Below are 144,179 nucleotides of genomic sequence, written 5' to 3' on the forward strand. Positions count from 1 at the left end.
TAATATTTCCCATCTGGAAACCACATCTCCAACCCTTGTTGTATGATCATATTATATTCATATACAGTACATAACCTGTTCTTCTCTCAGAAGAGTAGCAATGAGTGTGCTGAACAGGCTGCTAGTGTTGCTGGTTTCACATCCCTTATTATAAACCACTCATTTATGTGAAATGGAAATAAAACATGCAGAAATTCCCTTGGATCTGAGAGTAGGGTTTCCCCCAGCACAATTAAGTCTGTGGTCAGTTTAGCTTATCAGCTAACACCAGCCAATCAGAGTTTAAGGGGAAAATGGATTTCCTAAATAAATACAATTCCTAAGAGCATGTTCTCTAAAGAATCTCAGGCTTGAAATTCAATACATGAGTTAACTCAGTAGAACCATTCCACCACCATGAAGAAAAGTGGTATTCCTCTCCTTTTGGGTGTCATCTTCCTGACTCTGATTGGAGTTCAAGGTAAGGGGTTTGAGTTATATTAAGTTATTAAAGTCAGAGATATGAATTGCTATAAAAGCCTCCTCATTTGTCCAATAAAGGTGATTGTTTTGCATGCAGCAGAAAGTGATGTGACTGCCAAATAAAACAAGTCTTCTCAGTCCAGGTGTATGAATTACTGGCATATAATAAGTATTCAATAAATGCTTATTGAACTGGGTGATAATGATATAAAAGAGTCTGTCACCTAAATTATTTTGTCACCCTGATTTCATTCTAAGTATGTCCGTGGTTAACCAATTAAGGATCCAGTCATCAGAGAGGTTGTCCCAGGCCTGTTTACTAACTACCTTTGTAACCTTGGGCAAATTAATGAACTTTTCTAGACTTCAGTTTTCCTCAACTATAAGATGGGGATTTTATAGTCAAACTTTTTCTACCGACCACACAATGCATATAGTAAGCACTAAGTATGTTGAATGAATTAAATAATTAAGGAATGAAGACAGTGTACTTAAAACAGTTTTCAAAAATGTAAAGCACTACTGAAAAGCAAGCAAGTGGGGAGGCTGAGGATGGTTGTGGTGACTGGTTGTTATAAACAGAACTTTCTATCCAAACCAACAACTCCCTTCCACTAGGATCAGATAATAAATGGCTTTGGGAGTTGTTTACAAAACTGCAGTCCATATAGCACACATAAATTAGGTATCTAGGTGTCTGGCCTGCCTCAGGTATTTATTAAATTTTGTGAAAATTTCTTTTCCTAAGGTTGTTAAGATATGGTGATTAAGAGCAATGGACTCAGAGAGACCAGAGCTGAAATCCTGCACTGGCTCTCTACAAGCTGAATGGATGACTTTGTTCTTTACATATACATAACTTCCCTGAACCTGAGCTTTTTTATAAAATGGAGATAAAACCTACTTCAGAAATTTGTCATAATGATTAACAGACACTCAGTAAATGATAGTGATAATCATGACTAAGTCAAATATGTCATTTTGATGGAACACCTAAATTGAGACATTTCCCTAAACCAACGTGTTGTATCCTTTTTCTTTCCCTTAGGAGCCCTAATAAGGAGGAACAGACGCTGTTCCTGCATCAACACCAGCCAAGGGGTGATCCACTTAAAATCCTTGAAGGAACTTAAACAATTTGCCCCAAGCCTTTCTTGTGAGAAAACTGAAATCATGTAAGTAAAAACTCATCTAACTTGCATGTACCATACTGGCAAGAAAATTAAATTTAGCATAAATATTACCCTTGGAATACTTGGCCATACAGACACTTAAAATTCAGATGGTTGCTCCTCCATAAATCTGGTCTACTTTCTTTTCTTCTGAAAAAACAAGGAACTTCTGGTAGAGATTAGGAGCAAGGATGCTATGTCTCTAATACATATTCATTGTAGAAAATGATTAATGCGGATAACCCAAAAGAAGAAAATAAAAATCCTTTCTAATCCTTCCACTGCTGACAAAAACTTGACATTTGTCTTCCAAATCTCTCATTCACTTTATGTGTGCATATATAGACACAAAATATATATACATATATTTATATACATTATATATATATACAAAAATAAAATCATCCACTACATACTGTTTTGTAATCTGCCTTTTCTTTAACATTGTACCATGAACATTTCCATGTGTCAGTTAATCTTCCATTATGTCATTTTTTCTAATAAAGTCATTTTTAATGGCCAAATTGTATTCCTTCATATGAATGCATCATAATCTATATGACCAATGCCTAAGTATAAATTATTTCCAAATTTTTGCTATTGAAATCAAACTGTTATTGTGGCAATACTGTCTCTTTAATTCTTTCCCATTAATAATACCTTTCTAAATTAGAATTATTAGGTTAAAGGATATGCATATTTTAAGTCTTTTGTAACCTACATTGAGGATTATATATAGAATGACTACTCGGATTCTCAGATTATACAGAGAAATTTAAAAAAATTTTTTTAATTATTCATGGAGAGTCTGCTGTAAGTATTTTTAAAAGTTCAACCACTCTGTTAATCTTGTCCTCAGAAAACATTTTATTATATTTTAGGCAGTTTCATTAGAAATTTAGCAAAATTCATGCTGACTTTCACTGTTCCTGCAAAAAAAAAAGTAGGTTTGTTGACAAGGTTTCTATTTTGCTTCTGTGCTTATACAGAAATAGCTATTTCCAGCACAACAGAACCATTATTATCTTTAGCTACAAGTTTCTTCCATTGCATATGCCTGGTGGATGTTTTAAAATTCACTATTATGTGCTATCCTAGAGATTTATCTAAGTCCCCTCACTCCCTTGGAAAATGAGAAGGCAGGAAAAAGCCTGGAAGTCTCAGATGCTTATTGTGAGGTCACAGATACATTGTAATTGGGGAAATGAATTGTGGGGGTAAAGCGAAACATTTAAATTATTAAAAATTAAAAGAAAAATCTTGTTGCTATTGCCTTGGCAGTGCTACAATGAAGAATGGGATTCAAACATGTCTAAACCCAGATTCAGCAGTTGTGAAAAAATTGATTAAAGAATGGGAGAAACAGGTTGGTGTAAAGGAGAAACAAAATTTTCTTTCTTTTAGAAATTGATTTTGAAAGACAAAGAATCTATGTAATTCCTTTCAGGATACATTCTTCATTCATATGACTATGCTCCTATTTTGTTCCTAGAATGGTGTCATCGCCTTGAGGTATAATTGTATTTCTGCCTATAATATCACCTGTCTGTCTCCCCCACTACAATATATGTTCCATGAGGGTAGGGAGTTGTTTTTCTCATTCAGTATGATAAATATATATTTCATTGAATAGTGGATACTGAGGATAGAAGAGTAATAAGACATGGTTCTTTCTGGCTGTAGCAAATATATGAGCAATTAGAGTACAATATGAGAAATATAAAGATTTGTACAAGAACCTTGCAGATTATAAAGAAGGAGTAATTAATTGTTAGAGATGGGAGCAGGGAGCAAGTGTGAAGGAAGACTTTCCTATCAGGTGACACTTGATCTGGGTCTTGAAGAACAAGTGGCTCACCAGGAGGAGGGCAGCATGGAAAGAAGCGGCACCATGAGAGAGTTGTGGTGGTCAGGCAGCCTTAGGTAATGTGGCTGAAATTTGTGTGGACGAAATGAAGGTGCTGAGGTAGAAAAGTAGACCAGGACAAAGCAGGAGTGATCCTCTGTGACCTGCTAAGAAGTTAAGTTTGAAGAGGGCCACAGAATACATAGCTGGGAGCTTGGTGTCTGCAGTCTGACGGACTAATGGTTAAGCCACATCCTAGCCGTGTGACTCCAGATAAGTCACCCTCTCCAAGCCTCAGTCTCCTCATATGTGAAAAGTAGATGGTAATAGTACCAACCTCGGTAGGTTGTAGAGGGACAGGTGGGTCATAAGCAAGATTGGAGTGAGGGTAGGAAGAGTCCAGGAGAACGGACAAAAGAAGACCAGTTGGAGTTGGGGAAGAGAGAACTACAGGCAGCCCCTTGGAGAGGGAAGCATCTTTAAACCGACCGGTTTTGCAGATAAAGAAAGACCACAGCCTCAAGAACCCAACTATAATATAAGGAAGGAAAAATGGTAAGGTAAAAAACTTTACCCTTTTTTTTCCTCTCCTCACAGGTCAGCCAAAAGAAAAAGCAGAGGAAATGGAAAAAATCTCAAAAAAACAGGAAGGTTCTGAAGGTTAAAAAAGCTCGACATCCTCACCAGAAGAAGACTGCATAAATGACTACTTAACCAACAAGTATTTTGTGTTTAAAAGATTCTTCTTAATTATACTGAAATAATTCCAAAAAGGGATGGCATCTTAATACATAAGCTTATTCATTTGATAGAAAATTTAAAGCATTATTGTAAATTGTAATTAAGGCTAGAAAGTTGCTTTTAAAATCCAAATGTTGAGAATTGTTAGAGGCTGTGGTTTGTCTTTGTTCTTCCACCTCCAACCAACTGAATTTCGTCATGCATAAGACCATGATCTCAGTAACCTCACAGCCACATCCCAAACACAGCAACTGCATGGGAGAGCAGGCCGAGGCTTCCCAGGCAGGCCACAAGGCAGCATCCAGAGAGCATTCCTAGGTGCCTATCAGCAAGCCACAGCCTGTCAGCATGCTGATAAGCCAGGCAGGTTGGAATCGAGCTGGACCTCACCAAGCTGCCATGGGTATCAGCATCTGTGTTTGAATTAGCTGACAGCCTGCCTCGTATACAGCATATCTGAGAGACCCATGCTGGTTGTCTCCAGGGACTACCACTGGTGAACACTAGCCCTTGGCTTTCAGAACCTTCTCTCTGGCTTTTGAGGCTGTGTGACCCCATCTTGTCAGCCCAGGCTGACCGCTTTATTTCTTACTGTTCCCCTTTGCTTCAGTTAAGCCGGTTCCTCACCATCCCGTCGAATTCAGTGCCTGCCTCCTCTGCTATCCAGGTCATGCTCTTGCTCACCTGGGTCTACACCTTTCTCAGTCTTTCCCCAGCATCCCACAGGAATGCCTTCTTCTCCCCACTTATCCTCACTCAGTTCAGGCCAAGGCTCACTTTTCTCCTGCCTCTGAAAAAAAACCTTCGGGACACCTGGATCATCTTAAAACTCCTGTTTCACTTGTGTTTCCGTACAACACGGGTGAGCATTTAATTATTTTCTAAGTATTTTTCTCTTCACTTAGATTATCGCTCCTTGAGGGCAGAGGCTGCAGTTTATTTTCCTCAATTTGCCTTCATGCCTAAAATACTGTGGACCTAGGTTTTGAATAATTTCTTAATTGCAATTGCAGGTAAGAGGGCAACCAAACCGTCTCCTCCAAGCCAGAGCTGGCTGCTTATTGGCAGCTGAGTATTGTCTAGCCCCTGGTAGCTCTTACTTGGTATCTTCAGACCTCAGTCCCTGCAGGGACCGGGGCTGATGCAACATCCTTGTCTTACTATGACATGACGTTAACTTGGCCTTTCCAACAAATAGGAAGGAAATGTTCAAAACACTGTGGATATTCTGAACTGTTATCATAAAGTATACAAGACACCTAGTATCATAGAATCCAAAAGAGAAGGAGCTTTAGAGATAACCAGTGCTAAGCTTCCCTGACCCAATACAAAACTTTCTTCAGTACCATTCCTGACAAGCCTTAGCTTTCTATGATCTGACAAGAAAGCCACCAAAATCTGTTTTTAGACTCATTTTAGGTAAATAGGCAGCTCCTTGTCTGTTTGTAAAGTATTGTGATTATCCATTACCAAACCAGGCCTCATGATGAAGGGTATTAAGATACCAAGAGATAGGCAGCAAATCATTATAGTAGAGGTATGCTTGGTGCCTAGTGAACCTCTGCAGGTGTGTAGGGGAGGATGTCCTTGGCCTGAGTTTAAACTTACACATTCTTTGCCAGATTTTGTCACTTCTTACACTGTGGCCCAGTGGTGAGCCCACCCAAACAGCATCTTATCCAATCATGAAGCTCTTTAGCTCCTTCCATGTAACTCCCCTGAAAAATCTAAATGTTCCATCATTGGAGAGTCTGTGACCCAGTTACCAGTCATGTCACAGGTAAAGTGGACAGTGCATAACAACTAAAGACCGCGTGTTTTGACTCAGTAGTGATGACATATATATGTTTATATACATATACAGGATAATCATTGATCACTGATATACACACATGTACTCTCTAAGCAAGTAATTAAGTTCAAAGCAGTACTGGCATATATACTTTGTACTTCGAAAGTTTCTTTGTTAAAAGACAGTAGTTTCAATAAATGGACCATTGCAGAAAACAAATCTTGATGTTTTGATATCTTAAACATGCACCTTAACTGTATGCTTAACAGAAATTCCTACATGTCCTTATTCATTTGTTTTTATCTCAGGGTGTAATTGAAATAAAGATATGGAAGCCCTTTAAAGGGCTTTTTGGGGACATAAGACATATGACAATAATACCTTATGACAACCAGTGACTTATAAAAATTATGTGGGATGCAATTTATTTTCTAATGCTGAAAGGTAATGCTATACTCCTAGGAAACCAAAAACATCCTCTTTTTGTATCTTGAAAGTATGTATGTTTAGATATTATAAAGCCTCAAGTAGTCACAGAGGAGACCTAAACATAGGATACGTTATTTAAGAGTCCAGGAAAATTGGGCTGGAGGGATTATGCAGTGTGGAGTCTCTAAGAAGGATGAGAGTGGACGGAGAATATCAACCTTGTACATCTGAGGTACACTTGAGAGGCCAGACAGGTGTGATATTTGGGCAGGGCGCAGCTGCTGACGGTGGAGATGACTACCCAAAAGGGCCTTAAACTGAGAGACAGCAGGGTGCTGCAGAAAGAGATAAGACTCTGTATTCTGAGATATCTGGATTAGGATCAGAAGCCCACCACTTGTAAACTGTGTGGCCTTAGGATGCTACTCAATCTTTCCTGTGTACCAGTTTCCTCATTCAGGACTGTTGTGAGGAACAGGCCCAGCATACATCTCGGTGGATAGAAAGTACTCAGAGTCAGTCCCAATCTTCCCTGACTACTTTATAAAAGGTGTTCCACACCTCATACGCAAAGAGATGTTTCCAGGACTGAAAAAGTGAAACCAAAAGCCTATCTGACCAGTTCTTTTATCTACATTTTTATACCCATAATCCAAGCCATCATTGTCTCTTTTCTAGACTACCTAATGGCCTCTTATTTTCCCTGCTGCCTCTTTTAGTCAGCTTTTCTCTTGCTTCCTTACCATTCATGACAGCCAGAATGATCCTTTTTCAAAGTATAACTCACAGAATACTACTACCATGCTTAAAATCCTGTAATTTAGAATTAAGTCAAACAGACCAGAGCCTTCCAAGCCCTCCATGAGTTGGGCTCCACTTGCTTCTCTAACCATGCTCTCTCCACCCTCTTCCTCAGTTAGTGAGCCTCAGCTCCCCTTCATTCTGTCTCTTGAGCACACTGTTTTCTTTTCCTTCTCAGGGCCTTTGCATATGCTCTTCTGTTCTCTGTTGTGCTGTTTGTGTAGCATCAACTAGATTAAGCTGGGGACTCCACTTCCCAGAATCCTCCTCCCTGTGCGGCTGTAGGTTAGAGCTAGCTAAAGAGGTACTTGTGTGAGATTTGGAGGGCAGACCTGAGGAATGGCCATCACTCTGGATTAGATATGATGACAGACACAGGGGCATCTGGAGGATCCCATTTTGCCCTTGCTTTCTTCCATGATCACCTCATCTTCATGACGGCTCGCTTTGTGACCAACAATGGTCCCAGGTCTTCCATCAGGTACTTGAAAGTAGTTCCCACAGAGGCAGTAGTTACTAAGACTCAACAGCTTCCCACAGGCATCTAACAGACTCAGTTTGGCTGCCAGACAGGCTTGGTTTCTTGGATTTTCTCACAAGCTCTAAAGTGTCTAACTGTAATTAACAGTGCTTCTGTAGGACTGGTCAGTGAATTTTCTCCAATTCCTGCAGTATCCTTTCAGACTTTTACTTCTGAGATCCTCCCTCAACTGTGTAAGGTGATTCCTGTAGTAACTGTTGGTGGGAATGTAAATTGGTACAACTGTTGTGGAAAGCAACTCAAGAAACTAAAAATAGAAATGCCATTTGACCCAGTAATTTCACTATAGGAATTTACCAGAACAAAACAAAATTCCTGATTCAAAAAGACATATGCACCCCTATATTTATCACTGCACTATTTGCAATAGCTATGATATGGAAGCAACCTAAGTGGGCATCAATAGATGGATGGGTAAAGAAGAGGTGGTACATATACACAATGGAATATTATTCAGCCATAAAAAGAAAAATCCTCCCATTTGCAACAGCATGGATAGATCTAGAGGATATTATGCTCAATGAAATAAGCCAGATGGAAAAAAGACAAATACCATATGATTTCACTTATTTGTGGAGTATAAAAACAAAGCAAAGCAGAAGGAACAAAATAGCAGTAAACTCATAGACACCAAGAAGGGACTAGTGGTTACCAAAGGGAAGGGGTTGGGAGGGGATGGAGGGTGAAAGGGAAGAGGCATAATAATTTGCAATCACAATATAAGTTGGTCACAGAGATGGTAGTACAGCATGAAGAATTAGTTAATGATTCTATAACATCTTACTATGTTGATAGAGGGGATAAGGATTTCATAATCTGGGTAACTATTGAACCACTGTGTTGTATATTTGAAAATCAACATAAGATTGTATATCAACGATACTTTAATAAAATACACACACACACACACACACACACATATATATATATAGTATGTCGGGGAGAGATGATTCCTGTAGTGAATTTTGTGTTCCCATAATGTTCAGAGTGGCTCTGCTTCCCTAACTGGCATATCCATGCCTGAAGCAACTTCTTTGCATGGCTGGTCCTGCCTGATCCTGAGTTTCAGCTTCGATGTCTCTTCACAGACTGTCTTCCCCTTATCACTCTTAGTGAAATAGCCATCCTCACCCCAGACACTCTGCGTTGTAGTGCTTCCCAAAGTGGGGTGTGTGCACCCTATGGGATGGATTAAATGAGAGTATTTGTAACAAATTCTTGTTTAAAGAAATAAGAAAGAACTGAAGATGTACTATAAATCTGAGCCCAGCAATTGATCCTGGCAGCTTTACTCAATGCACACATTGGGTGGTGATTTGTCTCATGCTGATCTCCTGCCAGAAGAGTGAGACTTCCACCAGCCCTCCCTCAGCCAGTCCCCTCCTGCATGCTGCAGCCATGGGTTGGGCACAGTCCTCTTTGGCTGACTCTAAACTAGAACCTGGATTACGAGGCTAATAAGATAGAGTGCTAACTAAGCCAGCCTTGACAAAATGAGCAAATGCCTGTACAGAGCCCTACTGAGAAATTCATATAGAAGATAGTACTAATAATGCAAATGTAAACTAACAAAAAAAAAAGCATACACACAGGGGAGGTCTGTCCTAGTTTTCAGCTAAAAAGGCTGCATGATTTTAAAAATATGACTATAGTCTGTTTCATTCTCTCTTATCACAATCAGAAAGATCAATGAAACTTCATCACAATGTGAAATTATCTTTTTAAAACATTTATGTAGTTATTGCCTGTCCCCCACCTCACCACAAATATTAAGTTTCTTGACTGCAGAAAACTTTGTCCTCTTCCCCACTGCATCCTAACACTGCCTAGAAGAGAAGAGCAGTACCTAGCACTTAACAAGCATTTAAAATATGTATTTTTTAGTTGGTTGACATATGCTACATCCTAAATTTTCTTCCAGGCCTTTTCCAAGTCAATCTCAACTATTACTACGGTCAACTGAACTTTCCATGCTCATTTATGCTCTTGTTTATCTGCTCTCCTTAAACCGCCTCCCTGCCCCAATCTATCTGTCTTCCACTTACACATGACTTAAGTCTTGATCTTCCATGACTACATCCCAGAATACTCCCAGTCACACTGAAATTTTCCCCCGTGACTGCCCTGTCACAAAATGACTTCATGAAGAATTGTTCTCTAAGTAAAAATTAAAATTTTTTTGATATACCAGAAAGCAGTTTGTATCCGCATAAAGTTTAAATATTAGAGAAATTGGTAAAGAAGTCAATATGAATATTTAATCCATAAACTACTTTTGAATTTTAATGCCAGTGACCTCTTCATTGGTTAATTGGAAGAAAACTATTTGAAATTTCCTTACGCCTCCTGGGAAATGGAAAGTTGCTTTCTTATTAGAAAGAAAGATAAAGAGATTGCAATCACAGGGGGTTTATAATAGTGTCATTTGCTTTTTTAGCCAGTATAGAGAAAAGATGACATTGAGAAGAAAAAACAAGGAACCTTCCTTACTAATAAGGAGTGAATTTGTTCCTAGGTAGTCACGGGCCAAGAGATCAGTTGGCATATTTTGATACCAAGTTGGTTTAAAGTTCCCGGGAGAGTTTTCCACTGTACATTTTAAAGAAGTAAGTAAATCACAAAGGAGCAATCAAATCTAAGTCTGTGAATAAGATTTTGAACTGGGCCAAATTAATAAAAGATTAGAAGGAAGGATGTCAAATCATATGAACTTTTTGCTTTCTTTAAATGTTTGCTATCCAAATACAGAAATCTCATCCTCTAAATATAGTATTTCATTATACTATTTCAAGTTGATTGTTTTCCTAAACAGTTTTTGCTTTAAAAATTCTGCACCTCTAGGGATGGAGGCCTTGGCTCTGCCTTCTGTATAGAGTACAGGAGCAGGTAGGCCCAGCCACCCATTGGCTTTCTTTCACCATCAGAGTAAACAATCTGACCTTCTTCCAAAAGAAGGAACTTAAGTATCAAAATTTGTAAGTGTGACTGGACAAATGTCAAACCATATAACACAGGAAAAGAGGTTTGTTACTTAAAAAGAGAAATGTCAGCAATCACTTCTACAATATTAAAAGCAGCAGAATTAACCTCAAGGCAGATAGACATCTCTCATTTGGAGCCTTTGATTAGGACCAGACTGGCATACGAGGTTCTATGGAATGGAAGTTAAAGCAAAAGTGAACTACATTTCTCTGAATAAGAAAGAAACAGGAATTATCCCTGGCAGCTAAGGAGAGTGCTGGGATTCCAGAACAGCAAAAAGAAAGGCAGTAGAGGGAGACAGGAGGACAGATTGTAAAAATGACAGTGGGCTGGAGTAAAGATAAAGAAGACCAGTGAGAAATTCCCTGTTGTGGGATGACCAGCTTTAAAACACTGCTGTGTAACATTCCGTTTTAAATGCAAGCCTGGACAACTGGAGAATCTCACCGTCAGGCAGAGGAATGGAGCAATGCGGGAAATCCCTCGACATCGCTTGGTAATGCATTTGATAGGAAATAAAGAAAGAATGAAACTTTATCTTCTTGAGTCTTCTAATTTCCATCAACTTGTTATCAAAATAAGCTAAGACTAGAGAAGTGCCTCCTCACATTTTGGTAGTCTTAAAGTAGTTCCCTTCGGCGGTTTATTTTAAAATTTAAATGTATTTAAGGCATGCAGGGAGCATCATTGTAAAATGTAGCCTAGTCATCAGATACCCATCAAACAAAAACTACGGTGTGCTGGACAAAACACCAACAGGGGTAATGTCTGGGGAGAAACCTTAAAGATCACAGTCTCTCCTGCTACGGGACTGTTACTCAGAAAGGCCAGGGGACTTGGCAAGGCTACTCAGTCAGTGGAGTTGATAAATTTGTCCAAAGTCAGGCCCAATAGTTTTCACTGTTCTCAAGAAGGAAAAGATAGATGGAAATGTGGGCAAAACTCATAATAAAGCTGGAAGGATGGAGGGTGGAAATAAAGAACAATGAAAGAGTAAATTAGCCTTGAAAAGAACTTTCTTGTAATTTGTATGCAGTCATTTTGTCAAATGGTGTGATTTTCTGCTTTAGAGGAAGAGAATGAGCTCCCTCCAGTGGCTACTCTCACAGTTTTTAAAAACTGTATTTAATTAGAAAAGCACTAATACATAAGCCTGGCTTTTCTGAAATGTAGTCAATATCATTGGTTTCTAATGAGAAAGGCAATAACTATAAGTCACATGTTAGTCATTTACTGATTTTGAGGTAAATTCTGCCTGCCTGTAGACATCTAAGTTATTTTAATTTCTTACTTTAATACATCACACAACTGAAGAATCTGAAGAGACTAGAGATTGCCCATTCATTCATTCAACAAATATTAACTGATTACCTACTATGTGCCATGCATTGCTCCAAGTGTGCACAAAAGGCAGTGAATAAAATAAAGCCTTCATTAAACTCAAATTCTGGTGCACAAACACAGACAATAAACAGTTAAGCTAGTAAATACATACTATAACAGAGGCTTATGGGGGCGATGGAAAAAAATAAAGCAGAAGGAATGTGGGGTGGGGAGCAGCATGGGAGGTCAAGGAACCTCCCTCCTAAAATGTCACTCGAGCCAAGAACTGAGGAAAGAGAGGGAGCAAAACTTGTGTGGTGCTCAGCAGATGGGAAGCCCTGAGGCTTGACACACTTAAGACAGCTAGGAGGCCCTTTTGCTTGTGGAAGGGTGGGCAAAGGGGAGTGTGGCAGGAGAGAAGCCCAGGGAGGCAGACTAAATGCGGTATTCCATGTCACTGAGAGACTTTGGCTTTAAATCTGAGAAGGGAACCTAATTAATAATTCAAGGATCCGTCTGACCTCCACAACAAGAAGACACACCATATGGGGCAAGGGAAGAAGCAGAGAAACTACTTAAAGGCCAACTACCAAATGTTTCCCGAAGGCGGGAAAGGCCAACTGTATTCAATGCTGCAGATATAATAAAGGATGAACTTATGCTTATCATGAACTACATTGCATTAGCAACAACAAGGTGATTGGTGATCTTCATAAAGACAGTTTTAGTGGAAGGGTGGAAGCAAAAGACTGATTAGCAGTTTCTTTAAAAAGTTCAATATAAAGCTATCATATGATCCAGCCCACTCCTAGGCATATACCAAGAGACCTGACAACATATGCCCACATAAAGGCTTGAATGTGAATATTGATAGCCCTAAACTGGAAACAACCCAAATATTCAACAGCTGGTAAACTGATACACAAATTGCAGTATACCCATATGATGTAATACTATTGAAGAATAAGACGGATGAACTATTGACTTACATAACAATATGGATGAATTTAAAAATAATTATGCTAACTGAAAGAAGCCTGACCTAGAAGAATGGGTACTGTATGATTCTGTTTGTATACAGTTTCTGCAAATGCAAACTTATCTATGATGACAGAAAGCCGATGTGCATTTGAGGATAGTGGAACAAAAGGGAGTCGGGGATAACAGATATCATTACTATCTTGATTGTGATGATGTTTTCATGGGTGCATACATGGGTGTATACTTTATGATCAGTTTCTTGTACATTAATTATATCTTAAAGCTATAAAATAAGTATAAAAAAAGGATGGAATCTCATGTGGAAACAGAGGTATTCACCTTAAATAGGCTCAGGAATGTTTCATCTTATTTTGATGTGTATTCAAAATACATTAACAGCACATCAAACCCATCATTCCCAGATAGTACTGCTTGGATAAGGCTAAATTAATAATGAAAGTATTTTTAGTATCAAGTTAATAAAAATTTCAGTTGATCATTACATGGATTTTACCTCCATATGGCAACATAATAAGGCCACTAGGTTGGCATGAGAATTGGCTTTCCTCAACACTCTCATTTTACAAAGAAGTGTTTTCTGAGGAATGCCACAAAGTTCTCTTAAATAAGCTCTGATGGAGATTACTACCTGTCCCAACTGAGTTATTGTTTCTTTATCCTCTATGTATCCCCCCATATTAAAACCCTACACATCCCTTAAGACCTATCTCAAATACATCTGTCTTAATGAAACTTTTCCTTATTCCTCAAAATAAACATGACCTCCCCTTCCTTTATTGAAAGGTTCATTGCACCCAGCTTAAGGACACCTATACGCATATCCATCTCACTAAGTTCTGACCAAGAAGATATACGCAGAAGTATCGTACTGTTCGGAACTTTTGTAGGGCTAATTCAGCTGAGGGGTGTGCCCCTTTGCCTTTCTCCACCTTCTTCCCTCCTACTATTTGTAATAGAGACTTAATGGCTCAAGATGTGCTCACGCTGCTGTCTGGACTATCATACCCCTCCAAAAAGTGGCTCCCCAAATAAGTAAAAAGACTACTTCTTATGCAGTCACAATTTAAAATAGCCCTCTAGTCTAGGCCCCTTTAATAAAGAAAATTTTAATCCACTGAATCCAGATATGATAGCCCATTTTATAATTATAATAGGATCTCTTTTGCAAAGGTATAAAGGAGATTTCTTCTCTAGAACAATCACTTTGATTAAAGATTATTTGGGCGTCAGAAAAAGACAAGAAGTTCCTTTGCCACTTCAAGACTAAATACAGAAATATGGAGTTTTCTTGGTGTTGATCTGGTTAATACACATTAAATACATGTATATTACATTGTACAAAATATAGCCATTATTTATCATTTTAAAAATACATATTCAGTTGGCCACTTTCAGCTTTAATTTTCTCATCTATCAAAAAGAGAAAATAATCCTGCCTTCAGGGTAGGGTGTCAGTGGGTAAAATGAACTGACCCATGTGCCCTCAGATTAGCATGTAAAGCCTTGCCTGATTAGGACTACATAAACTTGTCCGATTTGTTTCCCTCAGCTCCTTCCCTGAGGCACACTCCCCTCTCAACTTTTAGTTATACCAAACTTCTGGCCATCTCTTAGATCCACCACACTTTTTCAAGCCTATATACTTTTACACAGGCTATTTTCTTTATGCAGAATGCCTTTCTTTCCCTCCTCCTAAAAAAGTCATCTTTCAGGATTTCAGTCAAGTAGTACCATAATTGAAACATTGATTCCTCTAGGCTAGGTTGCCCCTCTGTTGCTTCCACCGCTCTATTGTAAGAACACTTTTATTCATTTTAAATGTATTTGTCTATTTGTCTCCCTTATTAGTCGGTGAGTTTCCTGATGGTACTGGTTGAGTTCGTCCTCCATCCTTGTCCAGCTGCAACAAAGAATTGAAAGGCAGGAACACAATAGCGAACAAGGAAGGAGTAGGCCAGAGTCAAGGCAGACAAAGGCCTTGACCTGCTAGGTGGGGGGCTTATATATAGCATTCTGGTTAGGAGGCACCTTTTTGACTGACAAAGTGGGGTTATTTGTTTTACAGGTGTTATATATAGTCAATCCCGCTCAGTGAGCCTGTCCTTTCCCCATGCTGAGGGTGGGATTTGGGCAGTTCTTAGTTCCCTCCTTTGGATCTGGTTGGGGAGGAAGTTATCTCCCTGCAAAGCCTTTGCTGTCTCCACATTGGACCCCTGACCTGGGCAGAGTTTGGGCAGCTTTTTCTTTAAGGCTTATCTTCCCCTTTTCCAGCTGCTCATATCTACCTTTCTACCTAACATTCCTAACACTGAGAGCAAATGCCCATGCCTTATTTATTTTTGTAATCCTAGAACTTACCCCAGCATCTGACATGTAGATTGTGAATAAAAGCTTGTGATGTGGCCTGAATATTACTGACAAGTCACATTGTGGTGACTTAAGATAAATTTTCATAGTGCCTAAATTTATAATTTTGACAAGAATTATATTAAATATTTAAAAAAATTTTTAAATGCTTTTTTTCTCACTAATGCAACCTACCCAAAATTTTTTAAAATTAAATCCACAAAAAGGTTTTTAAAAGAAATTTATTGCTTGCATTTACTTCTTAATAATTTCACACGTACCTGATTCAATGATTAGTTAATATAATAGTCATTCTCCAGTGCTGCTGAAAAGCTAATTGTGGTTTGTACAGAGGTCTTGATTTCCCTTGTGTTCAGATGTGATTACAGAATTGTTTCAGTTTTTGGCTTTTCCAATCGCTGTCACAAATGACCTGGACTCAAGTTGGTGCTCTGTGAAACTGCTTATGTGAAGCAGGAAAATACTACCACTGCCCATCTATTAATGCCAGACCAGCTACCAGCTGTCAAGCTACTTTTTTTCTTTCTCACCTAGCTACAATCAAGATTGCCTTTATTGATATCTCACCTTCCTCACCAGCTATGGACTTGGGCAGGCAATTTGTCCGAGCCTGTTTCCTCCCCTGTAAAGTGGAGATGATTATAGTACCTACTTTAGAAAGCTGCTCTGAGGATTAAATGAGTTAATACACTGTGAAGTGCTTGCTACAGTGCCTGGCACAGGGTGAGTGATCCAAGTGCACTTTTGTGTTAACAACACCCTATCTCATTCATTCACTGCATATTTATTTTTGCACACTGTGATATTGTAGAAATGTATTCTCTTTGAATTACCAGGGTCTGAATTTAAAACTGGCTAAAGAATACTTACAAAGGTTATAAACAATAGTTGAATTTTAAATACAAATTTCCGTTTTTAAACCAATCAACATTTTCACATTTTATCCAGTCCACTCTCTTTTTCCTCGTCTGGGTCTCGTGGAGTTGAAACAACCAAACACAAAACAAAATCAGGTATTCAAAATCATACAGAAAAACTAATTTACGCCCCTCATTGCTCTTTTCTCCCTTTTCTAAAATAGGACAGTGTTGTTACCTATTCTCCACGGGCTTTTTTAGTTTCTATTTTAAACTGTGGGATTAAAAAATCTGCTTCCTAGAGGTATCGGGATGATGAAATAAACTCAAGTATGTGAGGAAAATCTTTGCACTTCAATTATCAGAAACGATAGGTATAGTAGCGATTGGCCGACAAAAAAAAAAAATCTCACCGAAACCACTACAGAGCATTTCGGCGGTGGGAGTAAATTTGACACTCTGAGGCCACCGTATGTAGCTTTTTAAGAGCCAAGATGGCGCCTGCCTGCACAGCTTCCCATGTGCTCTTTCCGGTTTTATGTGGCACAATTTCCAGCCACTGCTGAGACGTTTGGCTGGTGCTAGCGGTTTGGGTTCTCTTAAAACCGCCCGCCGCGGCGCCAGTCAGCAGCCAGCATGTCTAGCAGAAATAATAACAAGCTGCCCAGCAACCTGCCGCAGCTACAGAATCTGATCAAGCGGGACCCACCGGCCTACATCGAGGAGGTGGGATTGCGACGCGCCGATGCTAGAGGCGGGGGCGCGACTGGTTGAGACACTGGCAGGGGAAGGCGTGGAGTGGGGATCCTGCTCGCCGCGTGTTCTGTTAGGCCCAGGGGTCCCTCGGGAGGAGAGAAGGGGCTGAGAAAGGGACATGCCTCAAGGTTCGTTTCCCACCTTTGAAAATCTGCCAAAAATCTTTGGCTGTTCTGTCTGCTCTGTAGACCCCGCTGCCAAGGAAAAACCCTTAAAGACCTTATTTTTCATTTTGCCTCAGGGTTTATTTCCCGATCTCACAAAGGTGGAGAGAGACAAATAGCCCACCTCCAACCTCCAACTTTCATACAGATTTCTCAGCCCTTTCTTTTCGGAAACCTTTAACTTCAATTCGTCAGTAACACCTGATGAAAATCGTTCGTTAGAATGCTTTTGACAGACGTCTGTTTCCGAGAGTCCGCGCTCAGTGTCCAGGGCTGTGTTGGGAAGGGGGTGGGGGTGGGGAGGGTGGACGGACACAAAAGCTTAGCTTAGTATATCTAGGTAAACCAGGATTCAGTCCCATCGGAAGCTGGCTGACCTCCATGTCAGAATTTGCTTCGGGAAAAGGTGAGGTTGAAAATTTAGCTTAGGTCCAGCTTGTGAGAGATTTTGTGTACTGACATAAAAATTGTAAACATTACGGGTGTGTAAACCCACAAGTGACAAAATGAAAATGGTGGTTTTGGTATGCTAATCTGCCATTTTCTTAAGACACTCATTTGACAGGTATCACTACTAGGCATTTGCTGCAATTACTTTTTTGTGCTTTTCCCTCACTAATTATGATTTGTTCAATGGCTAACACAACTGTTTGTGTTTTGATTGCCATTTTCATTCCCCTCCACACCCAAATTTTTACATAGAAATATTTATGTGAATCCTTCTTAACAAACAGTGGTCTCTGGTTTAGGGTACCAGGAGAGAGAGCCTTCCCAAGGATCAAGGCAGTGGTAATAAAGAGGAACAAGAACAAGAAATTAAGTAATACAGGCAAAACAAACCTTTGAGTTGTGTAAAGCCCTATACAACTATTAACAATGTAATAGTTGAGAGTCCATACAATACTGTATTTAAAGGATTGGTTTCAAAAGTAACTATAAGTTCTGGTCCTACTGCTGGCTAATTGTGTAACCAGGGGGTTAATCACTGAGCCTGCGTGTGTGTTTTGCCATATAAGTAGGAGATAATACCTAACTCAGAGGATTGCTCTTTCACTTAAATACTTAATACAAATTCACACATATGTACCTACTGTGTGTCAATATAATTCTGAGGCCTGGGGATAGCAATGATAAATGAGGCAGATGCGAGCCTTTGTCTCTTTCGTGTGAGCAATGGTAGACGTGTAATAATGATAAGGACTGTCAGGAAAGTGAAAGTGGATAGGAAGGCATTAGAATTGGATGCTTTTGGTTTGGATCCCGTGAACAGGGAAGGCTTTTCTGCTATAATACGGAGCAAGGTAGATCAGGAGCATGTAGACAGAGGGAATAAGAAGTGCAGAAGCTCTTTTTGGAGAAGTAGAGAGGCAGTCAGTGTGGCTAAAGGGTAGTGAGCACAGAATAGAGCATAGAAAATGATGTGGGAAGTGCAGGCAGAAGTCAGACCCCACATGGCCTTTTAGGCCATGGTAAGGAATTAAGATTTTACTCTTAGTGCATTGGAGGGGAAAGCCTTTGAAGAGTGCGACATGATCTGATTTATGTTTTTACAGATTTACTCTGAAGGCTGCATGTAGAATGGATTGTAGAGAAGCAAGACTGGAAGCACAGTTACTAACACAATAGCTGTCAGAATAGTCTAGGGAAGGAGTGGTGGTGCCACTGGAATTATCAGTAAAGTTGGAGAGAGGTGGAGAAATTGGGACTAACCCTACATGGAGAAAGAGGTAGTAGGACTTCCTGGTGGAGTGGATGTGGGGGATAAGGAAAAAAGAAGGAATGAGGGCTGACTCGTTTTTTTTTTTTTATTTCTGCATCTAAGTAGGTGATAGTGACATTTACTGAGTTTGGCAAATACTGAATACCTGCCATGCTATGAACTGGGACTATAGTAAGTGAACTGTATGGATAACAATCCTTTCTCATTAAATTGCATTATAGTAGGTGGAGACATACAATAACAAGTAATACAGAGGTAAGTGATAGTAAATACTGTGGGAAAAAAATCATGAGGAAACAATGTATTTAAATAAATTGCAATTCAGTAGATAATCCTGGATTCAATTAATTCAGATGTAATTTTGAAACTTGATTTACTCTTTGGATTGCATTCTGATAATGTTAAAACTTTTAAGTCATTACACATATTTCAGCTTTCCTATGTAGAAGTCTCTTGGGGGAAAAATCAAAGAACTTGAGATCATGGTCTACATTTCAGAGAATGTTTTACTGCTTGATTACATGTCTTGGTTTCACATTTAAGACCAATTTGTAAGAAGTAAATTGTGTGGATTCAATATAAATGAGTGCAGAAACATCACGTTGAGGCAAATAGAGACTTCAAACTAAAAAACAAGACAAATCAAAACACAACTAGTTGCCCAGCTCTACAAAACTTAAAAAATAAATCAACTTTTAGACCAGTTAGCTTTGGCATCTGAATACAAAGTGTTGATCAGTATTACCTAGTAGACGACTATTAAGGGATATGCAGCATTTTCAGACTCCCTGTGTGTCCTTTATATGCATGTTGGATTGCTGAGTTGTGTAGCAACTGCCCTCTCTTCAGCAGGACTTTTTTTCCTGTTATTGTCAGTCTCTACATTATCAAGTCTCCCAGAACTCAAGATTTCTGGCTGAGTATGCCTGCATTTTTATTTGTGTTTTTCCAGAGACAGATCATCATATCCTCAATTTTTCAAGCATCTTGAAAAGACAAGAAAACCTGTGAAACAGGAAGCTGATGCTTAATCTGAAGGGTGCTCAGAGCAACATCTGTTTACTTCAAACCATTCATGTAATCAGCCTTTCTGATAGATGCATAGACAAGACAGTCCTGCTGTAGTATTTCCCTGCTACAATTCTTCCAGGCATATTGCACATGCCCCAGCATCTTTACTCAGTACATCCTCATTGTAGATTATTCTTGGCTTTGTAAACACATCACAGGATGCAAATACATTTCATCTGAGGGTACACATTTTGAGCAGGCAGGGCACTTAAATCCTGCAAATGTGTGCGGCAAGAGGTGAGCTGGTAAGGAGCAGATCACCATGCCCAGCCCACCCGGGACCCGCCGGTGTGCTGGCCTGTCTCTGCCACTGTGATCTTTGGGGCTGCTGTGCACCAAGGGGCCGCTGGTGCTCTTAGGGATGCTGAAGGAGGACTGAGCTATTCAGGCTGATGCTGAGTCTCCACAGCTCCACCAAGGAAGTGACTGTGCGAAGTGCCCAGGCTGCCCAGGCCTAGCTCTTTTTAAAAGGTTTGTATTTTACTCAGAGTGAGATGGAAACCTTTACAGGGTTTTAAACAGAGAAGAACATGAACTACCTTGTATGAGAACAGGATTACGCTGGCTATGTAGTTTTGAGAATACACTGTATATAGAAGGGCAACGGTAGAAACACCATTTAGAAGATTGTTGAAATTATCCACAGCAAGAAGTGATGATGGCCTGGACCGCAGTGGTAACAGTGATGAGAAGTGATTAGATTCTAAATCTGGTAGGTAAAGTCCTGGGGAACCCCAGCATTTAGAGGCTAATCAGTTGCTGAGTAACCAAAGGGACTGAGCAAGCAGCCAGTGAAGTAGGAGGGAAACCAGTTAATGTCCTAGAAGCCAAGTACAGAAGGTGTTCCCCGAGGGAGGGAGAGACCAAGCAGGCCAGACTCTGGTGAGGTTAAGATGAACACTGAAAATTGACCGTGAAATTTAGCAACTTGGATGCCATTGGATACCCTACTGTGAGCAGTTTGAGTAAAGGAGTGGGTGCAAAAATCAGTTGGGTTTTAAAGCAGTTGGGTATGATTCCATTATGTGAAATGTCCAAAATCGGTGAATCTGTAGACACAGAAAGAAGGTTAGTGGTTGCCAGGGGCTGGAGTGGGGGAAATAGGGAGTGACTACAAAAGGATAGGTGTTTGTGTGGTGGCGATTTGTTCTGAACTTAGATAATGCTAATGGTTGCATGACTTTATGAATGTATTCAGACCACTGAATTGTACAATTTGAAAGGTAACTTTATGGTATGTGAGTTATATCTTACTTTAAAAATTATTTTGAAAAAAGCAACAAGAGTGGACAACTCTGTAAAGGAATTTTTTTTGAAAAGAAGAGAAAGAAATAGAGTTGTAAGCTGGAAATGTAAGTGGAGTCAAGAAAGGGTTTCTTTTAAGGATGGTGGAGATAGCAGCAAGTCTTCTATATTGATAGGGCAGAAACTGTTGAGGCAGAGAATGGGAGAGGACACTGCTTGAACAAAGACAGATTGAGTGGGGTATCAGAGTTGGACTGACCTTAGGTTGTGGCTTGATAATTTATTTTTAGAAGTAGGAGAGAAGGCAAATGTATGGGTTCAGATGAAGCTAGGTGGCTAAATGGGGTGTTAATGTGTGGAAACTGTCCTCGGCTGCTTATATCTCATAACGAAATCAAAGATAAGGCCATCAGCTGAGAGTGAGGATAGGGGAGAAAGTGTGTGAGGTTTGAGGACAGAAGACGAAGTATGAAATGTTTGGTTTTCTAGGAGAGGGGCAAGTGAAGGGACTAGGGAAGTGTAGTGTGATTGCCAGAGCACACTGAAGAGCCTCTTGGAGGTTTGTGGTGATGAATTTGAAATGATTTGGAGAAGGAAAGCGCAGGGTGGGCGTTTGCCAGATGAGGACAATCATGAGATGAAAGGGATGAGTTGACGTTGGTGTATGGAAGTGATTATAATAATTGAAACTGGATGAGAAGTGGAGTTGGGGAGGGGTTTTGGTGAGGTACAGTGCAAAGGTAGTAGGCTCAATGAACTGTGGATTTTGGTGAAATTGAAGGATTATTGGAGTTGGGATATAAAAGAGATGGAAATCTTATGAAGGAGTTGTAGTTTTTGGGGATGGCAGTACTTAGGGTGTGACCCTGGGAATGAGGACCACGGTGGAGTGAGAGTTCAGGATGATTAGAGGAGGAGATATCAAGGAATTGAAGGTCCAGAGTACTGGACAGACCATCTATGTGGATATGAAATCACCAAGAATTATGACAGGAGTTGTGTTAAACAGTGATAAGATGATGCACAGAGAGCCGAATTGTTCAGGAAATGTGGGGAATGACCACAGATGCTAGAGGACTACAGTAAGGAGGGGTGTTGGATCTCCAGATATAAGATTCAAAGCTGGCAGTGGGGACAGTTAATTAAGGAGGAGAAAAGGATACTTACCTGGAAGGATGTCAGTGCTCTGAAAGTAGATTGAGGAACAAAGGTGACATCTGCTGGCTCAGAAATGTTGGAGGGAAAAAAGCCTTGTAGCAGTATGTCATGACAAAGCAGGGTTTCAATACAGCATCAGAATAATGGGGCAACTTTAAAAGATAAAATGCCCTGGCTCCACCCAAGAGTTCTGGATTCCACTGGTAGCCCTGGGAGTCCTGGGCATTTGAACTGACTGATGAACATAAAGGGCATAATAAAGTTAGTACTGCTCATCTCAAGGTAGAGTGGTGGCTGGACCATGGGTAGGGTGGAGGAAGAAGCGAGCTAAGGATCTCATGAGGAGCACACTGAGTGAATTCTGGGCCCTCTCCTGGCTCCTGTCAGTGGTGAGGTGGAGTTAGAGAGATAGGGTCTAACCTGCATCAAGTAGGGGCTGCAGGTCTTCCTCTTGACTCCCACCCCTAGAGAAAGCTGGAGACCTAGGAGTTTTGTGAGAGGAAATCAAGGGTTATGTTGTTGACCATGCTAAGTTTAAGATGTCTCATAGACATCTCAACAGAGATGTCAGACAAGCAACAGGATATGTGAATCTGGAGTTCACTGAACCGTTAGGGCTGCTAGTATGAAGAAACATTCCTTCCCATGGTGTGCATCTGTCTCTCTCTCTTCCACACAAACACACAATGTAAAGCTGTGGTGTAGGGATGGAGAGTAGATGTAGGGCATGGAACTGATATTAGATTGTTGGACTGTTGTTATGATTAAACATAATTAAATGAGATAATGTACATAATGAACTTGGTGCACAGCAAGTGCTGAATAAGTAGAAGCTATTAATATTTCTGTGAGTCTGTTGCTTTTGTCTCTTAACACATCCTATATAGAACTCCAGGATAAAATCTTAATCATTATTTAAAAGAAGAGGGGACTTTTGACTGGAGAGCTCTGTGTCCTTGAGATGTAATTTACAGTTTGTGTACTTGAGGTATATTATATAAATTTATCATTTATAATTCATAAATTTAAGAATTTATCATTTTCTGACCCAGTGTGTTTTCCTGCTAATATGAATGCTCTATATACACAGACTATGTAGTAGGGGTAATTTGGATAGCACCTGACAGACTTGGGCCAGAAGCTTAGATTTTCAGAACTCATTTTGGAGAATGCAGACAAGGAAAGGCATTTCAGCATACTTTTGCCACATCTTCTCCATGCCACTATCAAAGACTTCTACTAAGTAATTTTTCTTTCTGTACTGAGAAAGTCACATAATAGAAGGTAACCCATTTCAATTTTGTTTTTCTACAGTTTCTACAGCAGTATAATCACTACAAATCCAATGTGGAGATTTTCAAATTACAACCAAATAAACCCAGCAAAGAACTGACAGAATTGGTGATGTTCATGGCACAGGTAAGAAGATAATATCTGAGTAAAACAAAGACCAGTTGTTTTGCACACTTTGCAGAATATTTTTCCAGTAATACTCAACCTTATTCCTTCTGGGCATGGAAGATTAATTTTAAGAGAGGTTTTTAAAAATTTTCCCATTTTGCAAATTTTATTTTCTCCCTATGTTGAGTTAGAGTACTTCAAATTCATCATAAAAGCAGACTCTAAAAATCTTGTCACACATTTTTCACTAAGACTAAAGGAAATATGAAAGGGGTCAGAGAAATTAGCATGTAGAAGGGAAAGAGATGATTTGGGACCATCTACCTCTATGAAACAGCCTTTTACTCTCCTTTTGCCGAACATCCTAAATATGTGCATATGAATTACAGGAGAAAAAGAAAAACTTCAGAAGATCCTTTGCTTTGTTGCAGATTGGTCACTGCTATCCAGAACATTTAAGTAACTTTCCTCAAGAGCTGAAAGATCTTCTCTCCTACAATCACACTGTCTTGGATCCAGATCTTCGAATGGTAGGACCAGTTTTTGGATTTATAACTTGTGCTGTGTTCATGTGTGTTTGTAACATGTATAAATGAGAACAGCCTGTTGGCCAAACATCTTCTTAAAATGTAAATCAGAATTTGTCACCTCTTCCATAAAATCCTTCTCATTTATATTTAGAATAAACTCAGACTTATTAACATGGCCTCTCAGTCCCTACATGATCAACTTTCTGCCTGTTTTGACCTCATGTTTCTGTTACACTCCCCTCTCTTACCTTTCTGGTATTTCAGCAGGCTAACCCTGCCAAGATACTCTTTTCCCTCTTTTGAGTAGGTGATCCCATGTAATTACTCAAATCTCATATGCATGAAGAATCCTAATTACAACTTACAGTTTTTTGTTTGTTTGGTTTTTTTTTTTGAGCCTGCTATCAATCGGCCAAATGCCCTATCCCATTACATTTTTTTTTATTAAAGTATCATTGATAGACAATCTTATATTGGTTTCAGTTATATGACACAGTGGTTCAACAGTTACCCATATTATTTAATCCTTAACCCCCTATACTTACATACTGCAGTCACTATCTAACAATATAGTAAGATGTTACAGGATCATTAACTGTATTCTTCATGCTGTACTACCATCCCCATGACCAATTTTTATTGTGATTGCAAATTATTATGCCCCTTTACAACTTAGAGTTTTGTAATTTTTTATATTTAAAATTTTTAAGAGTTTATTTGAGCAAAAGTCAATTGAAATCAAGTAGTGCCAAATCAGAAGTGGTTAGGAGCACTCCTGTCATGCTTAATTTGAGCATTTAAACATTGTCATTTTAGTGGTTGACATTGGGTCCTGGCTGAGATCCCCTTTACCAGGCCAGTGTCCCCATTCCCCAACCTGTGGTAAATTTTGCCTGCTAATGGCCCCAATTGCCCCTTTCTATAGACCATTGTCTCTACCTATATGAGAGCCCTAGCACCTGGGAGGTTGTCCTGCTAGCCCACAGGTTGTACCTGACTAACCCAGAGGTACAAAAGGCCAGCACCCTGCCTCAAGGCGAATCCAACTTTGTGTTGCAGTTGGAGCTGCAGGCATTCTCTGGGATTGGAGTAAAGCTGATCTTCAGCCAAGGACACACCCTTGGCTTAGCTTCGCTTTTCTCTGCCCTACTCATCTTCTAGAACAGAGCACCCACTGGGCAAATCACTGTGATGAATTGGGCTCTACGTCTAGGGAACCCAGTCTAAGACATTTTCCAATTTCATGTATCTACTTTTCAAACACCTTTACAGCAGATAGTCATAATACAACTGTTATGATCACAACATATTAATATCTTTTACCAAAACTTGTAAAAATGCTAAGTCCATAGATCCAACTTTGTTATTCTTACATTTTCTTAGGCTTTCTGTCATTCTACCATTTTTATACTTCTCCAGGATTTTATTAATTTGATTAGGCCCAAAAGAAAAATAAACCCTTTCTTACTGCTTTTTTTTGTTCCAAGACTTAAAATCAACTGTTCACCAAGGATTTCTTGTTCAGTCTATAGCATTAGAAGCAGAATTTGGGTGATGCGGGTACTCACGAAGTCAGTGGTAAGCAAGAGGGCTACAGCTGCTGTTGGGCCATCTTTGGTACTCACAGTACTTCCGAAGAATGCCTTGTAGGGCCACAAATTGAGATTGATTATTCCAATTCAGTGTGTGGTATTCTTGTTACCCCACCTTTCCTATCTTTGTGGATTCAGTGTTCACAGGTTTTGTTCTATCTTGACACATATTCACCTATGTAAGGTGGCCCCCCTCAGTTACAGTGTATCAGTTATATTATTCTGTTTTACTTCCTTGGCAGTAAAACACTTATTATCTGAGGTACATCTGTATAGTTGCAAGGTCTATCCCCTCTTCTGCTCCTTTCCACTGTAAGGTCCCTGAGGGCAGAGTGTTTCTTTTGATGCCTATACTAATGCCTGGTTAGGAGAAGACATTTCTGTTTGGGGATATATGTGCTCCATTTTTTCATCTTAGCTTTTTCATCTTAGCTTTATCGTTATCTTATTACATGTTTCTTTTCCTTCCTGAGACATTTTGCAAAGCTTTGATCTTACTGAGAAATAAGAATCTCATCAATCCAACAAGTCTACTAGAACTCTTCTTTGAACTTCTACGTTGCCATGATAAGCTTCTGCGAAAGGTAAAGAGCAAAATTGCTTTTTTTCTCCCTCTGTATCTCATTCTTCCTTTCAGTGACATAAAACTTGGAGAGTGAATTCTTGATGCTTCTCATTATTGGATACAGTTAAGAATAATTTTAAGAGGGAAAAAAACATTGTGTGCATGCAGTGTGATGGTAATAGTTAATGTATATTGAATCTTTTCTTTTTTGCTGGATGCCATTTTCAGGTCTTTTTATGTATTTGTTTTTCTCACAGAATGAGATAGTTTTTTATTAGTTTTTAATTATTACCATTATTATTATTATTTTTCAAATGAAAAGGCTGAGGCAGAGTGATCAAGTAATGTGCTCTGAATCATGTATTTTTGGAGTGGTGGGCAGGAATATAAACCCAGGCTCCAGATCCCAAGCCCCTTTCCACTGCACTGTACTGACTAGCTAAATCAGAGCGTGGACACTCATAGCTATAACTGCCCCTGTCCTACCCCCAAATAAACTTTTTTTGTTATTAATATTTCCCTATGACTTTTTATTTGCTTACTTAAATAACAGGAGAAGCTGAAGGTTTATGAAAGAAATACAAGAAAGGAAAACTAAGCTTACATTCATTAATTTAAAAAGGTTTTTCCAAAGTATTAAGAGACTGCCATTTAATTTTAGCACTTGCACTTCTTGGTTTAACTTGTGGGATAAAAGTCGTCCATGGTAACATATTTGGACACCAATGATATTTGTATTCCCATGATTGTCTTGTATGCCCTTAGGGGTTCAGTAAATGGAACAGCTTTCCTTTTTTTCTTTAATAACAGTTTTTTTTTAGATACAATTCCATACAATTCACCCACTTAAAGTATATAATCAGTGGTTTTTAGTATATTCAGTTTGCAATCATCACCACAATTTTAGAACATTTTTATCCTTCTCAAAAGAAAACCCCTTTCCATTAGCACCTCTCCATCCCGCCATCTCTCCCAGTCCTAGGCAATCACCAGTCTACCTTTGGTCTCTAAATTTGCCTACTCTGGATATTTCATATAAATGGAGTCATACTGGCTTCTTTCACTTAGAATAATGCTTTTAGGGTTTATCCAGATTGTAGCATGTATCAATACTTTATTCCTTTTGTTGCCAAATAGCATTTCATATAAACAAATACTACACTTTGTTTATCCATTCATCTGTTAATGGACATTGAGTTGTCTCCACTTTTTGGCTCTTACGAATAATGCTGCTGTGAATATTTGTGTGAACATTGGTGTGGAAATATGTTTCCATTTTTCTTGAGCATATAAGCAGGAGTGGGATTAGTAGGTCCTACCTCCATGTTTAACCTTCTCAGGGCAGCTTTCCTTTTGCACTTTAGCTGCTGCTTTTTGTTTGGTTTGGTTTAGTTTGATTTTGGTTTTGTTTGTTGTGATAGAATGGAAAGTAGGGAAAATTAAATCCTCTGGTACATCTGTACCTTCCTCCAAATCGAGCAAGGTTAGAAATGTTGGGTAATATCTCTGTGTTTTTGCTTCTTTTCCTCAGACTTTATACACACATATTGTGACTGATGTCAAGAATATAAATGCAAAACACAAGAACAATAAAGTGAATATAGTAAGTACCCTTCTGTTTTCTGTGTTTGCAGGGTTGTACCATCAGTGTAGTAAGGCTTCTTTCTCCTCTTTTACTTCAGGTGTTGCAGAATTTCATGTACACCATGTTGAGAGACAGCAATGCAACTGCAGCCAAGATATCATTGGATGTGATGATTGAACTCTACAGAAGAAACATCTGGTAATATATGTGTGTCTCTTGAGAAATAGACTCTTTTATACATTTGTAATTTGTAATTACTACACAGCACACATGCAAGTATTTCTCTGGATCTTGAGCTCTTTAATATACCTCTGTCATAGATTAAGTTGGCAGTAAAAACACAGAGATGATGCAGATAACTAATAACAACATTGGCTATCATTTCTTGAACACCTACACTTTATATTACCTTGTTCAACCTTCAGAACAATGGAATGCAGCTTTTCTGGGATTATCTCCATTTTATAGATAATAATACTGAAGTTCACTGAGTTTAAGTTCAGTAGCTAGTAAAGGGTAGAGCTGAAATTCAAACCCATTTCTAACTGACTCTGAAGTCTCTGCTTTCCTACTGTACCACTCTGAAGATTTTCAAGTCATTTTATCCTTTATATGTAAAATAATCATGTTTCATAAACTTTGGTTTGTTGATACAATATTTTCAACTGTCTTTTCCTTATTCACTAACTTTTAAAATTTAGAAGTAATATTAATAGCAACAAAATTTTGGAAAGTTCAAAATTTTTTAAAATTATTAGTCCTAGCATCCAGAGATGATCACTGTTAATAGTTTATGGTAATTCCTCCTATCTTTTCTTTAATGTGAATTTTTAAATATGATTGGAATTTTGCTATAGTCATAGTTTTTTACTCTTTTTTGTTTCACTTATCTTGAGTAGATTCCTGTGTCCTTAAAAATTATTCAAAAAGTCCATTTTATTGGCTGTGTGATTTTCTGATGTAAGACTGGGGTAAAATTTAATTAAAAGTCCACCTGTGGTTGACTATTTAGCAACCCATGACTCTAAATATTACTCCTATACATTCTAACAAGTCAGAAACATTTATTATATTGCTTATTTTGTGTCATTCATTGTCTATGCTATGAGATATGGTAGAAGGAAAAATTTTAAACACTCATTTTTCTTCCTCCAGGAATGATGCCAAAACTGTCAATGTGATCACAACTGCATGTTTCTCTAAGGTCACCAAGGTGAGTGCCTGTAGGGCCTGTGAATAGTCTGTCCAGATAGAAGGGAAAGGAGATTGGCGTACGAGGAAGAGGTAGTGTGTAGACGTGTGGTTCACGTTTAATAATGCTCTTTTTGTGCTTAGCCTATATCCGTAGTTCATCTGTGCTTTAGAGGAATCAAACAAAATATCATGAGTTTTAAAATGCTTTTTATTAAACAATAGCCTTAGCATTTATTTTATGTTTTCCCCTCTAATTCTTGATTTGTTCTTTTATTGGAATCAGGCACAGCTGAAAGAAATTTAAGGCTTATTTAACTTTCTGTTGGAAGGACTGATACGTCACTTTCTTGTGGGGAATGTAGAAAAACTTGACAGTCTACTTGATGAATAACAGCTATGTAGAGCCTGGCTATTTTTTTTTTTTTTTATTAAGGTATTACTAATGAACACTCTTATGAAGTTTTCACATGAAAAACAATGTGGGTACTACATTCACCCATAATATCGAGTCCCCCCCGATACCCCATTGCAGTCACTGTCCACTAGTGTAGTAAGATGCCACAAGTCGCTGTTTCCCTCTCTGTGCTACACTGTCTTCCCTGTGACACACTACACCATGTGTGCTAATCATAATACCCCTCAATCCCCTTCTCCCTCCCTCCCCCCCCACCCTCCTCCACCCCTCCCCTTTGGTAACTGCTAGTCCCTTCTTGGAGTCTGTGAATATGCTGCTGTTTTGTTCATTCAGTTTTGCTTCATTGTTATACTCCACAAACGAGGGAAATAATTTGGTACTTGTCTTTCTCGGCCTGAGACTGGCTATTTTTATTTAAAGTTTTTTTTCTAGTTAACATATTTTTTTCAGACAAATAATATTATAAAAACATGTTTTGATTAAGAAAAATGAGCCAAAATCCCACCACTCTTTGTTTTTTTATCTTCATATCCTACTTTGTACACATATATAAAATGTAGACCAAAGTATTTATTCTTTGTTGTAAGCTGGAATGAGTAATTGTCTTTGTCCTGATTGGTCTTTAGATATTAGTTGCTGCTTTAACATTCTTCCTTGGGAAAGATGAAGAAGAGAAACAGGACAGCGACTCAGAATCTGAGGTTAGTTTAACCATAGGTGGCTTTGAACTTCACAATTTGTCAGATTGCATTATTGCTCTCAATCCACATTCGAAAGTCCATGACTGCCAGGTTAGATAGAAACTTGTGTTACCCTCATCCCTTATTGAGTTCTGCCATGCTGAGGTTTTATTCTATTTAAGATATGTCACTTAAATTTAGGAAAATTGGTTAAGTAACTAATAAAACATATTTATTCAGGCTTGTTCTTCATTCTGAAGCTAAATCTGTATCTCAGTATATAAACTTAGACTGAAAATTGTTGCCAACATATTTTTGAGATAGAGCGTCAACATCATGGAAGTTTAATATGGGGGAAGGCAGAGGAGTAAATCATGACATCTTTAAAAGGAAAAACTAAGATTTATGATGCCATGAAATTTTCTTTATAAAAAATATTTTTTATTAAAACTGAAAAGGAGAAAGTCTAAACAAAATTCCCTTCCCATTTAACATTTTAGAACAAAAATACTGGAATATGTAATAACATTTTTAAATTTTTTAGTTACTTTGTTAAATAACCTGTGAACAATATATTCCCATTGTAAAAAATTTCAAATGCTACAAATACAGTTTTCTTGACCCTGTCTTACCTCCACTTCTCAGTTTCTTCTTCACAGAAAACCATTTCATTTTCCATGCACTTATTTATGGATGTGTATACATTTTGTTTTGTGTGTGTAGTAGGTTTTTAAAATGCAAGTAAATAATATATGTATTATTCTGCAACCTGCTTTCCTTGTGTTGATACATACTAATGTCCCAATGCATTTAGATCTTCTGTTACTACATACAGATCTACCTCATTCTTTTAGCCTCCACGTAATTCAGAATATGAATTACTATAGGTTAATCATTTCCCTATTGATAAATACATTTCCAGTTACTTTTTTCAAATAAAAACAAAGTTGTAATCAAAATTTAAAAACAAAAATTATTGCTGCTTGAAAAATCTCTATACATGCCTGCTTATGCACCTGGGCAGATACCTTTTATTAAATTTTGAAAGCCATGCTCATTTTTAATAGCTATGTGTAAAGAGTGTAAGTACAAAGAAGTGGCTGAAAGAATTGCTTTTTTCTTCTATGCAGATTTTCCTTGTTACAGTTTTACAAAGTGGTTTTCTTCCTCAGGATGAAGGACCAACAGCAAGAGACCTGCTAGTGCAGTATGCCACAGGAAAGAAGAGCTCCAAACACAGGAAGAAATTGGAAAAGGCTATGAAAGTGCTCAAGGTGAGACTTGTACCTGGGAAATGAGGTAGGAATCGGTAAAATGCAGAATGCATGGTTTTTCAGCAAAAGCTTTTAAGAATTTGAAATAAGGAAATTTTTGAGAGACTTTTTTAACTTAGAAATGTGTGATTATAAGTGAAAAGCACTAAATTTTTAGATGAATAAATGTTTTCACCTCCAGCAAAATCTGTGATTTGAATAAATTATTTTGGTTTAATATACTTTTCACTTATTCTAATCAAGATGGCCTGTATTAGGGTATCTTTGCTACCCATGTCTTCACAGATGAAGTACATTTTATGTTTTGTAATGACTATTCTGAAAATCATTCATTTGGCCCTTGTATAATTTTAATGTTTGTATTTCCAAATTCCTTAAAGACTCATAGGTGCTAATAGTCGGAACATTGCTGAGGTTTAATCTTCAAAAATGAAAACCACCTTTAGTTCTTGAAAGAAAGATTTTTTGAACAAAGATTTTATATATATATACATATATATATATAGTGGGGTGGACTTGACAACAGTCTTCAGCACAGTAGCACATTTAATCCCAAGGGCCTCATCACTGTAATCAGAACATAAATGTTTTTCCTCTCCCTTTTCTTTCAGAAACAAAAGAAAAAGAAAAAGCCAGAAGTGTTTAACTTTTCAGCTATTCACTTGATTCATGATCCCCAAGGTACCATCATTATGACTACCCGTGTTCCTCACTGGCCTTATCTCTGCCCGCTTAGTTTCTAGCTTCAAGGTTGCCAGGGATTATAACATCCCTGGAGCTTAATAGACAACCAATCAATATTTAGTTGTTACTAGTTGGTTGTAGCCTAGAAAATTATGCTCAAAATCTGTAATTCCCAGTCCACAGGAAAATAAGAAAAATGTAGAGGAACAGAACTCTCCTCAGTTCATGTCTTTAATAACACAAGAGTGGTAGGACCTTGTAGTTGGCTAAAGGAAAAATTGGCAGTCTTCTGTTGGTCCTTTTTTAATTTTAATTGGTCTGTGGAACCAAAAGTTTGGGAAACTCTGTTCTAGAACACCAGTTAAACTAGAGTGCACATAGGAATCACGTAGGGAATGTATTAAACTATACTGGTACTTGGGTCCCGTTATCCCCAGAGACTCTGATAGTTGGTGTAGCTGGGCATTGAGTCTTGGGAATCTGTAAGACTTACCTTTGGGCACCGCTAAAGGTATATTCACCTGTGCAAAGTCTCTTCACCTTTCATGCTGTTTTTGCTATCCTGAATCAACAGAGTGATTTCAGGCACAGTTGTACCAGAGTCACTGATCTAACCACTGCCTTTCTCAACCCCTGTTAGCTAATGCGTACAGTCTATGCCCCCACAGGATGCTTCTCTGATACTCTCCCTTTCAGATTTTGCAGAAAAACTACTAAAGCAGCTAGAGAGCTCAAAGGAGAGGTTCGAAGTGAAGATGATGTTTATGAACTTCATCTCCAGATTGGTGGGAATCCATGAGGTTTGAATTAAATTAATTCTTCTCTTTGTGACTATTATAAGTAAAATTATTCTTGGTGAAAGGAAAACCTGGAAGATGGAGCAATGGCTTGATTTTATCCCCCAAAACCATTTAAACCCATACAATTTACAGAAGACTAAAATTTTGACTCTGAAAACAGCTATTTTTATCACTTCATTTTCTTATCAATAACTGTAGATGTTAAATTACACGTATATTCAGTTTTGGACAGACTAGTTTGTGTTCTGTTTTTCTGCTTTTTTATTCAGCTTTGTTTCATATATATATTTTAATGGGCCAACATAACCTGCATATTTTTATTGACTGTTACTACATTGTGCAGTTTGTTTATCCCTTCATAGCTTTCCTGACTGGACCACTCCAGTAGGAAAGTTTTGTGTTGCAGAGCTGAATTCTCTGGTCATTTATTTTACACTGAATTAGATTACAAGAGCTCATTGATAATGTAATGTATATATATATATATATATACACATATATATATATATATATTGCATACACCCATGGAAACTTCACACATACTCTTAGACTAAGTACCATGATAAAATAGGAGAGATTCCCAAAAATCCAGGCCCTTAAGAAATGACCATTGGGGTTGTTCCTGTCATTTTGCTCTTGTGACTAGTGTGGTTCTGCACATCATTGAATGTGCTGCTTTCTTCAAAAAGTTTTTTTAAATAAAAAAGTAAAAGAAGAAGAAGATAAAAAAAAAAGTAAAAGAAGAAAACTAAAACAGTCTTCTGTATTGAAAATCAAACAGTATAGACAAATACCAAGTTAAATGAAAGTGCATATGAGTGAAAACACTCATTCTCTTTGTCAAAGAAAAGCTTAGCATTTTAGTGAATAAATGACTTTTTCTCCATGGTCTGCTGTCCTAAAGCAGGATTATCATATGCTTGTGCAATGATTTCAACCTGAATTTGAGCTTGCTAGGAAAGCAAAAGTGATTTGTAATTTAAACATGGTTTGCTGGAAATGATACTGGAGTTTTACAGCTGTCTACAATTGAATACCCATCGTTTTATTGAACCCACATCCTCCCTGTTACTTCTCTGGCTCTGGTTTTGCTCTGTGGCTAAAATGGAAAAAATTAATTTATTCTCACATGGTGAAACTTTGCAAAAGACCTGTCTTTCTCCAAAGTTTCTCTTCTTGGTTTTGCTCTGTGACTAAAATGGAAAAAATTAATTTATTCTCACATGAGAAAACTTTGAAAAAGACCTGCTTTCTCCAAAGTTTCTCTTCTTGAAATTAGAGATTACATTTGCTTTAATAACTGGACCCTTGTCATCCAGAATGTTACGGTTTTCTGTAAAATACAGAGCTCAGAGTAATTCCTCCAGTGTGGCTGGACTGGTGTCCAATAATAAAACCAGAACTGTGGGGGTTTCGGTGATCAAATTATGCTAGGTCCTATTCAGATTTGAGTTACTATTATATGCCTTGCTTTGGAGCCTTAATATCAATGCAGTTTCTTCCTGTAATCCTCTTTATCTTTGAGGACTAAAAAATTAGTTCTGCAGCCTCACCAATTTTACAAGCAGAAGAATGTTGTGTTTTAGCTGCCTTTTCACCCATGGTGTATCATGCATACACTTCCTCTTCCTTGATACAGTGAAGATAGCAGCACGCCTTCCTTTCCTTGGCTATTCCAGCACATTGGATGAGCCTGGGGTGTGAATGCTGCTGAGGAGAAACAAAAGTAAGAAATGATTCTCAGTTAGTTGAGCTGGTGATATGATTACACAGAAATGAAATGCTACGGCTTCAATTACATAAATATTAAAGTTAATGTATTCTTCTTTCCACAGCTTTTCCTCTTCAACTTCTATCCCTTTGTGCAAAGGTTTCTGCAGCCCCACCAAAGAGGTAAGCCTCCCACTTGCCATGTTCCCCTGGTGGCTTTGGGGCCGGAATAACCAGTCTGTTGTTCCTGAATTATCAAAGATGACTTGGGAGTGAAATGTGTTCTGTTTCAGAGAAGGGGAGAGAAAACCTTATGACTTCTTTCTAGAATCTGCTGTGGGTTGTTAAGCTCATCAACATTAAGAAGCAGTTATTTTGGGGGAAGGAAAAAAATTGGTTTCTCAAAGCAAGTTCTTTCAGAAATACCACAAATACTCATGTGGAAAATTCTAAAATAGAACTTTGACCTTATCTGTACTTTCTAATATATACCAGGATTTTATTTTGCTGCTCTCCTGGGTATTCTTAGTTAAAAATAACATAAAAATAGGAAAGAAGAGGTGGTTGTTTGCTTTTGAACTTGAACCAAAGTAGGAAGGAAATGAACATTTATTGGTCATCTGACATAAGCCAAGCGCTGTGCTACGTGCTGTACATACATCATCTCATCTAATCCTCACTTCAGTCCTGTAAGTTGAAGAAAGAAAAAAAGACTACAGTCACTCAGCAAATAAACAGCAAATTAGGATTCCCCTCACTTCTTTCTTTTGTCAGAGACCTTGTCTTTACACACACTGCCCCTCTGAAGGGAGTAGTGCATATTTGTATTCATTCATTTATTTAATCCATAGTGATTTCTAGGCTGGACACAGTGATTTGTTTATTCCAGTGTTTCATAACCAGAATTCCATAAAGCAGTGTCCTTACCTTCATAGAGCTTCTATCTGGAGGGAGATGCAGAGAGTGCTGTACATATGTGTCCAGGTGAAGAAGAATGACAGACAGTGCTGGGGCAGGCTCTGTCACAGATTACATATGGTCAGGAAGGACATAGGGCTAAGGCAGCATTTGAGCAGGGACCTGAAGGAAGTGAGGGAGTGAGCCATGCCCTTACCTGGGGTTTGGGTGTGCCACGTGGGGTAAGCAGCGGTGGCACAAAGGCCAGGATGTGCTGCCATGTTTGCTAGAGTCCTGAGAGGCAGAGCAATACACTGACTATGACCTTTTTGATGTCCTACAATTTTAGAAGTAACAAAGATCCTTCTGTTCGCTGCACAAGCATCGCATCACCTAGTACCTCCAGAGGTGAGAGCTCTTAAATCTTCTGTCTGGATCTAATGTGTGCATAGCAGTGCCACTAATAAGTATGTTGTGGTGGCTTTCCCCACAGGGATTACTGTCCACCCCATGTAATTTTTTTTAAGTTGAGTAATAGAGTCACTAACTCTTGAGATATTACATAGAAGTTTCATTACAGAAACAAAAAAATTTACTATAGGAAGTAAAGTTTGCTTTGGAAAAGTTGAGAATTCTGATTTTGTTTAATTATCAAATTTTATGATGGGAAAGTCAAGAATATTAGTAAATTTATGGTGATTATTTTTTGAAGCTGTTAATGCCTTTCTCTGCATAAAACAGCATTGGATTATCCTGGGTTAGAGCAGTTTTTTAAAATCCATATTAGCAAATAATATTAAAGGAGAGTAAATTTAGTGAAAGGATAGCCAGGAAGAAGACTGAAACCCAAAGTGGAGTATTGTTACCAGTCTTTCCCAGTCTTGATTCCTTGGAAAATCTGTTGTCCCATTATCCTCAGGGTTTGTGTAAGTACAGACATTTTACCAGCACTCATCTCTTCTTCTGCTCCCTATTCAGATCATTCAGTCATTGCTCATGACTGTGGCCAACAATTTTGTTACCGACAAGAACTCTGGGGAAGTCATGACCGTAGGGTATGTAGAAGGTGGCTGGAGGCAGTGGGTATGTTTTTAATGTACCAGGTTTGCTTTACATTGCCAAGGTGTATGCCCTCAGCTGGCAAAATGGCCTCTAGAAAGGCAATTTAAAATATACTTTAGTCTTCTCAGGAGGTTTGATTTTTTAAATTTTATTGATCAGAATTTTGAGGAGGGAGCCAGAGAAAAGATACTGTCCTTTTAATCAACATTTTGGTTTTTCAGTAGCTTTACTCTTTGAAATAAATGATTGGTTGGCAATCTAAGTTTTTCTCCTGCCTCCTACCCTGAATTCATATGTCTTCTGGAACAAATTATTTGTTATTGAATCCCAAGGCACTTCAGTGGCCCTTTTGATTCAAAACCACTTAATGAGAGTGAGCACTGGTTGAAGGATTATCTGATCTTTCCTGATAACTAAGTCGTGTACAGAATAGCTGTTTTTTGTCTCCCTTAGACATACTGCTGGGATAACAGCCCTAAAGACCTTTAACTTTTCTTACTTGACACAGTCAAGTAAGTTAAAATTGGCAGGTAAATGCTGCCGTGATTTATTTTACAAAAAGACATTATTCCTTATTCCACTACTAGAGGAAATGGCGGTTAACTGAAATAAAAGCCCACCCTCACATTCTCTACTGTGCTGCAATTTTATTAGAGACCTAAGCTCTGTAAAACCCAACCTATCTCCCTTCTCATTTAGCCTTTTGAGGAAACCTGAAGTTGATCCACATGAAATTGCTGTTTGGGTTTTTTTTAATGTATTTTTCCTTTTCTAGAATCAATGCTATAAAGGAGATAACAGCTCGATGTCCTCTGGCCATGAGTGAAGAACTTCTCCAAGACCTGGCTCGGTATAAAACACACAAAGATAAGAGTAAGTTGTGTGTTAATTCTCAGTAGACCAAAGAAGATAGAGTGACTCATTTTTTATCTCAGGAGACTCCTTGCTCCAGAGTTTCTAATTAAAGGTGATATTTTACAGATGTGATGATGTCTGCTAAAACATTGATTCAGCTCTTCCGAACACTAAATCCTCAGATGTTGCAGAAGAAATTCCGGGTAGGTGAAATATGTGTATGTTGCTCTAAAGGTTATAATCTCAGAAGGTGAGAGTAATTTCCTACAGTTTGAGTTTTAGTATTTGTGATGCTTCCATTATGAGTATTAGTGATACATATAGTTTAATTCTTTAGGCCCAAATACAATTGATTGAATACAACTGCCTTAAATATTTTGTAGTTGGCACATGCTCTTTGATGGTAACTGAGTCTTACAGACCTATCAAGCTGTTTCATCTTGAAAGCTTTTGACATCATTAACAGATTGGAATCCCAAAGATCAGTCAGTAGCTGATGCCAGTATTGAATAGGCACTGCCCAGCTCGGTACCACCTCTTTGGAGTTATGAGGGAAGAGAGATGTGTGTACGTAACAGAAAGAGAGATGGTGATCTCTATACTTAAGAATTGGAGTGGTTTTTCTCTAATAACTGCCAGTTTACTGATCCAGATCAGGAGAGAGCAAAAAAATAGTGGGCAGAGTTCTGGCTGGGGGATTTACTTTGACCAAGGCAAAAGTGAATTGTTTTTGTCATTTGATTACCTCTATATTTTGTGATTCTCCCTTCTAAATTCATAATCTTAGAGAATTCTTTTCTTGAATAATTGCTTTATAATTTAATGCTTATTAGAAATAAATATTCTTTCCTTTAGGGTAAGCCTACAGAGGCCTCCATAGAAACAAGAGTGCAAGAATATGGAGAATTGGATGCTAAAGATTACATTCCAGGAGCAGAAATTCTGGAAGTTAAAAAAGAAGAAAATGCTGCAGAAGATGAAGGTTCATCTTTTATTTCAGCATTGTTCTTGACAAAATCACTCCTATACTGTACTGACCTTGAAATTTTTATGCTATTTGAACATTTATTCAGAAGATGTTTATTGAGCAGAGACTGCATGCCAAGTACTGTTATAAGCATTAGGGATCAAATGGGCATGGTTTCTGCTCTTGGAGAACTTACAATTACAGTGCAAGAAATGTCTTTTCATGTCAGGGTGGCTGCCCCTTAGCAAGAGCATGCTGGGCACTTGGGAAAGATAATGATTTCTGATTTGATTCCCACAAAAAATGATGAGGATTAGTCCTTAGCAATCCTCCAAGACTCTCCTTACTGAAGGAGAATGCTTGTTGAACTTGTTGAAGAGTCCTTGAGGAACTCCACTCTGATTTCCAGGGCTAGCCTTTATTACGTTGCTAGAGTCCTGTCTTCCTATTTGTCCATTCACTATTTCAACAAAGCTTTCTTAAGCATTAGCTGTAAGCTTGTCACTGTCAGTGCAAAGGTGAATGATATGGTTCCTGCCTTGAGTGCCTTTCATAAACAGCTGAGCAGTAATGTTAATAGGTTTTATGGTTGGAGTAGGGCACAAAGACAGAAGAAAGGTCAGGTCCACCTCAGATGTTCAAAAACTCCTCAAGCTGGCAACCCATGAGCTGTATCTTTAGTAATAGGTGAGGAATGATAGAATAGAGGAGACTTTTCAGGCAAACTGTGAGCTAAGTCCCAAAGGATTTAGAAAACTTACAAGGTGGAATATAGCAAGATACCAGACTAGAGATACAGCTGGGGCCCTATCATGAGTGGTTGTATATATGCCATACCAAAGGGCTGGCACACCATCCTATAGGACATGGGGGACCACTGAAAAATTGCGGGTATCTGTGAATTTGAAAGCTTACTGTGATGGCTCTGTTAAGAACTCTTAATGCCTCTTTACTGAGGTATCTACAAGGTTCTTTGACATCTAAAATCTTCTACTTTGGTTTTCTTAATGATTATTTCTAAGTAGTTTTTAAAACTTGTATAAATATGCTTAGATGAGTTAGTCAGGTACTTGCTTTGAGACTAAGGTAAATGTCCAAGTGCAGTTTTGATGGACACAGTTTGGTGAAAAGACAAGATGTTCATGATTTTGCTGTAGGCAGCATTTCTAGCAGTGTGGCCTGGGGTAGGTTACTTAACTGCTAGGGCCTGTGCCTCTTCTGTTGAGTTGTGAGAGTTAGAGAAAGTGATTGTCAGGTTTTAGCTCATGGTAGATACTCGGTCAGTGCTTATTCTCTATTCCATAAATTAATTAAATTGATGTGGTCTGTTTAACAATAAACTCGATTCTTGGTCAGTAGAGCATCTGTTTGAGTTGAATTACCTTACTTTTCTTTTGCGTGTCTATCTCAACCACGAATACTCAACAACAAGGTGATAGCACTCAGAGTGTTCTTTTTTCACGTAGATGGCTGGGAAAGTACCAGTCTGAGTGAGGAGATGAATACCGATGGTGAATGGGTTGACGTGCACCATTCTTCCGATGAAGAACAGCAAGAAATCGTAAGTCCTAACTAATATTTACTTCTACAAGTGCATTGCTCTGAAATTTATTAAAACTTTATTTATTCTGGGCCTTGCTGGGGGATAAAGCTCTTACTTTGACCAGTAGCCGTTTAAGCTTTCTTTTGTGCTTTCAAGTCCAAGAAGCTGAACACCATGCCCATGGAGGAGCGGAAAGCCAAGGCTGCAGCCGTCAGCACTAGCCGAGTTTTAACTCAGGAAGACTTCCAGAAAATCCGCATAGCCCAAATGAGGAAAGAACTAGATGCTGCCCCTGGGAAAGCTCAAAAGAGAAAGTATATTGAAATAGACAGTGATGAACCCAGGTAAAATGGCACATCCACGTGGCCGGCAGTCAGTTCACATGGAAACAGAGGCAGTAACTCCACCCTTGTTTCACAGTGTATTTTCTTCTTCACCCCAGGGGTGAGCTACTTTCTCTTCGGGACATTGAGCACCTCCATAAAAAACCAAAGTCTGATAAGGAGACAAGACTGGCAACCGCAATGGTGAGTGAGGCGTTCCCTAGTTCTTTAAATGGAAAGCAAATAAAATTAAACATGATCCAGAACTTGTATAGCCACAGAACAGCAATACTTCTGATGTTTTCATTAAGTATAATTAACATAGACAAAATACATAGATAGGTGTTCAGTAGATGAGTCTTAACAACTAGGTAGCCATGTAACCATATCCAAAACAAGATGTAGAGCAAAACAGGATCCAAAATAGAAGGGCACTATTACCTGTTCTGGTATCAGGGAGAGACAGTACATTTATCAGAGCTGTGACAACAGCAGGGGAATGTTGACAGTCACTAATGAAAAGCCTCTGGCAAGTTCTGTGGCTGTTCATGGCCACACATTTCCAGCATTTCCAATTGCCTGCATTTCCAGCTTCATCTGTTCAGGAGCCATCCTGTCTTTGCCCCACTTCACCCTCTGTATTCCATTTGTACTGAAACCTGCTTAGATCAGCTTAAAAACCCATGTTGTTTCTCCCCCACACTCTTGCATATGCTGTCCCTCCTTGCTGAAATGCTCTGCCCTTCCCCACGTTTTCCCCACAGTGAAAGCCTTTATCCTGCCAAACACAGCTCATGGGTCTCCCTTTCCAGGAAGCTCCTCTGACCTCACCGGGCTGAATTAATGATTGCTCCTTCCACTGAGCATCCCTTACCCTCCAAGAGTATAACAATATACACATGGTCACTTCTCCCTTGGACTGAGTCACTGGGGAGCAAGGACTCTCTCCCGCTTTGGGTCCTGGGCACCCAGTGGAGCACCTGGTACAGAAGAGACACATATATTGATGAGGTAACTCGTGATCTGTTTTTTGTATGTGCTGATAGGCTGGAAAGACCGACAGAAAAGAATTTGTGAGGAAGAAAACCAAATTGAATCCATTTTCCAGTTCCACAAATAAAGAGAAGAAAAAGCAGAAGAACTTCATGATGATGCGGTACAGCCATAATGTCCGGTCAAAAAATAGGCGTTCCTTCCGAGAAAAGCAGGTGAGCTCAACTTGAAGCTTGTCTGGCTAGAAGAGTCTTATCATTCTAAGACCTCTTTACATTTGAGAGAGAATTGTGCCTTTTAAGACCTTGTCTTATATGTGTTTTAGGATTAATGGGGAGCATTACTGGAGAGCATGGAGAGATGGAAAGTGGCTAGGGCTTATAAATTGCTAAACCTGATGTGGTGATTTAGCTCTGTGACCAAAGCAGAGTCCCATTTTTCTCCTCCATAAATAAAGGAGTGTAAGCTAGATAACCTCTAAGTCATTCCTATGCTAAAATTCTCTGACATTACTTCTGTGAACTGTAATATCAAAAATAACTGAATAACCATTTTTGAATGCTGATTATATACCTGGAACTTTCTCAGAAATCAATAATTATGTGTGATAGTATCTCAGAAATAGTTTCAGGACAACAGTGAAAACTAAACAGTTCTGCTGTTGGCATAATCTTTCCCATGTGTGCCCTTTTGCTAAAGGCTTTTATGTTTATAGATACACATTTTACCTGTAATACGATTTAATTTTACCCATTTTCAGTCTTTGATAGGTAGTCCTGTGCTGCTCAGTTGACTGGCTTATTTCAGTAATTCATGGTAGTAAAACCAGTTCACATTTGCCTATCTTCCTCTACTGGGAGGGTCCTGAGCACAGAAGCTTCTGTTTCTGTGGTTGGAGTGTGTCACCCACCAGTGTGGATGTGTTCCCTACTGGGAAGCTCTCCAAACCCCACACTACTGAGATTTTATGGAGGCTTCCTCATGTAGACATGATCAGTTATTAACTCCATTTCCAGTCCCTCTCCCCTCTCTGGAGAAGAATGGGGGAGCTAAAAATTCCAAGCTTGTCATCACGGCTCGGTCTTTCTGATGACGAGTCCCCATCTAGGAGCCCACCCAGAATTGGCTCATCAGAACAAAAGATGTTTCTAGTTCTCTTATTACTGTATTTATAAGGAATTTTTAGCCCTGTGTCAGGGATGGGATCAAAGACAAATATTTAAAAAAAGAGGTGCTCCTATCACTTTGGAAATTACCAGGGTTTTAGCAGCTCTGTGCCAGGAACCAGAGGTAGAGATCAATATATATATTCTATTATCTCACACACCCCAAGTGCCATGTGGAAAGGGAGCAACACATCTCACACTCCTTCTACACCTCTGTGATATTTTACAGTCTTAAATAAAAGTGTCTTACATGACTGAAAGTTTATATGCAATCTTACTGTGAATTTTTAGAATATATTTACAGAATATATAAAGAGGTGTGAGACAGAGAAAAGTAAGGTAAAGCACAGAGAAAGAGAGAAGGATCTTGCAGTGAAGCCTTTAACAGGTAAAGAAAGAGGGAAAATGTGCCCGATCCTTATGTTCAAATGGTGGCATTTGAAGGGGAAGAAAACCGAGATGTGTGTGAGAGTAGCCTATGCTTTGTTATGAAGTTTAATGCACAGAATTAAATCTATGTAACCCTGGGTTGTAATATTATTAACTAACATACAGTTTTTATCATGTAACTTGACTATTCTAGAGTTTTCCATTTTTTAGCCCATTTAATAAGTATAAACAATATGAGCAGGTACTGTGATTAAACCTATTTTACAGATGAGTCTGAGAAATACCTCCTCAACCATGCAAATTATATTAAAATGAACTTGTTAATTTTTTTCTACCTTAAGTATCCCCAGTTATCCTGCCTGTTACAAAGACATGCCAGGATCTAGATAGGAGCTAAAGGCAAGAAGTCAGTTACTGAAAATGATAACATCCAAAAATTTTGAACTTTTATATGTAGAGCCAGGCAACTTCTGTTAAAAAAATGCTTTAATAAAACAAAAAAGATACACATATATCTTGTTAAAATTCAGAAGCTGGCAATCTTAAGCTTCTGGAAGTCAGAGTGGTCCTTGGGAATTAATGGACTAGGATTCCTCACACACTTAAGATGTGTACACTGTCTTTGATTATCTTCTTTTTTTAATTTGGGTTTATTGTCGATGCTCTTTTGTTTATCATTCTGCTCATTTTCTTTTAGGAAATATAAAACTTCCTAAGGCCTTTCATGAGTTCACTTTGAACATTGGTCCTGTGGTCTTTTTTCCCAGATCTTAAATATTCCATCTTTAAATATAGGAACTCAACTCCTGTGGTTAGAAGACTAGAGGGGGTTAAAGCCTGGAAACAGTTGAATTAGAAAATATAATTCACTGTTTCAATTTTATTTTGCATGTATCCAACAAAAAATAATGAAACAAGTTACAAATTAGCCCATATTAACTAAATATTTTTGTCTTAAGCCACAATTATTAGGGTTTCTGAGTTAATTTCTTCATATTTGAGCTATTACAACGGATAAGTGTTAACATTTACTTGCTATAATTTTTCTTAGTTCATTTACTGCATTAAATAAACCTGTTTGAAAATCTGCAAATAAGGAACATTTTTCTGTGTTCCAAATTGTATGTTACAGAGTTGTCTTAAATCTGCACAAATGCTGAGTGCCATTTAAAATCTTTAAATGGCCCATATATGCCATATTTGGTAGGATATATGTGATCTTGGGAATGGTGATTATGAAGAAAAATCTATTTTCCTCTTGGCTTTAATTAAGACAATGTGCATACCCACACAACTAAAATATTTAGAACTGTATAAACCCGAGAGGTACTATGAATTATCCCTGGAGACAGATGGTGCTGCAGTTTCTGTGTTCTATAGCTCCTCCTGGTTTGAGCTGTTGTCCCATGAGGTGGGAACAGCTGTCAAGGGCTTTGCTTATTTTCCTGAAAGTGAGAAGGCCCAGCCTGGACACAGAATTGGTCTGTATGGAGTATTTCACCATTTGTAGTTTTTCAAGATGATTTACTGACTTAGTGATTCCATTTTGATACACTTCCATATAACCAAATTAGTATAAGGGAGTACTCCAGAGTTACCATGTTTTTTTTTTTTTTAAGAAAAGAAGATACCATAATGTTTTTGTCTTATGTTCCAGCTAGCACTACGAGATGCCCTTTTGAAAAAGAAAAAAAGATTGAAGTAACCTCCAAGCAAGTTTTCCATTCCAAGAAGGATGATAAATGTGTCATTATTTTGAAAATTAGTAAATCAAGAATGTTTACATTAAAAAGTCCCAAAGGACTGTATTGTGAAAAACACAGTAAACTTGGTAGCAGTTTGTTTTTATTTTGGAGATAGGTAATGGTGGGAATGTTTGAAATGTAAACAGTAGTGTGATGTAGTCATTTTCACATTCATACAAAAAGAAATATTGTTCAGTGCCTACTAATTGTCACTGTAGATGTAAAAGTGAAAGAGCCATAATCCCTCACTTAAAACATTCACAGCCTGTTTGGGGCAGGGTGGAGGCAGATGTGTAAGTATGTATTTACAGTGCAGTGTAAATAGTTCTCCAGCAGAGGTAGGTCCATATTTCTATGGGGTCCCAGAAGCCTTACAAACTAACTTTGCAGGGGATAGGAGTTACATATTCTCTTAAAATAAAACAGGACAATGTTACAAGAGTAAGAAGTTCTTACTTGTAAATAGGCTTACCTGCTGAAAACAGGTCCCTGCTGTACAGATTTTGGGTAGACACTTTAGCTTTTTAGTCCACCCAAAAGATTTAAATATTTTTTTGAATGCCAAGTACAAGCTTTTGATTAAGATCTCACTTTTTAAATTGCCTTAAGTATAACTAGTAATCTTAGGATGTCTTTTAGGTCATCAGTTAGGCTGCCCATTCCTCTGCAGAAGAAGAAGAAATCAGATTAGTTTCCTCAGCCTTCCTTCACGCTGTAATATTTTCAGCCCACTGTTTGCTTTGTCTCAATAAAAGGTTTTTAATGTCAAATAGGTATCTTGTGTGTATGGAGTGGCTGTGTTCATCTCCCTTCCCTAGTCATGTTGAATAGATTTCATGGGACACAAGAGTCTCTCTGTTTGAAAGTCATTCCATTTGGAAATAGTTTGTGCCTTTTGCCTCCACTTTCTTAGGTATTGTGGTAGATGAGCAAACTGATCTGTTACTTTAGAGTAAAAGGTAATTTTCTGCCCCCTCAGAAAGTAGCTTCTAAAACCACTTTTCTTACTCCCTTTCCAGTATCTTTGTTCACTATCTAAGTTCAACTCCTGTTTTGAGTGAAACTTTATGACTTTCCCCAAGATGTTGCAAATCACTGGGGATTAACTGTGAAAAGCTGGAAGTTTAATAATAATTGAGCTGTACTGGCCTTGTTGGCTTCTGAATCAGACCCAGCAACTTCAGTGTTTGACTGGAAGTCCTATGCAAATTTGAATGTTTCAGACCTGAAATTGCTCAGTTTTCTTTTTACATGTTTGAGCTGTGTGTCTCATGTGCCTTAGACCACAGATAGGTAAGTAACATTCAAAATGGCACAGCAACTTTGGTCCACAACTTTGTTGCATGGATTGTGCTGGTGCCAGGAAGTTTCATTCTTCCCCTAGACTTTCCCACCCCACTTAGAGGTGAAGAGGCCAAAGTCCATTCTGTGTTTTGATTTCTGTTCTACTGTGGCTTCACTCTGCTCTAAACTGAGGTTTATATGCAAGATAGAAAAATATCTGGCTTAAAAAGTACAGTCTTAACTGTTTTATTACTTTAATACCATGGTATCTTGTTTCTGTCTGATCCCTTTTAATATTGTGTAAGTTTTCTCTTGAAAATATTTTCTGTTTACTATGAATTTGAAGATCAGATCCTCACAAGGTTGGATGTTGCCAGCAAAGGCAGACTGACCTTTCAGGGTGACTTTTACCTGGAAGTTGACAGGGTCTGAGCTTCAGCTTTTCAGGCTCAAATTTTTGTCAACACTGAGAATGGATCCATTTCAGTGATGAACTCACATTGTGCAAGCTCATGATACATAGAAAGTGATGTATAAATTGAGAATACTGATCTGTCATGTATAGGATCTTAGCAAGTTCCACTAGAAAATAAGCTCCACAAAAGGCAGAGAGTCTGTCCTCTGCTGTCCCCAGTGCTTGTTCAGCATCCAGTAGGTAGGTACTCAGTGAATGCTTGGGTACACGATTAAATCCCGCGGTTTGCTCTCAATGTAATAAATACCTCATTGTTGTGAGAATTTGTCACAAAGTAAGCATTCAGTAAATTTCTCATCGAAGATTAGGTAGATGCCTATTAAGTTTTTATTTTTTGCTTAATTTACTTGGGATGAAACAACACACTTATCACAAATATTTATTTTACTCTTCATCCAGTTGGGGGGAAACTAATTTGAAATACAAAACTGTACATTGAATGTTTCCTGTGGACTATGCACACTTCAAACTATTTTAGGTAAACACATGTTTAAACTGTTCTACCAAGTGGTAATACAGTTCTTTATGTACATTTTCTACCTTTTTAGCACCTAATAATAACATGTCTGGATGTACCACTGTTTATCCACCCACCTATTAAAGGACATCTTGGTGGCTTTCAAGTTTGGCATTTATGAATAAAGCTGCTGCAAACCATGTGCAGGTTTTTGTGTGGACGTAAGTTTTAACTCCTTTGTGTAAGTAATGATAATACCAAGAGATAATACAGTTTTGCCAAGTGACATTGTTTCATTGTATAGAAATAAAACTAAAAATTAACTATTGATTATATTTTTTGAGAATATATTTTATGAGATTTTTTAAATAGTATCATACAGGGCAATTTCACTGCCCTAAAAACACTCTGCTCTGCCTGTTCATCCCTTTTCCCCCAACCCCTTCAGCCACTGATCTTTTTACTAGAGTTCTCTAGGATGTCATAGAGTTGGAAACATAACAGCATATAGCCTTTTCAGATTGGCTTCTTCCACTTAGTAATACATACACATTTACCTTTATTCACTTCTTTGTAGTGCTAAATAGTATTCCATTGTCTAGATGTACCACACACCAATTGAAGGACATCTTGGTTGCTTCCAAGGCTTGGCAATTATGAATGATGCTGTTATAAACATGCAAAATTTTCTGTGTACATAAGTTTTTAACTGCTTTGGGTAAATACCAAGGAGAATGACTGCTGAACCATATGGTAAGAGTGTGTTTACTTTTTTAAGAAACTGCCAAACTCGTCCAAAGTGGCTGTACAATTTTGCTAGATCCTTAACAGTCCTTCCTCTACTCTCTCCTCACACATTTTTCTATAAGCAAGAAGCTATGTGACAACTTCGACATTTTGACTAGAACTATAGCTAGATTACTCAGCTATTTAGATACATTTTCTGTCGACCACATTACTTACTACAGGTGACAATGTTGTTAAATGTTTTGCCACTTCATAACAAAAACTTTCGTCCAGTTTCTAACATTTTTCCTCACTTCCCTTGAAGCAACTATTGTTAGTCTCCTAAAGGGCCGTCAGACCTCTGATAGTCTCCTCAAGGAACTTCAGGGTTTCACTAACACTGCTCAAAGCCTTTCCAGCTTCCATCTACTACCCAGTTCCAGAGCCACAACCACAGTTTTAGGTAGGTGTTAGGTAAGCACTCCATTTGTGTTACCAATATCTGTATTAGTTACCTATAGCTACGTAATAAATTGACACAAAATTTAGTGATGTAAAGCAATAAACATTATTTCATAGTTTCTGGGGGTCAGGAATTTGGGGGTGGCACATGGCTTTCTGAGTCAGGGATTTTGTTTTCTTTGGGTAAATCGGTGAGTACATCTTAATCAGGTTTTAAAAATTGTTTTACAAATCCTGTATTTGTTTTTAATTTTTATCTAATACCAGTCTTGAAGTCACTTTTTTTTAACTCGGCTAATCTGCTCTTTCCTGATTCTCAGTGCACCTATGGCTTAAACAGACAACTGCTGTTAACGCTTTGCGAATGAGCAAAGTGAAGACCAGGGTCTTGACTTAGATTTTACGCAAAGACTAGGAAGAAGCAGGAACAGAGGCTTGAAACTTTAGCCCAATAACTTGCCGGCCATAAAAATGGGAAAAATCGTGGGGAGAGAGAGGCTCAAAAGAAAAAAAACGAAATTTCCAAGTTTCCTCTGCACATTTACTCCGTTTTACCCACAGACGATCATGCTATCATGAAGAACGTCCCCTCTTTATTACTAAGTCAGGTGAATTTCCTCAGACAGGTTTCCTGTCTCCCAGACACTGGGAACACAAAAAGGAGGTGAGGACGCCTCAGGTCAGTGACTGTGAGGGTGGAGTCCGGATACCGGCAGCCTGGCTTCGGAGGCGAGCACAGAGCCTCCCCAGCGGCGTGACCTCGGGCGAGCTACTAAGCCTCTCCGGGCCTATCGATCCCCGTAGGGAAACCGGGGATGAGTTAGCAAGACCTATCTTTTGCCTTGTTTTGATGACTAAATGAGAGAGTTCAAATGAGTTAGCACGTGAATATTAACTTTTTATTTTTTTCTTAACTGAAACGTGGCAGTGTTGATCAGAGAAAACTATTTCCCCTTATAAAACAGATAAACCTCTGAAGAATTTTAATATGAGCAAATGAGACGAAAAAGGATGGGTCCCTCGCTAGCACAGCAGGAGTCTCCTGCGCTGAGGAAAATTATTTTCTCAAACCTCTCCAGGCTGCAGTTCCCATTCTCTCGCCTACACGGGCCGGAGGGGCCAGGCGTGGGCGTGAGAGCTCGGCGGGACTCCGGGCGGCAGTCCAGGCGGGAGGTGCGGGGGCGCCGGTCTCGCGGTTCCGGGTCCCGTGAGCCGGGCGGTGCAGGCCGCGCGCGGGCTCCGCCTCCAGCCCTCCCGGCACCGCCCCGGCCCCTCCTCCTCCTCCGGGCGTCCCCGGGCGCCGGCAACGATCCCGACTGCGGCGCGCGAGCCCCCGCCATGCGAGCCGTGGGCCTGGCTGCGCGCCCGGCGCTGGCGCTGATGCTGCTCCTGGCCGGGGCTGGATTGTCAGCCGCCGCCGAACCCCGAGCCCCGCCGCTCTTCAACGTGAGCCTAGACGCGGCCCCCGAGCTGCGCTGGCTGCCGGTGCTGCGGCACTTCGACGAGGACTACTTGCGCGCCGCGTTTGCGCAAATCCTTGGGTGAGGGCGGGCGCGGGATGCGATCTGCGGAGAGAGCTCCGCGGCTGGGGCTGCAGTGAGGGAAAGTTTAGACGCGCGCTGGGCTGTCACCCGATTCGCTTTGCCTGCCCCCTCTCTGCGACAGCTTTGCACTCTACCCCATCCCCCTCACCCCTGGCCTCCGGGGTGAGCAGGGGCGGCGGGGACAGAACTGGCATTTTCTGCTGCTCCGGGCAGTGTCGGGGTTGGGGGTGATCCGGAGCGGCTGGTTTGACTTTCAAGTTAGGTGTCAACAGTGGCACGCCAGTCTTCCCGCCGTTCTGGGTCAGGGCGCGCCTGGTGTCAGCCCGGCCGCTCAGCTACTGAGTAGGGGGACGCAGCGCATGCCTTTGGTGCAGGCCTCGCGGGCCCCGCAAGCTCGACCTTTGGGGACCACGGTCGCTCGCCCTACCTCCCTCCAAGTTTTCTTTTTCCCTCCTGGACGCTGCGGATTGGGTGATGTGGGGCCAGAGCTGTCAGCTCTCGGGAAGGAAGGCACCTAGCACTCACCCGTGAGGATGGGAGCTTTTGACCCACCCACCACTCCCCTCTCCCCATACACACACACACTCTCTGCCTTTCAAACTCTGAGCAGGCCAAACACCCGCGTGGCTCTTCGTTTCTAGGGATACGGTCCCCAAATGGATCCACGCGTTGATCCGAAAGGCAGTCGGGGAGCTGGAGCGCTTCCTACCCCAGCCCTTCGCCGACGAGATTCGCGGCGTGTGCGACGCCCTCAACTTCAACCTGGCGGACTGCCTGCTCCTCAACCTGGCCTACGAGTCCACCGCGTGAGTGCCCCGGGTCGGTGTGGATTGACGTGTGACTTGCCAAGGACTCCTTACACATCTGAGTGAGAGGAGACATATTTTCAGTGAGATAAAAACAGGGTGGTGACTGGGCTTCCCAGAAACCTCCATTGCTTCCTTTTTGCTTCTCTGGGTAAATCTGAGTAGAAGATGGTGGACTTCAAGGAGGAAAGCAGCTTCTCTGACCTCAACACTGAACTTTTCCTCTACATGAAGCCCGCTTTTTCCTTTACTAATTCAGGTAGCATCCCACTTTGGAAACTGTGCTCAACATACGCTTTTCCAGGAAGTTTTTGGAACGAATCCTCTCTTGTCTGGGCCCTCTTGTTAACTCAGTCTACTGCAGGGGTGGTCCCAGCACCTGTTTGCCCCCTGCAGTGATCCCTCCGTGGCTGTCATGGTAGTGATCCTGACTTCTCTTTCAGAGGCTGTTCCCTCCAGGGTTTGGGGCACAGGGAACACTGCTATGGCTAACAGAGCCAGCCAGTGTTAAGTACACAAAATAGTTCTGATAAAATGACGTGCAGAAGTGAGAGCCGCATGGAGTGTGTGGATAGTCTCAGGCAAGGAACTGGAAGCCTTGTGGCTTTCTTGGTTCAGTTACAGGTCCTGAAATTAAGACAGGTTTGACTCAGTTTCTGCCTCGAAGCGTTACTGTTTTGCCACCAGACCAGCCCTATCCAGTAACACCTTACAGATACTTGGAACTCTGGATGCCAAAAGATGATGAAAAAAAATGTATTGGAATGATGAAACCTTACCGCCCCCCTCATCTTCCCAGAACACCCAGGCAGAGTAGGTTAAGAAGCACTGTCACTGCCTTCATCTTTGGGAAAAGGGAAGACACAAATAAGACACAAACTTGTTAAACTGAAGTGCTTTTCAATTGAACCAAGTTGATTTTGCCATTCCTCATCTCCTATTTTTTCCTACCCGCATCTTTTTCCTATTTTGACATGTGGCTTTCTCAATGAAAAAAATCAGTAACCATTTTTCACTTCCACATACTTTTCTTGGAGTCACTGTGTTCAAGCAGATTCAAGCAAAAGTTCTACTAAACATTCTACCTTTCGGATGTGATATTAAGGTATATATTGATTGGCCTGAAAACAAAACGCACCTCAGACTCCACTAGCATTAACAAAGGAAGTATTCTCTTTGCGTTTCTGATGTGAAGTTTTTTGAATCAGAATAAGACTAGCTGCCCTTTATTAAGCCTACTGGACACCAGGCAATGGAGGTAGTATTACCTGGTGTGATATAGAGACAAAGCCTCAAAAGGAACAATCTGCTGAAAGTCAGGTGGATGGTGAAAGGACAGAGCTGCTGCTAGAAGCGCATGTGTCTGCAGCGGTCTGCACTCTTAGAGCAGAGCCCAGCTTCCCCTTGGTCACTGAGGCTCGTGGCTGCCTCATTCTAAATCATTTGGGCATGACATGGAAGTAGTGTTGTCTTGCCAATTTTGGAGAGTCATCTTTGAGAGATATTCTACACACTTTGCTTTAGCCACTTTCAATGTTTTATCAGTCCCCTCCTTGACATTAAATCTGAAGCCTTGAAAAAAAGTTAAAAGCTGACCAAGCTTCCTTTTTTAAACAAACAAAAAGATTAAGTAGCATTTGTTTTCTCCTAGTTCCAAAAGTAATAGGTGATCATTATAGAAAATTAATAAATACAAAGAAAATTAACCACAATACCATTACTCAGAAGTGACCATCAATTCTTCAGGACATTTCCTCTCAGTTTTGTTTGTGTGGGTATATGGATCTTCCCCCCATAGTACTGGACGTGCTGTATGTGTAAATACTCTTCCACATAACATTACATAGCCTCATAGAAAATGGACACTTAGACATCATAATAAGCTTCTTCCTCTTTTCCTCAAAACACTTCTTCTCTGGCTGGGAATTCTTGTGCAATTCTCTTTTGTTAGCTCTGTGCAGGAGCTATAGGGGGGACAGGAAATGTGCCAAGCCCCTAAACAGTTGTCCATTTTTTCCCAAGGAGGACAAAATGAAACATTTGTGGAACAGAATAGGTTACAAGTGACATTGTACTTGCTCTGAGAAATTCATAGAAGAGAGAGGTAAGCTTGAGCTAGCTTTGAATAGACTACTTACTGACAGGCAAAGGAAGAAACAAAGTTCAGAGGTCTAGCTGAGCCCAGAGAGGGATTTTAGATTTAGGATGAAATTCTCTTTTGGTATGTTTTCGATGCCATGTGTATTGAGGGGAAAGGTCAGGTGACACTGAAAGAACACAAATGGATTGTGTCCAGTTGTGCTTTTCATCTTGAAATGTGAATATATATTCTTGTATAAGGTTTATATAGTGTATGTATTTATTACAAGGTAGAAAAACAGTTTTACTTTAAGGACTTATTTTTTAAATGAAAAACTCATTTTCCTTTTTCATATTTTTCTCTTCCATTCATACTGGAGTTTTCCTTTTTCTTAGATTCTGCACCAGTATTGTGGCTCAAGACTCCAGAGGCCACATTTACCATGGCCGGAATCTGGATTACCCTTTTGGATATTTCTTACGCAACTTGACCGTTGATGTGCAGTTCTTAAAGAATGGGCAGGTATAGTCTGTACAGTATAAGATTCAGAAATCAGAGAAACTTGCAAACCCCAATAGCAATAATTAGAATGGCCTGCTGCTTAAGTGTGCTAGCAGTTTAAGATACAGAAAACATCAAGTTCCTGGAAAAACAAAACCACAAGAGAGGCTTATATCAATTATGCTTATAGAAAGAGGGGTTATCTATTATTATTGAGCATCTACTTGACAAGGTCAAGCGCTTTTCCTTAGGAAAGTCTCTATGGGAGTATGAACAATTGTCCACCTGTTCTACTAAATCAGCTTTTTTCTCTGCTTTTCCATGTTCAGGCTGCTTCTGGAATATAGGGAGGGGCTATGGACACCCAACTTTGGGGCGTGACAGTCCTAGGTTTCGATTCTGCTTCTGTCACTTGCTTTGAGAACATGGGAGGTTCCTTAAACGCATTTTGCAGACTGTAGCTCAGATTGGTTAATAGTTACTTTATGAAGATAGTTATAAAGGTTAAATGAAGTAATCTAGGCAAAGCATGTGGCAGACGCTTGATAAATAGTGGCTAAATAATAAGTGGCCCTTCACGTTATATGCACGATTGACCATACCACCCTCATGTGTGATTTTTAAAAATTATACTTAGATCATTTTATTTCATAGTTCTTTTAAAAGTATAATCTAATATGTACTATTGTCACGTTTCTGTGTTACTGTTTAGAGAGACAGCATTAATAAATGTTCACTGGGTACACAAGGCATGTTCTTGCCATTAAACAGTGCAGAGCATGTAAAAGCCAGATTTTGGCTTTGGAGGACATTGTTTAAGGACACGGACTATGTTTTGTTCTTTGCATTTAGGGGCTGAGTCACGAATGCTAAAACTTATTTACTAAATACTCATTTGTCATCTACTTTTACAAACTAAACCTTTTTCTCATATAAAATTCAACCCATACAGAAATATTTAAAGGGAAACTTTCTCATTTTACTATTTCATTCCTTTACTTCACTGCTCTTAACAATTTGATTTATAGCTTCTGAAGAATTACTTCAGAAATGGTTTTAAGTGGTAACAATGACAGACTGTACATATATAATAAATTCCTAAAGGGAATCTGCTAAAATGTTAGCAGTTGTTGCTGAATGATGGGATAATAATTAATTTATTTACTATTTTATACTTTTCTCCATTATCTACAGTGAACAAAAATTCCTATAAAATATCTTTATAAAAGAAAAAAGTCTTACAAATAGGCAAAAGAAATGAGAGCAATATAAATAGTTGCTTCCTTTGTTTCTGTTTACCCTGGAGCTCCCAGGAGAAGTAGCCTGCTGGCGGAGCTTTGTTCTCAGGGCTCCGGTTATTATTACCAAATCTAACAGTTTACACTTGACTACTGTCTTTCTGCTGAGTGCTTATGGTCAATAAATTGTTCTGCTAAATTAAGATCAAGTTATCCACAAAATAATTTATCTCTTATTTTTACCCGGGGTTCATAATTTCTAAAGTATTTTCATATTTGGTACCACATCTGATCCTCACAGCAGCCCTGTGAGACAGGCACAAAGCAACATGCCCACCCTCATTCTCCAGATGAGGGGCCAGGCCTCACAGAGACTGGCGTGCCCCGGGTCACATGGGGTGGGAGTGGCAGGGGTAGTCCAGAAGCAAAGTCCAGAAGGTGTTTGGCCTCCTAATAATTTTCCTCCCCCCAACTCAGCCATAGACTAATTTAGAGTCTCCTGCAGCAGCCAAAAATTTGTTCATGTTAATTGACCTAACAAAGACAATTGGAAAGCACAGACATTTAGAAATAAAGATAGTTTTTCAGAGCTGCAAGATAAAGTAGCTTATAAATTGTATCTTATAATTATTTATGATTATATATCATAAAATATGTTGGAAACTGTAGTGTGATCTTGATTTTCATTATTTTAACTTGCCCAACCCTTCAAGAGTGACACTAATGAGGGTCAGTGCATCATGTGAAGTGACCATATGGTCACTTTTTTTCCTGTGTGATTACACTTTATGCAGGCTATAGTAATGGGGTAATATCAGACCCATTTTACTGCCATGAATGGAAATGGGGAGAAATCATGGAAGCCCCTCTGTGAATATAGAATAAAAAGTCATTTATAAAATTAAGACCACTGCATTTTCCCTTGTAATTTAACCAGCTTAATTTTTACAACCAGGTGAGGTAGAAATACGTAATTGAATGAAAAAGGTTACTACTGACTTAATATTCAGTGTTTTAACCTAGGCCTGTTTATTTCTCAAAAATATAAAGACAGTAGTTAACTTTTATTGAGCAGTCTGAACTAGGTACTATTCTAAGTGCCTCTTTGAAAAATGACATCTGATATCTAAATAACTAATAGAGTTTGGTTTTTCTCCTCAGGCTACTGGAGTGGTATCTTGTGTTCAGAGCTCATTACCTTGATTTAAAGTGGGAGTGATCCTGCTAACTCATGGGGTAATCATGAGGATTGAATGAGGGGTACTTCCCAAATAAGTTTGAAAATACTTAATATTTAAACATTGCCACTGATAAACAGTCACACTGGATTTGTGGCATACATTCATTACAAAAAGAATGAAGTTTCAGTTACAGGTTAGTGAAAATAAAGATGTACTTTTTTTTCCCATTAAAAATCATGTATCCACTGAATTCTATCTATGGACCCTCCCAAGGGGGGTTAAATCTCATATAAGGTTATTTTAGATTTTTTATTCTTTTATGTTGAAACTTGTAAGAAAAAAAATCCATGAAATTGTGGGGCAAAAGAGGTGATTTCAATGTATATTTGGTTGAAACAGTCAAATGATACCTTTATCTCTTGATTTCAGGTTGCATTCACAGGAACCACTTTTGTTGGCTATGTAGGATTATGGACTGGTCAGAGTCCACACAAATTTACAGTTTCGGGCGATGAACGAGGTAATTAAAATGAACTACCAAGCATTTTTAGCCATATCCCTGTTCAGTTTTATCCAAGTACTTCATTCACTCACCTGACAGACATACAAAAGAACCCGTGGCAGGGTCGTTAAGTGGGGGCAGGCGGGCAGCGTGCACCAGAGCAGTGAGAGGCATTCAGGCCTTAAAAAGTGCTACAGAGCAAGTAAAACAGGAAGGCTAATAGAGCAGGAAGGAGGGGGTGGGCACTGAGAACAGCGAGCACATCAGGGAAGGCCCAACTCAGGTGATTCAGGAGCCTGGCCTACAGAACTGGAGCAGACCATTCCTGGCGGATTCCAGAAACAAAAGTCAGTAGGGTGGTTACATTATGAAAAAGGAGGCAGTGACATTGGAGGTGGGGCGGAAGGCTGAGGCCATGGTGAGGGTCAGAACGTGGAATTGGCTCTGAAGTGTAAGGGAAGCCCTAGGAAGATTTTAGGCCGGGAGTAAACAGATCTGATTTCTATTGCTAACTATTACCCTGGCTGCTCTGTAGAGATGTACTGTGTTGGGTTAAGATAGAAGCCGAAGACTGTTAGGAAGCTTGGCAATAATCTAGAGAACATATGATGGCATTATACAGGCAACATCAGTAGAAGACTTCACAGTTTGCTGTGCACTTTCTCATGCATGTTCTCATTAGACCCTCACGACAGTCCTGTCAGATAGGCGGGAATGCTGTTATTAACCCCATTCATAGTGGAGGAGGAAACTGAGGCGTTGAGATGAAATGACAGCTAATTGGTGAGAGAGGTGGTTCTCTGACTGATCTCCTAGGTCCTGGCCCAATTGCTCTATTTGTTTGTTATACAACCCCACTGCCATTCCCCAAATCTCAGAGGACATCATTCAGTTCCAGAATATGTGGGAAAGCTAGAGATAAACAAACTCTTGTCTCTCTGTCCTCAGGAATTTGCAGCTGAGTAGAGAAGAAAGGCACATCAACTTTAAGGTGTCTAATGTTTACTGTTGATCATCTGAAATTGATGATCTGACAAACCCCTGACATTGGCTTCGTGTTGGTGGTGTTGCCTGTGATTAGGTTTATTCTTATCTTTTTATATAAGTCTTTCCAGGAATATGCTGGTTGAGTATATATCAGTGTCCTTAGTAGTCAGTTCTTTATCCTCATGTATTCCTTAGAGATTTTCTCAAATGTCAGCTCTAAGTGCAACTGGTTCCCAATCAGTGGTACTCAAACCACAGCACAACAGTTACTAAGGGATTACAAAGAATGTCTGTAAATATGGGTATATTTATTAATAAGATGGGCCTTGTTTCCATCATTTTGTGACTCAAATTGTTTAACAAATTGATTGGTAGAACCTAAAAGATAAGCAGTTTAAAAGTAATTGAGTTATTCTGTAACATACACACTGACCCTTGAATAATATAGGTTATAATAAATACAGTTAACCCTCAAATAACATGGGTCTGGACTACACACGTCCACTTCTACATGTATTATTTTCAGTAAATACTGTGGAAAATGTTTTGAAGATTTGCATCAATTAAAAAAACATTTTCCTTTCTGTAGCTTACTTTATGATAAGAATACAGTATGCAGTACATATAACATACAAAATATATGTCAACTGACCATTTATGTTACCAGTAGGGCTTCTAATTAACAGTAGTGTATTAGTAGTTAGGTTTTAGGGGAGTCAAAAGTTATACGTGAATTTCTGACTGTGCAGAGGTCAGCGCCCCAGCCCCCTTACTGTTCTAGGGTCCACTGCACTGTCAAATTGCCTTTTAAAAACTTTTATAGCCATTTTAATGAAAACTAGTTATATGTTAGTCTGGTAAGATTGAGTTAAACTGCCTGAATCATAAAGTAACATCTCTTGGTTAATAGAGATCAATATTCAGTTATGTTCCTGGACATCATGGAGAATGCTAGCAGGGCCTCGAAGCCCCCAGGAAAGGATCAGGGTCTGAGGACCAGCTAATGCCATAGAGCATGTGGAGCTTAACAAACCACCTGGCAGTTATCACCTCCGACTCTGGAGCCAGCCTGCCCGAGATTGTATCTTGGTGCCATCACTGGCTAATTGGGTCACCAGGGCCAATGTGCCTACCTGTCTGTGCTCCAGTTTCCTCATCTGGGAAGTAGGGATGGTGACAGCTGCCATGAGGTTCACATTAGTTCATGCGTGGGAAGCCCTCAGAGCAGTGCTGGGCACAGAGAAAGGGCCCTGGAAGCATTTGTTATTGTCCCATCTCCACGCCTGACCTCCCAGCCTCAGATTGAAGGGCCCCACCACCTTCTCAGCGTCCTACTTGGATGTCCACTGGGGACCTGGAGCTTCCCATGCCTAAACCAATCTCTTGCTTTTTGCTTTTCCCTGTTCTTGCCCTCACTCTGCCTCCACCCAAATCTGTTCCTCTCCCAGTTTTCTGTCTCAGGAACTGGCCTTTGTGCTCCACTGACTACACCAGAAGAATTCTTTGACCCCTCCCTGCTTGCATCTTGTCAGTGCTACCATCCTAACTGGATGTGCCTGTCACTTCCTGCCTACACTGCTGCTCTAGCTGCCTGTCTGGTCTTCCTGCACTCAGCCTCCTGTAATTGTCTCGGCCCAGCAGCCAGCATGGTCAGGTTGTCCTCTGTTGAAAACCTAAGGTGACTTACCATTTCACTTATAACAAACCCAAGGTCCTAACTCTGCCCTCAAAACTTTGCTACGACCTCCTGCGCCTCATTTTATGCCTGTTTCCTCCGTCCCTCCATCTGCATCTCATGAGCATGCTGTCTTTTCCCACCGTCTGCCAAACAAAGGGCTCTGACGCCGTGCCTTCTGCCTGGAAAACTCTGTCCACCTTAGCACAAATGTCCACAACTCAGAGAGGCTGACTTCATGCTCCTCTCAAAAGAAATTCTCCTTCTTCAGTCATGATTATATTATTCTGTCTTTATTTTCTTTATTATAGTTATAAAGATCTTGCTTGTTTGATGGTACTAGTTTCTTCTGTTTGCTGTTAAATTCTAAGCATCTGGACCAAGTCAGGGTATGGCACTTTGTAGATGCTTATTTTTTATATGAAAATTTTTTTTGGAAATAAACCCCTGACAGATTTTTAGAGATGTTAAAAGTAATTTGTAGGAGTTATTGTAAATTTATATTCTTTTAAAAGTGTGAGCCTAAATCAAACTAAAAGTTCTGTAAGATACATATTCTCTACAGTCTTTGTAATACTTAGTAAACCACTTCTCTTGATAGCTACGTAATTTTGTTTTGCCTGGGTTAGTTGAACGAATGATTTCCTTTAAAATAATTACCATTGTTTCCAAGCACAAAAGATGATATGTATATGTATGAACATGGTTTTATGGTTGCCATGAAATTTGGGCTTCATCTTTGAAAACTGGATGCTAGTAAAATCCTCTTCCACCATCCTTTCTCCACCATCAGTTTGTATTAAGTGAAAAAAAAACAAGATTTAAGGAATTTTGAAAAGTGATATTGGACAGCAGTTTGTTCATATACTTATTGTTCCTTCTTCAACTCGGCAGAGAAAGGCTGGTGGTGGGAGAATGTGATCGCTGCCCTTTTCCAGAGACACTCTCTGGTCAGCTGGCTTATCCGCACTGTGAGTATGTTTACTGTTGAGCCCACCTCACCCTAACTTCATCTTCTAAATTGTGTGTCATGTTGTGATGCTCTGTGTCATTTAACAAGTGTTTTTAATGTAAGAAACTCTTGAAAGACTAAGCATCTAAAGGTTTGCAAAATGCATATCAATCTTTGTGATAATAAATATCAAAGATAAACAGAGCTGGACACTAGTTAAAATGGTAGTTATAATCATAAAAGACTACATATTATAAATTTCTAGTTATAACATAAATAAGTCACTGGGGATGTACTGTACAGCATGGTGACTATAGTTGGCAATATTTTAGTGCATATTTGAAAGTTGCTAAGCGAGTATATCTTAATAGTTCCCATCACAAGAAAGAAGTTTTTTATAACGAGGTATGGCAATGGATATAAACTAGACTTATTGTGGTGATCATTTCACAATATATATAAATATCAAAGCATTACATTGTATGCCTGAGACTAATATAATGTTACATGTCAATTATAATTCAAAACAAATAAATACAATGGTAGGGACAGATTTTAATCAGTAGTGTACTATTACAATAGGGAAAAGTATGCAACGTGAACTGAAATCAGGTTTAATTTGTACAGAGATGACTGGGTGTTTTAAAGGGGGAATAAGGGACTAGGGTGGGATGAGCAGGGGCTCAACAGGGTCAGAGAAATGAAAATTACAAAAAGCAGGAAGGAAGTTGTCTATGTGAAACCTATGTAGGACTCGTAAGTGGCACTTACCAAAATTAGCTTCCTACTATCCTGCAGAGACTGGGACACAGGGGCGCTATCTTCAGGTACCTGCTGGAACAAATAGTAAATTCTTTTGGCAGCCTAGAGTTTTCTCAGTCAGGCACTGGAAGGGGGGCTGGTATCATTTTAGGGATGTTAGAAACTATGTTAGTATTTGTTCAAATCTTTATAGGCCAGCTATCAGAAGAGGGCTCTGAGGAACCTGGCTAGAGTTTGGTCAAGAAGAGAATCTTTGTCATAGGGTAGAGTTTTTCACAATAACTAATGGAGATAAGATGCCTTTCTACAGATACAGTTTCTCACAATAAATGATCAAGGTAAGAGATGAGCATATGCTTTTCTACAGATATAGATGTGCCCTCCTTTTAAAATTTCCATTTGCAAATATCCAGATTTGCAAAACAAAGGCATTAGAAGGGAGCTCTGCACACAACAAAAGGGAAGTCTGCTTTTCATGATCTATAAGACAGACAGCAGAGTTCCAGGCCGCATATAAATTGTGTAATTAGACCACAGTGAGCTCATTTTCAAGGACACAGCTCTGGTGCAAGGATCTGGCCCTGCTGGGCTTTAGCCTTTTTGGCCCCTCCTCACCTTGCTGTAAATGATCTCTGAACTTGGAATTCTCCTAAACATTTTTAATTTTAGATAGAATTTTCATATAATGAAATGCACAGATCTTAAGGGTTTAGTTTAATGTGTGTAACGATTGCACACAGTTATTCACCCATCTATATAACCACCAGCAAAACAAGATTCAGAACATTTGCAAGTCCCTGGAAATTTCCCTCATGTTCCTTTCCAGTCAATTCTGAACCTCCTCTGACGCCGTGCCTGCCCCAAGGAAACCATTCTTTGACCTCTATCACCACAAACAAGTTTTCCTGTTCTAGAATTTATAAAAATGAAATCATAGTGTACAGTCTCCTTTTCTTTTACTCCTTTTCTTTTTCTGTTGTTTGTATCACCAGCTCATTCCTTTTAATACTGAAGAATATTCAGTTGTATGAATATGCCCCAATTTACCCATTTTCCTGTTAATAGACATTAGGTTGTTTCCAGTTTGGGCTATTATGAATAAGCTTCCATGAAAATACCTGTCCAAGTCTTTTTGCAAAGATTTGCATCCATTTCAGTTGGGTAAGTGCTGAAGAATGGAATTGCTTGGTCATAAGGTAGATGTATATTTAACTGAGGTATATTGTCATACAATTGATGTATTTAAAGTACACAACTCACTGGTTTTTAGTATAGTCACAGAGTTGTATAATCATCACTACAATCAATTTTAGAACATTTTCATTCCCCTAAGAGGAAGCCCTGTGCCCATTAGCAGTCACTGCCCATTGCCTCCATTTACAGAGATAAGCTGACAAGGTACCTGTCTGACCCTGACTTTGCCACCTGAATGAAGTAACTCTCCACTGCCTTTGGTGTTTCTTACTGCTGTTCTTTTGCTTTGTTCTCACAGAATTATGTTGGGGCAACGAGTTCTTTGATAGTAGCTGGGGGATGGCACAGGTGACATAACCAAAAAAGTTCCATCACTACCATTGCCTCATTTTATAATTTTGCTGAGTTCAGAGCAAACCCACTCATGCCTGCATACCTTGCCCCTAAGAGCAGTATGTATAAGGCAGGGAACCGTCCACAAAGCCCTGCCGGGGGTTGATGGGTTGTAGTGCTGAATGACGGAGGCTTTGCTGACACTAATATTTCTAATCGTCCTTTTGTTTGGCCCTGTCCCCTCACCCACCCTTGACACTGTGCCTCAGCAGCATTCAGGATGAGTGCACAGAAAATGTACTTTCCCAAAGCGGTGGAAGAGTGATTGTAGAGATGCAGATGGGAAGGGCAGGCATGCTACCACAGGATACTCTTGAGCAGAGCAGCCTAAGAAGCCCATATGGAAACTGCAGATTTGGGGAGTGATCCCCTTCACTATCCATGCCACATACCTTTGAAGTCTTCAGGAACCCCCAGGAGTAGCTGAACACCAGTTGAATTCGCTGCTCTAAGGTAGCATGCTCTCAGCCATCTCCAAGCCTTTGCCAAACTTTGCATGGCACTAGAACCCTCTTCTCTATTCCCACTCCCAAACCCAAACCCAGCACTTTCACCTGTCTGACTTGTCTGCCCCTTTGGCCCCGGCCCATGCAGTTCCTCCCTGGGCTGCCTCACTGATGCCCTGGGTGAGAACAGCGCCCCTGCCTCAGCCTCCATCTTATTGCCTCCCATGGTGATCCTCACTGCACTGTCAGCTTGGACTTCCCTCTCATCCCTGACACTAGAACACATCTGGGTCAGTTGTGTTTACTGCTCTGTCCCCACACCAGCCAGTGCCTAGCACATAGTAGGTATCCAAGAAATATCTGTTGAAAAGATGAATGAAGAAACATGGGGAGTCCTTTGCACAAGAGTGACCTGGTAGAGAGCATGCAGCCCATATCTGGTAAGCTGGGCTTGGAACCTGCCAACAGTTCTTTTTTTGTGGGAAATATCTGTTTTCCTGCTCTATTACCTTCCCAGTGAGGCTTTTTCCATCTCATGACCCCTGATTACAAGAGGGTGAGGTCAGAGCAGTTCAAGATTGTAGCCATGGCTAAGTACACCTGGAGAATGTGCTTTGGCCCATTTGCACATCACCTGGTGTGGAAACTGCCATGTATGACAATGCTAACGCAGCTTTGTCTTTTTGTTTAGACCCTGAGTGAGTCGGAGAACTTTGAAGCGGCTGTTTACCGATTGGCCAAGACTCCCCTTATTGCTGATGTTTATTACATTGTTGGCGGTACGTTCCCCCGGGAGGGGGTGGTCATCACGAGGAACAGAGATGGCCCGATGGACATTTGGCCTCTAGATCCTTTAAATGGAGCGTGAGTAGAATTAAAGAGTCTGGTCATTTTGTATCAATAATCTTTTTTTTTTAATTGATGAAACTAAAGGTTTTTTTCACTAGTAAAATGAGAGGTATTTTTAATTTTTATGTACTTCTTTAGCTATGTCCCAGGTGACCTTGGATAAGATGATGCCATACTGTGTTGTAGGTGGTTCCGAGTTGAGACAAATTATGACCACTGGAAGCCAGTGCCTAAGAGCGATGACCGAAGGTAGGCCACTGTATACATCCTGGTTTGCAGTGTTTTCTTGTGGCCAGGAGGATGTGCACCTCCTGTTGCAGGAACTGAAGAGGACTACAGGTGCGGGCCCCTCCCAGAAAATGTACCTGGGCCCTCCCCAGCGCCTTGGTTGGATGGGAGCATGTACTGTGTGGAGAGCTTGGCAGTTGGTGGGTATTGGCGCTGGGGAGTAAGGATGGCCATGGTCTCAGCTCAGGAGCCCCAGATCCACCACCAGCTCTGCTAATGGCTCACTGGCTGGCCTCTTGGGCCTCTGTTCACTCGTCTGCCAAAAGAAAAGAATAAGAATCATGGTTTTCTATGCAAGACTTTTTTTTAGAGGGAAAACATTTTCCCAAATTAATAAATAGACCAGTTGGGGCTTTCATTTTCCCTTCTACATTTGAAGATTCTAAATCATTGTATCCGTAAAGAACAAGTAGTTATATATTTCCCCTTGGCTTCACTGCCCATATGATTGGTGGCAGTTATACTCTACAACTCTAAAACAATTCACCGCAACTTTCTTGAGCAGATGTGACAACCAGCCCCACTGCTGAATTAATTCCACCATGATGGTCTGGGACTAGGCAGGAAACAGGGTTGGCAGCCAGAATCTGTTTTTTGGAAAAGGAGGTAATGAGGCCAGACCCTGCACTGAGCATCCAGAGATGAGAACTGTGGGCTTCAGGGTTTTCTGAAGTGCCAAGTGTCCTCTGTTGTCCTTCCAGAACACCTGCCATCAAAGCCCTTAATGCCACTGGCCAGGCGAACCTCAGCCTGGACACGCTCTTCCAGGTAACTTGTAATAGTGTCTAGTTTTAATTTTACTCAGGATGTTTAGTGTCTTTGTTAACAGTGATTTTTTAAAAATTCTCTGAAATCAAGCAAATGTGGTAGATGAAAATGTTTGAATAAAATTTTACCTGGTTGACAAAAGTTGTAAAAAGAAAAGCTAGATGACATTTTCTGAACTTATTTCTGTAGAGGTTACAGTACCCCTCTTTTCCTAAGTTTTTCTGCCTATTAAAAAAAGGCAGAGCTGTAACATATAGTTATTGTTTTAAAAAGAAAGAGAAAGGATCCAAAAGCCTGTAACTCTGGCATCCAAGATACACTAGACTGTTAAGTGGCTATTTCTTCCTACAGATATTCTACGTGTATTTCTTCTACCTTTTACTAGTCTTTGTAATATGATTTTTCCCTCTCCAGGTTTTGTCAGTGTTCCCGGTTTATAACAAGTAAGTGCTGCGTTAGACAATCTGTCTGTCACTTGTGTGCTCTTCAGCTCGCAAGGGCCCCTGGGCTCCTACAGACGCCCCTCTGGGCACTGCGGGTACAGCAGGGAGCCACAGTCGGCTCTCGGGGGACAAGCACTTCACAGGGAGCTGGCAGGAGGCAGCACGGGGCAGACAAATATATCATAAGTCACGTGAGAAATCCATGGAGAAAAACAGAGTGATCCGGAAGGAGGAGGACAGGGACGTGCCTATCCTCTATCAGTCGGGTAGCTGGGGACTGCCTTCACCAGCCACGAGCTCCTTAATGTCACTCCGCTAGAACTAAACTCTAGGCATCTTTGGCTTTCTTTTATCTTCCCCAGGAGTTTCTGCTACCCCCACGCTCATTCCACAGATAATGCAGTGTCTAAGCTAATGTGTGTCCATTAGCCTCACCATCACCCTGAGGGTGGCATCCTGTGAGCAATGGCTTCTCGGGCCTGCAGCCCAGGATTGCCCCCACATACTCTTCTGGGGTGCAGCCCCAGGCCAAGGGCTTCCTGCCACTGCCACAGGAAGCTCTTGGTGAAACTTGAGAGGCAGCCACAAAACTGTACAGGAAACTCTGAATGTCCACTGTCACTATCACAGCAAAGCTGAAAAGGCCACCAGCCTGCTCTCCATGTCCCCCAGGGCCGTGTGCCTGACGGCCTATGCATACCCATGAGGAGGGCAGACACTGCTCTTGCTTGCTGAGGTAGGCCTAACCGACCAGAATGAAAGAGGAAGCACCTACAGGTCAATGCAGACTTTTAGCACTCTTTTACCTCAGTAAATTCCAAAACCCAGCACTTCCCATTTTCTCGTCATCCACACCACTGCGTTCTCCATGGCAAGAATATCAACATGGCACTCTTCAAGAAGTTGCCTGACACAGATAAAAAGTGTAAAATGATTTTTGGTTTCAAATATCCAGTTTTTGTCTTTGAAATGATCCTCTTTTACACAGACACAGAAGTAGTTTTCCTGATGGCCTCTAGAATAACTTTTGTATGAGTGCTTTAAGATTCCTTAGGTATAATGACATTTTCAAAACAGATTTTATTCTTTTTAATTTGTACCATCATAGGAATATGTCTTCAACATAGCTCTTCAAAAGTTTCTTCTCTAAGTATGGCTTGATAAAAAGATTAACATTAAAAATTCATTCTATAAATAATATTCTAGCAACCAAAAACAGAAACAAATTAGACAGTGTTTTACCACTCATAACAAATGATACACACTGGTGAGTTAGTAAACTGGTTCTTTGGGGTAGGGAGCAAAAAACAAACTAAAGATTTGTAGCATTTATTGACTCCCATGGTATAAATACTCCAACCTGGCTTATTTCAAGCTTAAAGTTGGTCATAAAGTTCCTGCATATTTGACAGTTGGCTCTCACCAGCCTATAGGAACCAGCTCTAAGGCACCATTGACTCTAACCCTTCCCACAGGGCACAATTCTGCTCTCTTAATATTCATTTTAAAAATAGGTATTAAAACCTATTTTTGTGTTCTTACAGTTTTTAAAATAGCCCATTGACTGTACTATACATAAGTTAAGCATTCTTCCTTAGTTTATCCTCTATTAAAACTCTTAAGCAAACATATTTCTATGCTTCTCACCCTGCTTTTGGATTATTTCCCTTGGCTGGATTCCCAGAAGTACAGTTACTGAGTTAAAGGCTATGAATGTTTAAATGGCATCTGAAATGTTTTGTAGAAATAGAATTGTTAGAAATTATAAACAGTTTATTACCAAGTAACACTTTCTCTACATTGTGTAACTGAAACCGCAAGAACTGCATTTAAATGATAATCACCACCTAGCCAGAATTCCCACAGATCCTGACTCTCAGGCCCTTTACAGGTAATGATCCCCAGCAGCTAAGGCTGTTCACCGTGTGTGCGGGTAATAGAAATGGCTGAACAGAAGCAGTTAGCTCTAGGCTGCCTCCTTGTGCTGCACTAGACAAGTACACCCACCTGCAATAGAACTCCATCTTCTGCTGTGGCTGTAAGAGAAAATATTAAAACAGTGATGGAGAACAGAATCAGGACTAAATAGGCATCCATGGCCCCCAGAAGCTCCACTATTCCTGTACGAGCTCTGCAAGTGCTCGCAGTGCTGCCCGTGCGATTCAGCTGTGGACCCCAGTAATTCTCTGTATTCCTGAATAGCCCAGCTCCACATGCTTTGAGGATACGTCTCAGCTGGTGTCCAGGACAAGAGGTGTACGAAGGGAGTGAAGGGAAGAGACCCCTAGTGTGTGTGAGCATGCGTATGCATGTGCTCAAGTTGTTGAGGTCTCTAGCTACACAGTGAGTTGAAAAAATGATGTTGTGCTTCTCATCCTTAGATCTGGGCAAATGGAGCCCCTGTCTTGATCCCTGAGCTGTAGAGGTCCCACTTGGGCTTTCCTCTCATCCTCTCTTGGTAGAAGAAATCCACTGGGCCAGGGGCATTTGCTCACCGAGTCTGGCCCAGGTACCAGGACCCTGACGTTCTCAGCCTGAGTAGCGCCAAGCCCATTTTCAGGGCCTGTGTGGTTGTCTTCCCTGGGCAGTGTTCTCTTGATAGTGGCGCACGGCTGTGTGGGCATCCTGTGTCTGGTGGCTGGCCGAGGCAAGGCTGTTTTCTGGAGGCTGTGCAGATGAAGACTAGATGTGAAGGCTGAGGAGTCCACATACATTCCGCTGTGGGGTAGGACAGAGCAAGGGCTGAGGGCAGAGGGCTGGCTCTTCCTCACTGCCACAGCATGAAACTCTGAGGAGTCTGAGAATTTTTAATTTGAACTTGACCTTCCACAGTGTTATCAAAATAAGACACTGTGTGATCACTTAAGTTCTCAAACTTAAATGTTCTGACATATGCAGGCCTTTATTTGTATTCTTGTCCTAGGTCCCACGTGTTAGGGAAGGGCTTAGTATTTTTTTCCTCTTTGGAATATTAGGGAAAATCATGTGTATATAAAAATTCCTCTTATTGTTTTCAGCTGCACAATTTATACTACGGTAATGAGTGCTGCCAACCCAGACAAGTACATGACGAGGATCCGAAACCTGGGTTGAAAGTAAGTAAGCAGAAGAGGAACTTCGCCCACGCTGTGAACGCCTTGCTGGTGTGTTGTTTTGGGGGTCAAGGTGACGGTTTCCTTGTAGAAGACAGTACTGTCCTTAACATCCTACACATGATATTTTCAGATGGGCATCTGGCATTTGATTGTCATTGTGTCAGATTAATGTCACCATCAGGTATTTATTTTGAATTCTTTGAGAGCTAATCTTCTCATGCCCAGTGCCCTTTGCCCCTATTAAAACTTGCTCACAGGGCAGGTGTTTCCTCTTTTTTTACATGGAGGAGGAAATATCTGGTAAGATCTTTGTGCCCTCAGAGTAATACTGAAGTGGCCCCAGAATTTTGCAACATAAGACAGATACTGAAGGCAAAGGACACTTTCAGAATTAATTATTTCAGACATTGGTAAGCCCTAAGGTGAAGGGAAGGACGTGAGGAAAAAGCAGGCATCGTTTCTTCTGTCCGTGAGATCAGACCTTCTAGACAGCCACCTACTGATAGCACACCTTTCCCTACTGCAATTCTATTTCTAGAATTCGTAAACCTAGCCTGATGTTTTAGTCATTTACTTATCATGGGAATGTTAAAAATCAGTGTTTGACAAAATCTCTGATTTGAAAAGATATAAACACTCCCATGTTTATCGCCTCATTATTTACAATAGCTAAGATACGGAATCAACCAAAGTGTCCATCAGTAGATGAATGGATAAAGAAGATGTGGTACATATATACACAGTGGAATATCATTCAATCATAAAAGAGAAATCCTGCCATTTGCAACAACATGGATGGACTTAGAGGGTATTATGCTAAGTGAAATAAGCCAAGATGAATGGATAGAGGATGTGGTACATTTACACAATGGAATACTATTCAGCCATAAGAAAGAAACAAATCCTACCATTTGCAACAACATGGATGGAGCTGGAGGACATTATGCTCAGTGAAATAAGCCAGGTGGAGAAAAACAAGTGCCAAATGATTTCCCTCATTTGTGGAGTATAACAACAAAGCAAAACTGAAGGAACAAAATAGCAGCAGACTCAGAGACTCCAAGAAGGGACTAGTGGTTACCAAAGGGGAGGGGTGTGGGAGGGCGGGTCGGGAGGGAGGGAGATGGGGATTGAGGGGTATTATATTTAGTACACATGGTGTAGGGGGTCACGGGGAAAACAGTGTAGCACAGAGAAGTAAAACAGTGAATCTGTGGCATTTTACTACACTGATGGACAGTGACTGCATTGGGCTATGGATAGGGACTTGATAATATGGGTAAATGTAGTAACCACATTGTTTTTGTCATGTGAAACCTTTACAAGAGTGTTTATCAATAATACCTTAATTAAAAAATTTAAAAAAAAAGAAGCCAGGCAGAGAATGACAAATACCACATGATTTCACTCATTTGTGGAATCTAAAAACAAAACAGCAGTAGACTAACAGACACTGAGAAGTGACTGGTGGTTATAGGGTAGGGCTTGGGGTGGGTGGGTGAAGGGGATAAAGAGGCACAAAATCTCTATCATAATATAAATTAGTCACAGGGATGAGAGTACAACATTGAGAATATAGTCAGTAGTTTTGTAACATCTTTCTGCATTGACAGATATCAACATGTGTATAAAACTGTTGACTCCCTGTCATATAGTTGAAACCAGTATAGTGTTGTATATCAACTATACTTAAAAAAAAATCAGTGTTTGAATTAAGTGCACGTATTTTTCTTTCTTCCCTTACAGATTATTTTTAAAAAATTAAACCTTGAAGAGTTGCACCTTAAAAAATAGAACAACATGAAAGAATTGTATTATTTTGTGAACAATACAAGCTCCTTCATTAAATTTCTCAACCTTGTGAAGTGGGGGCAGGAGGTCACTTTGGAGCTTATTTTGGTAAAGTGGGTATTAGATGTCTTGCCTTCGCTTCCTTCTATGATTTGCCTTGATGCTATCTAAGCTTCATCCTGGCTGGAACAACTAAAAGATAATTTTCTGAGATCTTTATTCCCAGCTTCTCACAATAACATATAGCTGTGTTGTCAGACCTCAACTCACAAATGAGCTGACAATGCCTCTTTATTCATTATGAAGTTTTTCTGGCAGAGTCTTTTAAAAAAAAAAAGATTCTTCTAAAAGAAATCGAGAAACTGTAGTTGAATAGAGCCTGTTGGAATGTTTGTTAGTCTGACTTTTGATCATGTATTTACATATGATGTGATTCTCCTTTTTTATGTTTCTAATTTTAAAAAATTGGATGGATCTCCTTTTTTGAAATAGTTACTTGCTTACTACTTTTTGAAAGCAATATGAAACCAAATTATTTCTGATTGTCATTAGTTAATAACATGTTGAAGGAGATGTTGGCAAGGAGAATAAGAACTTTTCCAATATATATAGTGTGGTGTTTTCCATAAGTTTGTGCCTCGAAGTTGTGTGGTTCTGAGGAGCTCTCAGAATGTCCTGATAAACAGCTCTCATCAATGTGAAGTTGTAAGTATCAGTACTCAAAGGAGTGCTCAGCTGCTTTGCTGAATTCTTTTTTTTTCACATCATATATGAAAGAAAATTCTTTGAGCATGAGGTCAGAAAAGGTTAAAAGCATGGACAATGGAGCTGATTGGATGTTCTTGTTTAATGTACCAGCACAACAAAGGAAAATGAAATGTCTAGAGGGAAATATTAGGCAGGTAGAAGTCATCCTCGCCCCACCATACTGCACACTCTCTTGCGGCCCCATTCATATTTCTCCTTGGACAATGTTGGGTCAACGTTGTTAAATTTCTGTCATCCAGTGCCTTTTTTAAAATCAAATATCAAGAATAGTTTACTCTGTCAAACATGTTATAATATGATTAAGTCTTAAAATTTCTACTCATTAGTTACATTCTATTCTTGTTTCCTTGAAAATACACCGTGAAGCTTGGATGGAAATTTTAACTAGGCAAAGTGAAGACACTGAGGGCCAGGAAGCAGGCAGGTGATTTAAGTAATCTAAACCTGGGGTTGCTTTTAAGATCTTTGGGCCATGTGGTGTCACTACAAGGCCCCTAGATGTAAATTTCTTTTTATTTAGCCTGCTTGGGATTGGTTGTGCTCTCCAAAATTAAAATCTATTTCTTTTATTCAATTTTGGAAAATGTTCAGTTATCATCTCTCCAGGAAATGTTCCCCTACATTTTCTTGCATCTTTTCTCCTGAAATCCAAGTATGTGTGTTGTACCTTCTTCCATCCTTGTAGGCTCTTAGCCCCTCTGGTATTTTAGGAGGGGTAGACAAGTGAAGAGGTGGACTTCTTTCACAATGTTCTATTCCAGGTAATTTCTTAGATTTTTTTTTTTCAGTAAAATACAGAACATTTCTTCAATGGATTTATTCAGTTTTTAGTATCAAGCATAATATTTCTATTTTAGATGGTGTGGTACTTTTTTTATTCTGCTTTGATCTTTTTTTGATAGCATCTTGTTCCTTGCTTTGATCTTTTGGTAAACTTCTTAACCCATATATATATATATACGGCTTCACACACACACACACACACATACATACATACATATATATATTTGTATTCTGCCTCTAAATTCCATCATCAAGTTCTCGATGATGTCCAGTTTTTCTGACTGTTCCCCATGAAGATTTCTGTGGTGTTTTATGATTTGGGGTTGTGTGCCTCTGGAATCCTGGGCAGTGCATGCTCGAGAGAGAGGGTATGTGTTTGTTAATTTCTCAGCCATCTTGTGGTTTCTTTATGCTAGCACTGGACTAGCATAAATCTAAGCCTCAATTTGTATTGTGCAAGGGCAGGCCTGTGGTTACAATCCACAGAGAAGAGCCCTGCCCTCTGCACAGACAGACCTTTTCAGCTCTTTATCGTGTGTATTCAAGTTCTTGTCCCTTTATCCTCCACCTCTCAAGGCAATTGTCAAACACAGGTTCTAAATTACTGGAACCAGCAGATGTCCTTAGAGCCACAATGGCTTCAGCGCCTGCTTATCTCTAAGTTTCCTCTTTATTCCCTCCTCTCCCTTTACTCCATTGTCTCCAACTTTACTTCCTTACTTGCAAGCTCAATTGAGTATTATGCACATAAGATGTTTATCATTTCTAGGAGGTATGTAGTAGGAATGCTTTTTAAGGATATTCATCCCTTCGAAGTAACTAGAAATCAAAGAGCTGTATGTGAGATTTTTATTTTTTTAAGTTCATCCTGTACAAGTATGGAGAGTGCATTGGTGGGGGCGGATGATGGAAAAGTGAAAACTAGTTAGGGCTGAGATTAGAGTAGAACAGATGAAAAATTAAGATGGATTTCAAAACCTAGAAGTGACCTAAATGACCATCAATAGAAGAATGGATAGAGAAAATGTGGTCTGTACATACAATGGAACGTTATTCAGCCTTTAAAGAAGGAAATCCTCCAATCTGTGACAACAGGGATGAACCTCAAAGGCATCCTACTAAGTAAAATAAGCCAGTCCCAGCTGAGGTTGATGGGGTTCAGGACATGCTGCTGCAAAATATGGCACCTTGGTGAATTGCAGAGTTTAAGGTGAAAGAGTTTGAGGAAACAGCAGAAGCAGGAAGGTCATTCTGACCTTTCTCATCAACCTTCTTCCCTGGAAGGGGTCCCAGACCCCTCAGGCAGAGGTGCCCTTCCTGCACTGGGAGGGCAGGAGCATCCTTATCTTCAAAGACAAAGGAATACCACGAGGAATCCTGCACACAGGGCTTGCTCAGTTTCCCCCCATTTGCTACCTTTCCCTCACTTTCCTTTGCCTGCGATATTGCTCCGCAACTGTCCACCCTCCAGCAGACCTGGCAGGACCTACTCTGGTCTGACTCTTTGGGTCTTCATTTCCTTCCTTATGGTGGCTCCTTGTCACAGAAACTTATTTTGAATTAATTGGGGTGCTTTTCTCCGGAAGCTCTGTCAGTTTAATTTTCAAGGGTCCTAAGAGGGTCAAGGAAAACTACCCCCCTACAAGGTCTCTAGCAGAAATCCGCAGAAGTCAGAGGCTAGGGACAGGGGACATGGGAAGTTGCTATTCAACATGTATAAACTTTAAATTACACAAAATGAGTTAAGTTCTAGAGACCTGCTGCTCCACATCGTACCTGTATATTATACTCGAGTGCAGTCAGCACAACTATATTTCATACTTAAAAATTTAAGAGGGCAGAGTTCCGTGTTGTTATCACAATAAAGTTTTTTAAAAAGCAAATATTTGAAGGTTTCTTATGTGGAAAATGAACACAACTTGTTCTGTAGATACACATGGGGAGAAGCTAAGGACATGGTGTAAGAATAGAAATAGGTTAGCATAAGCATAGCCATCTTAAAGGCCTAGAAGCCATTTCTGAGTATGTGACTTAGAAAGAAAAACTGGAACTGGGTAAGGCCTTGAAAAACAAGCTAATCATGAACACCAGATGGTGGGCAGCTGTGGCCTTTAGTCAGCTAACCTTGGTCAGCTAATCCTACATACCAAGCTTATCGTGCAGAACCTCCCTGACAATTGAGGAGTGGTCTTATCTTGCTCCTGCCTAACCCCAGGATGTATGTCTTGCAAGAATAATGTGCAGCTGTGGAAAATTACTATGAGTTAAGTGTTTTGAAAATGCTATATAAACCCTTGGCTTTGAGTGCTCGGGGTCCTTGTTGAGACCCGCTGCATCGGGCTGACTTGGACCTCAGCTAGCTAGCTGAATAAAGACTTTGCTTGAATTTACATCTCTATGCCTGTGTAGTTTGTTCTCTGGGGAAGCCTCGGAAGCCTGGACCCTAACAATGGTATAGTTAAAAGGATGCAAAGAGAAAGAAAACATCCATGCTATAAAAATTTGATCTCCAAGAAAAAAAATTTATGATATTCTAGGATTTACAACATTTTTATACATGTTGATATCTTAATGAATTGTCTCCCAGTTGATTTAGAATTTTAAAAAGGACTGTTTACTTCTTTAGAACAAGGTATATAATTTTAGGTTATTTAACTTCTCTTGGACTCACTTTCCTCATTGTACCATATAGTGTTGAGACAGGGACCATGAGCTTAGACAGAATAAGATGAGAGCCTCTGGAAAAAGCATGGCAAGATATTTATATTCAGAGCAATGTAACTACATGCAAGGAAACCCCCTGTTAGGCACAAAGACACAAATGAGCAGGATGAAAAGGAGAAAGGGTCCCCCAAAGATGACTCAGGGAGTTGACCAAATAGAACCAGAAAGCCAGGAATGACCTAAAGAGTTAATCAGATGAAGCCACAGGGTCCAAGAATGACTCAGGAAATGTCCAGGGTCCCCCCAGGTGAGAAACATCAGGCACAGTGTAGGTCCAGGAAAAGGAAATCCCGGGGCAAAATACCCCTAAAAAACAAAATCAGTCAAAGGGAGAAATAAAGTTTAAAAACCATTTACTGGTCACAAACTGCAGTCCCAGTCCGTCTTTCTTCTCTGCTCAAGCAGCAACCACACCAGCCCTCAGCTCACTTCTCCGGTACAGATAAGCCCTCTGTTGCCCAGTTTATCACCCACTGATATGGAGATGAACTTCTCCACCCCTGAGGAAGATGCAAATATACTAACCCATACTTCTCTCCACCTCTGAACGACTGTTGATATGCAGATGTACCAAAGCCAGGCGAGATATTCTGGAAATGTTCCAATTTAACCCACACACAGTGACAGCAGAGCCCCTGTCCCCATTTCACCAATCAGAACCAGCCTAGAGAGCTGACAGTTGTCAATCAAGGACCTCTGCTCTGCCAAAAACCACATAAAAGAAGCCTCAGAATGAGCATCCATGCCTGCCTGTCTTATCTTAGGCCCGCTCTGCTACTCTATGCAGTGTATTAAAACTTACTTTGCTTTCTTGACTTTGGTCTCTCATCTCACTATCTCTGAACTTCCCTGTGACACCGAGCCAAGTCCTTTCCTTCCCAACACCCCTACCAAAACTCTGTGTTAAACATTAAGCTCTAGAGTCATTCTTCAGTGAGATCAGTCAATATTCCCCAGATAAAGAAAAGTAGCACATGTTTTTATTATGCTAATCATTTGTAATCATGTGTAAGATTCACTTTAGCATGCTAAAAGGCCCAGGCCTATGTGCTGTCTTTCCTCCTTTAAACCTGATGAAGTGATTTGCAAACTGAACAACTAATTTAGCACACAAACCCAGCCATAAACAACATAGTAAAAGGCAAGGATTGTACCTTAAAGACAAGATTGCATTTTAACACCCAGGAAGTTTAAGAAGTAAGATTCTTAACTTACTCTTTAGCAAACAATATCTCAGTGTACGTTGGGGGCTGGGCAGGCAGCCTTGTTTGATATGCTCCCAGAACAAGACATTGGTATCTCAGGGAGAAATCATCAGAGCAGGAAGTTGCTTGTGTGAAGTTAATTCTAAATATTCAGGGACCACTTAACAAGTCCACACCCCTAAGCCTTTATCTGGTTCCCAAAAATACTCAACTGCCTATAAAACCTCTAGACAATGCACCACTATGGCTCTCTTGTCCCCTCCTGGCATGGGCCAGGAGCTCTATTCTCTCATTGTATCTCCAAATAAAAGCCTCTCCCTGGCTCTCCTACTTCGGATGTTTGCTAAATTCATTCTTCAACTCCACAAACAAGAACCCTGGCTTCAGTATGATCTATTATTATCAGCGTGGCCTAGCAAAATACCTAAGCGTTAACTCCTTAACATGGTTTACCTAGTTTTAGAAAAGAAGAATGATTTTAACAATATGGGATAAGTTGTTCTGAAAGGTGTGTAATTGATAGGGTTGATTTTCCAGTATCACAACCTTACCTACACATAAGATAATTTGAATGGATTGCCTCTACCCATTTAAATTCACATCTGAGAAAACATTTCAGATGAATATTAGGGATCATTACTCAAATAGGCAATCATTAGGCAAATAGAGGAACAGAGGCAGAACTATTGCCCATAAGGGACAAAGATAATTTAAGATAGGCATCTTCTCTTGGAAGGCTATTCCTTTCCTATCCAATTTGAGGTAATCAGGAAAAAATTTTTTTAAAGAATCCAAATATCATTGAAACTTCCTTGGTGAGACAGGGACTGTGGCCTTAGACAGAATAGGGTGAGGGCCTCAGGAAAAAGCAAGGCAGGATATTTACAGTCAGAGCAATGTAACTACATGCAAGGAAACTCTCCTACCAAAACTCTGTGTTAAACATTAAGCTCTGGAGTCATTCTTCAGTTGGATCAGTTAATATTCCCCAGATAAAGAAGAGTAGTGAAAGGAAAGGAGCGACACATAGCAGCAATTCACCGGAGAGTTCCGCTTTATTAGGGAAAGGTACTGGGTTATATAGGAAGGGGCATGAATTGATTGAGGTGTCACTTCTACGGGGCTGGTGGCTGGTGGCTAGGTGCTGGGATTGGGAGGGGGTCAAGAGGTGATTGGGATTCAGGTGGCGCCAGCGGGAACCGAGGACCCTGAAGAGAAGCCGGAAGTTTAACATCTTACTGGTGAGGGCCCTTCATTCCCCCCTTTCTCCTCTATGGGTTTGTGGACATTGCTTTCTCTCTGACTGCTTCCTGCTGAACAGGGGCGGAGAAGGGAGTGAGGGCTTGAGGATTGGGAGGAAAGGGTTGATAGGACTCCCCGCAGTAAGGACGAGTAGATGTGGACTTCTTCAGGTTTGGAAATCAATGAAGGTTCCCTGTAACCATAGGTTGAGGACCTGTTGATTCTAATGGTGCCAAGAGGATATGGGTGTCAGGAGCCAGGCGTCTGCGGCCATTGTTTCCAGGAACAGTTTCCAGTGGAGAGAGGGGTCCATCTCAGCGTGTGGTGAGGAGGTCACCTGAGGGTGAGGGATCTTCTGTGGCCAGAAGCTGGTAGTTCCTGAGTAAAAGCTGGTTGAAAGCTTGATTAGAGATTTTTCCGACTTGGGATTTGATGAACTTTATTATACAGGGTAAGAAGAGACAGGCGAGAAGAATGATTATTATGGGGCCTGCAATGGGCCAGAGCTAGGTGAGGAGGGGATTTGTTAGTATTGAAGAGAATGGGTTGGAATTGGAAGCAGAGTGGAGGCTGGAGGCAAGGTCAGTGAGTTTGGTAATGTTAGTTTCTACAGTGCCAGAATAGCAGCACTCTTCCCAGAGGAAGACGCAGATGCCGCCCTTCTCGGCTGTAAGGAGATCTAGGGCCCACCGGTTTTGAAGGGTGACTTTAGCTAGCGAAGTGACCTGTCTTTGGAGAGAGGCTAGAGAATCGGCAGTGGATGTCAGGGCTCCCTCAAGTTTGGCATTGAGATCTCTAACTGCCTATAGAGAGTGACCCAAGGCTTCTCCCGAAAACCCTGCCCCAATGGCTGAGGTGATCAAAGAGCTACTGACCATGATGGGAAGGAAAGCAGCTCTTTTTGTGCACGAGGGCAAGGGAGGTTGGAGCTCAAGGAATTCTGCCATGCTGTAAACTGTTAACTGTGGGATTAGGGTGACGAGAATGCAGGGTGTATCGGAGTTGAGAGGCAGTGAGTTGAAAAGACTGCCATTACACCAAAAGAAGTGTCCCAGTTGCGTAAGTCTTAGAGCCGGTGGTAGGCGTGTAGATAGAGAGGCAGTGAAGTGCACTGGAGGGGGGTGGAGTTGGGCCTACACAGTGGTGGATGGTGAGATTGTAAAGGAGGGCAGAGGGCATCAAGAGTCAGGTAAGAGGACTAATAACATTTAACCTAACTGCCTGTGTGCTTTGTTCTCAGCATGGGCCATCCAGTTTTGAATAAACAACCCGAGGCTAAGCTTAGAAATGCGCCTGCTTTAAGTTAGATAACTAGAAGTGGGCAGCAGCCTGGGGACATGATCCGTGATAAGTCACATAGACATGCTTGGGTAAGCAAGAGATAACAATTGAAGCAGTCAAGCAGCTGGAGTGTTTCCTGAAAGATTACAATATAGAATGTGTTTAAAATTATTGGTTGTAGAAATGCGCGGGCTTCGATGTAACGCTGTGAAAATCCTATATAAGCAATACCTAAAGTTGCCTGGGGGTCGGCAGCTCGGACTCGGCCTGCGTGTCAGGGGAGGTGCTGTCGACCCCAGCTTGCTGGCTGAATAAAGACTTTGCCTGTATTTACATCTCTATGCCTGTGTAGTTTGTTCTCTGGAGAAGCCTCGGAAGCCCGGACCCTAACATTTGGGGGCTCGTCCGGGATACGAGCGGCTTCCCTGAGAACAAAGGACAGCTGGAGGCAAGGTCTAATTGTCCGGACGGGGCACTGTAATTCGAGGGTTGCCCCCTCGTGTCTGCATAAATCCATTATAAAGCGGGAGTCACCATCCCGTGTATGGTCTCGGGTTAGTGGTCCTGAGTGAGGAAGTCCGGGTTGGTAGTCCCGGCCCCCAGGTTAGCGACCCTGGGTGAAGCCCAGGTAACCAATCCTGGCCCTTAGGTCCTAGTGACTCGGCCTTAGGAAGGCAAGTCTGATCGGCAGAAAACTGGCACCTGAGGAGGAAAAGATCGAGCTCGTCACCCTGCGGCAGTCCGAGTGGACGCCCTTTGGGAGAATTACGAGAGTTTTTGAGGACCCTGAAAGTGGTGAGTGTGGTGTGCACCAGAGTGGGAGAAGTACCGGGCCGAACGAGTGAGATCAGATGTGGTGTGTGTGCTTGGTGTCATCATTGATTGTTTTACTGTGTTTTGGTTTTGGTTTATATTTCTTTTTGCACTTCTCATTTTAAGTTTCCTTGTTCTAAAGTTCTCCTGCTCTCTCCGTTCCTCCTTTCTGCCACTACATCATTCCCTGCGGGCACGGGTCGGGCAATTAAAAGCCATTAGGGTGCCCGCCGCTAGAAGACTCCCGTGACAGGATAAGGGGGTCACAGCCGCGAATCCCAGATAAATTCGTGTCCCCCGCGGAAAAAAAAACTGTGCAACGACAGGCACTCATTCACAAGCACATACAACAGTCATTTTGTTTGAAGTGGCATCTTCATCCTTCGCCTTTGTCTCCCTCATAGTCTTTTTCCTTCTTCTTTCTCACCATGGGTCAGACTCAGGCTACTCCTAAGAGTCTGATCCTCTCTCATTTCCCCAAAGTCAAGGAACAGGCCTTAAGTATGAGCCTTGGCATCAAGAAGGGTAAGCTCGACACCTTTTGCTCAGTCGAGTGGCCTTCCTTCGGAGTAGGCTGAACGGCCCAGGGGTCTCTTTCTTTGGACCTTATTGTCAAGATCAAAGCCATTATCTCCCAGCCAGGTCCTGAGGGCCACCCTGACCAACTTCCCTATATTCTTGTCTGGGAAAATTTGGCCGAGAATCCCCCTTCCTGGTTGGAGCCCTTTTTGGTGGAGAAACCTCATACTGACCCACAAAAGACCACCGTCCTAGTTGCCGAGGAAAAATTAAAGCCCTCTGATCGCAGGGCCAGAAATCCTGTGCGCCCAAGTGCACCGCCTGTCCTCCCCGACAGTTCTCCTCTTTACCCCCTCCCGCCGATTGAGCAGCCACCCCCTTATGTAGAGGAGAGGGGTGAAGCTGCCGGGGGAATAGAAAATGCAGCTAGGGAACCTAGCGAGAACCAGGCGGCTGCAGCTTCCCCAGACTCTTCAGCAGAGGGAGACGGGAGGCCGGAAAGAGCTTCCTCACACTCCCCCTCCCTGGCCCCACGCTGGGCACCAGGTAGAACTGGAGGAATGCAGCTAAGGTCTCGAGGGGCCAGGGAACAAGAAGGGGAGGCTCCCTCCTCCACCTCAGAAGGAGCAGTGCCGGTTCTGCCTGTGCGTGCCATCGGTACCGGCATTGCTCAGCAATATCAATATTGGCCCTTTTCATCTAGTGACCTTTATAATTGGAGAACTCAGAATCCTCCCTTCTCAGAGGACCCCAAGTGTCTTATAGGTTTAGTGGAGTCCATTATGTTTACCCATCGTCCCACATGGGACGAGTGCCAGCAATTACTCCGCACTCTCTTCACAACGGAAGAACGAGAGCGTATCCTCAATGAAGCCAGGAAAAATGTCCTCGGAGAAAATGGAAGACCCACTACCCTCCAGCCCATCATCGACGAGGTGTTCCCACTTACGCGCCCAGATTGGGACTTCGGAACTGCAGAAGGTAGGGAGCGTCTCCGGGTCTACCGCCAGACTCTGATGACCGGTCTCCGGGCGGCCACCAGACGGCCCACTAACTTGGCTAAGGTAAAAACTATTGTTCAGGGGGAAATGGAAAGCCCAGCCGCGTATCTGGAAAGGCTGTTTGATGCTTACCGGCAGTATACTCCCATAAACCCGGAAGCAGAGGAACATAGGTCAGCTGTAGTCCTCTCATTCATCAACCAGGCAGCCCCCGATATCCGGAGAAAACTCCACAAGCGGGAGGACCTAGGGGAGATCTCTATTAGGGAACTGCTGCAGCAGGCAGAGAAAGTCTTCAATGCTAGAGAAACTCCGGAAGATAGAGAAGAAAGGCTGAGGAAAGAGAAATGGGTAATGCAGGAGAAAAATAGGAAGGAAGACAGAGAATTTCAGAAAAGGGAGAACAAGAAGCAGAGGGAGGAGATGGCCAGGATATTCCTGGCCGGGGTGAAGGAGGGCCCTAGGCCACCTCGAGGAACAGGACCCTGTCAATTCCGACTAGGACAAGATCAGTGCGCCCTGTGTAAGAGATATGGACATTGGAAGAGGGAGTGCCCCCAAAGGAGGGAACAAGGGAGAGGGAACCCTGTTAAGACCCTGCACCTAGGAGAGGAGGATTGACGGGGACGGGGCTCGGCACCCCTCCCCGAGTCCTGGGTAACCCTGTGCGTGGAGGGGACTCCCATTGGGTTTATGGTAGATACTGGGGCACAGTATTCAGTTCTCAACCAGGCCCATGGCCCCCTAAACCTAGGACGCACAAGTATAGTCCAGGGAGCAACAGGGTCCAGGATATGTGCCTGGACTACTAACAGAAAAGTGGACCTAGGAAGGCATCAGGTCTCTCACTCATTCCTGGTCGTACCCAAGAGCCCTGCACCATTGCTGGGCAGAGATTTATTAACCAAGGTCGGGGCTCGCATTCATTTTGAACCCGAAGGGATAAAAATCATGGACAAAGAAGGGCAGCCCCTACAACCGGCGCATGTGCTAACTCTGTCCCTGGCCGACAAACATCATCTGTTTCAGGCGGATCAAGAAAAGGGGGGCCAGGGAGAGATGGACTCTTGGGTACAGAAGTTCCCTTCCGCATGGGCCGAGACCGGAGGAATTGGTCTCGCCAAACACCTATCCCCAGTCGTTGTTCAACTCAAAGCTGCAGCTCTACCCATCCGGGTCCGGCAATATCCAATGCCAGAAGAGGCTAGGAAAGGGATAGCACCCCATATCCATAGACTGTTAGAGACAGGAATCCTTAAGACCTGCCAATCTGCATGGAATACGCCTCTGCTTCCAGTGAGGAAGCCTGGCAGTAAAGATTATAGGCCAGTGCAAGACTTGTGGAAAGTCAATGAGAGGGTGGAAGACATCCATCCTACAGTGCCTAACCCTTACACCTTACTCAGCCACCTGCCACCCACGCATGTGTGGTATACTACTATGGACCTGAAAGATGCCTTCTTTAGTATTCCACTCTCTGAAGTTAGTCAGCCTTTGTTTGCCTTTGAGTGGCAAGAGCCAGGGGGAGGAAGAAAAGGGCAGCTTACCTGGACTAGACTGCCTCAGGGCTTCAAGAACTCTCCCACCTTATTCAATGAAGCCCTAAGCCAGGACTTGGAGCCCTTTCACAGGAGCCACCCCCATGTGACGTTGTTGCAGTATGTAGATGACCTGTTGCTGGCCACAGAAACCCGTAAAGAGTGCGAAGAAGCCACGGAGAACTTGCTGACTGAACTAGGCGAACTGGGATATCAGGCCAGCGCCAAGAAAGCCCACATCTGCCAGAAGTCAGTAGTCTACTTGGGGTACAAAATATCTAATGGGGCCAGGTGGCTAACACAGGCCATAAAGCAAACTGTCCTGGCTATCCCCGTCCCTTCTTCACCCCGGGGAGTGAGAGAATTTCTTGGCTCAGCCGGGTTTTGCAGGCTCTGGATTCCAGGGTATGCAGAAATAGCCCGGCCGCTCTATGAAGCAGCCAAAGAAGGGCCGGGCTGGCAATGGACACAGGAACAACAAGAGGCGTTTGACAGATTAAAAGCAGCTCTCCTCTGGGCCCCCGCCCTATCTCTGCCAGACCCAGAAAAACCCTTTATCCTATTTGTAGATGAAAAGAAGGGAGTGGCTAAAGGAGTTCTGGCTCAGCAGCTGGGCCCGTGGAAGAGACCTGTGGCTTATTTGTCAAGCGGCTAGACCCAGTGGCCTCCGGGTGGCCACCTTGTCTGCGTATCCTAGCAGCCATCGCTCTACTGGTAAGAGAGGCAGACAAGCTAACTTTTGGCCAAAATCTGAGAATAACAGCCCCACATACCATGGAGGGGATCCTCAAGCATCCTCCGGGAAAATGGATGACGAACGCAAGACTCACCCGCTATCAAGGGCTCCTACTAGATTCTCCCCGAATCGCCTCCTCTGACCCGGTAACCCTAAATCCTGCCACCCTTCTGCCGGACCCAGATCTGATGACCCCCATCCATGACTGTAGAGATATCCTTTCCGAAATTATCCAGGTGCGAGCAGACCTGAAAGACACCCCGTTACTGAACTGTGAGCTGAATTGATATACGGATGGGAGCAGCTTTGTGCAGGAGGAGGTCAGGAGAGCAGGGGCAGCAGTAGTAACCCACGACGGGGAAGTTGTCTGGAGTGCAGCTCTGCCCCCTGGCACCTCAGCACAGAAGGCGGAACTTATTGCTCTCGCGGGCCAACATTTACACAGATAGCAGATATGCCTTTGGCACTGTCCATGTCCACGGTGCCATCTACCGAGAAAGAGGATTCCGTTCTGCAGAAGGGAAGGGACTGAGGAATCTGCAAGAAGTCCAAAGACTACTAGCTGCTGTCGAAAAACCCAAAGCAGTAGCAGTTATACATGTACCGGGCCACCAATCAAAGAAGACACCTGAGGCCGTCGGCAACAGCCATGCTGGTGCGGAAGCTAAAAGGGCAGCCCTCTCGGACTCCCTTGTACTTGCAGCCCTCGAAATACCCATACCTGAACTGCCCGCCTTGCCACCCAAACCTGAGTATTCCCCCCAGGATCTTGAGTGGATTAAGAAACAAGTCTTGGGGAAAGTGCTTAGGGAGGGAAACTGGAGTAGGGACCAAGAAGGTAGGTTGATCCTACCTGAAGCATTGGGGCAGTACATGCTTGCTAATCTGCACAAGTCCACCCATCTAGGCTGGAAAAAGCTGCTCAGCCTTTTCCAGTCTGCGCAGTTGGTGTTTCCCCACCAGAATGAGGCAGCTCGTCAGATCACGAATGAATGCAGTAGCTGTGCAAGGCTAAGACCAGCCCCAAGAGGGCTGCACCCAGCAGGTACCCAGGAAAGGGGGAGGGCTCCAGGGAGGAGTTGGGAAATAGACTTCACCGAAATAAAACCAGGAAAGTATGGATACAAGTATTTGCTGGTTATGGTAGATACTTTCTCTGGGTGGGTGGAGGCCTTTCCAACCAAGCATGAGACTAGCCAGGTAGTAGCAAAAAGATTAATTGAGGAAATCATCCCCAGATATGGGGTCCCTGAAGTAATATGTTCCTATAACGGCCCAGCTTTCGTTAGCAAAGTCCTGCAAGGACTACCCCTAGCTTTGGGAGTAGATTGGAAGTTACATTGTGCTTATAACCCACAAAGCTCTGGGCAAGTAGAAAGAATGAATCAGACCCTGAAGGAGATCCTTTCTAAATTGGTATTGGAGACTGGCGGGGACTGGGTGACCCTCCTTCCCTTAGCCATCTTCCGTGCTCGGAACTCCCCCTATGTACATAGTTTAACTCCATTTGAGATAATGTACGGGGCTCCTCCACCCATAATTCGGCGAGTGCAGCTTCCCGGTGTAGAGGACCCGTCCCCTGACTATCTGAAGGTGTTGCAAGCTCTTGCTAAAGTGCAGCAGGAAATCTGGCCCCTGATCAGAGCGTATTACAAGGGCGGGAAAATTCCAAGCCCGGAACATGGCATAGTCCCAGGGGATATGGTGTGGGTCAAGAGACACCAAGTGAAGACTCTTGAGCCCAGGTGGAAAGGACCTTATGTTGTATTGTTTACCACCCCCACTGCTCTCAAGGTTGACGGTATCGCTCCTTGGGTGCACCACAGCCACGTTCGGAAGATCCTGCCTCATCAGGATCCAGGGGCCCGCAAGGAGGAGTGGAAGGTGCAGCAGCATCCTGCGAATCCCCTGAAACTACACCTAAGCCGAAGATGAAGGGGATCCTGCTGATAAGTGCCTTAGTATGGACCTTAAAGGGAACCACATCTGTGACCAGCCCCCCCCCCCCCTGCCATGGGGCCTGACCTGGGTGCTGGTCAACGGCGCAACTGGGGAAGTCATCAGTACCACAGAACACAGTGCGCCACTCGGAACCTGGTGGCCTGACCTGTTTTTCTGCCTTCGACGGATCAACCAAGGTTACTGGACCCTTTGGGGAATCGCCCCTTCAGCTGGCACCCAGGCCCAGGGATTTTATGCCTGCCCAAAAGCAGGTAAAGGAGAATCATGTGGGTGGGGGCCCTTCTGGTGTGCCAAATTGACCTGTGTAACCTCGAATGATGGGGGTCAGAAATGGCCAGTTACAAAAGGGGTTGCTGTCAAATTTTCTTATGTCAACCAGGGCCTCCCACGTCACATGCAAAGGGACAGGGCTTGTGACGGGGACCGGGATTGGGTACGAATTCAATTCACTGAGATGGGCAAAAAGACTGAGGTATCACATTGGATAAGAGGGCTAACATGGGGGATAAAGTACTATAAATCTTGGGGACATGAGGAAGAAGGCTCAACCCTCACCATTAAATTAACCGTGTTAGCTCCCACCACCGCCATAGGTCCCAACCTGGTTATAAATCCCCAGAAACCTTCAATCCAAGATAAGGGCCTGAGCAAAAAGGATGAGAAAATGCCGACCAGGACACTTGCTCCAGAACCCATGATAGGACTGGGTCCATCGACCTCTGGGTTATGGGCCCAGCACACTCCCTCCAGGTTAGATAATCCCATGTGGGAAATGGTGCAGGCAGTAGTAGAGACTCTTAACCACACCACTTCTTCCCTCACTGATCCCTGTTGGCTATGCTACCCAGGTTCACCCCCCTTCTATGAGGCAATTGGGATAAATGGCTCCTACACTATCAGCAACTCCCATCCCACCTACTGGGACGGGAGACCATGGAGACTTACAATCGCTCAAGTCTCTATTGCTGGTACATGTGTAGGCATAGTCCCAACGGCCCAGAGACAGTTATGCTCCTCCTATAATAGCACCCCGTGGGAGCAAGGAAAGTGGATTATACCCTCCTCGGGTTGGTGGCTCTGTTCAAAGACAGGCCTCACCCCGGCCCTATCCACCTCTGTGTTCAATACTAATAATGAGTTTTGTGTGCTGGTGGCCATTCTACCTCGCCTAATATATCGTTCTCATGACTCTCTCCTTTCTTATTGGGAAGAAAGGCCGAATCCCCACCAAAGCAAGAGGGAGGCTGTTACTGCCCTGACCATTGGGATCCTCATCTCCCTAGGGATAGCAGGGGCAGGCACTGGGGTCGCAGCCCTCGTGACACGGGAAAAAGGGCTCACAACCCTGAGGCTGGCAGCCGACAGGGACCTAGAACAGCTCCGACAGTCAGTATCAAACCTGGAGCAATCCCTCACCTCCTTGGCAGAGGTGGTCCTACAGAACCGAAGAGGCCTGGACCTCTTGTTCTTAAAAGAAGGTGGGCTATGCGCAGCCCTAAAAGAAGAATGCTGTTACTATGTAGATAAGACAGGTGCAGTTAGAGATTCCTTAGCCAAACTGAAAAAAGAACTTGACAGGCGGCGTAAAGAATATGAAAGCAGCAGCAGCGAAGGCTGGTTTGAATCTTGGTTTAAGCACAAGCCATGGTTTGCTACCCTCCTCTCAGCCGTTGCAGGGCCACTGGTCATCCTGCTGCTTTTGCTTACCATCGGCCCATGTATAATAAATAGGCTGCTTAAGTTTGTGCAAGAGAAGTTTGACACCGTCCAACTCCTAGTCCTTCGCCAAAAATATCAGGCCCTAGATACCACTGTGGAAGATTCCTTAGTCTGATGAAGAAATGGGGGGAGATGTAAACGAGGGCAGAGGGCATCAAGAGTCAGGAAAGAGGACTAATAACATTTAACCTAACTGCCTGTGTGCTTTGTTCTCAGCATGGGCCATCCAGTTTTGAATAAACAACCCGAGGCTAAGCTTAGAAATGCGCCTGCTTTAAGTTAGATAACTAGAAGTGGGCAGCAGCCTGGGGACATGATCCGTGATAAGTCACATAGACATGCTTGGGTAAGCAAGAGATAACAATTGAAGCGGTCAAGCAGCTGGAGTGTTTCCTGAAAGATTACAATATAGAATGTGTTTTAAAATTATTGGTTGTAGAAATGCGCGGGCTTCGATGTAACACTGTGAAAATCCTATATAAGCAATACCTAAAGTTGCCTGGGGGTCGGCAGCTCGGACTCGGCCTGCGTGTCAGGGGAAAGACTTTGCCTGTATTTACATCTCTATGCCTGTGTAGTTTGTTCTCTGGAGAAGCCAAGGAAGCCCCGACCCTAACAAGATTATATGCGTATTCTAGTTCCCATAGGGGTATGTCTGCCAGGGGGGAGAGGGGTTGTCTTTCTGCATGGAAGGAGTAGTTGGAAATATTAAGGGGCACGGCGGCCAGCAGTGGGCGCTGTAGTGATACGCACAAGAAACAATTGGCTGTGTTAAGGGTGTGGTTGAGAAAGATGGTGGTGTCCTGAATGAGCTGTAATGAAGAGTAGGAGAAATGGGAAGAGGGGCGGGGACAAGAAGATGAAGAGGCGCCGTCAAGAGTTTGGATAATGACTTTTTCAGAATGTCTGCTATCTGATGCAACTTGAGAGATCTGGGAATGAGAGGGAACATACTTTTGAGAGATATGAAGGGTACCGTGGGGGGTCGAGGACCCCCCGTAGTAAACTGAGGCTGTGACTCTGGCAGCTCATCAAGAGTCCCAGGGATCTGGGATTGATAAGGAGAATGGGCCGTTGAGATATTTCATGAAACGGTTGGAGGAGTAATACTGTGGGTATTGGAAGTTACTCATGTAGTGAATGGCACAAGACCAGTAGGGACATCTCTTGTAGGTGTCTGGCCATCGCCTGCAATAGGCTTGTTTTTGGTCATAGAGGAAGCAGAGGTATGGAGAATAAGGGTAGCTGCTAGTGAACACTTCGGTGGAGGGAGGAAAGTGGAGGTATAAAGGCTCAGAGCAGCTTTTCAGAGGGCAGTCTGGTGTGGCAATGAGGGCAGTAACTTTTGTTTGATGCTGTGTGTAAGTCTCTCTGACTTTGAATCGCCATACAAAGGAGGCTGGGGTGGAGGGGAAGACAATAATAATGAGGAAAAAAGCAAGAGAACAGTAAAGGAGGAAAAAGTCATGATTCGGGTATGGATGGCAAAGGGGGTGAATAGGATTTTGGAGGAAAGAGGACAGTAAGGTCAGGAGTCTGGAGGGAGGTAGAGTCTGTAAACTTTTGTAGGTTAAGAGATCTTTTAGGTGATGTGGGGACAGAATGGTAAGGGGCTCTCTGAATGTCAGTTTATGAGCTTCTTTCTGCAAGAGCTATCTAGCGGCTAATGCTCGTAGGCAGGGGGCCCATCCCCGAACTATGGGGTCTAATTGCTTGGAGAGATAAGCTACTGGGGCAAAGGATGGGCCATAATATTGGCCTAGGACTCCTAGAGCTTGACTGGACCTCTCATGAATGTATAATGAGAAGGGCTTCGACAAATCAGGAAGATGGAGAGCTGGGGCTTCCACAAGGGCTTGACAGAGCTTAATGAAGGAGTGTTGGGGTGAGGAGGATAATGGTTTTTTAGGGGGGGCCCTTGCTGAGGTCGTCTAGGGGTCTTGCCAACAGGGAGCAGGGAGAAGTTAGGGATCTACACTCTAAAATATCTAGCCAGGCTTAGAAAGGAAAGGATTTCCGTCTTGGTTTTGGGAATGGGCAGGTCAGAGAGGAGCCATTTTCTCTCTAAGGTAATGGACTTTCTTTGTTGAGATAGAAGGAATCTGAGGTAAGTGACAGAAGGGGAAGAGATTTGAGCTTTGACGGGGGATACTCGGTAACTTCTGGAAGCTAGAAGGTTAAGTAGGGAGGCAGTGTCAAGTTGAGACTGTTCCCATGAGAGACTGCAGAGTAGAAGATTGTCTATGTATTATAAGGTGGACTTGGAGTGATCATGATGAAACTGTTTGAGGTCCTGAGCTACGACCTGTCTAAAAATATGGGGACTATCTCCGAAGCTTTGTGGCAAAACTGTCCAAGTGAGTTGTTTAGAATGTCTTGGGTATGGGTCTGTCCAGGTGAAGATGAAAAAATCATGGGAGCAGGGGTCTAGAGGGATAGAAAAATGGGTCTTTGAGATCTAGGACTGAGAAGTGGGTGGCTGAGGCAGGGATCTGCGATAAAGGGCTGTATGGATTTGGAACTAAGGGATGGATAGGGACAACGGCCATGTTGATGAGGTGAAGGTCTTGGACAAGGCGGAAAGATCCATTGGTTTTTTTAACAGCTAATATGGGGGTATTAAATGGGGAGTGAGTGGGTCTGAGGTAATTTATGTTTAAGAGATCTTGAATGATGGGTTGGAGGCCTATGAGGGCTGAAGTGGTTAGAGGGTATTGGGCCTGACAGATATACTGAGAGGGGTCACGTAATTTGATAGAGGCAGGTGGACATAGGGCCACGGAGGGGCTTGTAATGTCCCAAACTTTGGGATTTACAGGGTGTATGAGGGTGGAACCAGAGCTTTCATTGGGTAGAGGGGGGTTGTCGGCTATGAGGGCCATCAGAAAGGGAGTACTGGGGGCTGTGGGAGTGGATATAGTTATGGAAACGTGGAGGAGGGAAAGGTTGTCTCGTCCTAGTAAAGGGATGGGACACTGGGGCATAACCAGGAAGGAGTGGGAGAAAGGTATGGGACTGTCTAGGATTGTGCATAAAAGGCGGGGGGTTTAATGGGAAAATCTGTTTACCTCCTACCCCGACTATAGGAGTAATGGCTGGCGTGGTAGGGCCCCGGTATTCTTGCAAGACTGAGAAGGTGGCTCATGTATCTAGGAGGAAGGAGATGGGGCGACCATCTACTGTTAAAGTAACCCTGGGCTCCTGTTTGGTGATGGAAATGGTTGGGCGAGAAGCCCCGGGCCCCGTCAATCTTCTTCTGCCAGCCCCACTATGGCGGGCTTAGGATGGGGGTTGTTCGTCCAGCCTCCCCTTCGGGTGGTTGGGCAATCAGACCCCCAGTGGCCTTTTTTGTGGCATCTGGGGCATGGGGTGGTAGGAGATCTGGGGGAGGGGCATGCCCTTGACCAATGTCCCTCTTTTCCACACTTGAAACAAGCTCCTGGGGGGGGGCTTGTTTGTAGAGGGGTGCCCAGGTTGTGGTTTTATCAGCTGGGCCAACATCTGGAAATTGGCCTGATCAGCCTTTTGTTTACTGTGTTCTTTCTCCTCCTCCCGGTTATGGAAGACTTTAAAGGCTACTGTTAGGATCTCAGTCTGTGGGGTAGCGGGGCCCTGTTCCAACTTTTTGAGTTTAGCTTTAATGTTGGGGTAGCTTTGAGCTAGGAAGTATGTCATAAGGACATGTCTTCTTTCAGGTGTTTCTGTGTCCAGGCTGGTATAGTGCAATAGGGCTTGAGTGAATCTGTCTAAGAACTCGGAGGGGGTTTCATCTCTCTTTTGAATTATGTCTTGGAGCTTTTGAAAATTGACTACTTTACGAGCTGCCTTTTTTAGACCTGCTATTAAGCAGGAGGCAAAAATATCTCGAGCGCAGAGACCCATGGCGGTGTTATAATCTCAGTGTGGGTCTTGTTCCGGGACAGCAGTGGGGCCAGGGGGATAGGTGGGGTCAGTCCTGTGGGTTTCGGTAGCGTGCGTTTGGGCAAAGTCTCAAACTCGTCTATGCTCTTCAGGGAGGAGAGTATTGGCCAGGAGCATGAAAATGTCATGATGTGTGAGGCTGTAAGACTGGAGGGTCTATTGATACTCTCTGATGTATGTCATGGGATCAGTGGAAAAGGAACTTGCGCGTTTCTCTAGTTGGTCTAAATCTCCTAGGGAGAAAGGGATGTGAACGCGCACGCTGCCTTCGGATCCTGCTACCTCCCGGAGGGGGGTGATAATTTGGGAGGCTTTCGGGACTGAGTCTGAGGGGGACTGAAGGGTTCTGGCTCAGTCTGTGGGGGAGTGATGTGGTCTAGCCGTGCCTAGTCGAGCAGGTCCTGAAGGGCAGAAGGGGGGCAAAGAAAATGAAGAAAGATAGAATCGGACCCACGTGTCACCAGCTAGCAGCCCAGCTACTTACTTCTGCCGCTCTAGTTGGGCTTGAACTCATGACTCTGAGATTAAGAGTCCCATGTTCTACTAACTGAGCTACAGCAGGGCTCCAGTTAATTGCTTATGGAATGCGTAAACAGAATGTTCTTTGTTCTCCATTCCTGCCACATCTGCAAGTGGGGGAAGGGCATATTTAGAAGCAGGGGCGGTGTTTCTACACATCTTCAAGGTCTCCCTATTTTTAGAGTGAGGAGTCTTGGGAAGATACGTTTTTGTGGACAGATAACTTCTAAGGACTGCACCGGTTGTTCTTTAGCTTGTGCTTTCCCATGCTGCGTTCAGACATGGGGGAAGGTGCTTTCCCATTCTCTCTACAAACATGTGAGAAGACAAAGGCGGTCCTTAACAGGGGAGATACAGGTGATGAGGGCAAAGACAGAGGAGGCCCCTGGGACCTAGTTAAAGGGGGGCTGAAAGGCTCAGGCTTAATCTGCAGGGAATGAAGGTGCAGGAGGTGAGATGGGGGAGGAGATGGTGGGGAAGGAAGGGAGAAGGGCTGTTGTAGGAGAAGAAGGGGAAGGGAGTGAACAGGAGGCTTCTGCGGGGGCGGCGGCTTGCAGGCTAGTAGAACTTGGGAGGGGGCGGGGAGAGTAGGAGGCAGAAAGCTTCGATATAGGGAATCTCCTTCCATTTTTTCAGGCGCTGGCAGTAGTTAAAAAGATCGCGAGTGATGTTAGGATCAAGAGTTCCCCCTGCGGCCCATTTGTTGTTATTGTCTAGGGGGTATGTCGGCCAGTCTTGGAAGCAATATTTATGGAGAAGTTTTGGTTTTATATGAGGCGTCAGGGAGAGGGTAGCCAGATGCTTAAGCAGGCATTCAAGAGGTGAACTTTCAGGGAGGGATGAGGAGGCTCCCATGGCTAAAGGACAGAGAAGGAGACAAACAGGGGAAGACGAATGGAGATCCTCGGACTGGAAGCAGACCGCAAGGAGACAAAGGGTGTCCCCGATGATCCTTGGTGGTCTGCAGAAACTCATATACGAGTTGGAATTTCCTAGGAAGTGTGGGTCGTCACCCAGACTTCCCTAAGAAGACAGAGTGCTGGAGTCACGAGGTACCTAGCGCTAGGCGTTTTCGGCAGACAGAACAGATTTCGGCGGACGGAACAGAAGGAGGAGGGGGCGGGGACAGGGAGCGTTCTCATCCGCAAAGGAATCACCTCGTTTATGGCTGTTGGAGGGGGGGGCCTGAGAGTCTGCCGCAGCCATGAAGTCCTGAGGGGGGGATTTATGGCTTTCGGAGGAGGGGCGTGAGGGTCTGCCGCAGCCATGAAGGCCTGAGGCAGGGAGAGTTCCCTCCTCATCCCCGAGCGTCAGGGCCTTGCCGGATGATCACTGTCAATAGCACTGCGATAGCTCAGAGAAGAGTGGCCCACCCCAGGGAAATTTTGCTTAAAAAGTTTCAGCACTGATGGAAGGGACGGTGAATGCGTTTATGACTGTCGGAGGAGGGGCCTGAGCGTCCGCCGCAGCTGTAAAGGCTTGAGGCGGGGATTTATGGCTGTTGGAGGAGGGGCCTGAGTGTCCGCCGCAGCCGTGAAGGCCTGAGGCAGGGAGAGTTCCCCCCTCATCCCCCAGCATCAGGGCCTTGCCGGACGATCACGGTCAATGGCACTGTGATAGCTCGGGGAAGAGTGGCCCACTCCGGGGGGAATCTTACCTAAAGGCCAGAGAGGAGTGGTGAGTGTGTTGAGCCAGTGCCGGAAAAAGAGGACAAGGGCAAGCTGCTGCTGGTATGGGGGGGAAGATGGGGCCCAGTTGGGGTATCCCGTCTCCCAGGTTTCGGCACCAATGAAAGGAAAGGAGCGACACATAGCAGCAATTCACCGGAGAGTTCCGCTTTATTAGGGAAAGGTGCTGGGTTATATAGGAAGGGGTATGAATTGATTGAGGTGTCACTTCTACGGGGCTGGTGGCTGTTGGCTAGGTGCTGGGATTGGGAGGGGAGCGAGAGGTGATTGGGCTTCAGGTGGCGCCGGCGGGAACTGAGGACCCCGAAGAGAAGCCGGAAGTTCGTCCATCTTACTGGTAGGGGCCCTTCAAGTAGCACATGTTTTCATTATGCTAATCATTTGTAATCATCTGTAAGATTCACTTTAGCATGCTAAAAGGCCCAGGCCTATGTGCTGTCTTTCCTCCTTCTTATCTGATGAAGTGACTTGCAAACTGGTCAACTAATTTGGCATGCAGACCCAGCTGTAGACAACATTGTAAAATGCAAGAGGTTAAAGTGTTCTAAAAATAGAAGAGGAGGGAACACTTCCAAACGTATTCAATGAAGCCAGCATCACTCTAATACCAAAACCAGGCAAAGACCCCACCAAAAAAGAAAATTACAGACCAATATCCCTGATGAACATAGATGCAAAAATACTCAACAAATATTAGCAAACCAAATTTAAAAATACATCTGAAAGGGTATCTCGCCACGACCCTCCTTACCCAGAACGACTCAGGAGAAATGGGCCAACAGAAGAGATTTTATTATCTGAAAGAGATAGAAAGTGGCTGCCCCAGAGGGAGGTGGGGAGAGAGAGAGAGAGAGAGAGAGAGAGAGAGAGAGAGAGAGAGAGAGCAGGGAGAGAAGGGGGACAGAGAGACAGAGACAGAGAGAGGGCAGTGGTGCAGAGCGTTGTGCCTTTTCTTGTGGCAGGCCCACTTAGCCTGTTGCCTTGGGGGAGGGTCGGGATGTTTAGAGATAAGGTGGGGTAAGCCCAGGCATAATTCTCACTGGCTTATGTGCTTGGGACCATAGGGCAAATGGAGGATGAATTGCTATTTTCTTATAACATCAAGAGAATCATACACCATGATCAAGAGGGATGAGGGATTCATCTCAGGGATGCAAGGATGGTACAACATTTGAAAATCCATCAACATCATCCACCACATCAACAAGAAGAAGGACAGAAACCACATGATCATCTCCATAGATGCTGAAAAAGCATTCGACAAAATTCAACAATCATTCATGATAAAAACTCTCAACAAAATGGGTATACAGGGCAAGTACCACAACATAATAAAGGCCATATATGACAAACCCACAGCCAGCATCATACTTAACAGCGAGAAGCTGAAAGCTTTTCCTCTGAGATTGGGAACAAGACAGGGATGCCCACTCTCCCCACTCTTATTCAATATAGTAGTGGAGATCCTAGCCATGGCAATCAGACAAAAAAAAAAAAAAAAGAAATACAAGGCATCCAGATAGGTAAAGAAGAAGTCAAATTGTCCCTATTTGCAGATGACATGATATTGTACATAAAAAACTCCAAAGACTCTACTCCAAAACTGCTAGAACTGATATCGGAATACAGCAAAGTTGCAGGATACAAATTAACACACACAAATATGTGGCTTTCCTATACACTAACAATGAACTAATAGAAAGAGAAATCAGGAAAACAATTCAATTCACAATTGCATCAAAAAGAATAAAATACCTAGGAATAAACCTAGCCAAGAAAGTGAAAGACCTATACCCTGAAAACTACAAGACACTCTTAAGAGAAATTAAGGACACTAACAAATAGAAATTCATCCCATGCTCTAGGATAGGAAGAATTAATATTGTCAAAATGGCCATCCTGCCTAAAGCAATCTACAGATTCAATGCAATCCCTATTAAAATACCAACAACATTCTTCAACGAACTGGAACAAATAGTTTTAAAATTCATATGGAAACACAAAAGACCCTGAATAGCCACCACATTCCTGAGAAGGAAGAATAAAGCAGGGGGCATTGCGCTTCCCAATTTCAAGCTCTACTACAAAGCCACAGTAATCAAGACAATTTGGTACTGGCACAAGAACAGAGCCAAAGACCAGTCGAACAGAATAGAGACTCCAGATATTAACCAAACATATGGTCAATTAATATATGACAAAGGAGCTATGGACATACAACGGGGAAATGACAGCCTCTTCAACAGCTGGTGTTGGCAAAACTGGACAGCTACATGTAAGAGAATGAAACTGGATCATTGTCTAACCCCATACACAAAAGTAAATTCAAAATGGATCAAAGACCTGAATGTAAGTCATGAAACCATAAAACTCTTAGAAAGAAACATAGGCAAAAATCTCTTGGACATAAACATGAGCAACTTCTTCATGAACATATCTCCCCAGGCAAGGGAAACAAAAGCAGAAATGAACAAGTGGGACTATATCAAGCTGAAAAGCTTCCTTACAGCAAAGGACACCACCAAGAGAACACATTCATAAATGGCAGATCTGATAAAGGCTTGACATCCAAAATATATAAAGAGCTCATGCACCTCAACAAACAAAAAGCAAATAATCCAATCAAAAAATGGGCAGAGGAGCTGAACAGACAGTTCTCCAAAGAAGAAATTCAGATGGCCAACAGACACATGAAAAGATGCTCCACATCACTAGTCATCAAAGAAATGCAAATTAAAACCACAATGAGATATCACCTCACACCAGTAAGAATCACCACCATCCAAAAGACAAACAACAACAAATGTTGGTGAGGTAGGTTGTGGAGAAACGGGAACTCTCCTACACTGCTGGTGGGAATGTAAACTAGTTCAACCATTGTGGAAAGCAGTATGGAGGTTCCTCCAAAAGCTCAAAATAGAAATACCATTTGACCCAGGAATTCCACTTCTAGGAATTTACCCTAAGAATGCAGCAGCCCAGTTTGAAAAAGACAGATGCACCCCTATGTTTATTGCAGCACTATTTACAATAGCCAAGAAATGGAAGCAACCTAAATGTCCATCAATAGATGAATGGAATGGATAAAGAAGATGTGGTACATATACACAATGGAATATTATTCAGCCATAAGAAGAAAACAAATCCTACCATTTGCAACAACATGGATGGAGCTAGAGGGTATTATGCTCAGTGAAATAAGCCAGGCAGAGAAAGACAAGTACCAAATGATTTCACTCATATGTGGAGTATAAAAACAAAGAAAAACTGAAGGAACAAAACAGCAGCAGATTCACAGAACCCAAGAATGGACTAACAGTTACCAAAGGGAAAGGGATTGGGGAGGATGGGTGGGAAGGGAGGGATAAGGAGGGGGGAATAGAAAGGGGGCCTTACAATTAGCATGTATAATGTGGGGAGCAGCATGGGGAGGGCTGTGCAACACAGAGAAGACAAGTAGTGATTCCACAGCATCTTACTACACTGATGGACAGTGACTGTAATGGGGTATGTGGGGGGGACTTGGTCATGGGGGGAATCTAGTAAACATAATGTTCCTCATGTAATTGTAGATTAATGATATTTAAAAAATCTAATTCCAGATTTTAAAAAAACGCAAGAAGAATTGCACTTTAAAGATAAGATTGCATTTTAACACCCAGGAAGTTTAAGAAGTAAGATTCTTAACTTACTCTTTAGCAAACAGACAATTGGAGGCTGCCTTGGAGGCTCCCACCTTGGAGACTGGGCAGGAGGCCTTGTTTGATATGCTCCCTGACCAAGACGCAGGCATCCCAGGGAGAAATCAAAGCAGGAAATTCTTTATGTTAATTTCAAATATTCAGGGAACACTTAACAAGTCCACACCCCTAAGCCTTTTTACACGTTCCCCAAATCCTCAACTGCCTATAAAACCCCTAGACAACACACCACTACGGGCTCTCTTGTCCCCCACTGGAGTGAGCCAGGAGCTCCATCTGTCCTCTCACTGTATCTCTCAATAAAAGTCCTCCTGGATCTCCTACCTTGGGTGTTTGCTAAGTTCATTCTTTGACTCCGCAAACAAGAACCCCAGCATCTTTGGTTTCTTTAATATTTGATTTTAAAAGCTTTGCAAACGATAAGTAAATACTAAGATTCTTTAAGTTAAAAACATCTCTGAAAGCATTAGGTATAGATAACATCCAAATGAGTGTAAAGAAAACATTAAAAATATATAAAGAAAAAAGGAAGGAATCTTTTACTAAACCCAATCTTCAAAACATTGGCAATTGAGAAAAAGGAAACTTGGCAATGTACACATGTATAAATACCCTTTTATTTTATTATTAAGATTGTCCAGACTAGATATCCAACTGAAACAACTAAAATGCTGAATAGAATGAAAACAAAGGGGGGCGGGGTTTGTCATAGAAATGAAAGTTTTGTAACAAAATACCATAAAAAAGGTTTTTAGCAAAAAAATGTATTTAAGTGAGATGCCTTAGTCTATAGTGGTTGCATGACATGGAGCTGATTTCTAAAATATCCTGTTTTTTAAAACTATACAATTAACATATACTTATTATAAAAATAAACCAAACGGCACTTAGTATAATCCTCTGCCTCTTCCCATTCATAGGTACCACTTTCCCCAGTAGCTCTCCCTAGAGACAACTGCTGTTTGTATTCAGGACTTTTTTAATGCATGTTTTAAAGTACAGATTTTATTCAGGAATAGTGAGGCTAACAGGTCAAGAGATGATCGGCCTTGTAAAGGTGGTTTATCACAGCTCCCAAGAAAAGAGGTACACACCACGCGGCCACACAGGACCAAGGAGGAGACACCCAGAATGGCCACAGGCAGAGGGAGGCTGGGGACTGCAGGCAAGAGCCTTTCTGTGGTTTTTGAGGGAAGGAATGTGTGCTGACACAGGAAAAACAGGCCAGATGGACCTAGGATTGGCTAGTTTGAGTAATTTCTTCTTTTTTTTAAATTGAAATACATAGAATAAAATGCACAAATCTTAGTGTACAGCTTGAATTTTGACATGTGTATACATATATATATATATATATATATATATATATATGTATGTATATACTCAAATAACCACAGCCTGATGAAGATACCACACATTCTCACTGAATTGTTTCCCACTTCATCTATTTCACCTGCCCTCTCCACCCTGAGTTTGAGTAACTTCATAGCTCCAGGGTACAGGCTCTGCCCCTAGTACTCTGATGCTGGCCCTGGGTGATCAGGATGGGGCCTGTGGCCTTGAATGTTAAAGCTCCTAAAGGAGTAGGTGAGGGGTGTGGACTCTGGATTGGTTGGTTTGCTTGTGAAAGTCCAGCTCGCAGCCCTTTGCTATCTCTCTGAGCCTGGGCTGTCTCCGGCCCTGGGACAGACAGTCCCTCTTGGTTAGCAAGGTGTCAGGATGACAAAGTGTCAATACAAAAACTAGAAAATGTGGTTCATGAAAGGAAAGGAGCAACACACAGCAGCAATTCACTGGAGAATTCCTCTTTGTTAGGGAAAGGTGCTGGGTTATATAGGAAGGGGCATGAATTGATTGAGGTGTCACTTCTACAGGGCTGGTGGCTGTTGGCTAGGTGCTGGGATTGGGAGGGGAGCGAGAGGTGACTAGGCTTCAGGTGGCGCCGGCGGGAACCGAGGACCCCGAAGAGAAGCTGGAAGTTTGCCATCTTACTGGTGAGGGCTCCTGTTTGGTGATGGAAATGGTTGGGCGAGAAGCCCCCGGGTTCCGTCAATCTTCTTCTGCCAGCCCCACTACAGCGGGCTTAGGATGGGGGTTGTTCATCCAGCCTCCCTTTCTCCAGCCTCCCTTTCGGGTGGGGTTGTGGATGTTGCTTTCTCTCTGGCTGCTTCCTGCTGAACGGGGGTGGAGAAGGGAGTGAGGGCTTGAGGACTGGGAGGAAAGGGTTGATAGGACTCTCCACAGTAAGGACGAGTAGATGTGGACTTCTTCAGGTTGGAAATCAATGAAGGTTCCCTGTAACCATAGGTCGAGGACTTGTTGATTCTAATGGTGCCAAGAGGATACGGGTGCCAGAAGCCAGGCGTCTGCAGCCATTGTTTCCAGGAACAGTTTCCAGTGGAGAGAGGGGTCCATCTCAGCGTGTGGTGAGGAGGTCACCTGAGGGTGAGGGATCTTCTGTGGCCAGAAGCTGGTAGTTCCTGAGTAAAAGCTGGTTGAAAGCTTGATTAGAGATTTTTCCGATTTGGGATTTGATGAACTTTATTATACAGGGTAAGAAGAGACAGGCGAGAAGAATGATTATTATGGGGCCTGCAATGGGCCAGAGCTAGGTGAGGAGGGGGTTTGTTAGTATTGAAGAGAATGGGTTGGAATTGGAAGCAGAGTGGAGGCTGGAGGCAAGGTCAGTGAGTTTGGTAATGTCAGTTTCTACAATGCCTGATTTGTTGATGTAATAGCAGCACTCTTCCCGGAGGAAGATGCAGGTGCTGCCCTTCTCGGCTGTAAGCAGATCTAGGGCCCGCCGGTTTTGAAGGGTGACTTTAGCTAGCGAAGTGACCTGTCTTTGGAGAGAGGCTAGGGAATCGGCAGTGGATGTCAGGGCTCCCTCAAGTTTGGCTTTGAGATCTCTAACTGCCCATAGAGAGTGACCCAAGGCTTCTCCCGAAAACCCTGCCCCAATGGCTGAGGTGATCAAAGAGATACCGACCATGATGGGAAGGAAAGCAGCCCTTTTTGTGCACGAGGGCAAGGGAGGTTGGAGCTCAAGGAATTCTGCCATGCTGTAAAGTGTAAGCTGTGGGATTAGGGTGACGAGAATGCAGGGTGTGCTGGAGTTGGGAGGCAGTGAAGTGCGCTGGAGAGGGGTGGAGTCGGGCCTACACAGTGGTGGATGGTGAGATTATCTGCGTATTCTGGTTCTCATAGGGGTATGTCTGCCAAGGGGCAGAGGGGTTTTCTTTCTGCATGGAAGTAGTAGTTGGAAATATTAAGGGGCATGGCGGCCAGCAGTGGGCGCTGTAGTGATACGCACAAGAAACAATTGGTGGTGTTAAGGGTGTGGTTGAGAAAGATGGTGGTGTCCTGAATGAGCTGTAATGAAGAGTAGGAGAAATGGGAAGAGGGGCAGAGATAAGAAGATGAAGAGGCGCCGTCAAGAGTTTGGATGACTTTTTCAGAATGTCTGATATCTGATGCAACTTGAGAGATCTGGGAATGAGAGGGAACATACTTTCAAGAGATATGAAGGGTACCGTGGGGGGTCGAGGACCCCCCGTAGTAAACTGAGGCTGTGACTCCGGCGGCCCATCAAGTGTCCCAGGGATCTGGGATTGATAAGGAGAATGAGCCGTTAGGATATTTCATGAAACGGTTGGAGGAGTAATACTGTGGGTACTGGAAGTTACCCATGTAGTGAATGGCGCAAGACCAGTAGGGACATCTCCTGTAGGTGTCTGGCCATCACCTGCAATAGGCTTGTTTTTGGTCATAGTGGAAGCAGAGGTAGGGAGAATAAGGGTAGCTGCTAGTGAACACTTCGGTGGAGGGAGGAAAGTGGAGGTATAAAGGCTCAGAGCAGCTTTTTAGAGATCAGTCTGGTGTGGCAATGAGGGCAGTAACTTTTGTTTGATGCTGTGTGTAAGTCTCTCTGACTTTGAATCGCCATACAAAGGAGGCTGGGGTGGTGGGGAAGACAATAGGAATGAGGAAAAAAAGCGAGAGAGCAGTAAAGGAGGAAAAAGTCATGATTCGGGTATGGATGGCAAAGGGGGTGAATGGGATTTTGGAGGAAAGAGGACAGTAAGGTCAGGAGTCTGGAGGGAGGGAGAGTCTGTAAACTTTTGTAGGTTAAGAGATCTTTTAGGTGATATGGGGACAGAATGGTAAGGGGCGCCCTGAATGTCAGTTTATGAGCTTCTTTCTGCAAGAGCTGTCTAGCGGCTAATGCTCGTAGGCAGGGGGCCCATCCCCGAACTATGGGGTCTAATTGCTTGGAGAGATAAGCTACTGGGGCAAAGGATGGGCCATAATATTGGCCTAGGACTCCTAGAGCTTGACTGGACCTCTCATGAATGTATAATGAGAAGGGCTTCGACAAATCAGGAAGATGGAGAGCTGGGGCTTCCACAAGGGCTTGACAGAGCTTAATGAAGGAGTGTCGGGGTGAGGAGGATAATGGTTTTTTAGGGGGGGCCCTTGCTGAGGTCGTCTAGGGGTCTTGCCAACAGGGAGCAGGGAGAAGTTAGGGATCTACACTCTAAAATATCTAGCCAGGCTTAGAAAGGAAAGGATTTCCGTCTTGGTTTTGGGAATGGGCAGGTCAGAGAGGAGCCATTTTCTGTCTAAGGTAATGGACTTTCTTTGTTGAGATAGAAGGAATCTGAGGTAAGTGACAGAAGGGGAAGAGATTTGAGCTTTGACGGGGGATACTCGGTAACTTCTGGAAGCTAGAAGGTTAAGTAGGGAGGCAGTGTCAAGTTGAGACTGTTCCCATGAGAGACTGCAGACTAGAAGATTGTCTATGTATTATAAGGTGGACTTGGAGTGATCATGATGAAACTGTTTGAGGTCCTGAGCTACGACCTGTCTAAAAATATGGGGACTATCTCCGAAGCTTTGTGGCAAAACTGTCCAAGTGAGTTGTTTAGAATGTCTTGTGTATGGGTCTGTCCAGGTGAAGATGAAAAAATCATGGGAGCAGGGGTCTAGAGGGATAGAAAAATGGGTCTTTGAGATCTAGGACTGAGAAGTGGGATGCTGAGGCAGGGATCTGCGATAAAGGGCTGTATGGATTTGGAACTAAGGGATGGATAGGGACAACGGCCATGTTGATGAGGTGAAGGTCTTGGACAAGGCGGAAAGATCTATTGGTTTTTTTAACAGCTAATATGGGGGTATTAAATGGGGAGTGAGTGGGTCTGAGGTAATTTATGTTTAAGAGATCTTGAATGATGGGTTGGAGGCCTATGAGGGCTGAAGTGGTTAGAGGGTATTGGGCCTGACAGATATACTGAGAGGGGTCACGTAATTTGATAGAGGCAGGTGGACATAGGGCCACGGAGGGGCTTGTAATGTCCCAAACTTTGGGATTTACAGGGTGTATGAGGGTGGAACCAGAGCTTTCATTGGGTAGAGGGGGGTTGTCGGCTATGAGGGCCATCAGAAAGGGAGTACTGGGGGCTGTGGGAGTGGATATAGTTATGGAAACGTGGAGGAGGGAAAGGTTGTCTCGTCCTAGTAAAGGGATGGGACACTGGGGCATAACCAGGAAGGAGTGGGAGAAAGGTATGGGACTGTCTAGGATTGTGCATAAAAGGCGGGGGGTTTAATGGGAAAATCTGTTTACCTCCTACCCCGACTATAGGAGTAATGGCTGGCGTGGTAGGGCCCCGGTATTCTTGCAAGACTGAGAAGGTGGCTCATGTATCTAGGAGGAAGGAGATGGGGCGACCGTCTACTGTTAAAGTAACCCTGGGCTCCTGTTTGGTGATGGAAATGGTTGGGCGAGAAGCCCCGGGCCCCGTCAATCTTCTTCTGCCAGCCCCACTACGGCGGGCTTAGGATGGGGGTTGTTCGTCCAGCCTCCCCTTCGGGTGGTTGGGCAATCAGACCCCCAGTGGCCTTTTTTGTGGCATCTGGGGCATGGGGTGGTAGGAGATCTGGGGGAGGGGCATGCCCTTGACCAATGTCCCTCTTTTCCACACTTGAAACAAGCTGCTGGGGGGGGCTTGTTTGTAGAGGGGCGCCCAGGTTGTGGTTTTATCAGCTGGGCCAACATTTGAAAATTGGCCTGATCAGCCTTTTGTTTATGGCGTTCTTTCTACTCCTGCCGGTTATGGAAGACTTTAAAGGCCACTGTTAGGATCTCAGTCTGTGGGGTAGCAGGGCCCTGTTCTAACTTTTTGAGTTTAGCTTTAATGTCGGGGTAGCTTAGAGCTAGGAAGTATGTCATGAGGACATGTTTTCCTTCAGGTGTTTCTGGGTCTAGGCTGGTATAGTGTAATAGGGCTTGAGTGAGTCTGTCTAAGAACTTGGGAGGGGGTTTTGTCTCTCTTTTGAATTATGTCTTGGAAATTTTGAAAATTGACTACTTTATGAGCTCCCATTTTCAGACCTGCTATTAAGCAGGGGGCAAAAATATCTCGAGAGTGGAGACCTACGGCGGTGTTATAATCCCAGTGCGGGTCTTGTTCGGGGACAGCAGTGGGGCCGGGGGATAGGTGGGGTCAGTCCTGTGGGTTTCGGTAGCGTGCATTTGGGCGAATTCCCAAACTCATCTACTCTCTTCAGGGAGGAGAGTATTGGCCAGGAGCATGAAAATGTCATGATGCGTGAGGCTGTAAGACTGGAGGGTCCATTGAAACTCCCTGATGTATGTCGTGGGATCAGTGGAAAAGGAACCTAGGCGTTTCTCTAGTTGGGCTAAATCTCCTAAGGAGAAAGGGACGTGAATGCGCATGATGCTTTTGGATCTTGCTACCTCCCGGAGGGGGGCGATAATTTTGGGAGGCCCTCGGGACCGAGTCTGAGGGGGACTGAAGGGTTCTGGCTCAGTCTGTGGGGGAGTGACGCGGTCTAGCTGTGCCTAGTCGAGCAGGTCCTGAAGTGCGGAAGGGGGGCAAAGAAAACAAAGAAAGATAGAATCGGACCCACCATGTTGCTAGCCAGCAGCCCAGCTGCTTGCCTCTGCCGCTCTAGTTGGGCTTGAACTCATGACTCTAAGGTTAAGAGCCCCATGCTCTACTAACTGAGCTACAGCAGGGCTCCAGTTAATTGCTTATGGAATGCGTAAACAGAATGTTCTTTGTTCTCCATTTCTGCCACATCGGCAAGTGGGGGAAGGGCATAGCTAGAAGCCGGGGTGGTGTTCCTACACATCTTCAAGGTCTCCCTATTTTCAGAGTGAGGAGTCTTGGCTCATCTTTGAGGACAAGATATGTTTTTGTGGACAGATAACTTTCAAGGACTGCACCGGTTGTTCTCTAGCTTGTGCTTTCCCATGCTGCATTCAGACATGGGGGAAGGTGCTTTCTCTCTACAAACATGTGAGAAGACAAAGGCGGTCCCTAACAGGGGAGAAACAGGTGATGAGGGCAAAGACGGAGGAGGCCCCCGGGACCTAGTTAAAGGGGGGCTGAAAGGCTCAGGCTTAATCTGCGGGGTCGAAGGCGGAGGAGGTGAGATGGGGGAGGAGATGGTGGGGGAGGAAGGGAGAAGGGCTATTGTAGTAGAAGAAGGGGAAGGGAGTGAAAGGGAGGCTTTTGCAGGGGCGGTGGCTTGCAGGCTAGGAGAACTTGGCAGGGGGCGGGGGGAGGAGGAGGCGGAAAGCTTCCATATAGGGAATCTCCTTCCATTTTTTCAGGTGCTGGCAGTAGTTAAAGAGATTGTGAGTGATGTTAGGATCAAGAGTTCCCCCTGCGGGCCATTGGTTGTTATTGTCTAGGGGGTATGTCGGCCAATCTTGGGAGCAATATTTACGGAGAAGTTTTGGTTTTATATCAGGTGTCAGGGAGAGGGTAGCCAGATGCTTAAGCAGGCATTTAAGAGGTGATCTTTCAGAGAGGGATGAAGAGGCTCCCATGGCTAAAGGACAGAGAAGGAGACAAACAGGGGAAGATGAATGGAGATCCTCAGACTGGAGGCAGACCGCAAGGAGACAAAGGGCATCCCCGATGATCCTTGGTGGTCTGCAGAAACTCGTATACGAGTCGGAATTTCTTAGGAAGTGTGGGTCATCACCCAGACTTCCCTAAGAAGGCAGAGTGCCAGAGTCACGAGGTACCTAGCGCTAGGAATTTTTGGCAGACAGAACGGATTTCGGTGGATGGAACAGAAGGAGGAGGGGGGGGAAGGGAGCGTTCTCATCCGCAAAGGAGTCACCTCATTTATGGCTGTTGGATGGGGGGCCTGAGGGTCTGCAGCAGCCATGAAGGCCGGAGGCAGCGATTTATGGCTGTTGGAGGAGGGGCCTGAGGGTCTGCCGCAGCCGTGAAGGCCTGAGGCAGGGTTTATGGCTGCTGGAGGAGGGGCCTGAGGGTCCGCCACATCTGTGAATGCCTGAGGCGGGGAGAGTTCCCTCCTCATCCCCGAGTATCAGGGCCTTGCCAGACGATCACGGTCAATGGCACTGCGATAGTTCGGGGAAGAGTGGCCCACTCCGGGGGGAAAACTTACCTAAAGGCCAGAGAGGAGTGGTGAGTGTGACGAGCCAGCGCCGGAAAAAGAGGACGAGGGCAAGCTGCTGCTGGTGTCGGGGGGAAGACGGGGCCCAGTTGGGGTGTCCCGTCTCCCGGGTTTCGGCACCAATGAAAGGAAAGGAGCGACACACAGCAGCAATTCACTGGAGAATTCCATTTTATTAGGGAAAGGTGCTGGGTTATATAGGAAGGGGCATGAATTGATTGAGGTGTCACTTCTACGGGGCTGGTGGCTATTGGCTAGGTGCTGGGATTGGGAGGGGGGCGAGAGGTGATTGGGCTTCAGGTGGCGCCGGCGGGAACTGAGGACCCCGAAGAGAAGCCGGAAGTTCGTCCATCTTACTGGTGGGGGCCCTTCAGTTCATACAATATAATTTATTTTTAATTGAAGTTAGATTGTATTTCAGCAGGTTGCCTTTGTTACATAGCACAAATATAAGCATCTTTTCATGACAGAAGATATTTACCTACATTTTTAAAAAGACTACATAGTATTCTCCTGTATGCATGTGTAATTTAATCATTCAACAATTTATGTACTTTTAAGTTGCTTATAATTTCTCATTATCATAAGCAATATAGTGATGAAAATCTTTATATATTTTCTGTGGATGGTAGTTCTACAAGATACTTAAAAGTGGAATTTCTGAACCAAAGGGTTTACATATTACAAATTTGTAATTTAGTAAGTTAAGTACATAAATGAATAAATCACAATTAAAATTTAATCTAGTTTAATTATAAAAGTGAAACAATTTACCTTCCTAGCAGTTGTGTATGGAGAGGCCCTTTTTCCCATACTATCAGTAATACAGGGTTTCATCAGTATTTTAACTTAGACTGAATTTGTGGGAAAAAAATCAACAACAAACAGAAAATGAGCTGATATAAAAGTATTAATATCAGACATAAGAGAATTCAAGGCAAAAAGGATTTAAAAGGGCAGAGTGTTAATTTATCTTGATAAGTTACCCTTTACCTGGAAAATAAAACTCCATAAGACTTCATTATGATTATATAAAATTGCCAATGGAAATTTCATATGGCTTATTCTAGTATTTATTACACACTTACAAAATAGATAATGCAAAGATTCAGAAATACAAGGATAAATTGCTAAAATCTGCACTTATCATAGCAATCTTCAAAACATTTCTTACAAGATGAGCAGACCAGGAAGAATAAATAAGGATAAAGGGGATTTGAATAACATAAGTAATAAGCTTAACCTACTAAATATATGTAAATAAACAGTATAAGTTTCCTTGGAAATTCCCACAGCTTATTTAGTACCTACCAGCACACACATAAGCATGTTAGGTTAACTGAAAAAGTAAGTTGTCTGGGAACAGTGATTAATATTTTAAGAAATTAATAATTTAAGTTACATCCTAAGGAAAAAGTGTCCATAGTAGTGATGCCAGGGTTCTTGTTTAAGAAGCCGAAGAATGAGCTTCACAAACACTCAAGGTAGGAGAGCAAGGTGCAGGCTTTTATTTAGAGATAAACTGAAAGGACAGAGCTCCTGGCCCACTGCAGAGAGGGGACAAGAGAGTTCCCGGTGGTGCGTTGTCTAGGGGGTTTATAGGCAGATGAGGATTTTCGACAATGTGAAAAGAAGCTTAGGGGTGTGGACTTACTAAGTGGTCCTAGGATATTTAGAATTAACTTGATACAAGTAACTTCCTGCTCTGATGATTTCTCCCTGAGATACCAGCATCTTGGTCTGGGGGCATATGAAACAAGGCCACTTGCTCAGCCCCCAAAGTGGGCTGAGGCATTGTTTGCTAAAGAGTAAGTTAAGTGCAATCTTATATTTAAGGTGGACTCCTTCTTGCCTTTTACTGTGTTATGGCTGGGCCTGCATGCTCTATCAGTGTGCCCCGTTTGTAAAATCACTTCATCAGATCTGAAGGAGGAAAGACAGCACATAGGCCTGGGCCTTTTAGCATGTTAAAGTGAATCTTACACATGATTATAAATGATTAGCATAAAATAAACATGCTACTCTTCTTTATCTGGGGTATATTAACTGATCTCACTGAAGAATGACTCTAGAACTGAATGTTTAACACAGTTTTAGTAGGGGGTTTCCTTGCATGTAGTTACATTGCTCTGACTGCAAAGATCCTGCCTTGCTTTTTCTGGAGGCCATAACCCTACTCTGACTACACCCAAGGTCCCTGTCTCAGTAGGAGTGATAGTGAAAAATTTACAAGGACAGAAATTTAGGAGGGCAACAGTCTAGCCCTAGTGGCTCCCATCTGTCTCCCCCTCCTCAACACAAACAACAAAAACACTCCCTTGGTTTCCTGCTCTGCCAAGGGCCCGTTCCCAAGGTTCACTCCCTAAACTCCCTCCCCCTTGCCTGCTCGCTTGCTGTGCATGCAGGAATGTTATAAATACAGAAGCAGAAAGATATATATTGCTCCCTTTGCCTTTTTTCAGGGCTCAGACTTTTGGGAGATTACTCCCCTCTGAGCCCGCCAGTGTGAAATAAAGCCTCAACACTCCAAGACCTCCGAGTGCTGCTTGTTTCTTCCATCAGTGATCCAGTCCAGGCTTTCCAGTATTTTTCATAACAGGAGTAAACAAGAAAAGGCAAGAATTTTCCAGCAAGTTTTGAAAACAGAGAAAAGCTGGCCACAAGGAAGAACACAAGTCTGCTGTGTGATTTCAGTGGGGACCACTCAAACTCTGGAGCTCCCAGGCCCCTCTGTCCTGTCAGCACTCTTCTATTTCTGGGTTAAGGAGCTCAGGCTTCTCAGAAGCAGCTTGAGAAACACAGCCTCCTAATATTGGAAAGTAAGAGGACTTGGAACTCTGGATGGGGTGGGAGCAGCGGTGGGGCCGGGGTGTGAGGGAGTCACCCTGACCACAGCCTCAGCCTTCAGCTCCTCCAGCAGACCTCACCTGGCTGAGATCTAGAGGGGCCCGCTGCCGTGAGGTGGCGAGACCTGGGCACTTGGCCAGGACTGGATGGCATCATTGCCTTTCCCGGAAAAGGTAGGCCAGACTAGACCTGCATCTTATTTATCAGACTTGTAGGTCTGTGAGGAATAAGATCAGCTGAAGACAGGATAGGGATCATGGCTGTGTGTTAGAGAGGTTTCTCCCTCCTTGTGTCTCAGAAAAAGGTAAGAGCTTTCTTTCTAGCCTGAAGTGCAGAAATGGGTGAGACCACGAGGGCAACAAAGGCATGTTTTCACACAGGAAATAAATACAAGTTTGGTTTGGGGCAGAAGTCAGAGAGAGGCCCTTTGTTACCAGCTCACCCAGGGAGGGCCTTTGCTGTGTGTGTTTTGAGGTCTCCAAGTCCAGGGTGACAAATCTCCCTTCCATTCATTGGGTTCACTTAGAGGGCAGATGAACAATTACATACATTTAAACAAGAAGATAATATGACAAATGGATGATGCTAACTCAAAGCCTAGGACAGAAATCTTCCTCCATGCAGTATACGTGTCCTAGTTACCTGAGAAGATGGCTCACCTTGGGAACCACCAGGAGGAAAGGCCTCATTACCGAAGGTGCCAATACAAGAATCTGAGGCTACATCAATCTCATTTTTCATGTTTGATCTTATGAATTTTCACTTTTATAGTTTTTCCCTTGAGAATTTAGTGCTCCTTTCTATTCATTTCTCTTAATGACCTCTAGAATGTTCTCTATTGGTCTGTGATGATGTAACTTTGTTCTCTCAAAGCAGCCATATGCAATAACTATTTAGTCAGAGCTGTTACGGACCCTCAAAGACCAGGTTCTTGGGTTTCAGTGCTACAGAAACAAACACTGAATTCAAAAGAAAGGAAGCAGGTGGAGTTTATTACAGATAGCTCATACGCAAGGGAGCCAGCAAAAAAGAGAAAAGTCATGGACCTTGGGGCAGTTCTGCGTAGAGTTTATACAAGCAGTGTCAGAGGGTGAGGGGCTTGGGAGGAATGGGTTATTTCATGATGGTATCTACGTCATTCAGTTTCTGGTGGCTCCATTTCATGGTCAGCAGATGTTGACTCATTGCCTTTCCCAAAACGTGGTCAGGGACCTCCTCCTTTGATGTTTCTGTAAGATAGGCCCATATGAAAGAATTCTGAAAAATTTCTTTCTCCTTCAAGGTGATGATTCTCCTTTTGAAAACAGACTGGTCATTAATCCTTGGGAGTGTTTTGTTTTGGCTTAAGATATGGTCTGTTGATTGTTGATCATATGGCCGTTAATAGCGGACCATAAATTGTATTTTTGCAAAAGACATTCTAGGAATTTTAACTGTTAACCTTTAAATCTCAAGATGGAGTAGGAATTTTAACTGTTAACCTTTAAATCTCAAGATGGAGGTTTAACTTAAAACGGAGTCCTTTTGCTTTTCTGTATGTGGGCTCACTTTCAGAGCCACTTTCTAATTTTTTATAAGTAAAAACTTTAAAAAATATAATTGATTTTTAATTATGAAAGTTATAACTATGTAAATTAAAAATGAAAGTCACGCAATCCCATTCTCCAATGGTAACCACTTTTAAGTTTGGTGTGTGTTCTTTGATTATACAGTTACCATTTTTTTATATAGATGAGATCATATTAAGCATACTGTTGTAAAATTTGTTTTTTTTTATGTAACAATATATCTTGGGGATATTTTCATACTGTTATATACAAACTTGCCTCATTCTTTGTCTTGGCTGAACACTATTCCATTGTTTTTAACATACCATGATGTATTCTGTTAATTCTGAACTGATAAATACTTAAGGTGCTCGTTAGTTTGCAGGGAGAAACATTTTAAAAGATTTCTGAGAGTGCCATTTAAGAAAGGTCCTCATCAAAATTATCATGATTTTCATAACAGTGATAAACATTTGCAAGGTCATCCTCATGTATCACCTCATTTCATCCTCATCACAACCCTAAAATAAAGTTACCACTAATCCACACACAACAGAGAAACAGATGAGGCCACACACCCCCAAGGCAGGGGTCATGTGCATCCTTGCTATCATAGTGACAGCTGGGTGCCCCCTCTTCTACATGATATATGAAAGCACATCCCTTTTGTTCTCTGTGACCCAGAGTTAGTTCCAACTGGATGTGCTGCCTGATGAAAGACTTCATTTCTTTCACCCCTAGAGGTTGTTTCAAATAGTTTATTGGCCCATGATACTTACTATTTCCTCACTGTATATGCAGTGTCATATTTCTATCTCCAGTGTCTTTTCTATGGGGTGGATGACTGACAAGCTTGTCTTATTCTGCCACCATTTCTGGATCTATAAGCTCATAAAAACAAAGTGCCTGAAGGGCAAAAGAGGACTTATTTAATAATAACAATCTTTGATGTGGTATCCACCCCAATGGTTTATGCTTCTCTTCATCTGCTAGGATTGTTATACAAAATACCATAGACTGGGTGGCATAAACAACAGACACTTTTTTCTGTATCTGAGACCAAGTAGTCCAGGATCAAGAGGCCAGCAGATTTGCTTCTCGGTGAGGGCCCTCTTCTTGGCTTGCAGACGCCTACCGTTTTTTCTCTGTGTCCTCACATGGTGCAGAGAAAGAAAGAGAATAATCCATCATGCGGCTCTACCCTCATGACCTCATCTACACCTGATTACCTCCCAAAGGCCCCACCTAGGGGAGCTAGGGCTTCAACACATGGATTTTGGGGGGACACATTCAGTTTATAACAATGCTGCATTGAGATAGTATGTCTTTTACTACTTCCTAAATTTGAGCCAGGGACATGTTTTTGTTTACTGATATTTTAAAATAAACATATCAGATTCAGTCCATCAATATATACTGAGGTTCTACTATCTACTGAGGGCATTAAAAATATATTATTTATTATTCTTGAAGAAACATAGATAAAAAAACTGAGTCAATGAGAAGTTAAGTGGCCAAGATCTAGTGAGAAGATCTCATGCACATCTGTGCAACCTACCAATTGTCAAAACAAGTTGTCAGTGAGTCATTGGTGGACTCAGCCATTGCTGGCATCCCTTTCAGCTCTGAAACCATGCAGGCAGCTAGGTTTCAGTGGAGTTGGTTTGCTCATGATGGCTTCTCACTTCACCCACACTCAGATCTGGTTATGCTACGTCTCTTATATCTGGGATCATTTTGCACACAAAAAAGAGATTGTAGTCTTCTTTCTTTAACTATTTTTAAAAAGCTAACCAACATAAGCAAGGCAAGTCTTTCATTTGATTTGCAAAGGAAAAGATAGTAACTCCTTGACAATCCCCAAGACAGTAATCTTCAAAAACAGAGGAAGTAGAGCAGGGTAAAAGTGGGAGAGGCGAAACATACAGAGTGGAATCCATTTTCAGCATTGTCAGTACATCTCACATTGCTTCCTGAAGAAGAGCTAGAAAAGGATTCATCTTTGCTGTGTAAAATAAATACGGCATATAGTTTATTCAGGGAATATTTACTGAATCCCTACTATGTGTCACACACTGTGCTGTAAGTTCTGGAGATAAAGTGATGAATTTGCTCACACGGTCTTTGCTCTCAAGGAACCCACAGCCTAAAGGTAGAGAGACACAAAATGGGAAACTCTAATATGGTATTGCAGTGAGGGAGATGTGAATAGGACATGCAGGAGCTCAGAGGAGGGGCATGTCAAACTGGCTTCTTTAAGGAAGGTGATTCCTAAAGTGAGCCTTAAGGAATGAGTAAAGTTAGCCAAGTCAAGAAGGGTGAGACAGGAAAAATATGCCAGGTAAGGTAAAAAATGCAAAGGTGATGGTGGTCAGAGTAGAGTTTGAAGAAAGGAGAGAAGAGAAATGAGTCTGGAGGAGTAGGCTTCTGAAGAGATGAGTTGTTTTTGTTTTGTGATACATGGAATTTGAGGCACCCCAGTGAAAATTTAGCAGAAGGCTGGGAATATGGGGCTGATGTTTAGGGGTGGTCTGGGATGGAAGTGTAGATTTGAGAGGTGGAAGTGATAGTTGAAAATATGAGGGCTGATTAGATTTTCCTGGGGGTATGTACAGAGTGAGGAGAGCTGGCATTTGAAACTAGAATACAAATAAAAAGCGACATTTGAGGGGTAGACAGGGGGAAATGAGCTCAAAAAGGATAGAGAATAGTCAGAGGTAGGAGAAGATCCAAGGGAGTCTGGCACCAAGGAAGCCCAGGGAATAGGATTTTAATCAAGGTATGACTTGGGGCGACAGGTTGCCTCACCATTCCGGCCAAATAAGGACTGACAAGAGGAAAGGATTAGAGACATTTGCATGGTAGGCAGGGGTCAATAGTGAGGATGCAAAAGTAGTTTATAGTGAATTAAAGAGAAAATAACATAGTTTACTCTTGAGAGAAATCTACATGAGAAGAAAAGAGGAGTTGGCTTACAGCCAGAGAGATATAGGAGGTCAAAAGGTGATGGTGATGAAGAAGATGAATTGCTTCGAGATTATAAGAGAAGAGACTTCAGTATGTTTTCCAAACTGAAAAGAAAAGCTAACAGAAGGACTGAAAACAGGAGAGATATGAGACGGTGAATGGAGGCGTTTTCAGGGGAGGGACACCTCATGCCCTGAGACTGGAGGGGTGGGGAGGGTGCTCTCACATGATAGTCTCATGTGTTTTATGATGGGGGAGACAAAGACCATGGATAATTTGGTCTACTTGAACTAATAATCTGCCTGCATCTCTCTCTCTTTCAGATTCCCTCTTCTTTTGTCAGCAATTTACTCTCCCTTGAACCTGCCATCTGCATCCTGCAGAAACATCACACTTACACTATGGGAAGCAGCACCTCAACCCAACATCATTTTGCTTTCCAGAATGCAGAGAAAGGTATGTGTTTCCCACCTCCCAAATTAGCGTGTGGGTACCCCAAAGCCTATTCTGCACAGGGAAGGTTTTCTCTGGATAGAAGCAGGAAACCATTATATTTTTACTCAGGCAACTCTTGAAAATCAGCTTCTCCTTTTTGCTGTGACCACCACCAGAGTGCTCAGCTGAAAATCTTAGGACTTGGTGTTAAAATTTACTTATAACTCCTTTTTTCACGTGTTTAATTTTTGGTCTTGATTTTTAGAGAATTTGTTTTTTTAATTTTGATTTAAATTCATTTTATAATTTTGTAAAGCATTTATACAATTCCTGTCTCAGTTATCTAGTGCTAGATAATGAACTGTCCCAAAACTGGGTGACTTAAGACAACTCTTTCAGTCCGCTCATAATTTTGTGGGTCAGGAATTTGCAAAAGGCCCAATTGGGTGGCTTGCCTAAGACCCTCAGGGTGGGGCTGGAGGACGGACTTCTAAGAAATTTCTTTACTCGGGGTTCTCGTGCCTTGACTCCCCTTGGCCTCCCCTCTCCCCATGCGGTTGCCTTGTTCTTAATATGGAGCTTTCACAGCCGGGTGTGTTTGTGACGTGTACCCTTGGATGTAGCCCAGACAAGGCAGGAGCAAGAGGCACCAACATGTTGTTTTGTGCTGTTGGTAAGGGAGGATAGGGTACAAGGTCTTTAATAATCCTGCACCTCACAACACCCATCTCAATTAAAGGTATCCGAAGCCCAGTAGGGGACTGGGAGGGAGAAAATGAGGAGGAAATGGCCATTGCCTGCTCTCCCTGCCCTAAATATCCAAGCAGGACTGAGGACATAAGTATGTCTAGCTGGCCGCACTTGCCTTAAAATGTTGAGGGAAGGTGTTCATAAACAACATTTTCACAGAACCTTAATGGCCATGATACTCCCCAGTGTTGCATACACTCAGCAAACGTAAGAATCATGCGTGGAGCTTGTTAGGTCAGCAGATCCCTGGGTTCCCTGTAGGTTCTGGGATACTGTATGTAGGTCTAGGGCGAGGTCCAGATAGCTGTGTGTTTCCCGTGAGTTCCTGAATCTGTAGGGCTTGCTCTGGGCATTCCGTTCACTGTTCTGAACATGGATTTACAGAACTCAATCGGTGGGGAGTCAGTAGAACTACTTACTATTTGGTAAGTGCTTTGAAAAGAACTTACAGGATGACATTGTTTTCTCCTGAGAGATCAAATTCAGCTTTGCTTAAATTCCTCCCAGGTTCTTCTTTTTCCCACTCCAGCATCATTTTTCCTGTTAGGGAAATCAGCAAGAATTCTACTAGCTCTCTAAGGCAAGCTGAATCCAGTTAATGGATCCATCTGCTGTTCCTGAGGCTGACCTGAGCGACCCTGCAGTTTCCTTTTTAATCCAGCTTTACCCACAGTTCCTCTGTTCATCACCAGTGGCACCTTCAGGCCCAGGAGCTCAGTTAAGCCCATATTTAACTCAGATTTTCTTCAAAGCTAAAGGCAAGAATGGCTTTCATGGAGTAGATAGCAAGGGTAGAACATAGGTGAAAAGGAAGGATCCAGGCATAGGGTCCCAGGGCAGTTTACTAGGGTCACTTTTGGGGTCTTGTGTGATTGGGGTCCTTAAGCAGTAAAGGGGAGGGGCCATCCTCCCTCACGAATATCAGTGTTGTTTGGCCCCCTCCCGCCTCTTCCTCCTAGTAGCAGCTCCATGCTTGCTACGTCTGGAATCTTTTGGACAAAACCAGGAAACATATGGTACAACTGCCCAACATCAATCGTGTCCCCACCTGTTACAGTGAGGAGATCACAGTGTGTGGTAAGAGCTGGCCAGAAACCACTTATATGGTGGACACGAACAAAAAGACTCTGCCCATGCTGGGGGAGGAGGAAAGGCAGGGCTGGAGGGAGATGTGATGGCAACTTGCTGAGAGCGTTCATATATTCTCTCCATGTTTATTTGAAGCAGTGTTGGTGCAGTGAAGAACTGTGGGGTGAATGAGCCCAGCCTCTGCTTTATTTTCCCAAGCAATTCATATGTGACCTCAAACTCATGCTCTCCATTCAAAACAAAATCCCTGCAAATAAGCAGGCCCCAGTGCCTCATGAATTATTCCTTCCATCCACCTGTATTTTCGTCCCAGAGAGAAATCCTGTTGATGATGAAAACATCCCCTTATGTTTTTCAGTGATGCTAAGCATCCACTGTAGACGGGCGCACCGTGCCTTATCTTAGGGGAGGCTGACCTTAACACATCAGGGATTGGAAACTGGCCCTGAGGGCCACATGCAGCCTGTGGGTAGGACTTGTTTACCCTGAAATGTTCTTAAATTGTTAAAATTAGTTTCCAACATTTGTAAATTGGAGGATTTCATATTAAAATCCAGATTTCCAGCCTCTCTTGAAAACTCTCATAACAGTAGCCCATAAGTGAGTAGCTGGTTCCTACTTTAGATCAGGCAAAATCTCTCCCATTCTCATCTGCATTCACAGCCCCGCATTATTCTGTTCCATCTTTGTTTCATTAAAAATATTGGTTGTTTACTATTGATGCTAATCACACAGAAAAACATTGTGTTTTCTGCTTTCAATATTAACTATCGCTACAACAAAGGAAATTAATGTTTATCCCTCTCTCACATATGGAAAAATGAGTAGCCATAAATTTCTTAACTTTGTCAGATTTTTCTGGGTATTTTCCTTCTCAGAATAAAAATAAGGAACAATGGTAAGGACCAGTTGAAATTGATATCCTTTCTCTTGGTTAGGAGATTTACACAGCCAGCTTGATGACTTAATATTTTTATTTTATAAGGTATGAATGTTCAAATTAAGACCCTGTCTTACTCTGAGGCTTAATTTAGAAGTTCAAATACATTACAATATCTATTAAACAAATGTTTAAGTATTGCTTGGATTTTAAAAGTATTATTGTAAAATACTATTTGCTGCTATGCAGCAAATACAAAATATAACAGCACTGTATTATGTTCTAGTATATTTTTGTAAACTGTTTAAAAAATAAAAAATTTGGGGTTAATAAAAAAATTGTTTATCTCAAAGCAACTAAAAGCTCTCTTCATATCCATTTTTAGTTATAAATGTCAAGCATGTAGCAACATACATGAATATTCTCTTAATGTACTATTACTGCCTACATACATACTCTGCTTCCTGAAGCATTTTCCCATGTATTGTCTTATTTAGTCCTGAGGAACCTATGGCAGCTATTGTTATTATCACTAGTTAAAGATAGTGTGGCTGGAACTAAAAGCTGGCCTTTGGATCACAAGTTCAGTGCCCTTCGTGCATATACCACATGGCGTGGCAAACACTCTGGCTTCATATAAAGCATTTGACGAGCATGTCATAACCTCATCCTTTCATGATGAACAGGAAAAGGAAATATAAGACCAGTAGCATATATTTCCATCTTTTACTGACATTTCATGTTGGGAGGAGAGCCAGAAAGCACAAAATTGGCATTAGATCTGATGTGACTGTCAAATGCACACTGGCTTTTACTGATTTCCTATTTCCTTCCTTCACTGCCTCTTCGTGGATTTGTCTTCTCTTTGGGAAGAATGTCCTCCCGTCACCAGAGAGGACCTATGTCTTCAACAGTGACTTCGTGGATCGAGGCAAGGACTCAGTAGAGATCCTGATGATTCTCTTTGCCTTAATGTTGGTTTACCCAAAAGAGTTCCATTTTAACCAAGGAAACCATGAGAATCCTATGGTGAACCAACAGTACAAACCATGCTTGGGTGTTTGGTGTTGACCTGTCATTACAAAAAGTTATTATGTCTGAGCTTCTTACTTGTTAGATGCCTTTTTAAGTAGTTTTCCAATTTTATAAAGTGGAATATACAACATGTAACATTTTAAAAGGTATTTTATGAAACTACATATTATCTTACTATTCTAATAAAACCACTAAAATTTTTTTCCACTTATCTACACTCTTTATCATATAAAAATGAAGGTTTCCTATAGAAAAAATAATAAATACTGGTAAGGAAATGAATAAAATTAAAATTTTAATTTTACTTCTCTACCTATAGATAGTTACACTTGGGTGATTATTTCTCAGTCTCTTTTCTATATATTTAAGTACATGTATATAGAACATGCATGTTTATAAAAATGCAATCATGCCATAACTATTGTCATTAAATTATTGGTTTTTGCCTCTAAATCTAGCTATGTCTTCACCAAGGAAGTGATGCTGAATATAAGGTGTGCTCCCTTTCAGAGCAAGTTTCTCTTGTTCAGGTATGTTGAGTTTATCATTGGCAACTTAATGATGTCATTTTTCATACACATGACAGAGAGGACTTATATCTTCAACAGTGACTTCGTGGATCGAGGCAAGGATTCAGTAGAGACATTATCTTAATGCCATTTTTCAGACACATGGCTAGAAAATACTGAAAATATGGCAAGATGATTTCTGTTGGCTTCCGCTGGCCACTCTGGTTGACGAGAAAGTCCTGATTCTTCATGGTGGAGTGGCAGACATGACTGACCTGGAGCTTTTGGCTAAACTAGACAGGTTCAAGGTATAGACCAAGTAATGAAAGAGTGCAAATTTCACCATAATGCCCAGTTTCACTGCCAACATAAAATAAATGTCAGCTTGTGTGCTGACCCCAAATGACTAATAAGGGCTGTTAAAAAGAAAGCACTACACCATTGAAAGGAGAAGGATCACTGAGATTAGCCGTGGGCATGACAGTGGTAGCAGTAGCCAGTGCCATCTCTTTGCCATCCCTGATCTAAGCAATTCTAATCCCTACCCCTCAATCATCAGTCACCTGAAAAGCCTCTATTTCCCTAATAATTCAGTTAATCTTCAATTAAACTCATTGGGTTTACTTCAAGCAGGGGGGATGCTATTGCAGATACAAAGTTGAAGAAATTAGACTCACCAACTTTGTTTTAAGGGCTTATTTGTGCAAGGAAAGTGCTAGTGTAGATACAAAGATAACTAGAGGTGGTGTCTAAAGGAACTTACAATAACCTGCAGGAGGAGGGGGAGAGTGAGAGACAAAGCATACTCTAATAGTCATAAGTCTCTTATTTCCTGTTCCATTGTGGAAGTAGAAACATAGAAAGCAAAGATTCTATTTTCTTTTAATCATAGATGCTTACACTTGAATGGTATCTTATGGCTTCTCTATTCCAACTGCCCATCACACACAGGAATACCTATTATAGCATCCTTGACATTTGCCTGCACAGTTCCAAAGACAGAACTCATTACTACACATGCCAGTCTACTCTGGCAACTCCAATGTAAAAATCTATGTTAGATGACACAGAAATGAAAGAGCATGGCTTTAGAATCATACTGGGTTTGAATCTTGGAATATGCAGTTCTTGGCTGTTATGGCAGCTTTGTTCCATTAGGTTGTTCAGGGACCAAGGCTTCTTATGTCTTGTATTCTGCCATCCTTAGGGTGTGACTTCCATGCCCGCATCTGCATGGCCCAAGATGACTTGCCACCACATCTATGTTCCAAGCAATATGATAGAAGAAGGAAAGGAGGAAAAATATTCCTGCCCTTTAAGGACACAGTGAAGAAGTTGCATACATCTGCTCTACCCCTTAGTTTAGAATGTAGCTCCATGAGTACACCTCACTGGAAGGGAGGCTGGAAATGCACTCTTTCTGTTTGGCCATATACCTAGCACAAATTAGCACAAATTTGGGGGTTTCATTCCTTTGGCAGAAAAGGGGAAAATGAACTTGGGGGAATGGTACTCTCTGCTACACAGATATTGAAATGTGTAAGTATATCCTTTTTCCCATGAGCAAATATGATGAGTGGTTAACTGATGGCCTATAGAAATGGATAAAAATTCTGGTTCTGCTACTTAACAGTTATGTGACCTTAACAAGTTATTTAACTTAATGTAACCTCAGTTTCTAAATCTATACAATAGGGCTATAAATAACTATATCACAGATGTGAGGATTAAATGAAAATAACATGTGCATGTGCCTTCAAAAATTTGTACTCAATAAGTGGGAATAGTATTAACTACATTTGGTTAAAGTGACAGAAAATTGCAAATAACAGTGGCTTAATGTTTGTTTCTTTCTTGTGTAAATAAAAACTGCAGGCAAGCAGTCCAGGCCTGGTATAGTGACACCACAAATTCATTAGAGACCCAGATACCTGCTTTCTTATTGCTCTACCATGTTGCATCATGGCCCAACATGACTATCTGTGCTCCAGCCATCATGACCACATTCTAGACAGCATAAATTAGAGAAGAGAAGAAAGACATGTTTTTTCTCTTTAAGGACATTCTGTTGTACACAAAATTTCTGTTCATATTTCTGTTCAGAACTTTGTCATAAGTCAACACTTAACCAAAAGGCAGTTTGGAAAGTGTAATCTTCATTCTAGATGGTGCTTGTAAGAATCTGGGTTTCTATTACTAAGGAAGAAGAGTAGACAGATGTTGGGGTAGCAACACTCTGCCCTACTCTGCCCTTGTAGCTCCCCAGATTTCCACGCACTCCCTTCTTCCTGTGCACAGACCCATGGTCATCCCCTCCCTGAGGAAGTCTACATTCAGGTCTCATCCAGTTGAATCCAGTTCAAAGTCCAAGGTTTCTGTATTCAAATCCTATCAACAGGTCAGGCTATGGCTCCTGGTGGTCTGGTGACTGAAAGGCAAGTCATGTGTCCCTGCACACCCAACCTGTGTCGGGAGGGAAGGATAACTCCTTGGCAGAGACAGAGGTGGGAGGGAAGGCCATAACATTTTCAATAGCTCTCTCCCCAGATCCTCATTATAAAATCTGCCCCCTACCTCTGCATAATCTCAACCCTTTCACGTTCTTGACAGAGAGAGGGGCCCAAGGCACCTAAAACCAGCTCTTGGTACTTCCTTTTTCAATTCCACATGTTGCCTGGCATCTCATTTATTTATTTATTTATTTTCAATGCCAACATTCCATTCAGCTGCATCAATGTCTGGAAGAAGAGAGAGTAAATCATGATGCAGCAAGTTATCTCTCCTGGGAAAAATCACATTTAATACTGTAAACCCAGAAGCAGGGACTTTGGGAAAGAATGCTAAAGAACAGTTTTTTTTCTGTCACTGAGCAAAAAAACTGACTTCCCAATAGCTGGTTTGCAAAGCTCTAGGGAGAGGTTGGTACAGTGACTCACAGAGTCCAGAGACCACTTGGGAGGGAAGCACAGAGAAGTATGGGCTATAGACTCAGATACCTGGATTCAGGTTTAATATCTATACCTGGTACAGATTTAGTATCTATACCTCAAGTTTCTTATCTGTACTACAAATGAGGACACTTTCATGGCAGTTTGAGGCTAATCAATTAATTCATGTGAAACTGTAAATGAGAATGCTACCTCATAGGGGTGGCCCGAGGGCTAACCAATGAATTCCTGTAAAGTGCCCAGAATAGCACCTATTTGGAAAGGGCTCAATACCTATTAACACTATTATTTTCCTTAAGAATCAAAGTTAGGGATGCCTCTTGGAGCGGGTAACATCTTTAAACTAAAGTTACCTGAGGGTTGAAAGATGTGGGACTGTTGGTCTGGCCCTTACTGAGAGTTGACAATGAGGAGGGAAAGAGGTGGTTGTGAGTTCCGGCACATTTTATGGCCTCTCACCTCTATGCCCAGGGCTGGAACTGTCTAGGAAATAACTACCACTTGTGCAAACTTAGAGTTTGCATTCCTTTCTATTCTGTTCATCTGGATTCCTCTCCTGACATCCTTCAGGTTCTGCTGACCCTCGCTGAGTGTCCTTCTTTGTTCTTGCTCTAAGCCAGTCCACACCAGGACATGGCTTTCTTGTGCCACGGGCCTTGTATGTGTTTGCAGAAGGTTCCCATTCTTTGATTATGCACTGGCACAGTCTCCTTGGAGACACAGATAGGTATTGTTGATGCTCTTGTGGAAGTGGTGTCCCTCAGTTTTCACTGTGGCACTCAGATACATCATGCATGAGTGGCTGCTCCATGCCTCGGCTCTGCTCTGTGGCTGACCCCTCTTGTCCTGTGATCAGAATTCCTCCAGCTTGTATATAGTGTCCATCGTGCCTGGTCACAGCACCATGAGGACCCTGAGTCGGCGAGGGGGAACACACTCAGTCCCTTTGGCAAGAAGGGTATCTTCCTGACAGGTCCAGGCTGAAGAGAGGCGCTCCCTTCCCTGCCCTGTCTTACTCACCAGGCAAGACAGAACATCCTGTACAATGCCACCGAGCGCTGCCTCCCCCACAGCAAGCATCAAGATTTTCCTGTTCCAACATTTCCCACCTGTGAGTTGCATTTCTTCCCCTTTGCTTTGGCCTCTGTGCACCAACAGGGACGTCAGTAAGGGCTGGTCCCCCAGAGAGAAAGGTGTGCTTTCCCATCTTTGTCTGAAAATCAGTAACTCCTGGAGGGAGCAATGACCTAGGTTAGTATTTCTCAAATCATCCGGGGTGGAGGACCAGGTTTTATAAATTTCCAATTTGCACAGATCAACACTTTTGCCAAATACAAGATAGATGAACTACTAGAAAAATGAAAGACAGACAAAAAATGTAAGCCCTCCGACGCTGAGCTTGACTGTCGGAGCAGTAGCAACTTGCCGTGAAAGTCCCCACCTTCTGGGCAGTAGCAACTTGCCGTGAAAGTCCCCACCTTCTGGGCTTCTCTGGCGCGGCCAGGGCGAAGCATTCGCAGACCGTGCTTGCCTGTGGCCCCTGGATGCCAGTGCTCCTCAGAAAGGCCCGCCGGCGCCATTCCAGCATCTGTATCTTTTCTGGCCATTTTTACATGGTTTCTACCATGAGGAGCAAAACGAGAAAGGAGATGAAGCTGGCGGAGAAGGGAACAGCTTAGACAGCCGCTTCCCCAGGGCGACCCCCCCCAACCCCCCCGCCGCTGCTACCCTCGCAAAGCCGCTCTCTCTCTCCCTGTCTCGCCGCTTCGCGGGGGCGGCCTCCAGTCCCAAAAAGCGGGGTGCTCCTGCAGGGTCTCCTGACCCAGGTCGTTGTCCCCAGGGCACGCCGCTCGATGGACCTTGGGCCGCACGGGTGCGGACAGCGAGCCGGCCTCCCGAGATCCGGGAGACGGAGGAGCCCGCGCCCTGCCTGGCCGAAGCCGACTGGGAAGCTGGGAGCTGCTGGGGCCCACGCAGCAGGAGGGAGGCAGGTGAGTACCCACCAGATGCTGCTCCCTAGATTTGGCTGCCATCAGGAAGGTCCAAGGATTTAAGGCACAGAGCAAATCTCCCCCTTCCATGTGAATTCAGAGCGTGTTTTTTTCGCGCCTCTTTCTCTCTCCCAGGTGTTAGAACACCCCAGAAAGATACTTGTATTTTCCTAATGGCTCGTATATTCATATTTCTAGCGTTTCGTAAAGAATAGGAAGATGTAGCAGGTGGGCTCCATTGCCTGAGGAAACCTGGTTTAGTGACCCAACATCATCTGGGGTAAGTCATGATTTACCGTTAATTGTTTTGTTTAAAACCATTATATGCTTTGTTTGTTTTAATGCCATCATGTGCTTTGTTTGAGCCGCTGCTGTAGCTCAAGGTCAGAAGGCCTAGGTCAGCAGCTTCTGTCCTCTTCTGTTATCCCACAATTTACACAACTATGTAAGGTGACCACGCTGAGCAGCAAGGGAGGCTGGGAGAGCAAGTTTAGGGAGGCTCATTGCTACCCCAAACACCCAATCAGAGTTCTGTTAGCAAGGAGGAGAAGGAATACTGAGTAGGCACTCACGCAGCTTGCCAAAATGTAACTCTGGCAGCCAGATGGAGGGTGGGTGCCTTTCACTGGGGCAGGACTACGGCAGAAAGACCCTCATTGTACCCCAGGTGGGGGATGGTGATGGTGATCTTGTGCAGTAATGTAAACAGAACTACATGGACTTGCTGGTATTCAGCCATTTTTGAGCTCTAAAAATGACACTTTCTTCTGATTCATCCATTAAAGCAAGGAGGAAATTCAGAATTAAGAGCTAAAATTAGCAGAACTTGCTGATTGATTGGATGGAGGGTGGTGAGAGAGAGGATTCCCAGCCAACTCTGAGGCTCAAAACCTCGGAGAGATAGTTGGTGAGTTTAGCTTCATTCTCCCTGAGTTAGCAATCTGGGCTTCAGCATCAACTTAGAAATGAAATTTTACATGCGAGTGTCTCCTTTTGCAAAGTGTGACTCAGTGATAAAGCTGATATTTACTAATCAAATGCATTTTTTTTCCTTAAAAGTACATTTGGGAGGTATTAACCGTTGACAACCAAAATACACCCAATTATCTCAGTTGAGGAAATCAGTGTTTTCCTGAATACTAACAATAGGGTAGAACCTGAATTGCTAGAAAAATTATTCAGCCTTTCTGCAAATTCTAAAAATTCTGAAATTACTTTAGAAACTAAAATGTCCAATTGCACTTTCCCAGGGCCACAGCTAGAGCCTTGTAATAGCTATGAAAGACAATACTGTCAGTCCTGAGCCTTCTGCCTTCTTCTGGGGCAAATGCCCAGGGGCCTGGAGTGGTGGTGCTGAGGAGCACTGGCTGTGATCAGAGTTTCTACCAGAGCAGCTCCCTTTTTCTGTTTTAAGTGTGGAGCTTTCACGAAAGATTTGTTTTCAAGAAAGTGGGTATATAGTTATCAAACAGTATGCACATATGCATGCTCTCTTTGTGAGTAATAACAAATTCTGGAACCTCAGGGGTCCAAAATATAATTGTATGTTAAATACTGATTGCATGGATATTTATTCACACATTTTCATCTTCTTCTTCCTGTCCTCCTCCTCCTCTCCTTTTCTCCTGCTTCCTCTTTTCATAGGAATGACTCTGAATGTTTATCTAGACTTTAGAAAGAAACCATCTCTCGGTCTCTCCAAGTCATAGATATATTGTGGAGTGGCCCCATGGCCCAGGAGGGCTGCAAGGCCAACACTATTCGAGGAGGGGCTATTTCTTTGGACCTAATGTGACAGAGCAGTTGTTACAGAAATACAACCTGCAATTCTTGATTTGCTCACATGAGTGCAAACCCGAAGGCTGTGAAGTCTGCCATGGCCGCAAGGTGGGTGACCCTCTGCGATGGCATAAGAGTGGCCCATGTTGCTCCTCTGGGGCCTGGATGGGCTCAGCCCTCGTCACATAATTAGCCGAGTCTTGTGTTTATTGTTCTCTTGCCCAGAGCAACTGGGTTCTTCACAGTCATTTACAGCCCCTTTAAAACTCAAAATTTGATTGAGGCCATCACTCACCAATACCCTGAAGGGAAAGTAAGGGGCCGCTATGGTCTGAGTCATGGATGGAAACATGGCCCACAGGTTTCCCAGTGTGTCTCTGTTCTCTGAGTCCCGTTGCTTGCTGTGCCATCATGGGTTTCAGACAGCACCACCGGCTACCAGAATTTCTGCTCTGCCCCGGGCAGGGATTCAAGATTGTCTTCCAGGAGCTCTAATGTCCCTACTAATCTTTGGGCATCTTCACATTCTACACTGTTTGCCTAGCCTAATGCTACTAGGATGAGAATATTGCCAGGAAAATTAACCTGCAGGAAAATACCTGGCTCCACATGGGGAAAAATGTTTGAGATCAATGAATGTAAGAATTCATTGAGCTTGATGTAAGCATGTACATGTAAGCATGATTTGAGATCAATGAATGTAAGCATTTAACATTTGGTTAAAAGGTTATACAGGTTTCTCTAATGCAGGACCTGAGAGAACCTTTAGTTTCCTATATTCATTGTAAATCTCCATGATGAGATATAATGTCTAGCATTTCCCAGTGTATTGACAAGGGAACCTTTTTCCCAGAGCATGTCAGGAGGCACAGCACTGTGTAGGAAAGTCTGCTTTGGGGTCTCACACCAGCTGTAATAACTGGTTTGCCTGCTGGCTGTGGTGGCCACCCCAGTGAGTGAGACCCAGCTTGCCTCTAAACTGAACCAAACGAAGTGTTTCCTATGACTCCTGCTATTTTTACTTGGGATAAAAATATGAAGAAAACACATTGCAGATGTCATATCAGAATTCAAGTTTTTATTACTTGAGTCACAACTCCTACCCTACGGCATTCATGACTTTAAAAAATGATCCACAGGTGAGGTTAAGGAGGAAGAGCAGCCCCTCAAAATGGGCTGGGCCCTACAGGATTGAAGGGGAACTGTTCTTCTGTGACCCTGAATGCCCACCTCCCTCTGTTTGGATTTCGGTGTTAGCCATCTTTTCTGCTCCAGTTACTATGAAGTTGGCAGCAACAGAGAGGCCTGTGTCAGACTGGGGCCGGCCCTGACCCCCACATTGTGCAGTATCAAGCTGACAAGGCAACCCATATGCTAACCATGAGGCAAAGGCAAGACTTTTCAATGAATGATTTTCAGAGAAACAGAATTAGTGTTTTAGAACATTTGAAGTGTCAAATGCCATTATGTTTATCCAAATTGTAAGTTATAATTCAAAGTGCAGCTAGGTCGGCAGTAAGGTCTAGAACAGACTCTGTGGCGGGGTCTCCTCCTCCATACACTCTGAGATCTCACCTACCCATCATTCTCAGAAGCAACAAATTTGCCTCCTGCAGAAATGACCCTCAGTGGGTGCATGCTGGGTGAAGTCCTCATACAGGCCACTAAACCTTTCCTGGGTCTCTCCTCTGTTTTCACTCATCTTTAAAGGGTTGGTGTCACCCCATAAGCCACAGCCACAGGTTCTTTTGCTTTCTGGGGATTTGGCAGATGGATTTCAGGGTTCACATGGGTCAACAATGTTCTTTTCTTCCTGGGACGGAAGCATCTAATATTACTTGCAGATGGGAGAACTGAGGTACAGTGCAGCCTCGTAACTTTACCACAAAGGTGGTCTTTCTCCTAAACTTCTGCTCTAGCCACTGTCCTACCCTGGAGAGGACAGCAGTGTTCTCCAAACAGGTCCTGTGTGTACACTACAGGGAGAAGTGTGGGAGCAATGGGGGGAAATAAGATATGGAGCTCTTCCCTCAAAAACTGAGCTCCAGGAAGCTTGAGACATTAAGAGAGAGGAGAAATGTAGTAAAACCCCATGACTACTTCCTCTATGCTAATGTACAAATGCTTGCTTCCATCTTCTGTCCCTGGATTAGCAGAGTAGAGGAGTCAGCTCTGAGAGCTTGGTGGGAAAAGCTGTTTGCTTATTCCTCAGATCTTTTTGTTGAATTTAAGAAGCATGATGCAGACAAGACTGGTAAGACCGATCAAGTAGAATATACATAGAGGAAGGAAGCTGGCCACAGTGTCACACTGTAGTTATCAAATAAATACATTGAACTAGTTACCAGAAGACATCTTTGACTTGTTCCTCCATTTTATTCAACAGGATGACCGACCCAGTTATCTTTCTAAATTTTAAAGTCAAGGCTTTTAACAGACTCTGAATTTGGTAGATACAGATGGAGATGGTAAAAGGAATGGAGTGGAGGAAAGGGTAGCAAGGACAGAATTAGGCAAAAAACAGCAGGTGGGGAGGTTTCAAGAATGCACCCAAAATTTGCCCAACATCAGTGATTTGGCTTCTTGTTAAGTGTGTGCTTATTTGTTCTGTGCTCTGTTACGCAAGAAGAAATTTTGTCTTTGTTCAACTCAATGGAATGTCTAATTGTCATTGACCACATACAGCTCTATTAAGAAATAGCAATATCTCTATATAAGTTGTACACATAAATATGTATATTTTATTTGCCAAAAAAAAGAAATAGCAGTAATAGTCATAATTCATAGCAATATCTTTCCAACTACACATTAACAACCAATGATGTATATGTATGTTTTATGATATTATTTACATTACTAGTATGACTTCGAATACTGTTGCCAGATTTAGCAAATAAAACAGGATGCCTCATCAAATCCAATTATAAATATAGACTAATAACAAATACTTTTTAAATATAAATATATCCCATGCAATATTTGGGCTATACTTACAGTTTGTGGTCTGTCTGAAATTCCAAGTGAACTGGGCATCCTGTATTTTTTCTGGCAACCATCTTTTCCAACCAACTCTGCCATGACCAATCAAAGTAGTGACCATGCTCATTACTTCCACTGCCTACAGATAAGAAGGATGTTGGAATAAGAAGGTTTGCATTCTTGGGCAGGAAGCTAGCCTTGCAAGTGACAAGTCTACAAGTTAGCTCTTTCCCGCAGGTTTCATCTCCCTTGGCGACTGGGCAGCCACCGTGGAGTCTGTGTCACACCTGAGACTGCTGAGGATGCTGAAGCCGCAGCTGGCGAGCAGCTCAACAGTAACGTGCTGAAGTACAAGTCCTGGCTGGAGGACTCAGCCAGAGAACAACTGGGCCATGCGGTAATGGTGTGAAAATGATGGATCAAGGTTTACTGTGGACTATGAAGCCCTTTGTGGAAAGAATTCTGAGTCAGAAACAACCAAATATTGAGAACCCAAAAGAGCAGATGGATGAGAAAAGAGAACAACAATTTATTGAGTTTCTATGTGTCAGACTTTGTGTTAAGTGATTTATGTATGTTACCTCAGTTTATTCTCAAAATGACCCAAAAGGTAGGTATTAGCAGTACCATTATATCTATGGGGACACTGCTGAGAGAGGTTTAGTCAAGTAGCTGGGGTCACAGAGCTTCCAGGCTGTAGAACTAGGATTCAAACTGTCTATCTGACATCCTTGACACGGTTCTGCTTCCCCCATTAGAAAAATAAATAAATAATTCAGTAAATGCTTAATGAATGTGTAATGTGTATGAGGTCTTGGGCTAGGTACCTTTCTTTAACAACTTTATTGCAATATAATTCACATCCCATACAATTCATCCATTTAAAGTACACAGTTCAATAGTTTTTACTTTATTCACAGATGAGTGCACCCATCACCACGGTGAGTCCGAGTTTTCATCACGCGCTAGGTTCCTCAAGACCCACTGGATTTTGGTAGGCTGAAGGGTGTGGGGAGAGAAGGATGGTAAAACCATCTCAGATTTTTTTCAAGAGTGTCTTATTATCACTAACAGTGGATTATGTGTTAAATGTATGTTAGGACAAGCCTGAACATAGGATATAGAAGGAAAATGAGTTTTTTCTTGCAGAACATACAGTCAGGTTTCCTGGAAACACTGTATCAAAACCGATCCAACCTGAAGACCATTTTTAGGGTCATGGACAGCGATCATTCAGGTAAAGGCACTCTGCGTCCTACCACCTCTGACACACACAGCAAGTGTTTTATCTTCCATCCCTTAGTGTCTTCCAGATTTTTTAGCTCTCTGTTCAAATACTTTAAAGCAAAGTAAGTAATGGCTGTGCTTATGAATGGCAGAAACTGAAAGACTACTTGAACAGTATGAGCTCAAATATAGAAGAGCTGTCTGTATAGAGGAAGGGTTCGGCAGAGAAGAATGAAGGCAAACTGAATGAGAACTTACAGGAAAAATAATTATTAGAAGATGTGAGATCCCTTATAGTTGTATCAAACATAGCTACAAAGTAATGAAGAGTACCTTGAACAGAAAAGCTTTGACAATGTCCCTCCCAAAGTATTTTGTAAAAAACATTTTGAGATAATTATAGATTCACAGGAAGTTACCAAAAAAAATGTGTAAGGAGGTCCTGTATACCCTTACCCTCTTCCCCCAGTGGTTCAAAGACCCTTTTCAATGTTATTACTCTTTTTTGGGTTTTAGGTATAAGTCACATAACCATATCATTTACCCATTTAAAAAGCTCAGTTCATTGATTCTTAGTATATTCACAAGGTTGTGTAACCATCATCACCATCTAATTTTAGAACATTTTCATCACCCTAAAAAGAAACCCATGTCCATTAGCAGTCACTCTCCATCCGGCCCCTCTCTACCAGACCCTGACAACCATTAACCTGCTTTCTGTGTCTTGCTTTGTCTATTTTGGACATTTCATATAAACGGAATCATGGCCTTTGGTGTCTGGCTTCTTTCACTTAGCATAACGTTTTCAAAGTTCATCCATGTTTGTAGCCTGTATCCATTCTTTATCCTTTTAATAGCAGGATAATATTCCTTTGTATGGATATACCACTTTTTTTGTCCATTTATCAGTTGATAAACATCTGGATTTCTACTTTTTGTCTATTATGAATAATGCTTCTATGAACATTCATGTGAACATGTTTTCAGTTCTCTTGGATATATACCCAGAACTGCAATTGCTGGATCACATGGTAAAACTATGTATTACTTTTTGAGAAACTGCCAACTGTTTTCCACAGTGGCCATACCTTTTTGCTTTCCTACCTTTGATTTCATTTTCTCCAAATCCTCACCAACACTTGTTATTTTCCTTTTTTGTTTTAATAGCTGTCCTACTGGGTGTGAAGTACTTCATCATTGTGTTGAATTGCATTTCCTTAATAACCAATGATGTTGACTTCTTTTCATATGCTTATTGGACACTGTCTATCTCTTTGGAGAAATGTCTATTCAAATCCTTTTCCCATCTTTTAATTGGGCTGTTTGTCCTTTTACTATTGATATTTTTAAGAGTTCTTTATATATTCTGCATACTATACCATTATCAGACATATGATTTGCAAATATTTTCTCTGGTTTTGTGAGTTGTCTTTCACTTTCTTGGTAGAGTCCTTTGATGTATAAAAGTTTTTAATTTTAAAGAAGTCCAATTTATATTTTTTCTTCTGTTGTTTATGTTTTTGGTGTGATATCTAAGAAATTCACATAATCCAAGGTCCCAAAGTTTTACCCTTATGTTTTCTTCTGTTTTATAGTTTCAGCTATATTAAACAGGTCTTTGATCCATTTTAAGTTTATTTTTGTTTATTCTGCAAAGTGGGGATTTAACTTCATTCTTTTACATGTGGATATCCAGTTGTTCCCTATCACCTGTTGAAAAAACTACTCTTTCCCCATTGAGTGATCTTAGAACCCTTTTAAAAACTCAATTGACTATAAATGTATGGGTCCAAAAGCTTTAAAAAATCAGAATAAATTAGTACATGTTTAGGATGATTTAACACAGGGTTGCTCAGCAGTGGCACCACTGACATTTTGACCAGAATAATTCTCTGTTTGGGGGTCCATCCTGTGCACTCTAGGACATTTAGCAGCATCCCTAGTCACTGGTGAGCCAGTGGTTTTATGCCTTGCATTTGGAAGTTTAAAGTAGATATAAGGCCTTGGGTATCTTTGTCTTCTTAACAGTAGAGAGCAGGTGTCCTTGCAAGAATGTTAGAGGAAACGAACTTTAAAAACGACACTGACTCACTAAAGTAACTTCCTCCCTCTGGGAAGGGTACATTTCTCTGGACGAGTTCGGGCAGACCTGGAAACTGTTCAGCTCTCACATGAACACTGATGTCACAGATGACTGCGTCTGTAACCTTGTCCGTAGCATTGACTTCAACAAGGATGGCCACATCGACATCAATGAGTTCCAGGACACCTTCCACCTCGTGAGCAGCCCTGCTCAGGGGGCGATGCCTCCCACTGCCCAAAAGCCACAAACACTAATGAGAGTGGCCACAGCAGGCCAGGAGCACACTACAAACAGCCTGGTCTCTGCCGCGCAGAGGTGCCTTGTAAGCAATACTGAGCTTGTTGCTGGAACAGCTCCCTTATTCTCTATCCATCTGTGAACTTTATGCTGGGAATTCACCTACCAATAGGCATGGAAATAACTTATTTGGGAGTGGAGGAGGGGTCCGTGTGTGTGTGTGTGTGTGTGTGTTTAAATGTATAGGTGTCCCAGCCCCATCTCAGAATTTTTATAAGGTAGGACCCAAGTGTAAGTATTTTTTAATTCTGAAGTCTATTCCAGTTAAGAACCATTGATAATTTAGTCCCCTCATTGTTTCATTTTACATCTTTTATTATTTTTAAAGTGTCTTACTGGTAAAGGAAAGTTATGAAAACTTGTGCAATCCCATGACCCAAATAAATGGATTCTCTTCATTGTTTACATTTTCTTATTGTAACTATAGTGTTTATACAATTTAATATTCTTTTTTGAATTCACTTATAGTTACAAATACTTTCCTATGTTGCTACATAGTCTTCATGATTATTAGTTTAATGTCTGCATAATTTTCTTTCAAATGGATGCACTATAGTTGTCTGCTTTCCAATTGCTAAACATATGTATTGTTTCTAATTTTTCATTATTATAAATGACACTGTGGTTAATAACTTTGTACATATAGTTCCTTTTACAAAAATCTTTTGAATTATACATTTTCTTGGGATAAAATACCAGGAATGGGATTACTTTGTCAAGGGTATTGCATCATTCTATAAAAAAATTTAGTATCAGGAATTGGTTCACATTATTATGGGGGCTGAGAAGTCCTAAGACCTGCATTCAGCAGGCTGGAGACTCAGGAGATCTGATGGTGTGGTTCCATCCCAAGTCCAAAACCTAAGAACCAGGGAGCCAACGGGAGTGAATTCATCTTCCCTCTGTCTGACATACCTTGTGCAAATAGCTCAAATTCAACACATAAAAGTGCTTGCTGTTTTCATGACACCCCCCACTTGATTGTGATTAAAGGTAAACAAATATTCTGAGGCTTCAAAGGAATAACTCAGAAAAACACACAAAAAAAACTCGGGGACAATGAGTTAAAGCTCTCGTCTAGAGGGATGTATTATGGGGAGCAGCCCATGAAGACTATCTCTCTCCAGCCAAAGGCAAGGGTGGGGCTCAGAAAGCCCAAAGCCACAGCTCCACCAGGTACAGTGAGGGGTCAGTTTCCACAGCTCCTTAGCTTGTCAGTTCAGGATTGTTTGGTGGTAGCGGAGCTTGGTGGGTTGATGCTGAACCCTGAGCTCTTTTCTTGTGTCTAGATAGCACAGCCAAAATTCCCATCAGGCTGTTCTACTCATTTTAAGCAGTTTTCTGGGAAGCAGCTGCTCTGGTCCTGCTCCAGGGGTCCTCATCATCGGCTGCCTCATGCCCTTCAGGCTCAGGGTCCTGCAGGGGGCAAGTCCTGTGCACACACTGGCTCTGAGAAAATTTCCTTTGTCAGTTAGCATAGTGAGTACAAAGGGATGGCTTCAAGAGAGTTTAAATTTAAAAGAAATCTTAAAAGTGTACAAGAAATGGCAAAATCAGGCCTCTTTCCTGCTAATTAAAATCATGTGGGGAGCTTTTCAAACATGGGATGCCTGTGGCCCCACTCCAGACTAAGTTAAATCAACATCTCTCAATGCACGGCCTTACTATCTGTATGTTTTAAACGCTCCCCAGGTGATTCTGATGTGCAGCCAGGATTGAGTACTGCTCATATAATTGGTTTCCCCTGCAACCAGTGAAGGGTGATTATTTTGTAAGACTTTCATTGCTATTTGCACTGATATAACTGTAAATATGTGAAGCCAATTGAGAAACCTAATCATTTTAGGTTAAGATGAGAGAACTGCCAAATATACCCAAACAGTATTAATTGAGTCAAGAAAGCCTGATGTAGACAGGTCAAACATATGTACTTCTCCCCTTCAATGTTTGATGGTCATCGTAAAACTTAACATTTCCAAAATAAGCTCCTTATTTATATTCCCCCAAAATCTGTTCCTCTTGTGATCATTACTATCTGATTAACTGTCAGTTTCATTCTATTAGTCTCCTCATGCAACAGAACTTGACTTCTTTTTCTTGTTTCCCACATCAGATCCACAAGCAAATAGTGCTGACTCTGCTTTTGAAACACATGCAGAATTTAACTCCTTTTTACTCCTATTTGCTACCTCCCTGGTCTAAGCCATACTATTTCTCACCACTTCCTCATTTACCTACATTGCAGCGATTCTCAGTTTTTGATCATAGATCCCTTTTACATTGCTAAAAATTATTGAAGATCCCAAAGAGCTTCTGCTTATGTGGCTATATCTACTGATATTACTGTGTTAGAAACTGAAACTAAGAAATATTTAAGATTCTTATTAATCATTAAAAAGACCATGTAACTACTGTATGTTAACATATTTCTAAGCTTTTTATTTTGAAACAGACTCACAACAAATTGAAAAATAATGCAGTGAGATTTCATCACCCAGCTTCTCCCAGTGATGACATCTTACTTAACTAAATCAAAATCAAGAAACTGATAACAACCCATTTTAAAGAAAATTAACTATATATCCCCAAACAAAAAAATTAGTGAGAAGAGTGACCTTGTGTTATGTATTTGCAAATGTCTTTAATGTCTGGTTTAGTAGCAGACAGCTGGATTTTCATGTCTGCTTCTGCAGTAAATCTACATCTACTATGAGTTTTGTTAGCTGAAGTATATAAAAATATTCAGCCTCATACAGCTATATAGTTGAAAAAGGATAGAGTGTTTTAATAGCCTTTTCAGATAATTGTGGATATACTTCTTGGATATTACATCAAAATTTGACAATTGGTAGTTCTTAAAGGTTGATAGAAGTGGGAGTATCTTCCAGAGGGTTTCAGCTCCAAGCAAGTTCACTGTGAAGTCAGTGATACCGAGAAATGAGAATGTAATGTTCTTGGAGTAAAAGGATTTATACCTGGCTTTATTCTCCCAGTGGTAGGTCAAGCACTAGAATCACGTCTGCACCCAGCAGTCTGCAGGTCTGTAATCCACCTCTGTCTCTGCCTCCACCCAGAGCACTGGGCAGAGCAACTTATATAGTGACTCAGTCAGTAATAGCTTATTGCCTATGGGTGTGGAAGCAGTAGCCTAGCAGTCAATTACATCATCAAGTAGTTTAGGGTCAGGTGAGGATCCTGGCCATAGGAACTTCCATTTTCTCCACTGGTGGATTTGAAACCATATCAATAAACATTTCATGCTGTCAATACTATACAGTAAAAAACTAGCAGGAACACACCTATAACTGAAAGAAGTTAGGTTTGCTAAATCTTCCAGCCCAGCTACTGGCTGTCCCATCTGATGACAGATAGAACAGAAGTCATCAGCTGAGCCTGGCTAACCCACAGATTCATGAATTATAAGAAATGGTTATTGTTGTTTTAAGCCACTAACTTTTGCAAGATTGGTTACCAAGCAATAAATAACCCAAAACATTAACAAGCCAAGGAATTAAAGTCTAGGTGTGTTAATAAAAATCAAAGGATTTCAGGAAGGGTTCTTACTTCCCAAAAACATTGTTTTCTAGAAATATACTAATAATCATGAAAGTCTTTTTCTATTTTGGGAATTTTGGCATGTCTTCAAGTTGTAAATAAGTATTTTGGGGTTTTGTTATTGTTTAAACAATTACAATGCTGTTGGACATAGAATTTACATGCAAGTATAATTAGGTTCCATGAATCTCTAATAATCATTGTTCTATTTTTTAATGCTTATTTCTGTAGAACCCTGTCTTGCCAATGGGATTCAGCCCTGGGCAAGTTAGCTATGGATTCAATGTGACCAAAGAAACTGACAGCAAAATGTTCTCTGGGGTGAAAGGGTTTATTACCTGGCTTGTTCTCCCAGCGGTAGGTTGAGTATTAGCATCTCTACCTCTGCCCAGAGCCCTGGCCCGAGCTTTCTGTATAGCACAATAATAGTTTATTGCCTAAAGGTGTGGAAGTGGTAGCCTAGCAACAGGCCAGTTACATCATCAGGTAGTTGAAGTTCAGTGAGGATCCTGGCCATAGGAACCCCAACTTCCCCACACTCCACCCCTCCAGGATTTTCACCTTACAATGTACATGCTTTCAATCTTCCACAATGCTCCCTGTGCGAGAAAGCTGGAGCACTGTAACCAGATTCTACAATAGCAACAGAGGATAGCAACAACTTAGAGATAATAAAAATTAAGATACAGCAATATTTTGATATAGGTAACAAAAATTACAATGATCCTCAAACCAGAGGAAGTTCCCAATCCACAAAGACTTTAGGGGTGATAAGACACATGTTTTAATGACACCAATATAGGCAAATCTTGTCCATCAGGTTGGATGCATGCAATAGAGTGGTCCTGTGATAGGACTATAGCAGGAAGGGGGTCCCTTCTGTGTCTAGTATACAATACTTTTACTCCTTTCCCCATGGGAGTTACTGAAGAGTCTATATATAGTGCTACTGGAGGTATATGCATAGGCCATAATGATAAAACAGAACTCCCCGGTAAGATGCTCCTACCTTCTGGCCATTCAAGATATACTACTGTAACCTTTGGTGGCCACGCTGCTGTTATTCCAGGAATACACAGGAGGCCAGCTTCCAGGCCTTGTCCCCAAGGTGCTAGGAGAGCCAGCCATCATTGGTCCATGTGTCGAAAGGTCCAACGCCATGTCCACTCAATGGAGTCTCTGGGGTTCTGTGCAGTTGGTGCTGGCAGCAAGAGGTTATTCTGGTGGCCGAACCTTGGCTTCAGTGATTCTTCCTTGGTTTGTACTTGCAACTGTATAGGGGAGGCAGCCATATGTGTTAACATGTCTACGGGGCTCCAGGCTCCTTTTTGGGGTCTCTCGTTCAAACACCACAGCATGGTCCATAAGCAGACTGACCGTCCTTGCAGACTATTGGAATCTACCTTTAGTCTGGATTTTAACAAGCCATTTTGCTTCTCTATCATGCCAGCTGTGACAGGATTGTATAGCATATGAAACTTCTATTTGATTCCCAGCTGTCACACCCATTCTTGCAGTGTTTGTCCAGTAAAATGGGTGACCTGCTCACTCTCAATTATCTGTGGTCAGCCATAGGCAGCAAAGAGATGCTCCAGGCCTCTTTTGGTCATCTGCTGGTCTGCACAATGGGCAGGAAAAACAACCAGAAGACAAGTAGCTGGGTCCACACAAGTCATCACATACTGATATCCTTCTGACACAGGTAGAGGTCCAATATAGTCTATCTGCCACCTGATGAGGGGTATAGGCCCCTCAGCTATTGTCCCATGCTGTTGTGGAACTTGGTGTAAGTCCCTTTTGGAGAACATGACACATTCCTGCTGGGCTCTACTAACTCCTTCGAAAGTCAAAAGCAAGCCCCACCAAGGGGCTACAGCCCACATTGTCTTTTGCCTGGCATGCAACAAAAGCTGATGTAGCCATTGGGCTACATCAGAGGCAGGCTTTCCTTCTAACCAACGTATCTGGGTCAATTTATCTGCTTCATCATTTCCTGGGGATGCCAGTGGCAAATGACCTGTCACATGGCATACTGTAATTATTTTAGTCTGACCACAGGCCCATAAGTCTTGCCACAATTCTTGCCCCCAAAGGGGTCAGTGACCAACCAGCCAGTTGGATTGGTACCAGGTTGGTAGCCACAGGGTCAAGCCCCGACAGACAGCCCAGCTGTCAGTGCAGACAACTATAGGGGAGGGCTCCTGGCTGATCACAAGCCACACAGCCCACAACTCTGCCCATTGGCTGCTCTTCTCCTCACCATCTCCCATCCATATTGTCTCAGTCTTAGGATGGAAAGCTGTGGCCCTCCATTTTGGGGGCTGCCCACAGCTGGAGTCATCTGTGTACCATGCATCTTCAGCTATAGGGTCTCTTTCCTCCTGATAGGGACTCTCTGCTACTAATGGTTCAAAAGCAAGTTCTTCCTGCTTTTCACTAGTATATGTCACCGGCCCCAATAAGCATTGGAATTCTTCACTCAAGGGGCTACTAGAGAGGGCACTACGCTGCTGTAGGTAAGCACCCCACTTGGCCAGTGTGGGCGTTTGTGCCACACCACTCCTTGGCTTTTGGATCCAGTCTCGTACCCACCCCAACATGGGATAGGTGGATATTACCCTTATTGGGGCCATCCCAGTGATGGTTTCTGTAGCCAGCAAGGCATGACACATGGAAGTCAGTTGTTTTTCTATCAAAGTGTATCATACCTCTGCCCCTTTCCAGAGTTGTGACCAGAGTTCAATAGGTTGGCGAGCTCATTCAAGTCACTGCCAGAGACCCCAGCCATAACCGTCTTCAGTCACATGAACATACAGCTCACAGAGCCTTGATAGGTGGTCTATCACACTCAAGGCACGAAAGCCTGTTTTGCTGTAGTAAAGGCAGATATACATGTCTCATCCCAGTCCCACCTGATGCCCTTTCATACCAACTGGTATAAGGGCTTCAGAATGTGTGCCTAGTGCAGGATAAACACTCTCCAGTAGTCCAAAAGACCCAAAAACTCCTCCAGCAATGCTACAGTTGTAGGAGTTGGAAAGGCCTGGACTTTATCTATAACTGCTTCTGATATAACTTTGGTCTTATCTGACCAGACGACTCCCAAGAATTTGACAAACCAGGTCCCTTAACCTTGGTGCTGTTTCACAGCCCATCCTTTCTCCTGTAAATGTTGCAGCAGTCTAGGTGCTGCACCTTCTAGATCTGAAAGAGAATTGGATGTGAGCATGACATCATCAATATAATGGTACAGCCTCACCATTGGCGGTTTCTCCCATGTAGCCAAGTCCTGGGCTACAAGTCCATGACAGATGGTGGGGCTGTGGAGGTATCCCTGTGGAAGGACGGTGGAAGTCCATTGCCCTCCTTCCCATGTGAAGGCAAACTGTTCCTGACTTTCCTGCTCAATGTCAATGGAAAAGAAGGCATTAGCAAGATCTACCACATAATGGTATGTTCCTAGTTCATGGCTGAGGGTATCCATCAAGCCTGCAATAGAGGGGATGACTTTATTCAGTTCTCTGTAATCCACAGTCATACGCCAGGAGCCATCTGGCTTTTTTACTGGCCACACTGGGGAATTGAAAGGACTATGGGTGGGCTTTATAATACCCACCATTTCCAGCTCCTGGAGAATTTATCTAATCTCTTTATGCCCTCCAGGTGGTTTGTATTGTTTGGTATTAGTCACCCACTGAGGCACAGGCAAAGCTATGGGCAGGTGCCTAGCATGTCCCCTCAGAACTGCCTTCACCACACGTACTCTCAGTCTGAACTCACCTGCAGTGGTCTGCAACCATAGACACTGCAGGATATTAATCCCCAAAATACACTGAGGGATAGGAGATATATACACAGTATGCTCCTTTAGGGGTAGACGCCCTATTTCCAAAGGGATTTGGGCTTGTTTCATTCTGATAGCCTTACCCCCCTTATCCATCTATGATAGTGGGGGTCCTGGGGAACCGCTCAGGATTACCATGAATCAGTGAACATTCAGCCCGTATGTCCACCAGAGCCAGGACACATTACAATGTTCACTGGGGACCAATGGATAGCTATTTCAACATGTGGCCTCCAGTCACCACCTGGTCCCTCAGGGCAGATACCTTGACCTTCCCCTCAATCAAACCATGTTCCCTAATCACCTTCCTGTGTGGGCTCAAGTGAGGTTGGCTCACTCTCCAGCAGGAAGTCTTGCAAACACACAGGCCAGACTTGTGGCTCTGTCTCTGACCTCTGCCTCTTTGGTTTTAATGGCTGGAACTGCTGCTCTGGTTTCAGCTGTTGCCATAGCTCTAGTAAGATCCTGTTTGGCTTCTCATCTAATTTCCTTTCATCTGCTACGCCCGTATTAAATCAACCCACATCTGGGTCCTTGTAATCCTTGGGGATTCATGGGGCCCTTTAAATTCTTCTTGTGATTAACACGTCTTATTTCTTTCTGGGTTCTCATTGCTTCAGCCTCTCCTAAGTCTGCTACTGTACATGTCGCCGTGCTTATGGGATGCCCTAAGTGAGAGGAAAGAATGGCCACTAGAGACCCAAACCAATGATGTGGGAGCCGTTTGAAGCACAATATTTCTCATCCCAGTAATAAAAATCTCTTCATCTGGGCCATAATTCTCTGGACTATAGATGGCGTTTCTTATACCTAGCTCTCGTAACACCTGTTGGAGCTCAGCATACATCTGCCATCTAACAGGAGAGGATGGTAGATCACCCGGATTGGGCCACACAGCATGAAGTGCAGCCATAAGCCAATCGAGGAGGGAGTGACTCTCTGGGGTCTGATGTGAATTTTGTAATTGCTGCCTCAAGGTGGGCTGCACTGTCAGGGAAGACAGTTTTTCCATCTCTGATCCTGACAGAACTATTCCATCCACCCCTAAGTCCCACAGCCACCGGCCCAGCCTGAGTATAGGGGCGGATCATAGAGTGCTCCACAACCTGGGGAGGGGGCTGCTCCTCTCCTTGGGGAACTTTCAGCTGCTGGGTCTTTATTTTCTTTACAACCACTGGGTGTGCTCTCAATACAGGAGGGGCCAGTGCCTCCGGCACCACCCCTAAATCCTTCCCCAGCTCCTCCATTTCTGGGACTGATGGCACCTTTCTCTCCCCTCCCCCGAGTGCCTCCTCTGCTACAACCTTTACCTTTTCTTCTGTGCCTCGCAGCAATGCCAGCTCAGTCTTCAGAAGGTCTCTTACCTTCACGTCAATGCTTCACAGCTGATGTTCTCGTGCCACCTCCGCCTGTACTTCTCTCAGGAGTTAGTCTTTTTCCATGATGGCCTTTTCCTCCTTCAGAGCACCTGGCAGTGCTTCCATTTCATTCTATAAGGAATTTTTTACCTCTTCAATGGCACCTTGCTGCCGGCGCTCTCTTGCTGCCTTCTCTCACATCAATGCCATTTCCTTCTTCAGGGAATCCACAGAAGTTTGCAGCTCGCGTTCTCATGCCACGATTTCTTGAGTTTTTTTCAGGAGCCAGCCTCCACTGGCTCCCTGATAACACAGGGCCAGTTTCATGTCCTTCTCACCGGCGTGTCTCCAACAACTCACCAGGCACACAGTAGGCACTCCAGAATTATCATTGGAGTTAATAATATTAATAAGGGTCAAACATATCCTTGCTTCTAAGTTGGAATCCACCACCAGGTCACAAACACATCATAACATGTCTCTAGGAAAATTAATGGTCAGAAAAAAACTATCAGACAACCCAACCTAGTCATGGCAACAAAAAATACCTTTTTTTAAAACAGAAAGATAAAAAACCAAGCTACACAAATATTTTTATTTAAGTGAAAATATATGGGTATTGTGAGCATGTGGGGAAGCAGGTACCCTCAGACATTGTTGGTAGAGGTGTAAACTGGTGCAATGCCATTCTCTTTGACCCAGTGATATCACCTGTAGATGACTATCTTCAGAAACACTTTCAAGAGTTCGAAATCACATGAAAAGAGATGTTCTGGGCAGCATTGTTTCTAACAGCAAAAAAACTGGAATCTACCCCCAAGTTCATTAACAAGGGACTAGGTAAATAAATTATCCCCCCAATTCCATGAAATACTATGCATCCATTGAAGAGAATTATCCACCATTAGCTGTGGATACTCCAGGGGTGTGTGTTCACTCAGGGTTTTCACTTCCTGTTCCCCCAAAAGCACCTGGAAGGTTTTGAGGGAAATGCTGGAAATGAGTGACTGATTCCACTGTGCAGCCAGGGTTGAGAAACATTCATCTAATTGGTCTTTGATTAATGAGTCGTTCCGAGCCATCATTAAGAAGACTGGGTCGTGGTTTATGCAGTTCTCAAACCTAATTGCCAAGGCTATTATTATTATTTAGTATCCTTTCAGGTTTTTTATGATCACGTGATGTTGTAATTGAAAAAAATACAATAAAAATACATACTTAAAAGACCAAACCAGTTTGATGTCCCTTTGAAAAAGGGCCACTACACCACAATAAATTTATTTTTAGGGCCACTAGATGTCACTCTATGTAAATGCTGTGTCTTTACAGTAGATTCTAGAAACTGCTGATCCCTCATCACCAAAGAGCTGTAAACAGTGGTGTTTCTAGGGAGAAGGTGACTTCCAGGCAAGAAGCCCCCATAGAATTCATGCCCATGCTGGGGCCACATGGTTGAGAATCAAGAAAGGGGAGGCGACATTGGAGTAAAGTGGGGCTAACCCTATACCCAGGTTAGGAAAGGCATCCTCCCAGCCAGTACACACCAGGCCCACAGTCACCCAGGTCCCTCCTAATTCTAGGCCATGAATCTATATGTATTAGCTACCTAACCTTGACAACTAGTTTTGGTTTCAAAATTTCTACCTCCAGGCCAATCTTTTCCTGAACCTAAGAAAGAGCTTTGAAAAAAAAAAATCCAAATCTGATCAAACTTCTGGATCTACCTACTAAATTATAGGAGCTACAGGAACCAGAGGACTGTGCTAATGACAGCAGCAGTGTTTTCTGAGCAAAATCCAGACTGGGAACTCTACAGGACAAATGACTTGGTTTCTTCAACAAACAAATTACAAGGAGCCAAAAAGGAATGAAGGGGAACCCTCCAATTAAAAGAGGCTTAAGAGCCATATCAAGCAATTGGAAGGCATGGAACTTAGGTCCCTAATCAAAGAAACTGCTCTTAAAAAATATAATCTGAGATGTGTAAATACTGATTGGATATGTGACAATATTAAGGAATTTGTTAAGTATGATAATGACATTGAAGTTACTTTGTTTTCAATTCCTTAGAGAAACGTGGATGTGTTTCCAAATAGGGGACAGCAGCATGGGGGTGTGGATGAAATCACACTGACCCTGACTTGATCATGGTTGAACCTGAGTGATGATTACATGAGAGCTAATTATACTATTCTCTTTATTTTGTTTGAATTTTTCTCTAATAGGCATTGTTTAAAATTGGACATAAGATTTAAGGTGGGAGGAATAAATGACATATGTGCCAAAGCAAACAGTCAAAGTTTCTCAGGCTACCGCTGGAGCTAGATGAGAGCCTCACAGGCATTAAACTTCCAAGGACACAAGAGTTCAATAAACAGTCTGTTGATTAGTTTTGTGGAATTTGGCAGAGGGGAAATCACCAAATTTCATTAGGCCTCAGATCCCTTATCTGTAAAATGGGTACCATACAACATTATTTTCTAGGGGAGTCATGAGACTTGAATGAGAAAAGGGCATAAAAGGTATTTTGAAACCCATGAAGTAGTATCCAAGTGTTCCTAGCTGTTTATGTGATAACACTAGTTCATGTATTCACACACATGTTCCAGGGATAGTTATGGGGTGCCAGAGGCTGTGTTAGATGCTGCAGATACAACATGACAGGACTTTTGCCCTGCTTTGTCTAATTCACTGCTTCTCAGCGCTGGCTACACATTAAAAATACCAATGCCTGGGCATCACCCCAGCCTGGTTAAGTCAGATCTCCAGGTGTGGGTCCTGGCATAGGAAGATTTTAGAGTAGCTTCACAAGTGACTGATTCCACTGTGCAGCCAGGGTTGAGAAACATTCATCTAGTCGATCTTTGATTAATGAGTCTTTCTGAGTGATCATTAAGAAGACTGGGTCGTGGTTTATGCAGTTCTCAAGCAACTTTAATGACCAGAAGTATCCTTTAGGTGTTTGCTCCCTGAAAGGACAGCCCTTGTCCAGCTTTGTGCCCGGAAGCCATCTGGCCAGATCTGACCTCCCGGTTGCTGACACACAAGTCAGGCAGTTTCAGAAATTTCCCGTGGGATTTTCCATTGTGTTTTTTCTCCTTACAAGGGATTTATCTTTTCTCATTAGAAAAGGTTTCGGGTTTTGTAAACTTCCCAGTTTCAGATATAAGCAAGGGAGACAGTCAAGAGTTCCTGAGTCACATTCAAAGTCAGACCTTCCAGTCTGCACCCCTGAATCATGCTGAGCCCTGAAACCATGTGTGCGACATAGGTAAGCAGTGAGCTTGGCCACACCATTCCACCATCCAGCACAGAACTCCCTGGCAGCAACTTCCTGTCTGATCTTGTTTGTTACAGAAGGTTCTGAAAAGAGAGAAACAGGATCATTTGAAATGCCTAAGAAAGGAAAGAAAATCTCGGTTAAGAGAATAAGCTGGAAGACAAGATTCAGTAACACCGTGAAGGCAGAGTCCCAGATTCTACAAGTTTCTTGACTAAATGCATGAGTTGTATAAAACCACGGATATAAGGACTTACTTGCTGTGGGATCTTACTTTCCTTCTTCCTTCTGCATATCCAGACACCTTTCTTCTTCAACACATGTTCTCAAATGCAAAGCACCACGATGGGATCTTTCTGGGTACAGAGGAAGTCCAGAGGGAAGAAAGCATCCGCTCTGAATCACAGATGCTAAGTGACATCCCAGCTCTACCCCTTACCACTGCAATCTTCATTAAAATGCTTAAATGTTTCCCTATCTGTAACGTGGAATTTGTACTTACTCGTAAGGTTGTTGGGAGGATTAAATGAGATAAAAGATGTTTAGCACAGTGTCCACTGAATAGTAAACTGTGATTAAGTTTACCACAGAATCTGGGGTCAGAAGTCCCCTAGACCACTGCTGTTTAAACTTTTGTGTGCATAGGAATCACCTGGAAACCTTATTTAAAAGGCCAGGGTACAGAGTTTCAGTCTGGAAAGAGGAAGAGTTCTGGAATGGAGTGGTGAGGTTGCAGAACAATGTGAATGGACTGTACATTAAAAAATGGAAATATTATGTTATGTACAACATTTTTTTTAAAAGCACTTTACAGTAGCACTTCTAGCAAGCTTCTAGGTAAGTCTGATAATGGTGGTTCAAAGACCACACTTTGAGTAGCAAGGCCCTCTAGGTAATGAATCGCCACCATCAAATTCATATTGCACTTTACAGTTTACACAAGGCATTTCGCTATCCCTTCTCTGTGTGGTCCCACAGTAACAGCACGTGGTATGGTACCTAGAGCAAATGCAGTTCTTCCTCAGCTGCGGACAACATCTTGATCTTGTAGTAGCACTTTATGTCACAGATCAGCGCTGTCTCTATGTGGGCAGATAAGTTCTTTTCTGAGCACTTCTGCACCTTTTACTGTCTGGAATGTTTTTTTCAGGCCATGCCTCCAAAGCAAATGCTTCCCATACCAGCTGAGGCTTTGCCTTCTCCACTTAGGCTTATAGTTCAGGCTGAGGATCAGTCCTCTAGCCCAGAGAGGGAGCATTTGCTTTGCCCATTGGCTGCTTTGTCTTCCCAGTCTGGAGGGGAGCGTTTCAAACATTTCCTCTATATTTGCCACCTTACTGTCAGGGTACATGGAAAACTGCTTTGTCATGTCTGTTGAGTGTGGGACATGACAGCATATGCTGTAATTCCAGTCTTTGTTTAGTTATTACGGGGACATATCTGCAGGTGAGGACAGAGCTGAGGTCTCCCACCTACACCATTCAAGCTGGCCGATCACCTTCACCCCTAAAACAACAGTTCTCCAAGTGTGTCCTACTTCAGCTAGTGAGAAAGTCTTCCCAGCAGAGCTACAAATAGGGCCCTAATTAATGCATTTGGATGACAGCTGTTTCCTGTATCAGAAGTTCATGCAAGTTTAGACACTGGACTGTCATTGTTCATCTTTCCTCTGAGTAATGTGCAGTAATCCTGCAGTAATGTATCCATTTTCCCAGCCCTTGGGAACAAGTACAAGCTCATAGGGCAAACCTGACTCCATTCAAAAGAGTAAACTGTCCTGTCAGCTCTGCCAGTCCCAGGAGGAGCCCACTGTCAAGGCCAGAGGGCCTGCCGGCCCCTCCAGTAGTAGGACACCCTAGCAACCACCAGCAGTGGGAACTCAGTGGGGCTGCAAATTCCAAAAGAAGGGAAGACAGGCACTCCCAGGGTTACGTCCCTTAGAATAGAGGTTCTCCACATTAGAACCATCTGGGGAGGCAAGTGTTTTTAAGAAATACTGATATCTGGGCCCCATCCCAAATCAATTGAATCAGAATGTCTAGAGATGGACTCTGGCATCAACAATTATTTGAAAAGTAAGTCTCATATTTGGTCATGTTAAAAGCCTCCACCTGAGAGGGTTCCTGTTTTGTTTTGTTTTTACTTTAATCAGAACAAAAATTATAGTTGAAGGAAAAAGAGGTTAGAGCTAGGATCATCACAAAATGTAAGACTCCAAGGTTTTTAATGACAAACATGAACGATTGTGTCTGAGCTAAGCAGCAGTTTTCAGGACTATCATAATGCTGTAAGTGTGTTTACGCCAAGAATGAGGATAATCTGCTGTTAGGGGAGAGCACAGACCCACAGCTGACTGCCACCTGGGGAACCCCTGGACCATGCACCTGTCTCTGAGGGAGGGTTTGGTGTGCCTCACTCACAGGAAATGCCCACCAAATACTGGCTGGCTGAACACATTGAACTTTTAATTTAAAAGAGAATTTCAAAAATTAATCTC

At 42.4% G+C, this 144,179-nt stretch overlaps 4 protein-coding genes and 1 pseudogene across 14 annotated transcripts; 4 read left to right on the top strand and 1 right to left on the bottom strand.

The window, feature by feature from the left end:
• Positions 1-325: 325 nt before the first annotated feature.
• On the top strand, positions 326-4,253 carry CXCL9 (C-X-C motif chemokine ligand 9). The gene is made up of 4 exons (XM_037003412.2): positions 326-460; positions 1,511-1,637; positions 2,916-3,000; positions 4,078-4,253. The coding sequence occupies exons 1-4, from the start codon at positions 397-399 to the stop codon at positions 4,180-4,182; spliced, it is 381 nt and encodes a 126-aa protein (XP_036859307.1). The 5' UTR covers positions 326-396; the 3' UTR covers positions 4,183-4,253.
• A 12,541-nt stretch (positions 4,254-16,794) lies between these two features.
• SDAD1 (SDA1 domain containing 1) lies at positions 16,795-45,574 on the top strand. 2 transcript variants are annotated; one of them, XM_037003307.2, is made up of 22 exons: positions 16,795-17,041; positions 23,744-23,848; positions 24,220-24,360; positions 26,426-26,536; positions 28,049-28,120; positions 28,200-28,300; positions 29,258-29,315; positions 30,338-30,412; positions 31,564-31,665; positions 32,277-32,346; positions 33,046-33,149; positions 34,985-35,042; positions 36,106-36,164; positions 36,735-36,811; positions 37,594-37,691; positions 37,800-37,876; positions 38,529-38,655; positions 40,107-40,201; positions 40,340-40,527; positions 40,626-40,710; positions 41,553-41,714; positions 44,713-45,574. In XM_037003307.2, exons 1-22 carry the CDS (start codon positions 16,952-16,954, stop codon positions 44,758-44,760), a joined length of 2,103 nt encoding a protein of 700 aa, XP_036859202.2. In that variant the 5' UTR covers positions 16,795-16,951; the 3' UTR covers positions 44,761-45,574. The 2 variants fall into 2 exon arrangements, with proteins under 2 accessions (XP_036859202.2, XP_017522901.2); XM_017667412.3 differs by having other exon boundaries at positions 24,262-24,360.
• LOC140849699 (E3 ubiquitin-protein ligase ZNRF2 pseudogene) lies at positions 17,048-22,855 on the bottom strand (annotated as a pseudogene).
• A 3,596-nt stretch (positions 45,575-49,170) lies between the features above and the next one.
• Positions 49,171-73,640, top strand: NAAA (N-acylethanolamine acid amidase). Of its 10 annotated transcripts, none has more exons than XR_012131712.1 (11): positions 49,171-49,745; positions 50,390-50,554; positions 53,030-53,156; positions 55,984-56,074; positions 59,613-59,689; positions 63,157-63,244; positions 63,453-63,563; positions 64,304-64,370; positions 64,785-64,813; positions 67,831-67,908; positions 68,578-68,994. XR_012131712.1 is itself a non-coding variant. In XM_073237461.1 (11 exons), the coding sequence occupies exons 1-10, from the start codon at positions 49,201-49,203 to the stop codon at positions 67,904-67,906; spliced, it is 1,413 nt and encodes a 470-aa protein (XP_073093562.1). In that variant the 5' UTR covers positions 49,182-49,200; the 3' UTR covers positions 67,907-67,908; positions 68,578-68,994. The 10 variants fall into 10 exon arrangements, 4 of the variants coding, with proteins under 4 accessions (XP_073093564.1, XP_073093563.1, XP_073093562.1 ...); XR_012131711.1 differs by lacking the exon at positions 68,578-68,994 and adding an exon at positions 69,655-73,640 and having other exon boundaries at positions 49,172-49,745; XM_073237461.1 differs by having other exon boundaries at positions 49,182-49,745; positions 63,157-63,329; positions 63,501-63,563.
• A 33,532-nt stretch (positions 73,641-107,172) lies between these two features.
• PPEF2 (protein phosphatase with EF-hand domain 2) lies at positions 107,173-129,710 on the top strand. Its single transcript, XM_073238075.1, is given in 21 exon segments — positions 107,173-107,302; positions 111,967-112,099; positions 113,090-113,145; positions 113,791-113,905; positions 114,856-114,902; positions 115,671-115,837; positions 116,291-116,326; positions 116,475-116,650; positions 120,904-120,962; positions 121,028-121,280; positions 122,984-123,052; positions 123,055-123,167; positions 123,604-123,719; positions 124,335-124,387; positions 124,390-124,449; positions 125,206-125,313; positions 126,276-126,368; positions 126,371-126,435; positions 127,188-127,275; positions 129,384-129,542; positions 129,545-129,710. Coding segments are annotated over 21 exon segments (2,133 nt in total). The 5' UTR covers positions 107,173-107,275; the 3' UTR covers positions 129,685-129,710.
• The last annotated feature ends 14,469 nt before the right edge of the window (positions 129,711-144,179 follow it).

Source organism: Manis javanica, chromosome 5, assembly GCF_040802235.1.
Source record: "Manis javanica isolate MJ-LG chromosome 5, MJ_LKY, whole genome shotgun sequence".
Lineage (NCBI taxonomy): Eukaryota > Metazoa > Chordata > Mammalia > Pholidota > Manidae > Manis > Manis javanica.

Bases quoted from the DNA above. Each gene is read 5' to 3' on its own strand.
- CXCL9 (XM_037003412.2), top strand. From the start codon at position 397: ATGAAGAAAAGTGGTATTCCTCTCCTTTTGGGTGTCATCTTCCTGACT. The intron at 461-1,510 runs GTAAGGGGTTTG...TCTTTCCCTTAG, and splicing joins GACTCTGATTGGAGTTCAAG to GAGCCCTAATAAGGAGGAAC. The intron at 3,001-4,077 runs GTTGGTGTAAAG...CTCTCCTCACAG, and splicing joins TTAAAGAATGGGAGAAACAG to GTCAGCCAAAAGAAAAAGCA.
- SDAD1 (XM_037003307.2), top strand. From the start codon at position 16,952: ATGTCTAGCAGAAATAATAACAAGCTGCCCAGCAACCTGCCGCAGCTA. The intron at 28,301-29,257 runs GTAATATATGTG...TTCTTCCTCCAG, and splicing joins CTCTACAGAAGAAACATCTG to GAATGATGCCAAAACTGTCA. The intron at 29,316-30,337 runs GTGAGTGCCTGT...ATTGGTCTTTAG, and splicing joins GTTTCTCTAAGGTCACCAAG to ATATTAGTTGCTGCTTTAAC.
- NAAA (XM_073237461.1), top strand. From the start codon at position 49,201: ATGAGACGAAAAAGGATGGGTCCCTCGCTAGCACAGCAGGAGTCTCCT. The intron at 50,555-53,029 runs GTGAGTGCCCCG...CCTTTTTCTTAG, and splicing joins CTGGCCTACGAGTCCACCGC to ATTCTGCACCAGTATTGTGG. The intron at 59,690-63,156 runs GTGAGTATGTTT...CTTTTTGTTTAG, and splicing joins TCAGCTGGCTTATCCGCACT to ACCCTGAGTGAGTCGGAGAA.